This window comes from Mytilus edulis, chromosome 1 (genome assembly GCF_963676685.1).
Source record: "Mytilus edulis chromosome 1, xbMytEdul2.2, whole genome shotgun sequence".
NCBI lineage: Eukaryota > Metazoa > Mollusca > Bivalvia > Mytilida > Mytilidae > Mytilus > Mytilus edulis.
In genome coordinates this window covers 44,379,768-44,492,092 of record NC_092344.1, presented here as the reverse complement: position 1 = coordinate 44,492,092, position 112,325 = coordinate 44,379,768, and the positions used below count along the sequence as shown (strand labels likewise).

General features: G+C 31.1%; 4 protein-coding genes across 8 annotated transcripts; 1 reads left to right on the top strand and 3 right to left on the bottom strand.

The window, feature by feature from the left end:
- Positions 1–1,144: 1,144 nt before the first annotated feature.
- On the bottom strand, positions 1,145–29,020 carry LOC139512622 (histone-lysine N-methyltransferase PRDM9-like). Its single transcript, XM_071300371.1, has 5 exons — positions 28,875–29,020; positions 20,426–20,493; positions 4,811–5,294; positions 2,323–2,508; positions 1,145–1,336 (listed from the first exon to the last, which is right to left on the bottom strand). Exons 1-5 carry the CDS (start codon positions 28,921–28,923, stop codon positions 1,194–1,196), a joined length of 930 nt encoding a protein of 309 aa, XP_071156472.1. The 5' UTR covers positions 28,924–29,020; the 3' UTR covers positions 1,145–1,193.
- Positions 29,021–34,479: 5,459 nt separating this feature from the next.
- Positions 34,480–54,788, bottom strand: LOC139512596 (mitogen-activated protein kinase 14-like). 3 transcript variants are annotated; one of them, XR_011662311.1, is made up of 13 exons: positions 54,502–54,764; positions 52,217–52,346; positions 50,088–50,146; positions 49,162–49,273; positions 48,253–48,282; positions 47,607–47,654; positions 45,751–45,865; positions 45,265–45,336; positions 42,861–42,940; positions 41,611–41,689; positions 40,536–40,709; positions 37,776–38,433; positions 34,480–35,776 (listed from the first exon to the last, which is right to left on the bottom strand). XR_011662311.1 is itself a non-coding variant. In XM_071300325.1 (12 exons), the coding sequence occupies exons 1-12, from the start codon at positions 54,621–54,623 to the stop codon at positions 38,393–38,395; spliced, it is 1,062 nt and encodes a 353-aa protein (XP_071156426.1). In that variant the 5' UTR covers positions 54,624–54,788; the 3' UTR covers positions 34,480–38,392. The 3 variants fall into 3 exon arrangements, 2 of the variants coding, with proteins under 2 accessions (XP_071156426.1, XP_071156438.1); XM_071300325.1 differs by having other exon boundaries at positions 34,480–38,433; positions 54,502–54,788; XM_071300337.1 differs by lacking the exon at positions 47,607–47,654 and adding an exon at positions 47,690–47,737 and having other exon boundaries at positions 34,480–38,433.
- Positions 54,789–54,806: 18 nt separating this feature from the next.
- On the top strand, positions 54,807–111,659 carry LOC139512611 (mitochondrial inner membrane protease subunit 2-like). 2 transcript variants are annotated; one of them, XM_071300360.1, is made up of 6 exons: positions 54,807–54,905; positions 63,803–63,969; positions 65,907–66,004; positions 102,355–102,420; positions 107,235–107,334; positions 109,565–111,659. In XM_071300360.1, exons 2-6 carry the CDS (start codon positions 63,850–63,852, stop codon positions 109,706–109,708), a joined length of 528 nt encoding a protein of 175 aa, XP_071156461.1. In that variant the 5' UTR covers positions 54,807–54,905; positions 63,803–63,849; the 3' UTR covers positions 109,709–111,659. The 2 variants fall into 2 exon arrangements, with proteins under 2 accessions (XP_071156461.1, XP_071156453.1); XM_071300352.1 differs by having other exon boundaries at positions 54,827–54,983.
- LOC139512581 (leucine-rich repeat neuronal protein 1-like) lies at positions 73,292–100,856 on the bottom strand. Of its 2 annotated transcripts, none has more exons than XM_071300306.1 (2): positions 100,403–100,856; positions 73,292–77,741 (listed from the first exon to the last, which is right to left on the bottom strand). In XM_071300306.1, the coding sequence occupies exon 2, from the start codon at positions 77,326–77,328 to the stop codon at positions 75,232–75,234; it is 2,097 nt and encodes a 698-aa protein (XP_071156407.1). In that variant the 5' UTR covers positions 77,329–77,741; positions 100,403–100,856; the 3' UTR covers positions 73,292–75,231. The 2 variants fall into 2 exon arrangements, with proteins under 2 accessions (XP_071156407.1, XP_071156415.1); XM_071300314.1 differs by lacking the exon at positions 100,403–100,856 and adding an exon at positions 82,220–82,376.
- Positions 111,660–112,325: the final 666 nt, after the last annotated feature.

The window sequence follows — 112,325 nt, the reverse complement described above, 5'->3', positions numbered from 1 at the left end:
GCTACAACGGCAGTGTTTTGTCGAATGTGGACGAGCACTTGGGAATATAATCGCTTAAATCCATAATATTAAAGACTTTGGATATAAATCATACGAAAAAATATTCAACTCTTGTTTTGTTCCTATACTTGATTATTCGCCTAAAGTATGGGGATACCGGAAATATCAGTCAATAGACAATATTCAGAACCGAACTATTTAGAAGTACACATATTTGCACATATCCTTGCTATACACGGATATATCGGGTTGGATCCCGATTCAGTATCGGCGTTGGATCAATATGGTGAGATACTGGAATAGACTCATTGATATGACAGCAGTCGCATTACAACAGATTTTAATCATGCTGAAAATTGAACTTTTTAAAGACTTTCCACATAAGAAAATGAGAAAAATATATAGTTCGTACATTTCATATAAGACGTCAGTTACTCTATAATATTTAGATAATTTGCTTATTCAATCTATTATTTGAACATTTCTTTTAATTTTGTGGTTTAATTGATAGAAATTTTGGTCAGTATTTTCAAAATCAGAGTGCATGCACGTAGCTACTGCAAATTTGTTGACGTCAAATTTTCAAATATAAACTATTTTTTTCATGACAAAGGATAGACAATTCTGTTGTAGGTATACAATTCTGTTGTAGGTATACAAAATTTAACACTAAAATTTAAAAAAAAAGAAGCACAAGAACAACATTTGGAACTTGAGCATTCCCCTTCAAAAAAAATCTAACGGTGATGTCAGGTGTTCCCGTTCAGTGTTTTATATGATTCCTGTTATCATTTAATTGACTTAATAATGACATGCCGTAACTAAAACTAAACAAACTGATGTGTATTTTTGTGATATAATTTCCACCATGAAAAGTAAATCCGGATGGAGCGTGGCAGTACAATAACAAAACATATGAATTTTCTATCGTTTGTTTGAAGATATTCTAATTCTTCTATTTTTATGACATCTTAGACATGTTTCAATTACATTACTAAGTACCAACTTGACTAATTATGAATTTGACAAATAATTGAAATTGTATCGAAGCACCTAGGTAACCATTAAATGAAACCAAAATTAAGGTTAGAATATCAAACTTCATTTGCGACTGCAAACTCCATTAAAATCCGTCTCCAAAGTGTAGAATGACACTATGTTTTCCTTCTAATCTAGCATGTTGAACGTATTTATTAGCTACAAATGTACTCGGGAAACTGAGCATAAATCGTGCAACCAAAATGTCCATCCTCATTGCAAACACATGTATTAATCGTGTCTACATGTTTGAATTTTTCGGTGGCTTTGAAATACTTTCCTTGATGTAGACAGCAACCTACGAAAAGTGTTATAAATGTTATTATGGAAATAAATAGCTGATTAACATTTCAATATTAATGTGCACTGTACTTCTTTAATGTTGTTCTAACTTGAACTTAAATTATGTACTACCCCTACCTTCACTTTTGGTCTCCTAAGACATAAAAGAAGTTGAATATACTTTATATACTTGAATGGCTGAGTTTTACTATAAACTTAAAGCATGTGTACATAAACTCTCGAATAAAAAAAATCCTTTATTTGTTCAAAATCTTTATAAATGTAAGGCCGTACGGTGACCTATAGTTGTTTATGTCTGTGTCATTTTGGTCTTTTGTGGATAGTTGTCTCATTGGCAATCATACCACATCTTCTTTTTTATAGTGTTGAATTATTGTCTTCCCGTACATTATTTCGCCAATATTTTCTCGTATGCAGTAACATTAACTACACGACCTCTATTTTAAACTTTGGCCATCATACAGTGCAAATGCGACGGAAAACCTGCAATGAAAGAATGTGAAAATGTTGAATTTGAAGCTCCCAGGTAATAACTGATTTTTTTAATTTTTGATAATTTATATACACAATAAGTGTTTAACAATTGTTGAGGAAAATTTGTGAACGCATGGGAAATATTGAAAAAATGATATCGTGACTGTAATAACCCACTTATTTTTCACTTGTTCCTCCTGCTCAGTAGGTGTTTATTGTTTACTAATGTCAAGATCCAGTAATCTTCTGCAACCTACTCAAAAGTTGACAAGCTTGCGATCTACTGTCCCTATGAAATATCAATTTTTTGTTGGTTTTGTCAACAGAGACGTTGATTAGATACATTCAAACTCAGAGATATTTATCTCCCGCTAATAAACGTTTGTACAGAGTCCACTTTGTTGAACATGTTGACAGAGTGGCACTTTACCTTTTTATGTCTAAATAACGATTACGACCAATACCATTGAATAACCTTTGATACATAATACATGCAACAATACTAACCTTCGCAATCTTTACAGTCAGTTTGATTTGTGCATGGGTTTACATTACATTCGCTGTAAAGACAAACTTGATAACTCCCATCGTGGAAGCAATATTTGTCAAACTTGCCATTTTCCCCCGGTGGTTTGATAAATGGTGCCTGGTCGAAGAATTTATAGCAATGCGCGTACAGTTTATGAACATTTTCTGTAAAATAAAACATAATGTACAGTACTACCTCGTTTATAGTTAAGACATGTGCCACAGAAAACACATCCTCCACATAGCTTAAAAATGCGGCATCTTTTAAAGATATAGCACATCATACAATAATATCAACTGATGATCTATGATTATTGTCCGACAAAAAAATTAAATATGTGGATGTTGTAGATGTTGTAGATGTTGGCTGTATTGATTTTGTTAAAGACACAAAAAAGTATCTTGTTGTGTTAAATTGTCATCCAAATAGAACACTTGCATATTTGCGCCCTGTTTGATTATGATCAAATTTATGAAAACTTATTTGTTTTCTACAGCCTGCATCAAAAGGTCTAACAAAGAAACAAAGTTAATAAAATGATGCATATATACCGAGAGAGTAAGACTCATTATCGCAATGTAATTTCTGATATTGAACGTCAACATCTCTTGAATGGCGAATGCCCCCAAAAATGCTATGTCCAAAGCATTTAGTAAAGATTACATTTACCATGATCTAAGAAGAACAACTAACATACAGTCTATAAACTGTTATATAAATCATACTAAAAGTATTGATCTTGTAAAAAGCCAAATGAACCCTGGAAATAATGTTTGCGAACCTTGTAACTATCATGAATTAAAAATATTTGATAAAATAGCAAGATAAATGTTTCTTCTTTCATGACCATCAGAATTTTTTTTATAAATAATTAAAATAAAGAAATATAGATAGAAATGTGGAACTAGTATATGCGTTAAACAAAACAAAATGACATCCCAACAACACAATAAACATGAAATTATGAAGAGCTCAATATAAGGTGTAAAGTTATACGCAAATGTGTGCACGATATATTAAGCTCAGAATGGTCTAAATCCTGAAAAAAATGTGAATTATCTCGACCAAGGATTTGTATAGTAGCATTTACTACTTACTATACAAATCATTGACTCGACTTTTACTATAAAAGATCCAAAAAATCACATCGAATTCTTACTATCTTAAACATTATGATTTAGCTAAACAGAACCTGCCCTTTGAAAGGCATTTGAACAACGATTTGAGATTGGATTGAGACATTGCATAAACACAAACCTACCATCTATAAATTTCTATCAGATACAGATATGTACAAAGAAAAACATTCATAAAAAGTCAGCTAACTTCCGTTATACCGGTCAAACAGCCATCAATAAAAACAGCCATAAAAGTTGCCGTATAATATAAAACTCACAGTTAATAGAACTTGTTGAATCTGATAATGAGAAAATAATGTCATACACCAGAATCGGCATTCGTTCTTCAGGGTAGATTTACTATCAACAACGTCAAACACAGTGTATATGACATTTAAACCCACTGGATTTGTTTCCACACGTCCTAAGTCAGAAATCAGATGTTCAGTAGTTGTCGTTTGTTGATGTGGTTCATAAGTGTTTCTCGTTTCTCGTTTTTTTATATAGATTAAACCGTTCGTTTTTCCGTTTGAACGGTTTTACACTAGTCATTTTTGGGACCGATTTTAGCTTTATGTTCGGTTAGTGCCAAGTCTCCGCATTGAAGACCGTTTTTTTTCACTTATAGTGCTTTATAAATTTTACATTGTGTCTTGGATGGAGAGTTATATCATTGGCACTCATACTACATCTTCTTATATCTATGACACGATATAATGTAGAGGGCAAATTTTAGATAATAAAGAACTAGAGGGTTTTACCTATCTAGAAAACATTGTCTTCAAAGAAGGGGTTACAGAACACAGAGTCATCAATAATATTTTAGGGAAAGTACAAAGTGCCAACAACATCTCAAGAAGCAAAAATGTGCAACTCAAACGTAAAATATGTGGACTTGAAAGAAAAAAAATGATAATAACTAAAACGATGTTGTCAAGACTCCAAAGTTTTATAAACTACTTTCCGGAGGAGAGTTATGAATATCAGATGGTTTGACAGAGTAAGAAATTAAGACAATAGACAAGAGCTGACGAAGAACCCATTGACAGGGTAACCAAGAAAAAAGTGATATGATTAGGTAACACCCTGCGAAAACCAACAAGCAGCTTTACAAGGGTGACACTAAAACAGAACCCTCATGGAAAAAGAAACAGAGGAATAACAAGTAACACCTGGTGCAGGGACACACAATTTGAAATGAAACAGTAGAGATACAACTAGAACACTTAACAACATCTGGCGCTACATCAATATAGATGGAGTGAGTTTGTCAATGGCCTATGCTCTGCGGAGGAGACAGGGGCATAAGTAAGTTTTTATCATTTTTTGTCTGACATTTCTTACTTACCCGTTATTGTGTTTTCGATAACATATCTGATATCTTGTTCATGAAATCGTTCTTGATAATCTTCCGGTTTTCTCTTCAACCCCAGGTCATCACCATAATCAGGTCCATACCAAACAAGAAGCTCTGTTCCTTTTGTTATACATTCGTACGCAACGTAATATACTCCGTCGTTGAATTGCAAAACATAGAGATTTTCTTCGTGTACCGTTCTCGCACAATTAACATATCGTAACCAATTTGAATTGTTTTTGTAGTAAGCGTCTACATAATATTTAACAGAATCATCGGCATCGTAAACATTAAATGCATAAGACCAGTTTTCAATGTTTTCTGTTATTTTTCCGCCATACGGACCAAATCTGGTACCCTTTGGGAACGATCTTTCAGCAAATACGCCATAACCGGCTTCAGGGATGCCAGATGGTCGAATTGACAAGCCAGCAGGTAGCGTAGCCAACGGTCGATTGTCGTCTGTGAGGTTTGTCTGATAAACAAACAAAAATATCATAAATGTCAACCAATTTAACATCGATATAGTCTTATGTATAGGTTTATATTTCTATCGAATCAATATCAAAACCCTCTCTGACTCATACCTGATCTCTTGTTTTAAGAAATAATGTCCATATCTACCTTCGATGACGACATACATCACTGTGGGTTTGTCTTTGTCTTTGTATATGAATAATATAGATTATTTTTTTTAAAATAAGGCGATAAATGTCAAATAAAAATCTAAAGTAAGTTCAAAGTTGAAAAGCAACCGACAAATAGAAAAACAAAAACAAACAAAAAAACAATTTCATTCATCTTAATGTGAAAAAAAATATGTATTAAATATTACATTTTACATATAAAGTTTTATGAATTGTATTAAAGGTGCATTAGCTACGATATATATAAAAAGAATTAAAATATGTTTTTTGTTCAATCATTAAAGTGAAAGAGTTAAATAATAATTTGTTTTAACAGCAGTTTAGTTCAATTTGTCAACGTAAGATCAGAAATATCACAGACGAATTATTCACCTGCAAGTAAATAATTTGACCTCATTGAATCCGTATGCATGTGACCTTCAATTTAACGACTTAGCTAGAGATGTAGTATGCATGTATGGTGGCTGTTTAATGCCTTTTCGCGTTTTCACGTTTTCGCCCTTCATATTCTATAGGGCGAAAACGAAAAAACGTTAAATCGCGAAAATGCGAAAACGCGAAATCGAGAAGGCGAAAACGCGAAAACGCGAAGTCGAAAACGCGAAAAGGCCAAATTATTTTTCTTTCCAATTTCGACTTCGCGTTTTCGCGTTTTCGTGATATACATGTTATCATAACATAACATTTTAAATATAATTGGAGACAAGACTACAAAGTATAAGTCATTTAAATGATTGTCATATAAGTTTCACATCTGTGGTTTACTTAAATATTTTTCGTAAATTAGACAATGTTTTGTTTCAAATACTTTTACAAGTCATTATATTTTTAAAAGTGTCAAATTTATAAGTTAAGCCACAATGTAAACTATAGACGTTTTTTTGTTGTTGTTTTAATTATATTTTGTTTATATGTTACAGTAAATTTTATAATCAGGGATTATGTAGAATCCCTGATTTTTGAGAGATTATGTAGAATCACTAAAATCATTAGTTATTATATCTATTCCCTTAAAATGACCAGTGATTTTATATAATCACTGAACCTTTTAATAATTATTCTACAAATTCCCTGATATCATTTCAGTGATTATCAATAATTGAATGATCCTTTGTTTGACAAAAAAATAAATGATTGTTTTTTTAAACATTGTGCTTGACATTTTAAAATATTGTGTATAGTGCCTAACATATAAATTATATTAAGATATTGTGCTTATCATATTAATAATTTTGCTTAACATTTTGATATATTGTGCCTAACATTTTAATATATTTAGGTTATCATTTTAATATTATTGTGCTTAAAGGGGCACTAGCTACGAGATACATAAAAAATCTAAAGTTTGATTTTTTTTCTGTTCAACCAATAATGAAAGTGAAATAGTGAAATAACAATTCGCGTTTTTGCAGCCAAAAAGGTTCAATTTTGTCAAATTACACTAAGAAACATTGGTAATTAGTAATTCACTTGGAAGTGAATGAGTCGACCTCTTTAAATCCGTATTCATGTGAACTTCAATTTAACCCCTAGCTAGAGATTGACAATGCATGCATTGTACGTGTACTGGTTATTTAAAGAAAAAGAATGTCAACAATGAAAGTGAAAGTACGGTAAATCATTTGATTACTATATCGATGCACATAAAATCATCCTTATACGGTTAAAAACAATGAGAAACATCTATTTATACTCTATAAAATAAAATCAAACAGACCTATAAAAATCCAATTGCACGAGTTAGTTTAATCTATTCATATCTTTATTTATGTTTACATCGCTTATATGGTCATCTGAGGTCAAATCGATAGGTAATTAGATTACTAGAGTCTGGACTAAATTACACACGGAACTAACCTATATATATATTATCTACCCCATGCTCTGTGAACTGTTTACTTTAGACTTTTGATAGTTTGAATAAATGTTTTACATTGTTATGAGAATTTGAGTCAAATCGGTGACCATGAATTTGACAGCTAGTGCCCCTTTAACATTTTACAATTTATGTTTTGAAATTATTAGATTGATTTCTAGATTACGCAGATGTATAGAGGCTAAAAGTAAATGTTGATAAAACAAAGGTCGTGTTTTTTTCAAGGAGACGACCATCATGTAATTTTCAATTTTTCTTTTTATAAAAAATAACTGGATATCGTTGATAAATTTAACTACTTGGGCATAATTTGATCAAGAACAGGCAATTTTAATTAAAAAAAAAAAACAACGTAGAAAAGACCACTGAGGCTCTTTACGAAGTGTTAAGACTAGGTCATCTACATAATCTTTCTATATGTAGTCAGTTGGACTTATTTGATAAAATGGTGAAACCAATATTAATGTACACTTGTGAAGTATGGGGTTTTGGAAATAATGACATAATTGAAAGGGTACAACTAAATTTTGTAAATTATTATTAGTTCTGGAAACATCAACACCCTCTTAATTACATGATTTATGGGAGCTTGGAAGATATCCTATAGACTTGGACATTAACACTAAATTGATCTCATTTTGGTGGATTAAATTCTGATAAACTGACGAAACTATCATATACTTTATATGAATTGTGTTATCACATGTCTATTTTAAAATGACAATGTGAATTTGTCATGGTTAAACCGGGTAAAGACTATACTTTAATTGAATGTGGTTTCCCAAATGTGTGGGAAGCGCAGTCATTATTATTATTATTATTATTATTATTATTATTATTATTATTATTATTATTATTATTATTATTATTATTATTATTATTATTATTATTATTATTATTATTATTATTATTATTATTATTATTATTATTATTATTATTATTATTATTATTATGCTGAACAAATTTAAAAACAGATGCATTTGTATAAAATGGCTTTGAATATACAATTAGCTTAAAATCATATTTTTTATATGTTAAAATATATTTGTTAATTCACCAGATTCAGTTTCTATATTTGTTTTGTTAATCTGGTTCTGACACGGGGAGGATTGTTGTTTTGGTCTACCGCATTCAACAGTATAAACCTTGTCCCTTGGTGTCTCCTGTAGATGAACAAATTTCCATCTTGAAAATTTGAAATATTAATCAATGCGTTTAGTAATATATGTGAAACACATACTACATTTACATGAATTTTCCATAAATCCAGGTTACTTTTTGTTTAAATTAAAAGAACATGCGACAGTTTTATGATACCTCTGCTAAGATCAACCTACGACAGTTTTGAATCGAGGTCCGGGATAGTCCTAAGAGGATATTCTAGTATCTTATGACAGGTCTTGGGATAGCTTCGCGAAACCGTCACAAGTTTATTTGACAAAAATCTTATCTCCACAATGTATTAAATTTTAAACTTTTTTTTCACACAAGCTAATTTGAATATTAAAAATTTTAGATTCACGAAAAGAGCATGACATGAAAGATCATGTATTTTAAGTAACCATGGCGATAATGATGATTAATTTTATTTATTTTGAAAAGTCCAAACTATAACTTCCAGCAAATTGTATATTCAAAGGCATTTTATACAAATGCATCTGTTTCTCAATTTGTTCAGTAATTGTCAACAAAGAATGTAAAGAGATGTCTAATTTATGAAAATATTTAAAATACGTCACAGATATGAAATCATTTGAATGACTTGTACTTTGTAGTCTTGTCTCCAATTACATTTGAAATGTTATATTGTAATAACATGTATATCGCAAAAACGAGAAAACGAAAAAAATCGAGAAGTCGCGAAAACGCAAAAAGACGAAATCGAGAAAAGGCGAAAATGCGAAGTCGAAAACGAGAAAACGCGAAAACGCGAAATCGGAAAGAAAAAATATTTCGCTTTTTCGAGTTTTGGCACTTCAGCTTTTCGCGTTTTCGACTTCGCTATTTCGCGTTTTCGCCCTATAGAATATGAAGTGCGAAAACGCAAAAACACGAAATGGTCTTAACCGGCTTATACATTATACAGGTTAAACGACGATCAACTTAATTTTTAACATATAACATGCAATTTAATTAATCACACAGACCTTAAGAAATTCAATTGCACGAGGTCGCTATCTATTTATAGTTTTATCCATGTTTATATCGGATTATGTGACCGTCGGCAGTCTTTGGAAGTCATCTCAACGATTAATTAGATTACGAATTTGAGTCAAATCGGTAACATGAATTTGACAGCTAATGCTCCTTTGAGTAAGTTCTTTATAATCTAATTTCCACCCTCTTTTAATGTTTTACATATCTGAAAACACATATTTGAAAGTAAACAAATTACATATATTCCACAAAGTCTAAATACCTAAAATTTAAATGAAACTTTTTTCATTGGTTTGATAGTTGATATCTAACTTCAATTTTAAATGCAAAATAATTAATTAATAATTTTGAACAACACGAGTATTTTAACAATAAGAAGATGAGGTATTATTGCTAATTATCCACCAGAAAACAAATGGCATATTAGTTTACAACTTAAGGTTACCGTACAGCCTTCAACAATTTTCAAAAACATTGAAATACAGCAACAATCGACAACCATAAAATTACATGCTCCTGACTTGGGATCAGCACCTGCAGAATGTGGTAAAGTTAAACTAGTTTGCTGGTGCCAAACCCTCCCCGTACCTTGGACAGATGTGGAACAGTACAACTATAAAAATCAGTTAAAAAGGGATTAACTCACGCTGCATTGGAGACACATTGGTGGCTTTTGGCTTTTATCTGCTCTTTGGTCGGGTTGTTGTTTCTTTGACATATTTTCCATTTCCATTCTCAATTTTATTAACTCATTATATCCGTATAAAGCAGAAAAACAAAAACATAGACCAGAAGTAGCAGGGTATTTATACATCCTTAACAACAAAAGACACAGAGTACAAAGCTAAGAAAAATCGCAGTTACTGACAGTTAGTTCAAAGCTAACAACTTATAAGACAACATAAAGACAATAATAGTATACCGGAAAAGTCAAAGTCATAAATCGATCGAGAGAAATCAGGAACACTGTTTCGATAGAAAAGAACTATATGATAACATCTGCCATATTCCAGACTTGGAACAGGACATTATTATGTAAAATGGTTGGTTGAACCGGGTTTTATGGCTAGCCAAACCTCAAATATATCAATTAGTAAATAGATTAAGTATAAAGACGTCATTAACTATCAGAGAAAACGTGACTCAGTGCAATGACAAGATACAGGTATCGACAGATTTTAGTCATGAATATGCATATTTGTATTAAAAAGAGGTTTTTTTTCTATCTTTGAACTAGGCCTTGGAATTATAATTAACTATAATTCCATAATATTTTGTTTCACAATTAAAAATAACAGAACATCATTTATATACTCACTTATCCCCTGTATCGAAAACGAAATATTTTCCCTTTCAATCACTCGTCTCTTTTTCATAGCTCTTCATTGTGAACAAAGTTTTGGAATTATGCGTTATTTCCTCATGAACATGAAATCGAAGGAGCTAGTTAATGCAAAAAAGTTCCATTCGATACATCTGCATATGAATAAATTCATGATAGATACCACGATCGAAATTTTGTATTTGCGCAAGACACGTGTTTCGTCTACAAAAGACTCACAGGTGACGCTCGAATCAAAAAGTTAAAAAGGCCAAATGAATTACGATTTTGAAGAGCATTGAGGGCCCAAAATTCCGAAAAAATGAACTAAATATAGCAGAGGTAACCGATGCTTGAGGGAGAAATCTTCGTATTTTAAGTATTTCTAATTTTATAAACAGTAAAAAAAAATTATGACCATATCAATGATAACTCATGTCGACACAGAAGTACTCAACGACCCAATGGTTGTAAATAAACTCTTCATAAATTTCAGGATCCAAATTTTGTATTTGCGCCACACGCCCGTTATATGTACAAAAGACTCACAAGTGACGCTCGAATAAAACAAATTGTTAAAATGGCCACGAAGTTGAAGAGCATCGAGGACCAATATATTGGATGAAGATAGAAATATTGTATTCATACGCAGGTCTCCTGGATTAGATGCGTGAATTTACTATTACATACTATGAGCACGGAATGAAGCAATATTTCTACCTTATAGGGAGTAATGTTTTCGCTGGTGAAACGATTGGTTAGTAAATGAATGAAAGGTATATATTAGTGGGAAAAAATTATTTAGAAATCGAATAATGTAGGAATTTTCTACTGAGAAATGAATCTATTTACATTTGGAAATAGAACCTTTCTGCTCTCAGTCTAAATCGAAAATTTTCATTTTTTTCAAATTGTGTCGCAAATTGTTTATTGTAAACTCAACATTAACTTTCGATTTCGGAATCGGAGTAGACACATTTTCAATCCCAGGTTTATTTGATTTAGTTCAGAAAAGGTTGCTCATTTTTATAAAAATCTAGTGAATTGCCTTTTAAAAGCGAACAACCTTGAATAAAAATGAATAATATTGTAATAAACAGTTTCATCACAGAGGTTATCAGAAGCCCAATAGGCAGCATTTCGAGTCGACTTGAATCATTATTAACATAGTCATATTTATAAATTTACGGTTTACAAAACTTTCAGATATTTGAAATACTTAGGTTGTTCTCTCCCAAGAATGGATTACATTAGCTGTAAATAGGCAAAACTTTACTGAATTTCGGGTCTCAAAAGTCTATTAACTTCGTTCCTTATTTTGGTCTTTTAAAAATATTTATCAAGCAATTTTTATCCTGGTATCTATGATGGTTTATCAACAACTATCTGGGAGAAAAACTCCTCCAGGATTTCACCAGACCAGTATACGTGCATGTAGTCAGATTTTCTGTATGACAATCTGTCATCGACATGGTTCTAGTTATGAAATAATGATTTTTTTCAAGTCTAAAAATACCTAAACTGTTTTGGGACTTTTTTTCTGGAATTCTGTGTCTTCAATGTTTTTTCAACTTCAGGTTTTATTTTGCCTTTAAAACTTTGAAGTAGATGCCTCTACTGGTGGTGTCACCATCTTGATAACACAACTGGCGATAGATTAAACTGTATTCTTTATCAACTATCATTTATTAACTAGAATAATTTTGATATTGTAAATTAATGAATGAAATTAAGTAATGAACAAAAGTTAAAAGAACAATTTCGACAAGACTAGTTTGCAGACTGATATCAATCCACAAAAGGTCTATTTTATAGTGCGGTGACTGAAGGAAGATTTTTTTGACTTTAATCTCCCCACCGAACACACACCTATATAATATATCATTCGAAAGAGGAAACCTTGTGCTATAACATTATGCCTGTCGTCAATACTTCATATGGTCACAATTTTTTTTAATTGAGGTCAAAGGTCATATGTATGAATCTGTGAAAATTTTGAAGGGTTTCAATTTTGACATTTATTTCTATTTCTAATCTCTACCTCAATACAAACGATACTGTTTTAGCTTTAGAAATGTTTATTATTAAACACAAACATTAATCATAACAATTTTTTTATAAAAAATGTCCGTAAACGACGTTTTATAAACAAAACTGCAAAAATCCAGTTTTCAACCCATAAAATGTTTAGAGCACCGTAGCTTAATAAATATTCTCAATTTCAGATTAAAATCAAGAGTCATGAAGGACAGTACTTCCAAATTATTTTTAAAACTATCATATTGGGTGTGGTATCAAAACGAAGCAATAATACACTACAGTCAAATATGACCTCAAATTGATTTTTGCGGATGGCTCTGTTTTTTCAAAAGAATACTTGTAATATTGCTTCTGTTCTTCCACAATTATTGCGGCTTTCATAGTATTATCTGCTGTTGTGTATTATTCTCTTGTTCTTGTCTATTACATGATCGTTCTGGTATCTGTAACCCCCTTTTTTCCTTGGCAACGTACAACAATCTTCAAAGGTATTCTATATAAAAAATAAGATTTGGTATGATTGTTAACGAGACTTTTCTCCAAAAATTACCATCTGACACATTAGTTAATACTTATGTGTCACCGTACTGCCTTCAACAATGATTAAAACCTATACTGCTTGGTCTTCAATTCCCAAAATAACAAATGTATAAGAATGATGTAACATCCTTATAAATGAACAAAATAGATTAAGAAAACACACACAAATATAGCATATAGAAAGAAACAACAACCACTGCATAACAAGCTCAGGACTTGAGACAGACACATACAGAATGTGGCGGGGAATAATTATTTTGGAGGCACACAAACCCTTCCAGAACTTGAATCATTGTGTACCAGCTAGGGCAACAAGCAACACATTTACGCGTTATCTCCGTCATCTTCATTTTCAGCAAGAATCACAAGACGTGTATTAATATTTTTACACATGTCACTTGCCTAGCATGGACACAGGTCTGTACATGAAAGGTTTTGCTCAAAGCAAACACATTCTTTTGAGCATACAGATTTTCCGTTACAAGTACAAACAAGGTCTTGTAGGAAGTCCGAGGACATTTGTCCCTCGAAAAACACAGGCTTCAAACCATCCTTATCAATCCATCCAAAATTTAACGGAGATCTAATAGGTGGTTTTGGGAGGTGCGATGACATCCATATGCTTGTCTGCAAGGATGCTCGAAGCAAATGTTGTGTAAATGTTGATTCACAGGGGGGAGCTTGGCCAGAGACGCATCTTTAGTTGTCGCTAGTTTTACACGCATTTTATTGAGGTCACTGTGAAGGTTTTTGAATTTACCCTTTTAATCATACAGCATAGCAACACACTTTCTCGCATCTGAAACAGATTCCTCAACATCACAGTTTGCCAGGTTTACTAAATGGGACACATCACAACACACCTGCTTCAGAACTTTGAAAACCGTTTTTTTACCTATACCAAACATTGCCGATGTGGTGTCACATCCTGAAATTGCATGTACTGCAGGTAAGCATTGACTTACGATGGAATTCAAAGAATTGCATAGTTCATGTATAGGTATAAAACGTCTTGCATCTTTGGTGCTCGTTACAGTTCCTGTTTCAAACCATAGTTCTGTTGTGTTTTTCATAGAAGAAAAGTAGTGGACACAAAGAACTATAACATCCGTGTCAGGGGATTTCACTATGATCCTGCCTTTCAAGTTACCACTACCAAACTGCTTATCAGCATAGATTGCGTGCAAAATCATACGAGTATCAGCTTCTTCATGCGTACTGTAAAGATCAACGCAGTCTTTGACAGTTTGATCACAAATGCTTTTTACGATTTAAGGATCGGAAAAAGTTCCAGCTAACGTAAGTTCATTATTATTTACTAGTGCATTAGGATTCTTTGTGTGGTAACCAACTATAAAACTACCAAGAAACTTGAGCAATGCTTGCTTATTTTCGTTAGAAGATAAAAACTTTTTCCAGTCTGGAAGGGATCGACCTTCGATTATTTGGAAAACCTTTGCTGTAAAGTGTGATCTACGATCACGTTCCGCGGCTTTGGTAGAAAGTTTGACGTCATATCTGCCAAAGACATCAACAACGGAAGATGCTTTTGAAAAGCCGCGGAGCTGAGATTGAACGATCTCTGTCCCAATGTCACCAAAAGTTTTCAAATTTTTAGCATTGATACACTGGATAAAAGCCATACCATCCCTTATCAAAACTGTAAGCGATTTATCGAAGTCAGGGAGAGAGTGACAATATGATGTCTCGTTTTCGAGTTGATGACAAAGATCGGCTTTACATGATTTTCTCATGGTTCCATTATGATGAAAAAGGGCTGTAGGGATTGGTCCAATCGGAAATGACAACACTTTTTCAACAGTGACGTCATCTCGACTATTTGCTAACACCAAAGCTCGATGGAACACGAGTTCAGGATTGATATGAAGATTCAAAATTTCACCTGTTCTACATTTCAATTTTGTTTGTTTCGTTAGGTCCTCAAATGAATTTAACTTTGACCGAGGGATAGAACCAAAGAAACTACGAACCTTGCCTTCACAAAAAGCCCCGTCAATAAATGATTTTGCCATTGTGTTACCATCATCAAAAGCTGACGTCAAAAAGGCCTGTATGTCTTTTGAAGCGTGAATTCCACTATCCGTCAATTATTAAGTTTTTTACAGTAACAATTTTCTAACAAGATATATTTTTGATGTTTTACAACAAAGAAATAGAATATAAACATATACAAACAAACTATGTACTATATACTAGTGCACTTAATTGAAAATATTTGTATATAATAGCGAAAAATGTAGCAATTTCATATATCAGTTGAGAGTAATTATTGACCATAAGTTTAATAATACAAAAAACGTGATGGAAGAGATTTGATCAAGTTCCGTGTTGAAATTTCAGTTTTTTAGTCTATTCTTTTTCCTTTGATATCTAAAGGCCTTTTCATATTTAGGCTCCGAAATTTTTATCAGTAACTTGTTTTATAAACTACTTTATGGTTAAAATATTATTGGATAGTTTTCAATACAGTTATAAAGAAGAAACTAAAGTTTGTGTCTGAATTTGCAAATAAAATTACCTTAATTTTCAACAGTCAAAATTAAGTAAAATTATTAAATTAAAATAAAATAAAATACTGAACATAATAGTTCGACATATAATAATAACTTAAGAAAAAAATATATCAATTAAATGTAAACAAATATGTTCAAATTTTCATTTTGAAAAAGGGGGGTTGAAACATTTCAATATACTACTAGTCATTCAAACGACTTTTTAGAAAAATGTGACCATACGAACTTCTGACGACAGGGCAAAAAATAAAGAAGATACATTTGTCTTCAAGTTAAGACCATTTTTAGCCGTGTGTTATTCGGGGAGATTAAACTCGCTATCTAGACGACTTTTTACACTTCTGTCACCGCACTAACAGACTTTCACTAATATGTATCGTATAAATCTACACATTCGGCTAAAAATGGTCTTAACTTGAAGACAAATGTATCTTCTTTATTTTTTGCCCTGTCGTCAGAAGTTCGTATGGTCACATTTTTCTAAAAAGTCGTTTGAATGACTAGTAGTATATTGAAATGTTTCAACCCCCCTTTTTCAAAATGAAAATTTGAACATATTTGTTTACATTTAATTGATATATTTTTTTCTTAAGTTATTATTATATGTCGAACTATTATGTTCAGTATTTTATTTTATTTTAATTTAATAATTTTACTTAATTTTGACTGTTGAAAATTAAGGTAATTTTATTTGCAAATTCAGACACAAACTTTAGTTTCTTCTTTATAACTGTATTGAAAACTATCCAATAATATTTTAACCATAAAGTAGTTTATAAAACAAGTTACTGATAAAAATTTCGGAGCCTAAATATGAAAAGGCCTTTAGATATCAAAGGAAAAAGAATAGACTAAAAAACTGAAATTTCAACACGGAACTTGATCAAATCTCTTCCATCACGTTTTTTGTATTATTAAACTTATGGTCAATAATTACTCTCAACTGATATATGAAATTGCTACATTTTTCGCTATTATATACAAATATTTTCAATTAAGTGCACTAGTATATAGTACATAGTTTGTTTGTATATGTTTATATTCTATTTCTTTGTTGTAAAACATCAAAAATATATTTTGTTAGAAAATTGTTACTGTAAAAAACTTAATAATTGACGGATAGTGGAATTTACGCTTCAAAAGACATACAGGCCTTTTTGACGTCAGCTGTTGATGATGGTAACACAATGGCAAAATCATTTATTGACGGGGCTTTTTGTGAAGGCAAGGTTCGTAGTTTCTTTGGTTCTATCCCTCGGTCAAAGTTAAATTCATTTGAGGACCTAACGAAACAAACAAAATTGAAATGTAGAACAGGTGAAATTTTGAATCTTCATATCAATCCTGAACTCGTGTTCCATCGAGCTTTGGTGTTAGCAAATAGTCGAGATGACGTCACTGTTGAAAAAGTGTTGTCATTTCCGATTGGACCAATCCCTACAGCCCTTTTTCATCATAATGGAACCATGAGAAAATCATGTAAAGCCGATCTTTGTCATCAACTCGAAAACGAGACATCATATTGTCACTCTCTCCCTGACTTCGATAAATCGCTTACAGTTTTGATAAGGGATGGTATGGCTTTTATCCAGTGTATCAATGCTAAAAATTTGAAAACTTTTGGTGACATTGGGACAGAGATCGTTCAATCTCAGCTCCGCGGCTTTTCAAAAGCATCTTCCGTTGTTGATGTCTTTGGCAGATATGACGTCAAACTTTCTACCAAAGCCGCGGAACGTGATCGTAGATCACACTTTACAGCAAAGGTTTTCCAAATAATCGAAGGTCGATCCCTTCCAGACTGGAAAAAGTTTTTATCTTCTAACGAAAATAAGCAAGCATTGCTCAAGTTTCTTGGTAGTTTTATAGTTGGTTACCACACAAAGAATCCTAATGCACTAGTAAATAATAATGAACTTACGTTAGCTGGAACTTTTTCCGATCCTTAAATCGTAAAAAGCATTTGTGATCAAACTGTCAAAGACTGCGTTGATCTTTACAGTACGCATGAAGAAGCTGATACTCGTATGATTTTGCACGCAATCTATGCTGATAAGCAGTTTGGTAGTGGTAACTTGAAAGGCAGGATCATAGTGAAATCCCCTGACACGGATGTTATAGTTCTTTGTGTCCACTACTTTTCTTCTATGAAAAACACAACAGAACTATGGTTTGAAACAGGAACTGTAACGAGCACCAAAGATGCAAGACGTTTTATACCTATACATGAACTATGCAATTCTTTGAATTCCATCGTAAGTCAATGCTTACCTGCAGTACATGCAATTTCAGGATGTGACACCACATCGGCAATGTTTGGTATAGGTAAAAAAACGGTTTTCAAAGTTCTGAAGCAGGTGTGTTGTGATGTGTCCCATTTAGTAAACCTGGCAAACTGTGATGTTGAGGAATCTGTTTCAGATGCGAGAAAGTGTGTTGCTATGCTGTATGATCAAAAGGGTAAATTCAAAAACCTTCACAGTGACCTCAATAAAATGCGTGTAAAACTAGCGACAACTAAAGATGCGTCTCTGGCCAAGCTCCCCCCTGTGAATCAACATTTACACAACATTTGCTTCGAGCATCCTTGCAGACAAGCATATGGATGTCATCGCACCTCCCAAAACCACCTATTAGATCTCCGTTAAATTTTGGATGGATTGATAAGGATGGTTTGAAGCCTGTGTTTTTCGAGGGACAAATGTCCTCGGACTTCCTACAAGACCTTGTTTGTACTTGTAACGGAAAATCTGTATGCTCAAAAGAATGTGTTTGCTTTGAGCAGAACCTTTCATGTACAGACCTGTGTCCATGCCAGGCAAGTGACATGTGTAACAATATTAATACACGTCTTGTGATTCTTGCTGAAAATGAAGATGACGGAGATAACGCGTAAATGTGTTGCTTGTTGCCCTAGCTGGTACACAATGTTTCAAGTTCTGGAAGGGTTTGCGTGCCTCCAAAATAATTATTCCCCGCCACATTCTGTATGTGTCTGTCTCAAGTCCTGAGCTTGTTATGCAGTGGTTGTTGTTTCTTTCTATATGCTATATTTGTGTGTGTTTTCTTAATCTATTTTGTTCATTTATAAGGATGTTACATCATTCTTATACATTTGTTATTTTGGGAATTGAAGACCAAGCAGTATAGGTTTTAATCATTGTTGAAGGCAGTACGGTGACACATAAGTATTAACTAATGTGTCAGATGGTAATTTTTGGAGAAAAGTCTCGTTAACAATCATACCAAATCTTATTTTTTATATAGAATACCTTTGAAGATTGTTGTACGTTGCCAAGGAAAAAAGGGGGTTACAGATACCAGAACGATCATGTAATAGACAAGAACAAGAGAATAATACACAACAGCAGATAATACTATGAAAGCCGCAATAATTGTGGAAGAACAGAAGCAATATTACAAGTATTCTTTTGAAAAAACAGAGCCATCCGCAAAAATCAATTTGAGGTCATATTTGACTGTAGTGTATTATTGCTTCGTTTTGATACCACACCCAATATGATAGTTTTAAAAATAATTTGGAAGTACTGTCCTTCATGACTCTTGATTTTAATCTGAAATTGAGAATATTTATAAAGCTACGGTGCTCTAAACATTTTATGGGTTGAAAACTGGATTTTTGCAGTTTTGTTTATAAAACGTCGTTTACGGACATTTTTTATAAAAAAAATTGTTATGATTAATGTTTGTGTTTAATAATAAACATTTCTAAAGCTAAAACAGTATCGTTTGTATTGAGGTAGAGATTAGAAATAGAAATAAATGTCAAAATTGAAACCCTTCAAAATTTTCACAGATTCATACATATGACCTTTGACCTCAATTAAAAAAAATTGTGACCATATGAAGTATTGACGACAGGCATAATGTTATAGCACAAGGTTTCCTCTTTCGAATGATATATTATATAGGTGTGTGTTCGGTGGGGAGATTAAAGTCAAAAAAATCTTCCTTCAGTCACCGCACTATGTCCTCCTGCTTAAATGAACTGTATTAATATCATAGTGTTATCCATTTCACACATGCGAGACAAAATTTATATTATATTTTCCTTGTAGCTATATACTAAGCGTCACGATTGAGTCATTTGTAGACAGGCAAAAATAGTATACCTTGTGTGAAAGTCATTGATCAATTGAGAGAAAACAAATTCTAAAACGAAGGGAAACTGAACATGAACTATAATAGGAAATCAAAAGAACAACAGGAATAAAGAAATGCAACAAATTAAACCAACTCAAACAGACATAAAAACGAATTGCGGGTCTGTCGTATTAACTTTTAATCCTTATAAATGACGACTTTATCTCTAAAACAACCTAAATACATATGGTTTTAAGCCTAGTCTAGTCCAATGATCAGTCGTAAAACTTTCAGGCGAAGTTGACGTGTTCCTTTTTATGCACTGTGATATGTTTAAATGATACATATTTAGTTTATAGTGTTACATTTTATCTACAGAAAGCTCACCTCAACATTGGTCACAATAAACATGTCTTTACTGAAGGAGAGTCCTCTCCCATCACATTCTTCACATACTACAATAAGATTACATTGTTGAAATATGAGCTGATTTATAGATATTATAAAAAAGGAGATGTGGTATTATTGCCAATGAGACAACTATCCACAAAAGACCAAAATGACACAGACAATAACAACTATAGGTCACCGTACGGCCTTCAAGAATGAGCAAAGCCCATACCGCATAGTCAGCTATAAAAGGCCCCGATAAGACAATGAGTCTATTTTGTATAAAATGAACTTATTAAATGATTAAAGAAACAACAACTCGAAGTCATTTTTATTGTTCGAGCGCTTTGTGTTAAACGCCACTTTCAGCTATATTGTGGTGAGTTTATATTGGTACAGGAAGCTGGAGTGCCCTGACTACTGATTTTAAATTTTTGAATACCACTATCCAAATGATCAAGTATTTTCCAAAAATTCCAATGACATACAATACCATTTAGCTTAATTTGCAGTCCATTCTGGTCAACTGTATCAACCGACCTCTGGCTGTGTCAAGAAAAGACAAAAGAAAAGTTTTATTTTTCTCTTCGAGTGATGTAGTTTCTTGAAGATTAAAAAAAGAAGTAATTATTACTAAGGTGCTTAATTTCCCATGATAATTTTCTTTATCCCCAGCATATTTCTCGGATTTTTATTGGATTGACAATATCAAGCGGATAGCATATGAAAAACTATTATAAAAAAAGATACCCAAAACAGTAATAAAAAGTAAAATCACAAAAATACTGAACTTAGAGGAAAATCAATTCGGAAAGTCCATAATCACATGGCAAAATCAAATAACAAAACGCATCAAAAACGAATGGACAAGAACTGTCATATTCCTGACTTGATACAGGCATTTTCGAATGTTAAAAATGGTGGATTAAACCTGGTTTTATAGCGCTAACCCTCTCACTTTGATGACAGTCTCATCAAATTCCGTTATACTTTCATTGATTCGTTAACTAAACAGATAATCTATTTCAAACGATAAAACGTTTCGTTTAAGATTGCAGATTAATATAATTGTTTTATGTCATTTAGATTCTTGTCTACTGTCTTTATGTTTTGAGAAAGACCAAACACATATATAAAAATAAGGAGATGTGGTATGAATAATAAAGGTAACAGGCTAATATTTGATATATGTTGATAAACTTGTGTCTTATCCATTTGTCCTTTTTGAACAATAAAATATGTTTACACTACCATTTGATAAAGCTTTGTTTCAAGCAATATTTATTGAAATGCGAAACAGACTTAGACTTAATTGTAATCGGGTTGCCTTTATCAACGGAGAATATAATAGAAAAAAGTCGGAAGAGTTTATGCCATTGTGATCAAGAATATTTACCTTTATATGTTTGAAAGTCATGTCATCGTGGTTAATTACCACGACTGGTAATCTACACACGCAGAACATTTGGTTCTGCAATGAAAACCGTGAGAGGATTTTCCGGTTGTGCTTGAGTGGAGTAATTGTCACCGCTTCAAAAGGTATGTACATTTCTAAATCGCAATTTTCTTATTCGACTGATCAACATATTGAAAACCGGAGAATGCTATGCTGTGGTGATTACTTTATCGAAGAGATACATGTATCATTTACTGTTGTACGTAGAGTTGAACTCGCACGAGAATTTGCCTCAATATATGTTAGATTGTTTATGAAAAAACAAATTTGTGTGCATAAATAAAAATTATGAGATAGAATTTTGAAATAACAATAAATGACCATGTTTTCTTTTTCTGAATAAAAGTCTAACCAATAAATTTCAAATATGTGTCCAGATTCGTGGATTTGGGCAAATAATCGGTATAGTTTACTACCACAATTTGATATTAATTAATATTGTAATTTTCATTGTTATTGATAAATGTTATATCAGTATTGCAAATCTAATCCTGAATTCTGTCTATCCTATTTTTGGGATATTGTTTAAGAAATTCATATATTACGTCACTTTGGACGTTTATGGTTTTGGCTAACTCGGCTGTGAATTTTTATGTACTGGTTAAGGTAATTTCATATATCCGTTTTTATTGTGAAGTTAGTCACCACTTCGATTTTATCATGTATATCTATCATATAGTCATTATATAAAACATCACTGGTTGCAAAATTATGAATTATTCGAAATAACAAGGATGTTCTTATTCTAGGCAGAAACCCTAGCCGTATTAGACACAACTTTTTGGAACTTTTGGTCCTCAATGTACTTGTCATGGCTTTCAAACTTTTTTAATCTGAGCGTCACTGGTAAGCCTTGTGTTGACGAAAGACGCGTCTGACATATAAGTGTTTTTTTAAACCTGGTACCTTTTGTAAGCTATAATTGGAGTGTTTCTCTGTCCTATATGTTCTATCATTTATTTGTATTGTAGTCCTGTCATGTAATGTTGTCTTTAACTGATATATTTACCATTGCCGTAGAAGCGGGAGGTTTGGCATGCCACAAAACCGGGTTCATCCCACCATTTTTTCTTAAAATGTCCTGTGCCAAGTCCGGAAAATGGCCATTGTTAAATTGTAATTCGTTTCTGTGTGTGTTAAAGTTAAAATTTATGTTGTTGTTGTGTCGTAGTTTTCCTCTTATATTTGATGTGTTTCCCTCAGTTTTAGTTTGTAGTCCGAATTTGTTTTTTCTCAATCAATTTATGAATTTCGACAACGGTTTACTACTGTTGCCTTTATTGAAGACATATTTGCAATTTATTGGTAAGACTGTTTATTCATATATATATACAGAAAACTTTGTGATGTATTGTATAAATCAAGATATTCAACTAAATATCAAAATTTGTGTTTTCGCGATCCATTTTTTTAAAATACGCAATACAAGCGGAGTTAACTCTTTTCGTAAAAAATATATACCGGGCTGATATGAAATTTTTCAACTATTATTTGTAGCTAGAAACAAATCGTTGACAAAAATTTTCCTTTTATTGTTCGTAAAACCTATCTTCCCACAATGTATTTCAAAATTCTATCTCATTAATTTTGTTTATGCACACAAATGTGTTTTTTCATGAACAATCTGACCACATTTAGGCAACTTTCAAATACTCATAGTTTGGATATAATATTATGAATTCACGTCCCCTCACGCATTCACGATGTCCTCAATCAGAACCGATCCCCTCACGCATGTCATAATGAAAATATGAGGTTTTTAGATTTATTAAGATGTCGATCAACACCGGACAGCGGCCACGCCTTCCAAAACGACATTCATACCCATTGACCGAATAAAAAGTAAATTTGAACTTGTGGGTCTGTAATTAGAACCTTTTTAAACTTTAAATGTCACTTTTTTAGGCAAATTCTCGTGCGGCAACTGATTTTGTAGAAGTTCAACTCCACGTACAACAGTAAATGATACATGTATCTTTTTGTTCAAGTATTCACCACAGCATAGTATTCTCCGATTTTCAATATTTTGATCAGTCGAATAAGAAAATTGGGATTTAGAAATGTATATACCTTTCGAAGCGGTGACAATTGCTCCACTCAAGCACAACCGGAAAATCCTCTCACGGTTTTCATTGCAGAACCAAATGTTCTGCGTGTGTAGATTACCAGCCGTGATTACTATATACATGTATGATCAATATTGGTTAAATAAGAACCAGTTTCGTAGCCCTTAAACGTGTGTTTAACAGATCCTTCACAAAGGCGAGTATGTTAAATGAAATCAAGAATTACTCATCTTAGCTCATTGCAAAAGTTTGCTTCAATTGCTTTGAACAATACAAACACGTGGTCATCAAACTTTCGTTTGCAATGCATTGTTCGTGCAGTTATTCTACAGTTTCTTAAAACAATTAAAAACATGTTTTGAGTATAAGTCTTGTAACTCATATTTGATGCCGAACAGACGTTTTCGATGTAAATCAGGTGTGCTTGTTATATGTACAGATGCCATCTGTGGACCTTGTAAACCACTTGGTTGATAAATTAACCGAACTTTGGGTTTATCGACATGTTGTTATTAACATGGTTTTAATTTGGTTGGTAAATTTTCTAACTGAATATATGTAATTATTTTGTAAAGTCGGCAGTTGAGTTAGATGAGTTAGATCATTTAGATGCTCTTTTAACATGTTTCAAAAGGATTTAAGGTGTAAATCTTATTTTTATTCTGTTGTATTTGTGTATTATGGAAAAGACAATTAATCATTCAGTTCATTTATTAGATTTAAGTTTGGGTCTGAACTACATTTATACGATACATTTGGTTTACAGTTTGATTTAGAAGAAACACCGACATAGCTAGATAATACAATTAATTATCTAATTACTACCATATTTGATATTATTTGATATTAATTAGTATTGTAATTTTCATTGTTGACCGTTATGGAATAACCGTTTCACAAATGATATCGGATATGTTATTTACGTCGTAACTACAATCCCCTCCCTTTCATGAATGTGACCTACTGAATCAGACTATTTACCGGATTTGTTATCACATAAGCAACACGACGGGTGCCACATGTGGAGCAGGATCTGCTTACCTTTCCGGAGCACCTGAGATCAACCCTAGGTTTTGGTGGGATTCGTGTTGCTTATTCTTTAGTTTTCATGTTGTGTCATGTTAGCTATGGCGTTGTCAGTTTATTTTCGATTTATGAGTTTGAATGTCCCTCTGGTATCTTTCGTCCCTCTTTTATTAATAAATGAAATCAGTATTACAAACCTAATCTTGAATTCTATCCTAATTATAAGGATGTTCTTATCCCTGGCAGAAAAACCTAGCCGTATTAGACACAACTTTATGGTCCTCAATGCTCTTCAAGTTTGTACGTGTTTTTGCTTTCGAACTTTTCTCATCAGAGCGTCACTGGTTAGTCTTGTAGGGACAAAACGCGCGTCTGGCGTATTAAATTTTAAACCTGGTACCTTTTGTTAGCTATTATTCCTATATGTCCTATATGTTCTCCCATTTATTTGTATTGTAGTTCTGTCATGTAATGTTGTCATTTTAATGTTATATCTAACATTGCCATAAAAGCGGGAGGTTTGGCATGCCACAAAACCAGGTTCAACCACCATTTTTCTTCTTCTTAAAATGACCTGTACCAAGTCCGGAAAATGGCCATTGTTATATTATAGTTCGTTTCTGTGTGTGTTACATTTTAATGTTGTGTTTCTGTTGTGTCGTAGTTCTCTTATATTTGATGTGTTTCCCTCAGTTTTAGTTTGTAACCCGGATTTGTTTTTTTTCTCAATCGATTTATGAATTTCAATCAGCGGTATACTACTGTTGCCTTTATATAAAATTTTTCGATCTATTTTTTTTATATTGAAGATTTTCCTGTAGATGAAATCTTCAATATTGCCAGCTATATGGACAGCAAATCTAAATCGTTCGTACGTCTTTCAAGACTGTGTTTAGTAAAATTGAGAAAGGAAATAGGGAATGTGTCAAAGCGACAACAACCCGACCATAGAGCAGACAACAGCAGAAGGCCACCAATGGGTCTTCAATGTAGCGAGAAACTACCGCACCCGTAGGCGTCCTTCAGCTGGCCCCTTAAAATATATCTATACTAGTACAGTGATAATGACAATAATACATAAATAACAACAGACTACTAGCAGTTAACTGACATGCCAGCTCCAGACCTCAATTAAACTGATCGAAAGATTATGTCTTCATCATTTGAATATCAGGCACAATCCCTCCCGTTAGGGGTTTAGTATCATACTATCATAAGCCAAAATATGCAATCTTTAATGACCTGACAACAGTATCGTAACTATATCCCTTCTTAATAAGTCAGATTAAAGGTTTTGTAAGCTTTTGAGATTAATACTGACATTTTTGTGCTTTGTAAAGAATATTACCATAAAAGATTGGATGTGAAATACATGAACGTATAAGATGTCTGCATGTTGAGTTATATTTACGAATTATTTCCTTATACCGATGATAAAATTTAGTAAATGTTTTGACTAGTTTGTGATATCGAAAACCCTGGTGTAATAATTTTTCAGTAATACATAAATTTCTCTCGCTAAAATATAATACGTTGTTACACACACGAGCGAATCGTACAAGTTGAGATATATAACACCATAAATTGGTGACAAGGGAACGTCACCATCTAAAAATGGATAATTAACGATAGGAAATGAAAAGTGTTGCTTCTTCCGTCAGAAATTATATTTCTCGGAGCCACACTAAGTTAAAATCGTAGTATTTTCATTGACCATTTCGAGTAGTTTTAGAAGAAAAGTATCTTTCGTTGAAACAATCGAAACATTATAATATATGTGTTTCAATGTGCAAGCATTTGTGAGTGATGACTGCGCGACAAAATAAGGTCATAGTTAGACAAGGGTTGAAAAGGTAGAAAGCAGGACAGTCAAATTTGTCATAAAAGAGGGGGAAAAGATACCAGAGGGACAGTCAAATTCATAGATAAAAATTAAACAGACAACACCCTGGCTATAAAGGAAAAACATAAACAAACAAATAATAATCCACATGACATAACATAGAAAACTAAAGACTAAGCAACACGAACCCCACCAAAAACTTCTCAGGTGCTCCGGAATGGTGAGCAGATCCTGTTCCACATGTGGCACCCGTCGCGTTGCTCATGTTATTACAAACCCGGTAAATAGTCTAATTCGGTAGGTCACATTCCTGATAAGGGAAGGGGGTTGTAGTTACGACGTAAGGAACATGTCTGTAATCATCTCGGTGAAACGGTTATTCCATAACGGAAAAACAACTATTGATGGAATGCGTAAAATTTACGAAGTGATGATTTCAACACCACCATTTGGAGTTCTTGGTTTAAAAGCTTCCTTGAAAGCAACAACTCTCCATCAAGGAAGTCATGATAGGAAATACAAGCCGGGCATTTCGTATCAATTGGGAGATATATACTCCGTAACTGTAAGTTGTTTAAAAGTCAACATTTGTATTTGTCCATAATAATGTATGTCTAGTTAAGTATATTTACAGTTAAGTATGTATTGGTTCACATACTGTTGTTTTACTTTCATATATAAGTTAGTAAACATGACTTAGGAAAAGAATTTAGATAAGAAAAACGACGACAAACGTTACCGTTCGATCTCTGTGTATACTGGTACTTTACTAGTGAAATTTCACTTTAAGCTCGTTTTTATAGCCATCCAGTACCCCGGCGGTTTAACCCAATACTAAAGATGACGGACTGATATATCATTTTCACAATATCCAATCCAACTTACCATACCATGGACGTATTATATCATATGCCTTTAGATGCTAAAACTATATGTTGCTGGATACCAAGATATTGCATTACAGTATACCACTAACGTATATATACTATTTTTCTAATTCTATGGAAATTTATCTCTTTCCAAACCCATTGTATAATAAAATTTAATCAACGTGTGGTTGCCGGTGATCTCAAAAGATCATTGGATGATTTTAAGGGTCATAACCTTTTTAGCTAACTGGGTGAATCAAAATATGCTAACAGATGTTAATGAAATTGACAACTTCGTGGAATGTGAAAGGCAATCGAAGGGGATTTTCGTTTACCCAAAAAAGAAAAATTATTTTTTAATCATTAGAGAAACGGATTCGTACATAGTTACTCGTGGATTATCGGATTTATCCAATCTTGATAGTTAAATTATAAATTTTAAAGTCTTCGCCGAGGCTCGGACTTTGAAATTGATAATTTAACTATCAAGATTGGATAAATCCGATAATCCACTGGTATCAATGTAAGAATCTACATATATATATATATACTAAAATTATAAACATTATATATATAGAATTAAGAATATTATTAAAACGGAAAATGTGTCAAAGAAGCAGCAATCCGACTAAACAGCAGAAACAGCAGAAGGCTACCTATGCGGGGTCTCCAACAAAGCGAGAAAATCCCAAACCTGGAGGCAGGCTTCAGATGGCACCTTAAAAACTGCAAACTAGTTCAGCGAAAACGGATTTCACACTAAACTCCGAAACATATAAATGAACCAAAAACATACAAAACTAACAATTACTGACATAAAACTAGTGTAAAATGCGGCGATGTATATATATACACAATCATGCTTAAGCTACATTCAATATATATATGCCTGTCCTAAATCTGGAGCCCGCAAATCATTGATTGTCGTTGTCTGTCTGTCATTTAAATTTTCCGTTCATTCTTTTGTCATAAATCAAGCCGTTTTATGTCTTAATTGTTTTCTATTTTGCCATGTTGTGGCCTTTTATATTTCACTATAGAGCTAGTTTTGTCCATTATTGAAGGCTTTACGGTGACATATAGTTGCTTTAATTCGTTTATTAGCGACATTTGACTCATTGACACATCATATCACATCAGTTTGTATTAATCATAATTAATCGTGTTTACACAAAATTATTCTTACCTGACGGAGAAGAAAAAGAATAAAATCCAAATAGGATATACATCAACATTTCGACATAAAAACATTTGAAACTTCTATAAATTCATAATACTTGTAGTTATCAACAGCTGTTTCTCAAAAGATGTAGAGCGTTATAAACAATGTCCTTTTTTTTTTATCATGATAATATTTTACAAGGATTTGCATTAACTGTCTTTATTATTAATGTGTTTTAAGATTTTTGTGTAAAATAAAAACAAAAAAAAACAACACACAATTGAATATGGTCATTGCGTTTTGAATTTCACTCAGATTTCGATATTTTTGTTATTTTACTTTTTTATATATAAATATTTGAAATAATTCATGACACGCGTTCCACTGACCACGCACAAAATTATGAAAAAATAATGTCGAGGCCTTATATAGTTGAGTTTACAGTATAGATGTTGAGGAACCCTGAGGGTACCCACATAGTTTACGCATATATATTGGTGACCTTTTCTTACATGGTAATGTAATAATTTATTCGTTATGTTACGAATTCAAATGATGGGATAACTGAAGACTATAATTTTTTTTCCACCATTTGGGGAAAAGTATTTTGTGCATTTCTTTTTACTTGGCAAATAGAAAAATCTTGGGTATGTAATCACTTTTTCAAGTTATTCTTCATTTTCTACAAGACATTCTTCTAAATCAAAAACTAATATCACAAGTAATTGTTCCATACTATATTTCATTTACGATAAATCTACAAGGCCAAATAATCCTTAAAATGTACCTAACCTTTATCATTTTCTAACATAGAATGTATTCTGAGCAAAATGTTATATGCAAATGATTGCAATTAATTTTCATGTTTGCCTACGGCACATTTTCTGTTGTTTGTAAATGTTAACTTACATGCGTTTTCTATATGAATAATTTTTATCATATCTTGTTAAAATATGTACTTAAAAGTAATATGAAACGAGTTTCTTGTAAATATAATGTTACTGTAATCTGTAATCAATGATCAAATGCATGCCAATATACAAGAGTGCACACGCTGAAATGTCTCGCCTTCTTTACTTATCATTGATATAATGTTGATAGTCCTAAATATAAAGCTTTATTACAACTGTCACATAAACTCAACATTAACCAAGAAAACTAAACATTGATCAATGAACCATGAAAATGGGGTCAAGGTCAGATGAACCATGCCAGGCAGACATGTACAGCTACCAATTCTTCCATACAACAAATATAGTTGACCTATTGCTTACAAATTAAGAAAAACAGACTAAAACACAAATACTTAACACTTAGCAATGAACCGTGAGAATGAGGTCACGGTCAAATAAAACCTGCGTGACTGACATATAGATCATAAAATATTTCCATACACCAAATATAGTTGACCTATTGCATATAGTATTCGAAAAATAGACCAAAACTCAAAAACTTAACTTTGATCACTGAACCATGAAAATGAGGTCAGGGTCAGATGACACCTGTCAGCTAGACATGTACACCTTACAATCATTCCATACACCAAATATAATAGACATATTGCATATAGTATAAGAAAAACAGACCAAAATACAAAAACTTAACTTTAACCACTGAACCATGAAAATGAGGTCAATGTCAGATGACACCTGCCAGTTGGACATGTACACCTCACAGTCCTTCCATACACCGAATATACTAGACCTATTGCCTATAGTATCTGAGATATAGACTTGAGCACCAAAACTTAACCTTGTTCACTGATCCATGAAATGAGGTCGAGGTCAAGTGAAAACTGTCTGACAGGCATGAGGACCTTGCAAGGTACGCACATACAAAATATAGTTATCCTATTACTTATAATAAGAGAGAATTTAACATTACAAAAAATCTTAACTTTTTTTTCAAGTAGTCACTGAACCATGAAAATGAGGTCAAGGACATTGGACATGTGACTGACGGAAAGTTCGTAACATGAGGCATCTATATACAAAGTATGAAGCATTCAGGCTTCACGGTCATAAAACTTTCGAGCATGATTTTTGTACTCAGACTCAAAATCAACCAATCAAATTGCTGGATTTCATGTTTCGAGCATGATTTTTGTGCTCAGAGCACTGAGCAAAGTTTTATGCCATCAAGGCCGGGTCTTCCACCTCCTAAAATATATAACTTTTACGTACTTAGTTAACGCCGCCGCCGCCAGATCACTATCCCTATGTCGAGCTTTCTGCAACAAAAGTTGCAGGCTCGACAATAAAACTAGGTATTGCATTTATTATGAATCGAATCTATTACGTATTATTGATACATCAGTGATTGTTGATAGAAAGCTTATTAACATCCAAGTTTGTTGCAGAAAATTATTAAGATTTTGATGATGTAAAGGATTTCATTTTACAATATAGTTGACGTACACATAGTTTACAGTAAAGCTAAGACATTCAAGAACTATAAGATAACTGCCATTTCCTGACTTGGAACAGGACATTTTAAGACAAGAGTGCACACGCTGAAATGTCTCGCCTTCTATACTAATCATTGATATTATGTTGATAGTCCTAAGTATAAAGCTAAGCTTTATTACAACTGTCACATAAACTTAACATTAACCAAGATAACTAAACAAAGACCAATGCACCTTGAAAAAGAGGTCCAGGTCAGATGAACCATGCCAGGCAGACAGGTACAGCTAACAATGCTTCTATACAACATATATAGTTGACACATTACTTATAGTTTAAGAAAAATAGACCAAAACACAAAAACTTAACACTGTGCAATGAACCGTGAAAATGAGGTCATGGTTAAATAAAACCTGCTCGACTGACATAAAGATCATAAAATATTTCCATACACCAAATATAGTTGACCTATGGCATATATAGCATTAGATAAAAAGACCAAAACTCAAAAACTTAACTTTGACCACTGAACCATGAAAATGAGGTCAAGGTCACATGACATCTGCCCGCTAGACATGTACACTTAACAATCATTCCATACAACAAATATAGTAGACCTATTGCATATGGTATGAGAAAAACAGACCAAAACACAAAAATTTAACTATAACCACTGAACCATGAAAATGAGGTCAAGGTCAGATGACACCTGCCAGTTGGACATGTACACCTTACAGTCCTTCCATACACCGAATATACTAGCCCTATTGCTTATAGTATCTGAGATATGGACTTGACCACCAAAACTTAACCTTGTTCACTGATCCATGAAATGAGGTCGAGGTCAAGTGAAAATTGTCTGACAGACACGAGGACCTTGCAAGGTACGCACATATCAAATATAGTTATCCTATTACTTATAATAAGAGAGAATTCAACATTACAAAAAATTTGAACTTTTTTTTCAAGTGGTCACTGAACCATGAAAATGAGGTCAAGGACATTGGACATGTGACTGACGGAAACTTCGTAACATGAAGCATCTATATACAAAGTATGAAGCATCCAGGTCTTCCACCTTATAAATATAAAGCTTTTAAGAAGTGAGCTAACGCCGCCGCCGTAGCCGCCGCCGCCGGATCACTATCCCTATGTCGAGCTTTCTGCAACAAAAGTTGCAGGCTCGACAAAAAATGGTGGGTTGAACCTTGTTTTGTGGCTAGCCAAACCTCACGCTTTTATGGCAATTTTAATATAACACTAAAATGACAACATTTCATGACAGGAATACAGTACAAGTAAATGCAAAAACATTTAGGACAGAGAAATACACCAATAAACAATACAATAGTACATTTCGACATGATAACCACAGAAATAAAAACGAACACGTAAAACAACCAAGGACTAAATTTTATCATCAGTACAAGAACATCATTCATAAATATAAATCAACCTGCAGACATCTTTATGTTCCAGTATTTCACATCAAATCTTTTATGGTAAAATTATATTCATAGCACAAACAATTGTCATTCAACTCAAAAGCTAACCAATCCTGTAAATAGCCGTATTCAGAAGGAATATAGTTATGATACTGTTGTAAAATCTTTTAAGATAGCATTTTTTTTTAAATTAATAGAATCACTCGATGGAATCTTCACATCGCATATTAACACATTCATTTTATAACCAGTTTTTGGCCTGTTACAGGTTATGTTCTTTCCATATAATGTAAGATGACTCGAAACTAACTAACAGAAGGGATTGAGCTTAGTTTTTATATGATGAAGACATAATCGTTTGACCACTTTAATTGAGGTCTGTAGGTGGCACATAAGAAACTGCTTGTTGTCCTTTATAAATTCATAATCATTGTCTTTTTGCTTAAGTTTCTTCTGTAACTTATTCTGACACCAGACTTCTTTACAAAAAAAAGGTAAAATCACAAAAATATTGAACTCTGAGGAAAATTCAAAAGGGAGTCCTTAATCAAATGGAAAAATCATGATAAAACACATCAAACGAATGGACAACAACTGTCATATTCCCGACTAGGTACAGACATTTTCAAATGTAGAAAATGGTGGATTGAACCTGGTTTTAAAGCGCTATACCTATCACACTTTTATGACAGTCGCATCAATTTCCGTAATATTTACAACGATGCGTGAACAAAACAGACATAATAGGTAAAATTGTCAAAATAGGGGTACAGCAGTAATCACTGTGTAACAATCTCAATCAGAACAAAACAAACAAATATTTAACAAAGAAGCACAAAAAACAACTGTATTTTCCTGCGTGTATACGTTTATTCAACATTGACTAGAGGTTGTTGGTAGGGTTGAGATTCCACAAAACATGTTTAACCCCGTCACATTTTAAAAGTGACTAGTCTCGGGCTAGCGGGCTAGCGTTAGTGTCGAACCCTGTTCAGGGTTTAGTGTGGCATCCATCTGGCTAATTAAGTATACATTATTGTTCCAAACCAGCTGAAGCCTGCCTCTGGTGAGGGATGTTCTCCCTCCGTTGAAGACCCATTCTTAGTATTGGACTGTTCTCTACTTTTTGACACATTCCCGATTTCCATTCTCAATTCTATATAATATTGTATTGATAAGTGACATATGGCTACCAGTTAGTGTATTGCCTAAATACTAAAATGATGCATGTTCACCTAGTCATTTAGTGGTACAACATTTACACAATATTTGGTCCATCTTTTTATTAGTTATCTGGACTATCATATTAACATATAGGAGAAATTGTTTGCCAATGATTGTCAGTTCGCTTCAATGTACCCCTCCATATAAATGGCAATAACCAGGTAAATGCTGTATAGTATTTATCATGTATAAAACTTCAATCGGTAATTTCTAGTTTTAACCTGATAATTTGTGTTTTTACTATTAATATTTGCCAGTTTTTACATTCAGAAATGTGGTTTGGTAGCACACAATTGATAAAGTTTGTCAACTTTTCATTCAAAATACCACTGGGAGTGGACTGTTAGTCTAGGAGGGTAGCATCAAATCAGTATTCAGTGTTTCCATACTGACCAGGGATAGGTTCAAATACTCTTCAAGTAATTTATCAAATTACATTTACTTTGCTCATTCTAATGGTATCCATTACATTACAATTGCCTCCAAATTCATATGTTATCAATTACAGTAGAAACTCTTCTTCAGTATTTATGAAATAAAACTTCAAATGAAGACTTTTCTTTTTATTTGCTTTAATTGCATTATTTCTCCAAGAAATACAATGATGCATATCAATAGATAAGAACTATTGTCAATGACAGATATTTCATTCCCATTAAGCTTTTCATATCAATTCAATTTTGCAACATACTTTAAATGTAGTTATCTATAAATGACAAAAATCTCTAAAAATTCCAATTTTCATTTCAACTCTTACTAGTAAGTTCCTAATTAAAGCAGGATAAATATTTGATAATGATAGTCATCTTTGAATTGTATTATTAACTTTTACTTTTTACATCAGATTATCAAGTATACAAACTTTGTCCAATATTATGCAAAGCCTACATATATTTTTGTGAACCAATCAAGATTTCAAAGTACTTCAATGCATCAGTGTTTACACGTATTTCATGTATTAAATTAATTCATCTTAAGTGAACCTCCATAATGTAAAAGATTGCATACTTATCTAACCACAGTGCATCATTCAACAAATAACAAGATTTTTTAACATTCAATAAATGTCTGCATCTTTCTTACAATACAAATACAGCATATAAAAATTACTCTAAAGCTTCAACATTTTCATATATAAATATTGTTCATAGTGGAAAAAGAATGAACACATTTAGTTTTTAACTGTTTTGTAGCCTGAAATAGTCTATTTGCCAATTCCTGTAATTGACCCTGTAATTACAGATCCAGTTTTAGTTGTCTCCCTTAGAAAGAACATAAATTTTCATTGATAACCAAGAGCTAACTAAAAGAGCTAATTTATTTGTGTGTACTGTGTAACCTAAGTTTTCAAAACTTTTAAATTCATTTAATTTCTTGATAAGCCACACATTTTCAGAAGTTTTTTTTTCCTTAAAAATTGGTTAAATATCTGATATATCATTTTCATCTTACCATGCTTGTGTGGTCAAAAGCCAATTTTGTCTGGTAAAGAAAAAGTCTAAGATTAACAAAGGTATGCAATTTGTATAAAAAGTTTGTAATAACAGAATCAAAAACAAATTTGAAATTGGCAAATGGACGTTTACAGGCATTTTTAGATAAGAACATTCATAATGATATTTGATTTACTCATCTCTCCCAAATGAAATGTATTTGTCTTAAAACTAAACCATAAGATAATATATTTAATGTACATAACAGAAACATTATAAACAAATATACTGTATACTTTTTTTTTCATACATTGTACAAATAAGGCAGTAATAGAAATGTTTCATTAAGCATTTTAAAATTTGGTATATAATGGAGATATTCAAAATGGTAAAGCTAAATTAAAAAAGAAATATGTTATCTTAGATAGGCAAATCCTTTACAAACTAGAGATTTTTATTTTAGTAATTTTTTCATGAAAATTGAACAGATTTTACTGTTCAAAGATAAACAGTTCAAACGTAAGTTTTACAACTTTGTGAAGACTTCTCCATATGAAAAAAAAAAATTAAGAACTATATGAGAGTCAAAAAGCAATATTTTTTAAAATTTTCCCGACATGCATGTTAAATAGATCTTTTTCATAAATCTCTGCTACAAATGGTGATTCTCTTTTGTTGAATAGTAAAGAAAATATTTCCTAAATATAGGTTAAGCATTTGATGCGAAATTTCTGCTTCTTTACCACTTTTAATTTTTCAACAAAATTGTTCATGCTTCAATAGTTAAAGAACAAACTTACAAACTACCAGCATGTATGGTATGAAACAAAAGATTACTGATACATATAAATTTGCACATTTTCTAATTTTTTTATCAACAAATTGCACAGCAATAACTGAACTATTATATTAAACATGTGTAAATCTTCATCTTCCCCTCGTGTAACAAACAAACAGATAAACAAACCTTACTAACAATATATACCATTAGACTAAGTGTGTCATCTCTAGTTTACATATACAAAGGGTCTAATCACTATGAAAAGAGTCTTGATGAAAAAAATATTAAATGTCTGCAAGTTTCTTATTTTTCAAAACCCCTATTGTATTATAAATCCTTTCATTTTTTAAGGAAAAATCCAATGCATTGTATGAACCAACAATTATAGGATAATAAAACGTAATTATAAAATACTTTTTCTTTGTCATGCTACCATTTTTGAAGCTTGAAGTTAATGCAGGAAGTTTCATTTATATCATGTTTTTTTCTAGTAAATCATAATGATTGTACTCCCTGATATACATAAACTGTAAGATAGAAGATTTTTTGAATGGGATTGAATATATTTTTCAAACGAATATCTGTACTTTTGCAAATACAGGATGATAAAATGAATCTAAAACATAGAAATATTGACAAAAAAAAACTTATGAAGCATCTTGAAACGAGAGAATGCAGTTTTGTTATTAGTTATATAAGCAAATATTGAAGAAAATAAAGTTATCTTATGAAACATTACCCTACAAATGAATGATTAAAACATTTGAGGCAGATTTTGAAAGTACATATATAAAAGGGATATTTTACCATGCTTTCTTGCAAACATTAAAAGATGTAAAAAAAAATTATGACCATTACTTATTCATCAAAAACTTTAAATACTAATAGATATGTCTACAACATAGGATGCAAAATATAAAAAATATTAAAAGATTTCTGAATATTTCAGATTTTCTTTCTAAACTGTTGTTTGCCACTTTAAAGTAAATTATCAAAGTACACTCTAACAGCTGCCAATCATGATAGACACATATAAATTTCAAAAAATTAAATACATAACTTTCCCAAAATAACTTCTTATTTCTGAAAATGAAAAAAACAAATTAAAAAAATGAGAATGAAATGACTATTGTGCAATAATCATAAACAGTTTTCCCCAAAAAATTTCTAGTGCAATAATTACATTCTGTTATGTGCAAAAAAGTGTGAATGAGATTTGGTGGTGATTTCCTGAAACAAATTATCTAAATAAATTTGAATGTGTTTTTGGAGCACTTATTACCTACACAAATACAAATTTTTTACCAAATCAAATTTAAATTTTTTTTTAAGGAATACTGCACACCAGATATTTTGGCAGCTTTTACCCCAAAAAGTAGTGGTTGAATTTTGATGTGTCAATTAGCTATCTGAGAGACAGAAAAAATTGCTTTAATACAGTCAATACAGTATTTTGACAAAATCAAACATAAAATAAAATATTACTCAAACAAAACATGCCATAAAAAAGTAATTCAATAATTCAAAACTTAATTTCATAAAAAGCATCAAAAGGCCACTTATAGGCCAATATTTAGCAAAGTTTGGAATGCTGTAAAGAAAACAAAAATACATATCTAAATAACGATTCATTATACTGCATGAATTTTTTCACAATACAGTATATAGTTTATTGTTCTACATTTTTTCTTCTTCAAATAAGTAAAAAGACATGCATACCACAAAAACTGGATATTAATAGATATAATTTTCAGGGGATAATTAAAAAAAAAAAAATCCTGTCATAATATTTTTCTTGTCCTGCTTATTGCCTTTTTGCCATTTGGAATGTGGTATATCTCAAGACGAGGTTTCATTTTTCCTATAAGATCACTCGCTCGCCCCTTGATCTTTTGATCTTAAATTCAAATAACTGTTTTTAAATGGATGACATGGTCATGTTTTGACCATAATTTCCTACATGTCCTATTATGAAATTTAATCAGTTTTTTTAAATGAAAAACTGTTTCATAGTGTTGTGAAAATAATTACCCAACAGAAATTTTCAATATGAAACTTTATGCAAATTCAGTTTTGATATATCTAAACAAAAGCATTAAATTGTTAGTAAGAAATAGCAGCACTAAGTAACTGCCCTATGACAGAATGAATACATCATACAAAATGTTTGATCATCACAGAGTTTTACAGCACTCTGACGACTAACAATAACTAACAATATACATAAAAATATCTATAACGTTTGTCTTATAACTCAGGAAGGATTCCAAGCCTGGAGTTCTTCATAACAATTCCCTGAAATAAATAAAAAAACTTCATTAAAGAAAATTGTAAGTGATAAACACATTAATTATGTACAAAAAAATCAAGATATATCTGTAAAATAAAATATATGAAGCATCGACATGGATTCAAGTGTCTTAGACTTATTCTAAAATAATATGTTGAACATACAGTTGTGATGCACCAAAAGAAATAACTAATCTAATGCCCATATTCAAAGGCTTATATTCAAAACACCAGACATGTTTTTCCTCTACACAAGACTCTTTATTAACACTGTCCTAAATCATTAGATGCAAATATATTTTCACATTGCTTTTGATAAATAGAAGTGTAAGTCTATTGTTAAAAAAATATGGTTATCTATTTTGAATTTAATATTCATGTAATTTTATTGATACTCTCTTCTGAATATGTATTTCAGCAATTTTAAACAGTGCCACAGAATGTAAACAAGTAAACTGTTGTGGTCAGTCTCATAACTCCTGTCAACAGTGCCACAGAATGTAAACAAGTAAACTGTTGTGGTCAGTCTCATAACTCCTGTCAACAGTGCCACAGAATGTAAACAAGTAAACTGTTGTGGTCAGTCTCATAACTCCTGTCAAAGCCACAGAATGTAAACAAGTAAACTGTTGTGGTCAGTCTCATAACTCCTGTCAAAGCCACAGAATGTAAACAAGTAAACTGTTGTGGTCAGTCTCATAACTCCTGTCAAAGCCACAGAATGTAAACAAGTAAACTGTTGTGGTCAGTCTCATAACTCGTGTCAACAGTGCCACAGAATGTAAACAAGTAAACTGTTGTGGTCAGTCTCATAACTCCTGTCAACAGTGCCACAGAATGTAAACAAGTAAACTGTTGTGGTCAGTCTCATAACTCCTGTCAAAGCCACAGAATGTAAACAAGTAAACTGTTGTGGTCAGTCTCATAACTCCTGTCAACAGTGCCACAGAATGTAAACAAGTAAACTGTTGTGGTCAGTCTCATAACTCCTGTCAACAGTGCCACAGAATGTAAACAAGTAAACTGTTGTGGTCAGTCTCATAACTCCTGTCAACAGTGCCACAGAATGTAAACAAGTAAACTGTTGTGGTCAGTCTTATAACTCCTGTCAACAGTGCCACAGAATGTAAACAAGTAAACTGTTGTGGTCAGTCTCATAACTCCTGTCAACAGTGCCACAGAATGTAAACAAGTAAACTGTTGTGGTCAGTCTCATAACTCCTGTCAACAGTGCCACAGAATGTAAACAAGTAAACTGTTGTGGTCAGTCTCATAACTCCTGTCAACAGTGCCACAGAATGTAAACAAGTAAACTGTTGTGGTCAGTCTTATAACTCCTGTCAAAGCCACAGAATGTAAACAAGTAAACTGTTGTGGTCAGTCTCATAACTCCTGTCAACAGTGCCACAGAATGTAAACAAGTAAACTGTTGTGGTCAGTCTCATAACTCCTGTCAACAGTGCCACAGAATGTAAACAAGTAAACTGTTGTGGTCAGTCTCATAACTCCTGTCAACAGTGCCACAGAATGTAAACAAGTAAACTGTTGTGGTCAGTCTCATAACTCCTGTCAACAGTGCCACAGAATGTAAACAAGTAAACTGTTGTGGTCAGTCTCATAACTCCTGTCAACAGTGCCACAGAATGTAAACAAGTAAACTGTTGTGGTCAGTCTCATAACTCCTGTCAACAGTGCCACAGAATGTAAACAAGTAAACTGTTGTGGTCAGTCTTATAACTCCTGTCAAAGCCACAGAATGTAAACAAGTAAACTGTTGTGGTCAGTCTCATAACTCCTGTCAACAGTGCCACAGAATGTAAACAAGTAAACTGTTGTGGTCAGTCTCATAACTCCTGTCAACAGTGCCACAGAATGTAAACAAGTAAACTGTTGTGGTCAGTCTCATAACTCCTGTCAAAATTGTCAAATAACAGTACAATATGGTCAACAGCAAATTATGGCAAACAATTCTACTAAGTATGAGAGTTTCTGTCAATCAGAATAGGAAAATTTGATTGTTGTACAATAGCGAAAAAAGGTTAAAGTTCAATAACTCCCATAAAACTGGTAAAATTGATTTTCCTTTTTCAGAATAGTTAAGTACTTACTCCTCCATTCAGGTATACTTAATTCCATATTTTCAAAAGATTGATCAAATGGTGCTGCTGTCGGTTCATCATTGGGGTCGGAATATTGAGCTAAGTATGAGTGAGCAAGTGCATCTTCTGCAGTGACACGAGTCTCCGAATCCAAATCTAACATCTTTTCCATTAAATCAATTGCTGAAATCAATTTAATTCATTATGATAATGACAAATAATGACACTGATAAGGGTATTTGACGTGCAAAATATTTGTCTTTCTACATGATTCATTGATACATGCTTCACATCTATCTAAAGGTGATACAAATTGTATGTGCTTTTCTGGATTTACTTTCATCAGGACAGCTCGAAACCAAAAATTTTAGACAAAAAATAAACATATTGAGCACATAATTGAAAAGAAAGATTTAGCTAGAAATTAAAATTCTAGACACAAAGATTTGATAATAATTTCTTCGTCACTGAAATTAACAGGGTAATAATAAAAATAAACAAGCATTCTGAGAGTGTTGCATGGCAATACATAGTCCCCTACTGGTTAAAAATTAATTGTACTGGAACAAAATGCTAATATGATCTATAACATTTCATGGTGTAAACTATATAAGAAATATCAAGTCAATATCTACAAGCATGACGAAAAAAAAAGGTGGAAAACTGATAATTAAAGTGAATTTTCTAAGTCCAAGGACCATAACTCTGCACAAAATCATCAGACCGGAACAAAATTCGAACTTGATCTGTAACTTGTCATGATAAAACAATGTAGCAATTATTAAATCAATATCTTGAAGCATGAATAAAAAAAGGTTGGAAAACTGATTTGCAGGACTGACAGAAGGAGAGACAGATGGACAGAGTGCAAACCTAAAGTCCCCTTCGACTTCGTTAGTAGGGGACTAATAAAATCAAAACTGCTATGATTTATCCACATATAACTGAGGTAGTGTTTTCATATTTTCGGACCTTGGACTCAGTAACGACACTTCTATTTTGACTGGTTATCTATTAAAAAGGGTTCAATTTAGGTATGTTTCATATAGCTTGGCTATTGAGAAGAGTATTCAGACATACATACCAAGAGGATTCGCTCCAATGAAAACTTCTCTAAAGTCTTTCTTTGGCCATTTTGGCATTGAGGCAACATAATTTCTAGCCTGAAATAAGGCACAAAGCATTTTACGTTAAATTATTCATTGCAAACTAGTTTTACAATTTAAAAAATATTTTCCCATAGTTATCACCTTTCTACTAAAAAATAGAACCAAATCACGAAGTTAACTTTAAGATTTAAGACATTTGGGCATGAACTAAAAAGTCTCACCTGTCATTAAAATAGGAAATAATCTTTCAAAATATATACATTTTTTATCCAAAAGTTGAGACCAAGAGGGTAAAAGCTACCTGAAACATTTGAATTTACTTTTACATTTGAATACATGAAGTCAATATTTGATTATAATTTAATTTTCAAATAATAAATGACTGTGAAATAAAAATTGTGTTGGTGCCAATTTTTGTGGATTGAGGGAAAAAATTGTATACATGATTTCATTCTTTGACCAGAGTCTGCATACAAGCCTAAATAAAATATGTACTTCATTGAAATTTTCATATTTGATTTTAAATGGTGCATTAGCTTCTTACTGAGTTCATTAATCAATAGTAGATATATATACTGTAAAAGCAGAAATTTTCGTGGTGGATTTAATTTTGTTTATTTCGTGGAAAAAATATATCCATGAAATTAAAAACCCCACGAAAATTTAACCATCATACAATATCACTTTCATTAAATGAAAACCACGAAATTAAATCCCAATGAAATCATACATAGAGACAAAACCACGAAATTTGAACCCCACGAAAATTTAATGTTTCTACAGTATATCATTCACATTTTTAAAACAGCTTTTAAAAGAGTGGCTACATATTTACCCCAGAAGGTTTAATACAAATCTATGTTCCACTGTAACATCTTACTACAGATTTCAGGTTCTCAACAAATTTGCATGTTTGATAAATGACCATAGAGACACCGCCAAATCCAAAACAAAATTTCTGAAGTTTCTGTCAGTCTTAAGTTTTTAAGGGATAAAGTGTCATGTTGAATTTTGTATCACAGGAAAATTGTTCAGTCAATAATGAGTTAATATTGACCCAGTTTTTTGCCCTTTTTAGGTTAATTTTTTCATTTTTCACTACATCAAAATGCATTCATGTATACAACATTGGTAATATCTAAATATAAATTCATACACATCCATGCATTTTATTATATGTAAAAGCATTTTAATTCAATCTCTAGATCAACAAGACAATTCTTACCTCTGGGCTAGATATTTTGTCAAGCAGTTTTTGACTAGGAGTTCCAACAAGGGACAGAACTCTTGTTAACTGATCAATATCTAAAACTCTGTTAAGGACAGTTTAACATATTTTTATTCTTTTTCTATTTTCTTATTCTACACAGTAAGTAAACAACAATTTTTCTTCCGCCATTATCTCTCAATCATTTAAAAGCTTGAGCCACAGTTGCATAAAATTCAATGAAAAAGTTATTGATGTCAGAAAAACTTGAATCCCAGACTGTATCTAAATGTTAATTCCCCCCCCTTTTTTTCCCTAAATTAAGTCCCTTTTATCAGTAAAATATGGAGAAAAAAATAAACATTTTCAAAATTTTGCCCTGTACATAAAAAAGCTTCAGTCCAAATTTCATAGAATACCAAGAAGGTTTGAGAAAGTGATTGATGTTAAACAAATCTTAACCACAAACTGAACCTAAAATGCTGACCCCTAGGAATGTAGGACGGCATTGTCTAGACAACGCATCAACATGTTGCAAGCTCTACAAAATTTGCTTGTATCTCTCATTTTGTTGAACTTTGGAAACTTGAAGCAGCTATTCAGAATGTTTTAAGAATACCTTAACTGATCTCGGGAGGTTAAATATAAAAAGTACTTTTCAGTTTGATTTTATTTACAAGGGAAGTTGAAACAATACAAACAAACAAAAAATATGCATAATGAACAATACACAAACACATATTTCTAGCTTTCCAAGTAATAAGCTAAAATGCAACTGTTTTTTTATCTGCAATTATAATATAATGAATGTTATATTTTAATAAATAAAGCAAGCTAAACATCAGGCCAACACATGGTACGCATATCTTCAAGTCTAGAACCAAAAATCTGAATTACACATTTCAAAATCTATTAGTACTTTTATTTATTTTAAAACCAACAGCCTTTGATTTTTAATGATAAACAGCAGAGACATACAGTAATCACTATTAAAACAGTATGGTCTTAGTAATTAAGATTATCAAAACATATTTCTTTTACATTTGCAAGCATTGCAACTATATGTATAATGCAGCTAACACCAAATAAAAAGATTCTTTAACTACAGACCTTGATCCTTTCAGTCTACATACCTCCTAATATTAAAAGTCATTAGTTGTGGGATACTGAATAAAAACAGAGCAAGAACCTCCACCAAAAACATATATAACACTTTGAAATAAACGTGGAAAAAATAAGAGAAGACACTTAATCAATGAACAGTTAACAAAAAGAGCAAAAAATTAATCTGTAAACATTTTCATGCTTTTCAACATAAGGGAGATAACAAACAAAAGGGGAGACAACACCACATGCAAATAATGTTAGTAACTCACATCTTCATCAGTGATTTTATCAAGAAGATGCTGTGGTGGTGTACCAGTTAATGTTAGTACTAATCTCAATTGGTGAATGTCTTAGAATGTTAAAGTCAAAAACTGATTTATCATCAAAATGAGGCTGATAAATCACTGATTTGTTTACTGACTAAGAACAATAAAAAAAGTTTGTTCATGCATGATATCATAGTTTTTTCATGACTATGGACTTTTCTCTCATTCTGATGCTGTTTAAAATGTCTTACATGAAGAAATTAGTTCATAACTATGAAACACCTAGCAGACAAGACTCAGTTATGGTTTAACTGTACATTCAGTTTTTCAAAATACAGAGGACAGATGTTCCAGGATGACAAATACATTTTTCAAGTTGGAGTGATAGATATATATATATACAACTCGTCTAAACATCAACCCAACAATGTTAGATCTGTAAATTTGCTTTCGCAAATTTTTGTATATATATACACTCTTTGTACCATGGATATATTGTAGTAATTACATTTAAACACTCTCTGCATTATCATTTATTAACTTAAGCAATTATAAAGCAAAGTTTTTTTTCAGTCACAAGGCAACGTATCACCATTCAATGCATTTCAGATTCTATGCCAAAAAACAATTATAGTCCATTCATAAACAATGCATGTTCATCTCCTTCTTTGCAGTTTAAATTTCAAATTATAATTACCCATACACATCTTTCATTGAATCAAAACAATGTGGGTTTTTATTGCTAGGAAACTGATGAAATAGCACACATTCTTTTCTGTTGCCTTGTCTGAAGGTTTAGTTCTCCTTTCAGGAAAAAAGCAATACTAGTGTAAACAGATTGTTAATTAATGAGACTAAAAATTACATCATTGTAAATTTAACATGCAACTGGTAAAGTTAAGTATGGTTAGAGAAGAGTTAGTAAAATATTAGTTGAAGATTAATGAAAACTTTTACATCAATGCATACAGAAATGTTAATAAAGCTTTGGAATGCTGAAAACAAAATATGTATGTGTCAATATATAATTTTTTACAAAGAAAGGATACGATCATTTCCAGGGAACAATGCTTTTCCTGTTAGCATTTCTGCCATTATACATCCTACTGACCATATATCAACTAAAATGAAGAAAAAAAATTGCTTAAAAGAAAGATGTGAAATGCCTTTATAAAATATATTAAAAGGCAGATTACATATCAAATACATCTTGAATGAACATGTACAATGTAAAAAAAAAAGTAATAGGTAAAGCCAATATGTAATCATTTACAGATATCACAGGGAAAGGGAGGTACAGATATATCAAACAAGGTCTTTACAGATCTCTAATTGCTGTACTATTTGAAATTTTTAACCCTTACATCAAGATCATAACATCATTATCAATTATCAATCAGTTACAATTTCTAACAATTTTGAGGAATGACATCTAACATTTCAAATACTAAGATTTTGTGTTTTTATCTAACAAATAGGTCATACATATGATGAATGGTAATAACCAGCTTATATACACGATATATAATGCATACCTGTCTGTCCATAATGCATCCAGTTCAATACAATTTCTGGTGCCCTGTACCATCTGGTAGCCACATAACCTGTCATCTGATCTTCTGTATGTCTAGCAAGACCAAAATCTAAGATCTGTAAAAAGTCATAAGGGTCAAATAAAAATTCTCTTTTTCACAATTTTATTAGTATCAAATGTTACAAAGTTGCCAAATGCAAGTTTTGATACATATATGTTTTCTTATAATTTTTTAAATGTCTGAAATCAATAATTTACCAACAATTTAGTTTCTAAAATTGACTTATAAACTATGATGCATTTAAACTATTTCAATTTACTTACCAACTTAAATCTGTTCAAATCTTTCAGTGCACACATTTTTTAAAACACCTTAGATCTTAGAAGAATCTTTTTCATGAAGTCATCAATACATTAAAACAAGCAGGAGAAACAAAGTCAACATAAAACAAGTAAGTGTCAATTGTGTGAAATTTATAGTGTCTGTGAACCTAACAATAAATGTATACAATTTCTGAATTCAATCGCAGCTGTATGAGAAATGTTTGTTCTTATCAAACATCACTATCCATGGTAAGTTTGACATACAAATAGTACAACAAATATGGACTAAAGAGTGCTCATGCAGCTTTTCCATTAAATTTACGTTAACAAGGCAAGGGGTGTAACTCTTAAACAAAATTGATCTGCACTTATTTTTTTAGGTTTGTTCGAGCCATTAGAGATATTAACCTAGGACAATGTAGATGTGAATGTGCTTACAATCTGGACAGGTGCAGTTATATTTTCCTTACACACTTTCACTGCAGAGGACAATAAATAGCTAGTGTTATACTGTGTAAACAGAATTTTTTTTCTATATATTTCTTAAACAATCTTAGTGCTTACATATGTCATATATATAAGAAGGATGATCTAAATAAAGTAACAATCTAAGTCAGTCAGAAGTACTTCATAATAACACTGCATGCCATTTTGATTTCAACTGATAAACAAGTTAAGGCGAAGATTAACTCTATATTTCCGAGACAACAATGTGAAACTGTGTTCCTGCTAAGAACCTATATACTCCGCAAAGTTGCAATACTCAGTTAGCTTAGTCACTTTTAAAACATTAAGATTTTTGTATGCTTTCTGTTCATGAAAGTAACATTAAGAGGTCTGATATAAACTGATCATCAGACAACAAAGTTACAACAGTTGTTCAGTGCTCCACAAATATATTTCTAGTGATATTACTCATTCCAATTTATTCAACATGTTCAAGGCTGTTATGAACAAAATAACTGAAACATGCTATAAAATATTTATAAAATATATGCCACTGGACATGAAACAAGCAACTATCAACAAATCAAAAAGAAATTTCTATGCTCTGGTTGCTATTTTTAATAACAAAAATAGATTTGGAATAAATTTAGAATAAATGTATCTGAGGGGACATCTGCTTTTAATCTTTTTCAGTAATTCACCAAAAGGTGGAAATTAAAATTGAATGACTCCCAGGACATTTGTACTGATCACATTTCATTGATAAACTGTGTGAAACTCAAAAGTAGTCAAGGTTGTTAAGGTGGTATAATAAACATGCTTTGAAAAATTATCTAGTGTATTAGATAATTCTATATAAATTGGTATCTAAAATATAATATAAAAAGTGAAAACCTCACACCTTCAATAAATTCATGCTAACTCTAACAGGTAGAAAAGTTATAGTAAAACAATTATTCACTCAATATCCTGCTTAGTGAAACTGGATATACTAAGCAGGACACTTAGGAGTGAAGGAAAGTATGTACCGTACAATAACACATGGTTACAGGCAAGGATAAAACATCGCACTGACATAGTTTTTACCTTCAGTTCACAGTCTTCATTAACTGCAATGTTACTTGGCTTTAAGTCCTACAATAAAGTGTAACAGAGAGTATTTTAATTACCTTAAGTAAATTGTCTGCAGTAGCAGCAATGTTAGCTGGTTTCATGTCCTGTCAATGATAAGATTTTACATAAAACAAATATATTATATAAATGAATGACAATAACATAAAACAGCTGTTTTAAGATGTCCGACACAGATCTAAGGTAAAAATCTGCAGCCATTTTTATCTGGCACTAAACAAATGGCAAACATTACAATTAAAGCATGATCAATTAATTAAGAAGTACAACAAATGGTAACTTTTAATCATTATTAGAAGTATAAAATTTGTGAAAAGTCCTACAAATTGCTTTAATAATATCTGGTTTGAACTCTATTTTTTTATAATTAAAACTGTTTTAAGCATTTGTAAAGTATTAGTTGTAAAAGTATCATGTATTAGTAGAATAACTTTAGATTTTCCCTCTGTTGTATCATGTATTAGTAGAATAACTTTAGATTTTCCCTCTGTTGTATCAAGTATTAGTAGAATAACTTTAGATTTTTCCTCTGTTGGTGCAATTAACAGATCAAAATCTACCATCTTCAATTATGTCTTTAGTATATGAGCAAAACACTTACCCTATGAATAATTCCAGCTGAATGTATATACTGAAAACAGGAAAAAATATATATCAATTAACAGTTTACAAATTTATGCTACATGATCATCAAAACGTCTGTGATGGCAAAATCTTTTTTACTCCAACATTTCAATCAAAATGCGCAATATTACAGTCATGACAGTTCAATCTCATTTTTATATCTCCATGATCTTTGTATGTAAATACAATCAGGATAGGGTAGGCTATCACTCAAGAGCACTCTTGTAGCAGATTTGTATGAACTACTATGAAAACAAAAAATACCTTGCAAAAAGACTATCAAAGTTTAGATTCAGATTTAAGTTTCATATTTAAAGTCATAGTGTCATGGCCAAAAATAGCCCCCAAAAAGACATCCGGGATAATCAGCACAGTTTACAATGGTTTACAGTTTAAGATGTGTTTCTACTGTCAAAGACCTCCTTTTCAGTATAGTCTGCTATTTGTGTGCATGTTTTTGTAAGTACTTGTTTTGTTAACTAATTATTGCCTTCTTTTGATTTCTTTTTCGAGTTTTGTTATTCGAATTATTTTTTACATTAGAATTTTTCAGCATTCCTCTCTGTACTCTTCTAGAAAAATACAAAATGTACAAAATTTAGTTTAAAATAACTTTTCCATAATCTCTGCACCATACATCATGTATTCCTTACTCAGATTGAACTGTAAACAAACTGTACATAATTGTGGCTTTATCCCTTGTTAAATAGATAAAATTCCCACCAACGAAGGTATTTGTGAGTTTTGCAATGTCAGCTGTTAATTCAATGTTATCAATATAAATGTAAAATGCTCTAAAAAGTTCTAATCTGAAATTACCACACATGTTTTTTTTTCTAAATTGTTCAAAGAATTTCAAAATCTAAAAATATCTATATTCTAGTACCTTCAGTCCTCTAAGAATTTGGTAAACTAAAAACTGTACATGATCATCGCTAAGTCTTTGTGTTTTAATTATATTATTAAGATCTGCACCCATTAAGGTATTGACGAGGTAGCTGAAAAAAGAAAAGAATATCATAAATATCATAAATAAAGTGTTGTATTACTTCTTCTAGTCATCAATGAATTTTTGTAATAGAGTTCTTCATATATTAAACATTTTGTTTTCATTCGTTTATTGGCACTTGGTTATATACAGCATTCAGTACATTTGAAAATTAATTGATAGGCAAATTGCTGCTATACTCTAATTTCATTCATTTATTCCATTCAAAAATCGGAGTGGACACTCATGGCCACTATTTAAATATATATATATCTATATTTCTCTAATTCTTCGTCAATTTATCCCTTTCTGCACCCATTGTATAAAAAAAATTTAATCAACGTGTGGTTCTTTGATCTCAGTTCTTCATTGGTTAAAATCTAATTGTGACATCAAATTTTCTTGTTTTCCTCTGAATTTCCAATTGTGACGGCATGAAAAAAGGCGATCATGTCTGATGATGTCACATAGAAAGAACACATCTTTTTGCAGATCAGTCGCAAAGAAGGAATAAGTTTGCCTGCGTATTGTTTGAAAATCATTAAAGAAACAGATTTTACCACCAAATCTCGTGTAATACGATATTTATCCACTCTCGACAGTTAAATTTTAAATATTTAAAACGCTCGGCCAGCCTCGCCTTTTAAATTTGAAAATTTAACTGTCTCGAGTGGATAAATATCGTATTACACTCGATGCAGTGGTAGAATCTATATATATCATCGAAAATTAAAAAGATAAATCTAATGCATTGTATATAAGTATGAAAGAATACATTCAAAAATTTCCTGTCAAATAATTTGGTAGCTCCTAGAAATACTTACACATCGTTGAAATCTTCCAATGTTGAAGTTGGTGTAAAAATATCTAATAAACCTATAACCTGTAAAATATTAAAGCAGTTTGACAATTTATTAAACAGTACACAGAATGCATGGATTACTTGCAAAATGACTAATGTAAAAGAAATGTACTATGACAATGGAAACATGTATTGTGTATTTGTCTAAATACTCTGTAAACTGTAATTGTGAGTTTTCAACATTTGTTCTATCTATTCCTTACCTAAAAAGTGTTGAGAATTTGCTGGAAACTTGTTATGGATTCCATTTTCAGGTACCATTTTGTAATAGATAAGTTACATGTATATAAACACATATACACAAATGTACCATCATTCAGGGGTAATACATACGTACAATGTTGCGTTATATATATACTGTTATTTGTCTTGTGGTTGTTTTCTGGCAGATTCCAAATAAGAAAGTTGAAAAGTTTCCAAAATTATGTTTAACAAAATCAACACCAATGAAGTTCTGTTTTGGAATACATGTTATACTTATATAAGTAAACACTTTTTGACAAAAAATAGATCTATTCACATTATATTTTTTTAAATAAAGACCACCTTAAAAAAATGTTGCTATCATAAAAAATTGACAGACATTTTGACGGAAAATTCCTATGTTAGCAACACAAAAAATCTTGATATTTTCAAGGTTTGGATGTATATCTTGATTTAATATGAAAGGCAAATTAGAATAAAACATTCCTGAACATCTGCACCAATAAAAAAGGAATTGGAATAACTTTTAAAAAGGATTATCTTGGAGTTGCTAACATAAAATTTGACAGACATGAACAATGCTGCTAACATAAGATTTGACAGAAATTAAGTTGTTGCTAACATAAAAATTGACGGACTTTATTGTTGCTAACATAATATTTGACGGACTTTTTTGTTGCTAACATAACATTTGACAGACTTTTTTGTTGCTAACATAATATTTGACGGACTTCTTTGTTGCTAACATAAAATTTGACGGACATTATTGTTGCTAACATAAAATTTGACGGACTAAATAGTGTTGCTAACATAAGATGTTGGACGGACTTGTTGCTAACATAAGATTGTGCTAACATAAATAAATTTGACGGACAATATATATTTGAGATTTTTAACCAACATTGGAGATCTTATCCTAGTTGAAAGTCATATTAAGAACTCCTGCAAAATACTGCTGCCTGAAATTTAAAAAGATTTTAACCCAGGACAGATAACTCTAATTTGTAGCACATCCAAATCGTGCTAACATAAAATGACAAGTTTGACAGAAATTATGTTAGCAACAGATTTGATAAAACTATTGATTAAATAAAGTAAATTGAAAGATCCAAAATGTGTATGTATAATGTACATTATGAAATACAATTTTAACAGGCTTATATAAGTACCTACAATGATGTGGCAAGATTTTATGAACCTGTTGCTATCATAACATTTATTGACAGACGAGCATCTAATAAGTAAGGTATTTCAAATTGAAAATAAAAATACATATCACAGATGTTTTTAACAAAAGAAAAGCAAAAGATTTGGAATCAGAGATGTTTGAATAATCAAACTACACTAATAAAAACCATTATACCAGTGTCAACTTAAAGCCTTGTAAAACATGAACCTTGTGTCAAAAAATGGGAAGTAATTTCTGTCAAACATTTCACATTTTTCAACTTGTTGTGATCATTTCTACTTTTAATGGAAACAATCATATCCAATAATTGGTTTGCTTGCTTTATATAACATTACTAATCAATAAAACATTCACATATTATCATTCAAATAACAGTTAGTATTATTTTTCTTAATTTGTTCTTTTTGACGGAAATTTTCTTTTCTTTTTGGAATCTGCCTTCTGTGTTGTTGCCACTGCATGTTCAGTGTTTGTTTTAAACTTACGATTTTGAATATTCAATTGGAATATGTATCTTTCACTTATCTTTTACAAATGTTTCATTAAATAATTCACATATATAAATATAGTAATAAATTTCAAAATACAAAAGTCATGCCTACCCAGAGCATTCAGCATCACTAACACTATAAAATATAAATGTATTTCATTGGATAACATGGGCAATTTATATCATCCCTGACAACAAATGTACTTACATTTTCATGGTTCATATGTTTTAACATACGAATTTCTCTGTAAGTACGTTTGGCATGAATGACTGACTGGAAGGGTCTGGCTAATTTCTTTACAGCAACTTTTATATTGGTTTGTGTGTCGAGGGCCGAGCTAAAATGAAAACAAGAGTTATAAATGTTGGACTCTTCATAAACATCTTGTTCACCAAAAAAGTGCTCAGCTAAACTGTGTTCTTTTACATGTTTGATGTAGATACAGTACACTCAAGTTTGATTAAAAATTCATGCTTGGTAGTCTTCATTCACTGCAAGACCTTTTGACTCCTGACAATTGGAGGTGACAACACTATGGCTTACAACCCTGCCATATTCATGTTTTACCTTTTGAAAAACAGGGAGTTGAATCAAAGTGCCCTATCAATACTGATATCTTACCAGAAAGAGTTTTTTAAATCAAATTTACATATACATGTGAAGAGATCTTATTAATTACAAAGGAGTAGGTTCAGTAAGACCCCTTTTTGGCCCCAAAATATAGCAGTTTTACATAATTGTTAAAATGTAAACCTTTAGTTATTTATTGGACAGTAGAATGCTTCTGCTGCATAAATATGGGCTGTTTTTGACAATACTATGCACATATATCCGGTACTAGCACCATTAAGTCATGCTAAATTACTGAAATTCTCATAATTCTAGCATTTTAGTTAAATTTTAGACGGTTTTCGTGTAAAACGAAAGTGGCCGCATTCGTGTTCATCCTTAATATTGAAATGTAAGTTGTATTTTATGATAATACATAACATATATAAAGGTTGAGGATAAACACGGATGCGGCCACTTTCATTTTTACCAAAAAACCATCTGAAAAGTGACATTTTTCGGCATATTGGTAGATTTTTCATATTTCAGCTTGAATCGGATCGTTTTAATGACTAAATCTGTTAAAATCTTTCACATAAACTAATTAATTCAAATAAAAAAGACACTTAAGTGTTTAAAAAGTGGTCAAAATCTTTCGTCAGATGAACCTGAAATTTGAGGCCAAAATCGGTCCTTACCGGACCTACTCCTTTGCAGTGAAAAAATTATACTTTGCTTATGTTCATGCACACACACATTTGTAAATAAAACTCAATCTTTCAGATTTTGATTGACTTTAACCATAGAAAACATACATCATTCATAATTTGCCCTTTTTTTTTTTACCTCATGACAGTCATGACAGTAGTTTGATTCAAGAAAAAAAGTAACAAATGTAAACATGTTCATGACATTAATTTAGCTAGTTGGATTTGCTGGACTATCATATCAGTTGATCCTAGCCTGTTTCAGCATTAGGTTCTATTGAGGCCTTACATTAGTAAATACATACCAAACACATCCATAAGCTCCAAAACCAATCAGTTTTAAAACCTTGTATCTATGTGGAAATACCCATGCTATATTATGTATTACCACTTCATGAAACAAATCTCCAAAATCGTTCATTGTTCAATAATTTTTATGTCTGCTTTCAACAAATCATACTTCAGGAAGTATGAATAAATGTATCCAAAACCTGACAGATTAATTATTATAACAAAAGCACTTTAACTTCACTTTCCAGTTTATCTTTATCAAATACATGTACTGATACATGTACTATGCCATTTGTTAAAAGTTCACACAAAATCTGAAATATTTGTATATAAATATGTTCATATATACATTCTTGTCTAAAACTTTTGAAACCTGCCAGCTTTCCTGATTGTGAGGGATTTCCCCCATAGCCTAAATAAACCTGAGTCACCTGACACTTGAAATACCCATTATCAAGAACTAAATACATAGAATATGGAATTCAAATAAGCTAAAAATACACTAAAAGACATATTTAATCATTCAAAACCACAAAAAAAAGATTTGAAACGCTAATGACATGAAGAGGAGATGCAATAGGTTCAAATGAATATACATTTTGTAAATGATAAAATCCCCCTTAAGGTATTGAAAAGATAGCAGGAATTAGTTATTTAAATGTAAATTTTGAAAATATCAGCTTTAACTCATTCAGTTATTTGAAATGTTTACGTTCCACCAGCTTCCTAACACCTGTTGCATGATTGATACCCTTTATTTCATTATTTTGATGGATGTTGACTACAATGCAACCTTGAAAACCAAGTAAACAGGAAGCAGATTTTCATTGTTTAATTTCACTTAAAAATGGATAAGCAGACTGTAAAATGGGTGTATTATCAGTAATCATATGCACATATTGCATTGCATACAAATTTCCACATGTGCATCGAGATGATACATACCTAACTTGCCCGTAGGCCCCAGCCCCTACAGGGGACAGAAGTTGGTATCGCTGTGGAATTTCCCAGATAGTCTTATTTAATTCGATTTTATAAAATCCGTCCTTTAAATGAAGGGTAGACATTTAGTTCATTTGTAGGTTGCAACACTTTTTGTTCGCAGGTGTACTTTTTATATTGTTTTTAGATGCAAAACCCAGTCTACTTTTTGCAAAATTTCAGGCACTGCTTCCGGAATAGTTTCAAGCTTCTGTCTGACGCAGCTGAATGTGATCCTATGCCCAATCAGTAGGAAAATAGTGTAAACCGGATTAATTGAATGGTCGATAAGGGAAGTAATATGAGTTAAACAGTGCAGAATAGGAGCGGCGATGCGAATATCAAACACTTTGAAGACGTTTAATTTTGTAGGTGTTTGACCCTTGCTGAAAAGATCCAAATATTGTAAACTGCAGGGTCATTGCTTTACCTTGATAAACAGAAAGGTGCAAAAATTAAACATACTAATTTTAGATGCATTGACCTGCATTTATAAAGATTTGAAAAAGAATGTCATCCACAAAATACATGAAAAACACTGACAAATTGAAACCATAATTTTATTCTACCTACCTACCTAAGTCTACCCATAGATGCAATACCCATAGATGAAGCTCAACCCTGACTTCAAAGGTTCTATGCGCGTTGTAATGGCTTTCACACTTATCTGATAATGACATGAACCAGTTGGTCATTGAGATGCAGATTGACAATCAAGACAAAGAAAACTGACAATTAAAAGTTACTTAGCAATTAAACATGCTAAAAATCAGAAAGAAACAAAATCAAAATATATATTTTATATTGACTTGATTATAAAAAATAATATTTGTTTAGATAAAACAATATTACAAATTATTCTTGAAAAGAAACTAATAAATGTGAATATTTTTCTTTTTTAGGCAGAACTTCTGTTTTAATCCTGTTAATTTTATATCAATTTAACTCTATCTTATAATTAACAATGCTTACTATTATTTATAAACAAGTTTATTGAAAATATAATTGTTAGAAAACATTAAACAAGATGAAAATATGTATGCTCAAAAAATTATTTTCCATGTCTTGTACGTATGTTTTGTTATTTCACTAATCTTAAAACTCTTTACAGTAATTATAAATACATATTTCATAAACCACTTGAATGAAATTATTATAATTTTTGTAATTAGCCATAAAATATATAGAGTCATCTATGATTTAGTAACTATAACTTATTCTGAAAAATATAAAAATGAGTTAAAAAAGATAATTTCTCTTTTAAAACTAGAAAAACTGATGAAAAAAGGAAAATAATGTACTTTCTTATTATTTTTTTCCCAAATTAGACCTTATTGAAGCATATCAAAGAAAAGGTGTGTTTCAGAAGCTCAAAAAGGTGCTATTCCCATTTTTAGGAACTAACAGGAACACAGTTTTTATGAAATATAAAGACAGAAGCCTAAAAAATACATTTTTTAATTTAGTTCAATATTTCCCTCATTAAATGCGCAATTTTTGACCGATTTCATCCATTTTTTGACCATTCTGTTTGTCTATCCAGTGTGCTAAAAATAGACATATATTTGTGTGAATTTCTAGAAAAATTTGGAAATAAATGCAGAAGAATGTATTCCATAACCGGAAATATTTATCATACACTGAGTTTACCAGCTCTTAAAATTCATGTAATTACTCTAAATGTATGCACATAGGAAATTGATTTAAAAATGAAGGATTATGATAAGATATACTGGATTGGTCCTGGACCTGATTGATTTTAACATGGGTATTACATCTACGGTCTACCTAAGTGTATCCAAATGCAGGAAATCAGCTTGCTCCTCTATATTTGGCTCTATTTCACTGTCACTATCACTGTTGATTACTGTGCTACCTCCGATCGTGTATTGGTAATCTACTGTGTAGTCATAAATCATAGGATGTTCTTTCCAATACACCTTATCGCTAATCCCAGCTGACCCGACCGCTTGAACTGTTGACGCATATGTACATGTAACAATCACTTTTCCATTGTGACGTCAGATATTTGGTTTTATGATGTCGAAATTTTACGGGAACCTGTATGATTTCAAGTAATGGCGGAGAAATAGCGAGAAGGTGTATATTTATGTAGTCTTCATTCGAATGTTTTAACGTTTTTGGCAGTTACAATTGTTTCGGGAAAACTATTCCAGACTTCCACTACTCTGTTGGTAAAATAATACTTTCTAACATCCAGCCTACTCCTGTTCTTGACTAACTTCAAAGAATGCCCTCTTGTCATTGAACCACTACTTAATGTGGTACCTCAAATGACCGAATAACACTGTTAATATCCGAATAACACTTGTAATGACCGAATAACACTTGAAAGTTTAATATTGGCACATATTAAACTTTCTATATTAAACATGTACTATTCAATCCTTCTCAATCCAATACCATCGTAATTCACAAAAGTTCAATCACTATTTTAAACAAAAGTCTAGTCATATATCTAACTAATTTCACTATTTTAGATGATCCCCATATTTTATAGGATACAATTTAAAGTTATTTTTTTCGGCTCCTATTAGAAACCTTACTTCATTCGTTGACTGGAAGTAGCAATATTATTTATATTTTTATTTTTAATATTTTTGACACACTTAAGGACACTAATCCAAATAATTATGACATCTGGCAAGGCTATTTTTTTAGCTCACCTGACCTGAAAGGTCAAGTGAGCTTTTCTCATCACTTGGCGTCTGTCATCCGGCGTCCGTCGTCTGTAAACTTTTACGAAAATCTTATCCTCTGAAACTACTGGGCCTAATTTAACCAAACTTGGCCACAATCATTCTTGGGGTATCTAGTTTAAAAAATGTGTCCGATGACCTGGCCATCCAACCAAGATGGCCGCCATGGCTAAAAATAGAACACAGGGGTAAAATGTATATTTTGGCTTAAATATCTTTGAAACCAAAGCATTTAGAGCAAATCTGACATGGGGGTAAAATTGTTGATCAGGTCAAGATCTATCTGCCCTGAAATTTTCAGACGAATCACACAACCTGTTGTTGGGTTGCTGCCCTTGAACTGGTAATTTTAAGGAAATTTTGCAGTTTTTGGTTATTATCTTGAATACTTTTGTAGATACAGATAAACTGTAACAGCATTAATGGTCAGCAAAGTAAGACCTACAAATACAAAAAAGTAAACAAGATAAGAATTCATTCAATTTAAAGGGATAATTCGCGATTTTTCACTTTTCATCTTATTATGTTCATAATACCATAAAAAACATATTCACCAAGTTTTATTTCGATATGAAAAGTAATAAAGAAGAAAATTGGGAATTATTAATTTTATTTTTTCAAACTTCCTGACTTATGTGACGTAGTTTAAGTCTTTGAGCATGCCGGGAGGGAAATTAATCTCATTTAAGTCTTGTTCGTTAACCATCTAATAACGCTATTTAAAGCGCATCGACGACCTTTGGTGTAGCTATTAACCAACGAAAAGTAAGTGATAGCCATGCAACTTTTAAAATTAGATTGTAGGATTTATGTGTGGATTTTTTATACGAATTCTAGTAATTAAAGTAAATAATACATTAGAACATTTTTATGATTTTTTTCTTCAAACACTTTAAACAAACATATGATCGATAGTGTATTAAAAAATACATGTTTGTATTCTGAACTTTTTGCGCCATTCCAGCAAACATTTTCACTTGCTTGTACTGCGGAAATAAAATGTGTATTAATTTGTGACACTTAGTGAATGTTGAATGCGTAGTTTAAACTCAAGGTAATTAAAAGATTAGCATTATGTAATTCTAATCTTTTGATCTTCATTCAGTGACATCTAGGCGTCATGGTTCACTATTTCAGGTGTGAACAACATTTCGTATGAATGATATACGGGAGTCAGTATGTAAGAAAAAGAATTAAAATGAATTAACGGGAGAAATAAGGTCGCACAATAACTGGATAGCTGTTGTATATTTTTATATAATTTGCATAAGCTCACTTTTAAATGAATTATGACTTCTGATTACTTTTGTAACGATAAAATACTGAATTATTTTAATTGAATAAATTTATAAATAAAAATAGCTTTCTAAACACGAGTGTATGAACTAAAAATTGTACTTTTTTAAATTAGAATCGGCAACCTTTAATATTTCAAACAGATTGCAATTATATAATTAAGTCCATCCAAAGCGATCTTTATTTACCTATTTAGGAATTAATGTTCTCATCAAAATATTTTAAATCTCGCAACGCATGAATACTTCAGCTATTAGAAAAAAAGATGTTTTACAAAATTGAGAGGAAATTTAAGGATCCTCTTGGAATGGAATCGAAAAATTACGAATAGATATTCTTTTCAAGTGTGAAAACGTCAACCAAATTTATTCATAATCGGGAGTGTCCTTATTAAAATAGTCTTCTTCTCACAAGGTATAATACTTTAGCTATTTGACCAACGATGTTTAAAAAAAAAGACAACGAATTTAATGTCATCTTAAAGTTTGTTCAACTGGCAAGAATACCCCTAAAGCGGACAAGCAGTTTATTCTTTAAATTGCTGTCATTGAATATCAAGAAAGAAAATAAATCCCGAAATTAATTTGAAACTTAATTACTCAATAGTTTTCCTAGAACATATTCACATCCCTTGGGGTTTGTTAGTGCACGTCCAGTTGCATATATTTTACATGAATGTCGTAACAATTGTGATGAAGTCGAGTTTCTTCCTTTATTCGAGAATTATCTAATTGATATATAAATTTGTGATTTTACTATGTTCATAACTTCGATGAACCGAAGCAAGTTATATATCGACCTGTATTTAAATCAAATTGGTCCTCTTCTTCTTCTTCTTCTTCTTTTGGTATCTAATAGTCTATCTATTATGATGATTACATACTGTTGGCATACATGGACGAGTCTATTTGCAAAACTGTTACCCCGATTTACACAAAATGTATGTTTCTTTCTTATGTTCAATGTATACAGGCGTAGAAACAATTCGTCTACAAGTGCGTACATTTTTTTTAATCAATATTTCTGGTATGTTCCAATCTGTCCTTTACTATTGACAACGAGTATATATTACATTTTCCCAAATTAAACCTTGGAAAAAAATGTAAATAGATTTATAATTCATCAAATCTTTTTTTTTTTTGGTATTATTTATATTTTTATAAATAATATTCTTTACACCAGTAATGTTATTTATAAACAAGCGTATGAGTTTAGTAATGACTAGTATATTATATCACTTTTGGACACGCAAGACAGAGATGTATATTATATACCTGATAGTTCAAAATGGAGAGTTATAAGTTATCGGCCGTGTACACTGATCAATACCTACAGAAGTGAAACAATGCATGAACTTGCAATTAGCCCGACAGGAAATCGCTTGAATACCTGGACGTGTCACCTCACACCCCTCACAATACCTTTGGGAGTAATACCTTTAGCCATGCTGGTGATCAGATGAGGGAAGATACGAATTTATTTGAATAAAATTTATTACTTTAAAGAATTATAAACAAATTAGATTTTCGAAAACAATTTTCACGGAACACTTATTCATGATTTGAAGTTTGACTTTTTAACTAATTCCAATATTAACAGTTTAAAAATAACAGACTATGGTTATTTAAAAAAAAATAAGAACATTTTCCGTATCAAGTTAGTTAGTCAGATAAAACAACCGTACGATTGACAAGATATCGACACGCAATTACGACTACATCGGTTACTGTAGTTTTGGTCCTTTGTGGTTTATAGACATAGCGTCATTTTTAATCGGAGAAGATGACAAAATGGCGGAATGCAGAGAATTGATACTCTAAATTTAAAATCGATGGTGATCTCTTATCTAGCGGAATAAAACTTTAATATCTATAAATTTGAGCATTTCTATACAGAATGGACATAATATCACAAATGAATATTAATTTTTGATTTTTTTGCGAAGTTTCCCTTTAAAGCATTTTCCCTCATTTGATGAGGGTGCCACTTACGAAATAATTTTCTGATATATAATTCTTTAAATTATTAGGCCGATAAGTACAAAATTAAGATCAGACTTTGTGTTTCACTCCAAAACTTGCCACTTAGTACCGGAAAATTTCGAGGTCGATCGTCCTCTGTCGCTCCATTGTCAAGAAATTCAACTGTTTTTCATATTTTTCCAGACACATATTTAGATAATAATAGTGTGGCATCATATTTACTGAAATTTGTTTTCAAAAAGATGTTTTTTAAAGAATATGGACAAAAACATTGTTTGTTTATTGTATGGCAAATTGCAGGACGTTGTAAACTAGTAAATTGCAAAGTAACAACTTTTGTCTGTACAGCGTCTTTCTATATATTGCAATTTAAAAATGAAATTAATCACTGTTTAGATAATATCAAATGACGATATTTTGTCGATTAAAAGCTTTACAGGCTTACAAATATACAAAATAAACTACATATCAAATATTATAAAATATATGCCGTTAATTCTGTTCAGAAGTCGCTGTTGCGTACCGCTATTCGACTTTGTACAAAAAGTTGTTTTTTTAACCATATTATCCTGAATACATTCATATATCGTTATACTACTAACGACTGTTGTCTTTTTTGTTGTTACAGTGAAATTTTGTAAATCCAATTAAAAAAAAACGATCATTCATCCTTTGTCGGCGCCGTTTTTTTTTTTAATATAAACAGTGGAGATGTGGTATGATAGCAAATAAGATAACTATCCATCAGGATCGATTAAAGTGTATGTCAGCAATTACATGCTATGGTACGGCCTTCAACAACGATAACTTGTATCTTATAGTCGGCTATTAAAAGCCCCGACATAAAAAATGTGGAAGGATTCAAGAAGAAAACTAACGGCCTATATCATAATATTTTTTTTTATGAAAAACAACAATTATGATAGAGATGAACAAACGACTACCACCGAACTACAGGATCGAGACTTTGGACAGACACATATAAAGTATGTGATGGGTTCAATACATTGTTTATTTTTTTAATTTCTAAAATGATTCACTTGTAAAATGAAACGTGATTTTTTGTTTTCAAACACATTCACCTTTTCTGTTTTGAATCTTGTAAAGGTATGGATCTCGACCTGATCTGTTTGGTTGAATATGAATGTAAATTAATTATGTTTCAAAATAAACAGTTATCCCTATTTGTGTGTGTGTGTAAATAATCTAATCTTTAAATAGATGCTCAAATAAAAATCATTTTTATTAAAAAGAAGAAAAAGTGAAACTTAAGCACGCCTGGATGTAAAATGTTGTAACCAACTTATTCTTTCATAATAAGAATTTACTGATTACGTTTTTTTAAACAAAACTGTTTACGAGGGCAAATGAATAAATGAATGCTATCAAATCAACAGTTATATTTTCGTGGATTTCCAAAAAGAATTTATGAGTATGCACCGTCAGGATTGAAAAATATTTCAACCTGTCCTTATTAGATGTTATTTGATTTGACGGGTCGTACGGACATGGGTTTCACTTAACGCTACGTCAGGGGCTTATAAACAGGTCAGTGAAACATGCCTTTTCGAAAGTTACAACATTTACCTGCTTTTATATGTCGTATTCAAATTGTATACATCTGGTATGTAAAAGATGTAATAGGACTGTGTTAAACTTTATATTGTGTAAACATCTTAAATGCTGTCAAGCGAATGGTATTTTTATCAAATGCATAATTAGATATTTGAACTTAATACTTTATTTTCTTTGAAAGGACGGCAAATAAATATTTTATTTCCATCTCTTTTTTTTTTCAATATATCAGAAAACTCTATAATAATTATTGACATACAAATAATTGTACCTATTGTCTTCTCTTGAAAATCAAGAGGAAAATAATCAACACTAAGTAGGACACTGAAAAATCAAGTTATTTTTGAATATTTTAGAACTTTCAAGTTCTTCCATTTTATTAGTCCCAGACTAAACAGAAGATAGCAGTACACCTCTACCCTTGTAGAAAAGAAAGTGGTCAGTAATTAAGCATGACCAGCAATGTTTAGAACAAAAATATAGAATTATATACATAAACAGGTGTGGTATGATTGACATTTTGAATACAACAGTTTCCTTAAAGAAAGTCAGGGGCACTACTTGCACAAGTTAATTTTTATTTACTTGAAGAAGTAAAAAAAAATATACGCATATAAGTAAATAAATAATGTTTGAATAATCTCCCCTTAATTTTCTCAAAAATTTACTTACAAGTATAAGTAAATTTTTCTTACAATCCCACAAATATCCTCAAGTTTTGAGATGTAAAATCATGCCTTTAATGATTTTTCCCAGTTTTGCTCAATTTTTTATATTAAAGTTAAATGTTTCATCTCATTAATTCAACAAAGAAACTGATTGAGCAAATATCTTGTATATTTGCACAAGGCCTTCAAAAATTGCTCCTTTGGGGCTTGTAAATGAGAAGTGTTATGAAGATAATTATAACAGACAAATGGGATTTCCATTGACTATGAAATTGCACTTAAATGATAAGTAAAGACATCTGCAAACGGTACACAATTTAAAATTCTATTAGAGCAAAGAAATCTTAAGAATTCAAGAAAAGAAGAAAGGATGACTTTTTTAATTATACAAGTAAAAAATTCTGAATGTCTAAGGGACATAACTAAGCCAATTTTTTTTTTACCTATACAAGTAAATTCACTTGTATAACATGTATAAGTATCCTACAAATTTACTTATATGTGTATATTTTTTTTTACTTCTTCAAATAAATAAAAATTACTTGAATAAGTAGTACCCCTAACTGAAAAACTTAATGGCAAATTAAAGATGTGAACAATAACCTACTGCCTTCAATATTGATCAAAATGTATCTGCAGAGTACAACGCAGTGTTTAGTTGATAGTACATTTATAATATTGAAACCCCTGCATTGCCCTAGCCATGGCCAAAATTGACTTTGAAACTTTTTGTAAGTTTGTGATAATTATATATAATAAGTCAGTTTAGTATGAGACTACTAATGGTTTATAGTCTATAATATTTGGTAGGCAGTTGTATTAGCATTTGCTGATCTCATTTACATGGAGAAAATATGGCCGCAACCCTCTCATCATGGTACATTGACTTGGAACTTTTGCATAGTTTACATGTTAATGTTTTAGTTTTTAGGTTAGATTTAAGAGAACAACACATGGTGATGAGTCAATGGTATTTGATATTCAGTTTTATTTGTCAACAGTTTCTTATTTATCTATTTGATAGGAACTTGTGCCATTTGTGTTCAATTGAAAATGGAATTTGGTTAAAAGATGGCCTTGTACAAAGCATTAGCATCCTCTGCCTTGTCTACAGCAGTAGGGTTACCAGTTGCTGTAACTTTCTTAGATACTGTTGGATATATTGCTCAAGTTATGGGTGTTTCTATGCAGGTAGGTAATGAAAAAAAAACTTGAAATGCAAAAACAATTGTCCTGATTTGTGTTAGAACAGAAAAAGAAATATTCTACAGTAAACAACGACAGCCACTGAATTAGAGACTTGGAACCAGCACTGTCACATAAATTATGGAGGGAGGGGGTTAAACATATATTTCTAATAAATTCATAGAAATCAACAAAGTCAGGTGAATCAGTTTGTTTTAGCTGACTTTACCATAGATTTTCCTCATTTTTAGCACACCTTGCCCAAAGGGCCAAGTGAGCTTTTCTCATCACTTGGCGTCCGTTGTCGTCCGGCGTCGTTAACTTAAAAATTCTTCTCCTCTGAAACTACTGGGCCAAATTAAACCAAACTTGGCCACAATCATCATTGGGGTATCTAATTTAAAAAATGTGTCCGGTGCAATGGTTAGTGACTGGCCAGCCAACCAAGATGTCCGCCATGGCTAAAAATAGAACATAGGGGTAAAATGTTTTTGTTTATGCGATTGTTTATCAGGTCAAGATCTATCTGCTCTTAAATTTTCAGATGAATAGGAGAACCTGTTGTTGGGTTGCTGCCCCTAATGTTAATTTTAAGAAAATTTTTGTTTTTTATCTTGAATATTATTATAGATAGAGATAAACTGGAAACATCAATAATATTCAGCAAAGTTAGATCTACAAATAAGTCAAACATGACCAAAATAGTCAGTTGACCCCTTAAGGGCATACAATACAGTTTTGACCTCGTATTTACATTTTGATAAAAAATTCCATATAGACTATTTTTTACCTGATTTATTCAAATATGTAATAAAAAATATACCTTCATGTGCTACTTTTTGAGTAAAATGAGGTCGAAATTTTGTATATTTGCTCAAAATTCAGATTTGTGGCCATATTTTCGTTTTCGAAAGAAAGACAAAACCTTTTTTGTTTTAAAAGATAAACACAAATTGTTTTCTGTTAAATAATTTGTAATTTCTGTATTTTATAATTATTCTTAAAATTTATATATTTTTAAAACACAATTTTGTCATAAATCCATCTGTGTCCTTTGTTTAATATGCACATAAACCAAGGTGAGTGACACAGGCTCTTTAGAGCCTCTAGTTAATAAACAAAATTGGTTTTGTATTCATGTATATTGAAATAGCTTTACCCTGTTCTGTAGACAGTGGAGTGTGAATATATATATTAAATAACGGTCAAAACATATATTAATTACAAAGTACATGTACATGAACAAAAGGAGATGTATAGTAATACTAAATATCAGCATTGATCAGAGATAATACCTAAAACTACTTGTACATTCTACAGGATGAAACAAACATAAAGACTTATACATTCTACAGAATGAAACAAACAAAAAGACTTGTACATTCTACAGAATGAAACAAACAAAAAGACTTGTACATTCTACAGAATGAAACAAGCAAAAAGACTTGTACATTCTACAGAATGAAACACACAAAAAGACTTGTACATTCTACAGAATGAAACAAACAAAAAGACTTGTACATTCTTCAGAATGAAACAAACAAAAAGACTTGTACATTCTACAGAATGCAACAAACAAAAAGACTTGTACATTCTACAGAATGAAACAAACAAAAAGACTTGTACATTCTACAGGATGAAACAAACAAAAAGACTTGTATATTCTACAGAATGAAACAAACCAAAAAGACTTGTATATCTACAGGATGAAACAAACAAAAAGACCATGTGTTTTCACTTTGAATAGAACATAATGTTAACTTAAAAGCAGGAGGGGATTTATCATTTTGTTGGATTTTATATTTTGAAGAAAAAAAAACATGTTAATGAGGGTAATTGAATTCCTTTAAGGATCTGGATTGGCTATATAATATGTTAATCTGGTTACAACTATTATAATTTGGTTTGAGTATGTTTTAATCATATATGCAAAATACTTGTAGCCAACATTAAATCCAGATAGAAAGACAGATTATGTGTTCCTGAACAAATGGAAAGTCAGACATTTTGATCTGGAAAGAGGAGAAATTGTAGCATTATTGTAAGTAAGGCTGATTTCATATCTGTGTTGTATTTTGTTAAAATAGAACCAAAATCCAATCATTGTAGTTTTAGTGTAATACAATGTGACTTTGTTTTCTTCCAGAACTATATAATAAATTTTCAGTTGAGGACATTTGGCGTCATGTAACTCATTTCATGTGACATTGCGTTTTATTTCTCAAGATGTCAAACATTACTAAAAGTAAAATGTTTTTGTTGAAAGAAAGTATGAATGAATCCTTGTCAATTTTAATTTATTAATTTGACTATTTGTGAATGCTACAAAAAAATAATTTTTCCGTTGCTTTAAAGTAGATATTTGGTGACTAGATTCAGAGGTCTGTATGCCATTCTGAGTTCCTGAAATATAACAATGTTTTTCAAAGTTGAGATTGTACTTACAATTCAATTTTATTTTTCTTTAATTTTTAAATTTTGAAAAGAAAGTTACATTTACTGTAAATTCAGAGATTAATGTGTGATTTTGTTATTACTAATCATTGACCTTTGGTAAATATGGGATTGCAAAATATTCATGAAAGCCAGTTTTAGTTATTGTGAACCTGATACCATCCTATTTTTTGCATGATAAAAATGTCACAATAAAGTCTAAATTAACAGTATTATTTACTAAACTGAATGTACTGGGTTGTGAAAATACGGGTATAATCAATTTGCGCCAATTGCAGTTTTAAAAAGGTATTTATTGCGCCACTCTCTTTTATTTTCATGGTATTAATTGCGCCAATAAATGAAATGAAATTGCGATACATTTACCTGTAAATATTGTTTACCTATATCATACCTGTACATGTTTTACAAGACAAGACAAGACAATTTTTTTCTTTAAAACCACTGTATACACATTGGTTTACCTATATCATACATGTACTTTAGTTAACCTTTCCACTTAAGATTTAACTGAATACTCATCAAATTTAAGAAAACTCACTAAAAAATAAATTATTTAGTAATAGAATATTTTTTCACAAGTCAAGATGTCTGGAAAAGAAAAACAACCGATATGTTGTCAGAGTGACCTTCAAAAATGATAAATTCAGAGCATTTTAGAAAAGAAAGATTTAGAATATGTGCGTCAGTCTGTGTTACAGAGAGAGAAGAAAACTGCATCTGGCTCATCTTAAAAATCAAGCAGAATTTCACAGAATATTGGATGATATTGGTGTTGTTACAAACAAAGATGATGACTTTGTATTGTGTAACGATCCACAAAGCGGGATAATTTTATTAGGATGCGAGGTTAATTTTAAATTCCTGTGTAAAATTTATGCTGATGGTACCTATAAATGTTGTCCAAAATATTTCAAATAATTTTATACTATACATGGCTTTAAGAATGGACATAATATTCCCTTAGTATTTTTTTTGTTGCCGTCAAATTCAGAAGCTTGTTACAAGAAAATGCTTTCCTGACTTGGTGAAAGTTGCAAGAACTGCAGGTCCCAAGCCCGGATAAAGGAATAGGGAAGTCAATCATTTAGTTGTGAGTATATGGACCATAATTTGCTATTGGGCTCGTTTCCTATAACGATAGAAAAGTGATAAAAATGTGTATTACTGTAAGAAAAGTTGTAACTACATCTAAAGATGCCTTTATTTTTATCAACATACAAGTGTATGCTACTCTTCCCTAGAAAAAAAATTGATATTAACAAATTTCAAAGATTATACGACAGTATTTTTGTGTCGTTTCTCGCGTTACTTTTCGCTTCCGAAGTGCATAACGCTGACTGATTTATAGATAATCGTCACTGGCAAATTCGTAACTTTTGCTTTCAAATAATAAAGAACATCAACCAATAAGAATAGTCAGAAGAAAATGCCGAGAACTATAAGTATTTCTGTAGCAGGTGTAAGAACACTAGCGTTACTTTGGTTTCCAATTTCGTAACGCAAATTTTAGATGATGTAATCTGCTTTGTTGTAATAGAATTCTTTATAACAATATGCAAATATGAACTCTCGTGAGATGTCCAAACAGGTAAATCAGAGATGATTTACATTCTAGTTTTGTTCTTCGCAATAATTAAGTTAGAAAATGACGTTATCGTGAACCTGAAACCATCCTATTTTTGCATGATAAAAATGATAAAAAGCGTTACATTTCAAACGAAACAGAAGTCCAGTTATTTCCTTTTTTTTTATTAAAATTGTTTTTGTCGTTAAGTTCTAATCATTTCCGGTCATACGTGAAACATGTGACTAACATGTGATCACGCCCTTACGGCCGGATGTATGAAATACTAGGTCTAAACATTGTTTTTGTTTCCAACGGAATGTTAGCAAACATAATCTGTAGACTTGTTTCGTCTTGTTTAAAAAAGGAAAATACAATTTTCAAAGAGATTGCACCGGGGGTCTATTGTTTTTCCTATGTGCATAATGTTACATACGATCTTGTGTGAAAATAAATGCCCAATGACTTGACAAAATCAATTTCAGATTTGACAGACGTTATGACACACTTTGTTTCCTGATAACGATGTAAAGGGTCCTTGGAAAATTCAATCGACATTACGTCTCTTATCATTGTGCCGATGCTCGTTGGATTGATTTTGCTTCAGCAGTAAATATTACTGGATATTTTAGGTGAATAAAGATAACTTAATAAAAAATACATGTTAATATACCGTTACACTTGGAATGTACAAAGTTGGTATCTTTGTCACAATTTTTAATTATTTTTTTTTATTCATGTTCTGCAAACACTTTTCAGAAACGCAATAAACTTGTCAAAGGAGAAGTAAACTTTTACCATGCATGACTTGAAAGGAAGTACTTTATTGATTTTAGCCCACTAAAGTAGGTTAAAATGTGGAAACCATGTAGATGGTGTACAGGTCACAAATATCACATGGTGCCTATTTAAAGATTTTAATTCCAAGTTAAAAGTTTTTTTCTTTACTGGATTTAAAGAATTTTACATTGCCAATGATTTGGAATAAATTGTATATAACTGGAATTTCAAAACCAAATATAAATACATTTTTTTGGCTAAAACATCAAGATACAACGATTATGGTATCCTGTATCAATGAAGAAAATATGGAAATTTCTGAATAAATTGTACTAATTGTTTTCAAAACAAGCACATATTTAGGAGTTTTATAATACTGTTACATTTAAGATGGATTTTAAGAAAAAGTATACTGTTCAGACTATTTTAAGCAGATTTTGCAATAAAATAAAACTAAAAAAATGCTTTCGGTTTCTTATGGTTTCCTGTCGCGTTTAAAAAAAACTTTAATTAAACATTGAAAATAAATTTTAAATATTAACATAAAGCAAGCAACACTAGTAATGGTGTTCATTTATGTCTTTTGAAATATATTGTACAAAATAAAGAAAATAAAGATTGGTTTCCTGTTTGGTTTCCTGTCATGTAAACGGTGAATCAAAATGTATTATTTTTTTCTTGAAAAACTCAATTGTTCCATTAATACTATTCTAACACCAACACAACCCACAGAATAAAAGTTAAAGTTTTAGAACTTAGAAAAAAGGATACAAAAAGAAACCAAAGGCCGAATACCAAATTATGGTCCATATATAAATAAAAATAAATAAAATTGGCGCAATTAGATGATTATTTTATTGGCGCAAATGATACCTATAGTTTAAAAAATTAGGTGGCGTAAAAGAAGCATTGGCGCAATTAAGTTGTGGCGCAAATGAGATACTTTTTGGCGCAAAAAGATATCGCCCGAAAATACCTATTGGCTACAGATTCTTGTAAACAACAATAGTCAGTTTGAAAAATGTGTGAGTTTGTTTGTACTTTTTAGAAAATTTGACTTAAGGGTCAAGAGTCAACTGTTAATGTGAAAATTAAATTTAGATATTCAAGTACATTGTCAAAATAATTTTTTTTTAATACATTGAATTAAAAATTCTTAGAAGCACTTGAATAATGAAGAAGTATGACTTGTATCAGATTGGACCTATAATAAAATGTTAATTGGACTTTTTGATACTTTTCGATTTTTGAATATCCGTGCCCAAAAAAATGGCCTTGTCATACATTCTCTTGATCTTTTGGCCTGAAATAAAAGTTTCTCTTTTGTCTGGCAGATTTATGCAGGCTACACATTCTGTTTGCAAGTACTAATTTTTCTGACTTTATTAAAGGGGCACTAGCTACGAGGTATATAAAAAATCAAAAGTATAATTTTTTTTGTTCAATCATTAATGAATTTGAAATAGTGAAATAATAATTTGCTTTTATCAGCTGAAATGGTTCAATTTTGTCATATTAAGCTCATAAACATTGATAATGAATTATTCACTTGCAAATGAATAACTCGACCTCATTAAATCCGTATTCATGTAAACTCCAATTTTACCCAGTAGAAAGAGATAGAATCCACATGCATTGTCCGTGTACAGGTATTTAAAGGAAAAGAATGTCAACATTGAAAGTGAATCAAAGGTTAATAATTTGATTAACTGAATCGATCCACACTAAATCATTCTCATAAAGGTAAAAACGACGATAAACATAAATTTTTAATCTATAATACAAAATTTAACAGACCTATAAAAATCCAATTGCACGAGTTGTTTATTCTATTTATATCCATGTTTATGTTTACATAGCTTATATGGTCATAGAAGGTCAACTTGATAGTTAATTAGATGGCGTTTTGGCTAAAATTCACACGAAACAAAGCTACATCTTATTGAGACCATGTCCTGTAAATTGTTTATTTTATACTTTTGATAGTTTGGAAAAATGTTTTACATTATAATAAATAAAATATGAGAATTTGAGTCAAATTGGTGACCATGAATTTGGCAGCTAGTGCCCCTTTAATGATCTGTTTATATACTGTGTAGGTATTTTCAATTTTAGGATAATGATCAACTCTTTAGAGTTATCTTTCTTTTGCCAATCTCGCACCTACTTTCTATTTCTATTTTTTCTAACTATATTGTGGATTAATAAAACGTTATTGGATTGAAATGAAAAGGTAACTAGACAGTAAAAGACACAAATGAATCTAATTATATCCAAAGATTTTTTCCTGCTACCACCATCATAGTTTCAAAGATATTTAAACCTTGTTGAAGTTGTTGTATGCTTCTTACCAAATTGTACATGATTTTGTATTTTTCAACTAAATAATAATCCGAGAGAACTTAGATTTTCTCTAAACCTCAATACTTTTAAACTAAAACTCAATGCATTTCAACTGTCAAAATATTTTCAAACTTCAATGGAATCAAAAATTTAAAACACACCAGACCACATCTTCTTATATCTATAGATTGATTGATTGTTGGTGGTCAGTTTTTCTTGGTTGAGAACAACCAACCTTTGGCAGGAAAATTGACAATCTTAGTCAATTAAGATTGGAGTTGAACGCACAGGTCTGCAATTAGCTGTGATTTCTTAATCAGGGTTTATATCCTAGTTATCACTGCAAATGACCACTCAGCCACCAAATCCCCCATGTGAATTAACAGAAACCTTTTATTGTGCATGCAGTGTAACAAGATTAACACCACCATATTCTTTTTGTGCCAGTCAGTAGGCCTTTTCACAAAAAAATCTTAAATGTAAAATTAATCTTACAATAAAAATAATTAGATGAATTGTTGAGGAATATTTTAGACTTACGATAAATTTTACACTTAAGGTAATTTAGTGATTGTCTTTTGCTGATGTATATATATCATATTTGAATTTTGTTTATTGTTTTGTACATAAGGCAGACCATTAGTTTTCTTGTTTGAACTATTCGTCATAATTGGGCCTTTAATAGCCTGCAGTGCAGTAAGGGTTTTACTCTTTGTTGAAGATGGTATGGTGGTCTTAAGTTGCTTACTTCTGCATAATTTGGTCTCTGGTGGAGGGTTGTCTCAATGGCATTCAAACCACATCTTCTTATTTTTATATTATTTCTAATATATCATGATATATATGTAAAAATTAAATATTTATGTTACAAAGCGCCGATTATAGGGGGAAAATATCATTATTTGATATTGGATTGTGTAAATTGGGTGATATTTAACAAGCTGTGAACAATGGTGATTGATATAAAGTTTGCTTAGAAAAAAGATACATAAATTATGATCAATATTAAGTTGTTGTGATAAAGGTTCATTTCTATAATATATGAGTTATATGAGTTCAGGGTCACATGAAGACTGCCATACACCAACCAGAGTTGACCTACTGCTTATATAGTATATAATATACTATATAAGCAGTAGGTCAACTCTGGTTGGTGTCTGGCAGTCTTCATGTGACCCTGAACTCATTTGCAAGGATCATGATCCATTTATCAGATACTATAATCAGCAGTTCAAATTATTTGGTTTGAATGTATGTTTTACATGTTTGTCTGTACGGTTCATCTGACTATGACATCATGTCCATGGTTGTTTGGTCAACATTAAGTTTTTTATCATTTACATTCTTTTGGCATAAATGCACGTGGACAACTGTTCTTTTGTGAAAGGATATAATTGTAAAGTAGGTGAATATCGGAATGTCCTTATTGCAGGGTTCATATGACCTTGTTTTGTATTTTTATGAATAAAGATAATTTTAAGTTTATTTGATGTCTGTAGTAAAACCTTGATCTTTAATTCATATACCGGGTAGTCTTTCAAATCCATTTGTGATTAGTGAAGCAGGTGAGACATCTCATTGTATGTACATGATCTTTCTTTTGTAATCACTGAACAGTCTTATCCCTATTAAGATAATTTCCATTAGCTGTGCATAATTATTTGACCTCCTTAAACATTGATTTCTTCAATGTATTGATTGACACCTCAGCATCTCCAAAACCATATATTTTTTGGCTTTCTTTGTAGTACTACCTATCTACCCAAAAGAACAACAAAAGATTACATTCAACATTTTGATCTTTTTGTTACATTCTGAAGCTTTTTGATTAATACTGTGGATTTATTTATTTTCGTGGGTACCAATTTTTGTGGATTGCAGAAAAACCTGCCTTTTTGGTGGATATGTAATTTAGTGGTTTTGCAAAAGTCTAAATACAACCTGATAGAAAATTTGTAATTTGATAAACATTTGAATTCATGGTACACCTGTACCCACGAAAACTACGAAAATTGGTATCCAACGAATAATAATGAGTCCACAGTATAATGGATGTTATAACTACGTTATACAGATCTCCATTGTATCTTTTCATCTAATACATGTGTAATGTATATCATATATGTAAGATTAAAAAAAAAACCGTATAATTCATCAACTTCAATAAAAGAAATAAACAACAAATTGATCATGTTGATAATTTTATTTTAGCACATAAATTTTATTTACACAAGAATTATAAAATAACAATGCAGAACATGTGTGTAAAATATATACAATTATACATGTACCTTAAAGAGCTTTTGACTAGATTCAATTATATAACAATTTTGATTTTTGTATAAAACCATCAATAGAAGATGGATAAAGAGAACATGTAAGGGTACACTGATAATGCTCACTATTCTATAAATTACCACTTTTTTAGGCAAACAAAAATGAAATTCTTAACACGTAAGTTAGGAAAGATTGTTTCATGTGTCCAAATGTCCATACATGTACATTTATATATTTTTGCTTGAGTTGACAATGGCATCACAGTTCTTGAAAATTTTCAGATCTTATGTTCTATCACTTGTGTATATATATTTGAAAGGTAACTTCTGCTTGTTACAAAGTTGAAAAGAGGGAAAAAAAAGAAATTATTCAAAATGTTACACAAAATCTAATTTAAGTTAAATTTGGGGATATGAAAAATTGATAATAATTGATAGAATCCAAATATTATACAGATGCCATTTGTCATGTTTGTTGAAGTACATGAAGCATTTTTGTCAAAAGCTGTTCTAGAATAGTTTTCTGGTAAAGATGAGATGAATTCTGATATTCTTTTTTACATGCATATTCTGTTATAACTGTCTTTTCATAATGCAAAAATAAAGTATACATAAATAAATGTAGATGCTATAATCTGATAATCAAACAGGTGCTTTGAAGAAGGTTACCGCTAATGTAAAGGGACAAATCTCTGAAAGTCACTAGTATTGCTAATGAGTCTCAGTTTCATAAATATATTGTAAGTTTCAATGTAGCATATATATACCATTTTCATTCTGTTTCACACGAATGCTTAAAAAGTATTGTTTAAACACTAACTATTCAGTATTGGTTTATTGAGTTATCTCCCTTAGCGAAGGTCATCAAAAACTGAAACTAGTGTTTTGTCCAATTTCTATATATCTTGTTGTGTTTTGTTGAAACACACACATTTTTTACTTTGATCTTTATTCATTAGTTTTAATACTAGACATGAAAAACCAGAAATGTAATAGCGATGAAAGAAAATAAGTATTTAAGTGGAAAGGATTCTGAATTTGTTTTCATTGTTATGAAGATTGATATACCTATTTTTTTCAGTTAACTCCTATTATAACAACAACAAACATTGTGCAAGATGTATATTATCATGACTGTACAATTTAATTTGATGCCCTATTTGTAAATGTTTTCAATACTGACCAGTTTTTGATTTACTCTGTTTTTATTACATTAAAAAATGAAACAATGATAGATGAATAATAGCTTTTTGATTTAGAACAAATGCATCCAATCCGACATTATTAATCACCTCTTTAAAAGATGAACTCTTTTAAAAACCAGAGTACCCACAGGCACTTGTCTCAGAAATATTTTTTTCCTACATTATACCTTTTATACCGGTATTATTATTTTAAGTTATATAGCTGGGGGGGGGGGGGGGGGGGGGGGGGGGGGGGGGGGGGGAGGAGGACAAAGTGCCAGTGAGAGTACCTCATAAATTAATTCCCATTTGAAGTCCTCATGTGTATAGATAAAAAGCAAAGTCCCATGTTTTGCTATAGACCTGCAAAAATCATTTGGAGTAAAAATAAGATAAAAGAAGTGAAAATTTCTTTAAGTTCCTAAAGTGTCTCTAAAGGCTGCTTCATTGAAATATTTTACACTCAAAGAGGAGTTGTTAATTTAAATTGCCAATCAACATGATGAACCAAAAATGAATGAAATTAGGACATGGATATCAATGCATGGAATTTAGTTTGATCTTTTTTAATTATGACATCAACTTCCAATCATCCTGATGGTAAATTCAGATATGACTGTAATGAAAATTTGAATTTGAAATAACTTGAATGATTTGAGCTGATCTATTGTTCTTGAGCTCTAATTAAGGAAGTTTTTGAAGAACACATGTAGGTATTGGGCTGGTAGACATTTTCTAAAGGAATTTGTGTTGTTACAAATGTGTCTTCTTCATCAGTAGTGCTATTATAGCTCTTCCGTCTCTTAAATTTTCGTACAACCATTACAGCACATGCTAATATGAAAATCATAACAACTATTGTTATTACAGCAGCCACTGCTTTAGTATTCACAGACGTTATTCCTGGAAGATAATCTAATGCCTTTCCAGACGTAGCATTGATACAATCCACTGGATACACTTCTGTAGAATAGACATAGACAATACAAAATTCATAACTCGTATAGGATTTTAAATTAGAAAATGTATAACGTCTTGAATACGGGCTGAGATGAACAATCCTATAATTAACTCTACTCTTAGCTTCTCTGTAATGTATTTGATAATCGGAAATCATAGACCAGTATTTTGTGCCATTCCACGTAATTGTAATGTAGTTTAGGGTTGATGGTAATGCAATTATTCTTATAGGCTTATTGATTACTTTGACCAATGTTTCACTTATATCGAAACCTTCACTGTTCGTAGCCTGACATGCATACAATCCACTGTCAGACTTTTGTAAATGTCTTACGATTAATATAAACTTATCTTTCACTTCAATTCTATTGTATTTAATGCTCTGAGATAACATAGAGCCATTAGGTAACATCCATGTTATATTTGGTTCTGGAACACCCGTCGCATGACATTCAAGTCGTAACTCTTCCCCAATACTCACTTCGTAATTTTTATCGTAGATGGGTATTGTCAATGGAACACAGTTTTGAGTTTGATTTGTTTGTGGGAGACTGACAATCGGCAGTCCATACCTGCTAGGAGGAGTATAACATATTAACATGGCCCCGTCGTACATGATTGATGTGTGATTTTTAGACAAGATGTCATTGACCATCCAGTCTATGTTACAATCACAATGCAAAAGATTGCTGTAAAAATGACAAACTTTAATTGATGGCAGACTTTGAATAATTTTATGAGGAAGCACTCGCAAGCGGTTATTGTGAATATATAAATTTCGAAGACTTGGAATGTTTTCAAATGCATTTGGATCAATGAACACAAGTTTTTGATTGTCATGAAGTTGAAGTGATATGAGTTTGGTTAAGTTGGCAAACGCTCCTTCCTCAATAACTGAAAGGTGCGGCATGTAACTGAGAGAAAGTACGGAAACGTTTAGATTACAAAATGTTTCCCGCACTAGTCTGTAAATTGGATTTCCATCAAAATTCAGTTTCTTTAAATTTGGAAGCTTGAGAAATGATTTTGATGGAATAGATAAAATATTGTTATTAGAAAGATCCAATGTAGCGAGTTGTTCAAGCCCAAAGAAAGCATTATTCTCAATATTTCTTATTTTGTTTTCCGTGAAGCTGATAGTGTCAAGATGATTTGATGTATCGAATACACCACTCCTCAATTCTCTTAAAACATTTCTTGAGAAATATAGCCATTTTAAAGATGGCATCCCTACAAACCATTGATTTTCAAGTGTATTCAAGTTATTATCTTCTAAATTAAGACGTTGAACGTAGTTTAGTCCTCCAAAGGCATGTTTCTCAATGTAACGTAACTTGTTTTTGGATAAATCTAAGTTTATTAAATACTTCAAGCCTGAAAATTGTCCATTTCTTAGAGTAGTAATAAAATTACCATGTAGATTAAGATTTCTCAACTGAATCAGTTTTTGAATTTGTTTGTCGAAAGTTGTAACCTTATTGTTTGACACATCTAAATATTTCAGCTGCCGCATCCTTGGTGGAAGATTCAGATCTTTTATTGAGTTACTCGACACAATTAAAGCTTCCGTGGAAGAAGACAAATTTTGTGGTATTAAAAGAAGTCCAGCTTTTGTACAATTGACTATTTTCATCACTTGTTTGAAATTTTCTGTATCTAATCTTCCGATATAGCAAGCACATTTTAAAGGACATTCCACATTCCAATCCATTCTACTTTCAATACCGGTGAATAATTTCATTCCAAGCAGCAAAAAAATAATTAATCTCCCTTTTATCAGCTGTCTTAGGGATAAATGCATGTTTCCTTAAAATGTTCAATAATCACATGGTTTTTTCTTTAATTACTTAAGCTACTGAATTATCCTGTAAAGTCGCCAGAGATTGAAATGGAGGCTTGATTGTTTTGCGTTGATGTCTTGTAGATTTGAATAGAAGACTACCATTTTCATTATTTGGACTAGTTAAATTGTAAATTGGCACAGTCAGTATTGTAGTTCCATAATTTTCCTCCGGTGAATGTCTGCAGGAGTGAACAGGAAATAATAGATTTCCTACAGCATCTGTCACAACTAAATGTATATTAAATGGTTTTGTTTCACAGTTCAAATTATGTCACCTCAGATTGGAAAAAAAGCATTGGAGCTGGATAATTATCTCACTTGAAAGCTTTTAACGATTTGTCTCTGTCGTTCATCAAGTTTTTGTCAGTGTCCTGAAACATATAACGTAGAATTAATATACTTTGTTTTGTCACATACGGAATTAAATAGATTTAAGTTGACATGTTTGATGTCTTCTTTACAGTTCTGGGGGTTTGGAAGAGTGCATCTGTCTGTTTATATCTCTTCATTTTCCTTACGCAAGATATATAGGAAAACAACAATAGTCTAAAACTCGAGAGACTGAACGAGAAGCTGCTAAGAACAACTGAACTAAAAAATCCCAATTGAAATATATAATATATAACTTAATGCTCAGACGTAATTCAAAGAAGTTCAAAATAAAAAGTTAGTTAAAAAAAAATTGCAATAGGAAAAATTACCACAACTTTGACATTGAAAATAGATGATAATTTTTTCTTTGGTAGTTCTCTTGGAAAAAACCCTTATATATATTTAATAATTTTGTGGCCAAACATCAAACTACAAAAAGACAAACATATGTCCACAAAACAAATATAATACTTCCATGACAAAACCAAACTAAATATATCAAGATTGAGCAGCATGAAACAACCCTAGAGTGAACTCAAAGCTTAGAGGGAAAGCTGAGTTTCTGCTTCACTTCTATTTCCATTGTGTTGCTCATTGCAAGTCAAACAAAATTTATAAATAAGATACAATCAATGATTTTAGAATCAAGGATGTTTTTTGCTAGGGTACAAGTGGAATGTTGACATCTAAGACTAACTAGATATTCTATAACAGTAAAAAAAAAATCATGATTTGATCAGTAAATATTTCAAATGTATACCAATTATCAAAATTTTCGGTCAAACTTTAGTTTTTTTTTTGTGTTTTGTGTTTAAATTGTGACTTCTCAAAGAATTAATGTGAGTAAATGCAGATGTTGCATTATGATTGATAGCAGCAATCTAACAATACAGTGATGCCAAACTTGCACCTCTCATTAATTTAAATTTGTATGCAGATGTTTTCCTATATACAGTCTACTGCTTTTTTTAACTCTGCTAAATTGAAAAATGGCTTGTTGTTCAAATGCCTGGCAAAACGTAAGTTAATTAAAATTATGTTTTCTCAGAAAACTGAAGTTGCTTACTAAATGTAGGATTTCCATGTATTGACTTGTGGTAACCCAGTTACTTGTACGAATTCAGAAGCCTTATTTGAATTAAGAATTTCAATTATAATGTAGCGAACGTTAATTTGTAGACCGACATTTGATAACATATTTGTAATCTCAAATGTGCAGTTTATTTGTCAATTACATTAGAAACAATTGAACTTTTATGAAAATTTACATTTTACAAATTATAATTAGAAATGTTTATGAGGATAACAGGATATTTACTTAATTATACTGCTCTCAGAAGCATTGAAACATATTGAAAACAGAAGCACTCAAGTGCTTTGTTTATTTTGTTTGTGCATTAAATTTTGACATAATTATTGAATTGCATGTTTCAAAATGCTAACAAAAAACTTTTTTGAAAAATATGCCAGCAGCTGTTATGGCTCTTATTTTGTATGAGATACATATTTGTAATAAAAAATAACGCATACTGTAAACCAACTTATTTTCGCGGATACTTTATTTCGCGTTTTCCTCTTTCTAGTCAATTTCACGGCTATTTAATTTCGCGATTTTCTAATTTCCTTGATGTAGTTTGATAAGGATAGATTCAAGATTAATATAATCGCGACGATTTATTTTCGCGTTATTTTTCTACTTTGATCAACCATAAGTCTACATTCAAATGCATTGATCATAAAAAATTAGGTGGGGGTTTCAACCCTCAGAATCCTCCCCTGGCTCCACCACTGAATTGGCATTGTTTTGGGGTAAAATATTGAAATTGCACCTCAATCTTGACTTTCTGATGCGAATGCAGAGATTTAATATAAAGTCGAACCCTACCCTAGTATACGTTTTGACATGCATTTTGTAACTATTTATCTACACTCTGCCAAAAATATTTTGGGTGACACTAGCTGTATATGTTTGTCATATAGCCAAGCTGATCCTGAAATAGCCTGTCTGCTACATAAGCTGGCAAATTACCATTATGACATAACTTGAATGACAGCTCTATCATACTGGCTTAACTAATATTTATGATTTTATATTTTCTTAAAGCCTATATTTAGAGTATCAAAACCTAAGCACACAAATTTTCCTTGTTTAGGAATATAACACTGATAACTATACTGAAAATACAGTATTAGTAACTTCTAATATTTTTGGAAATCTTTAGTGCTTGCCACATTTGAAAAATTTACTCCATTCTGATTCAGATTCCTTTTTGGATTAATTTTTTGTCTCGCCTTGACCGAGTAAAAAAGCGAGACATAGGTATGCTGTTTTCGGCGGTGACGGCGGCTTCAACAATGTATTAGTTTGTGATTAAGTCTAGTTTATGGTGAACCACAAGTGGTAGGTCAATCATATTTGGTATGCAGTTGTATAAGCATTGGGACATCTCATTTCCATGGAGATATTTTAGCTCCCCCCCTAAGTCATGGTCTATTGACTTTGAAACTTTTGCTTATTTTACATGTATTAGTTTGTGATTAGGTCAGTTTATGGGGAACCACAAGTGGTAGGTCAATGATATTTGGTATGCAGTTGTGTAAGCGTCAACATATTTCATTTCCATGGAGATAATTTAGCTCTGCCCCCTTAGTCATGGGTTATTGACTTTGAAACTTTTGCTTATTTTACATGTATTACTTTTGGATTAGGTCAGTTTATGGGGAACCACTAGTGGTAGGTCAATGATATTTGGTATGTAGTTGTGTAAGCATCGGCACATCTCATTTCCATGGAGATAATTTAGCTCCACCCCCTTAGTCATGGTCTATTGACTTTGAAACTTTTCATAGTTTACATGTATTAGTTTGTGATTAGGTCAGTTTATGGAGAACCACAAGTGGTAGGTCAATGATATTTGGTATGCAGTTGTATAAGCATTGGCACATCTCATTTACATGGAGAATGTTTAGCCATGTAACTCAGTCATGGTTCATTGACTTTGAATATTTTCTTAACTTGTGTAAGATGTAAAAGTATTGCTATTTTGATTTCAACATTTGCATAATCAAAACTACAAAAAGGCGAGACATTAAACAGTTTATTTTACAATTTAGTATGTTAATTATCATGATGATCTTTGTAACATTTTAATGATAAAGTAGAAGAAATTGTTCTATTATTTAAAGCAAATAGTTGAATTATTAGTTAACCTATATAAGTGGTTATGAATGTAATTATCATAATGTATTATACAGAAAAGTAGAGTATTATACAGAAAAGTAGAAGTTCCAATAAGAGGTATTATTTGGCCCCTGAAATTATAAAATTAGTCAAATTCTTTAATCTTTACAAAATAATACTGAATAAATTCTTAGCTTCTGAATTAGTAAGATGTTTTATCTGGACACTTTATTTCAGAAAAGTCAGCTGTGCTTTCTGATCAATGAAATGCATGCAACTTCATTCATACAAATGAACAACTATCAACGCTTTGTACATGTAAAAATCATTTTACTAACTATTTTCTTGGATTGCATTATCTCTGCCAAAAAACATATTGTTAAGATGAAATGTCGATAAACATAATAGCATTTTATTTTTCTGTACTGATTTCATCAGCTGGAATATCAGCTCCCCCTTATGGGCTTGCTTGATATTCTTGCTGATAAAGTATGTACCCAAAAAAAATCTTTAATCTATATCTGCACATATAAAACATTTTATAGCAAATTATTTTATTGGGTTATAAAGCCTGCCATTGCCTCATATCAAATAAATTAATGACAAGATCTCAAAATGAGACTATTTTAAAATTGGTAGGGATTGTTTCATAAAAAACAAGACTAAGATTGGTTGTAAGTCATGAACAATTCTGTATGCTTATGATAGATGTAAAAGATTTTGTGAAATGGACAGCAGTTTTGCATAACATACAAGATAGAACTATATATATCCCTTCTAGACATCTTAATCATGATGAGAATACAGTTTATTCTAATATTGTTTATTTGAAGTGTACTTAATAACCCATTGGCCAATCAATCAAATGACATCTAAGTGCATTATTAATTTTTAACACTGTAATCCAGTTTTTTGTTTAATCTGCGAAAGTGCACCATGTTTGTGCCATTGTACTGTATTGAATATGATAATATCAATATTTTTGCTCAAGAATCTCCAAAGGCAATTTCCTTATCACAAAATCAGTATGGAAATATTAGTATTTTTTTTTTTTAAATAAACTGAAATAAAATTGTTAATTAGTACTTAGTTTGAAGACTAATTGTAAATTATGAAAAAGAATTAATTTTTTTTTCCTACTTTAAATCTGATTTTAAGAAAAAAATTGTTTGATTTTTTTTTTTTTAATTTGTTTAAAGTTTATAGTAATGAGTTGACTTTTTTGTTATTTATTTGACTCCAGTAAAGAGTTGACATTAACTAAAGAGATAAACAAGTGAACAAATTGACACAAACCTGTCTGCAGGATCCATTTCCCTAATGATACTCGGTAACGTTAGAACACAAAAACAAATAAGCTTCCTTATGAATCATGCAAGTACTGAAAGAGTTGTCAATAATAAAAGCAATACAGGAAAATTGACTTGAATTACGGCAGGTCAGACAAAATATCACCACGAAAAACTTTCACTATAACCAATCAATATTGGAGATAAAATCCTACCACTAACTGCTCATTTTGTCTAGCTCACCATGGGATTTCCCTATACAATTATTCCAATGATAAGCTTATAATCGGGACTCGTAAACCACAGGTCTGTAAAAACCACTCAATGCTCATTGCCACATAGATTATTGATACTTCAGGATATTCTTAAAGAGTTGTAGATTTCTGTACTATTAAATGGGATGTTGAAGTGCTTTATGGCAGTTGAATAGATTCTTAAAGATCAGAATGGAATCATGCCAATACTATAATATCATTTTTGAAACTGAGTTATGATGATTTTTGACGTGGTTGATTTAATTATCTCCCAAGACATAGTGTTAAAGATGATAACCTTTGAAAACTTGTATCATATTTGTTTGCAAATTGAGTTATTTTGTTTTTTAAACTGAGTTAAAAGATACCGAAGTGTGTTGAATTGTTCGTTAAAACGGTAGAGTAAATGATTTTAGAAATAACTGAACACAACAGACAAAAGTTTAACAAACCTTAATTGCTTATGAATTATTTATTAATTTAGCAGAAAAGTGGAAATATTGAACTTTAGAATGAACTATTAATTCAGAGAACACACAAAGCTATAGTACTGTCAACAGAATATTTAACTTGATGTGAAACACCATTGGTAGATTTGTAAGCCCGCTGATATTTAAATCATGGGTTTTCCAACTATTTGAGCCCTCATTTAAAAGGCCTTGAACACTGGAATATTCTCGGGAATATTGAATAATATTTTTTCCCTTCACCTGCATAATTTTAGGCTAATACAACTCATTTGGACCTTTTTTTTCTATATATGAAGGGAAATTACTCATTTTATTTCTTCTTTCTATATCAACAGGTTCTCTTAAAGTTTAATCACTTTGGATGAATTCAATAATGAAAAGTCTTAAATGAGGATTTTTTTTTAGGCAGAGGACATGTAATATAAACATCCTGTTTTAACCATATTGGGTATGTCTAAGCTTGCTCACTGAAGGTTCTTTCATAATAAACCAAGCCAAAATCAAAATTGAATCGAATAAGATTTATTTAAAGTTGGTAAAAAGCAATACAATACAGTAAAACATCAGTTCTTTAGACCAAACAAGTAGCCTAACAAAGTTTAGGAAAGAAGACCAATAATTTAAAATTTATTTTTATGTTAGCTATAATGTCTCTGACCAGAAGTTCAATACAATAGTAATACTGTGTGGGTGATATTAGATGTCTGCTGATGAAGTCATTCAGTCTTACAAGCTCTGAATTCATTGGTACTCAGTTACTGAAGCCGTATTGTTAACATTAATTCTCCTGAGTTGCTTTCTGTTAAATATTGGTAAGAAAAGAAACACAGTATAATATTAGTGTAATTGTGAAAAAAATGAAATATTGGTTCTGTCATCTACAGTGAATTGTAATTACAGTTCAGTATTGTCTGAATGTCACTTGGAATTCTCTAGAGTTATTGGTAAAAATACAGTCATTACTCATGGCTTGTAGTCTGGATTATTTACAATTTATGGATATTGTAGAACCTTGAATGTCAAATGTACTTACAAGTACATACTGTATGTAAACTCAGAAGTTATTGCGTGCATTTATTATTGCGATTTTGTCATTTTAGACTTAAATGCGATTTTAATTTTTACGATTTTGAGAAAAATCCTGTTTAATTCATATAAAATATTTCAAAATGTGAGTTTAAATTATTGCGTTTACAACTCTGTCGCATTTTTCGTAATAATAAAAACCTCGCTATAATTTCTGAATTTACAGTAAACAGATCTAGAGAATGAAGCAAAATGTTACTTTTAGTTTACATAGGGTAGTAAATAAAAACTATTTTGCAATTAGATTTGAACCTAACTAATTATCATGAAAGTCCTTAAATGTTAAATACGTTAAAAAAACATTCCGTTGTAAACTTATACAAGCATTAGCAAGAATTGTCAATGGATAGTTTGGGCAGCATTTTGCATGAGAGTCAGAATGATTTAATCTTCTCTAATTCAATGTATATAGAATTGATGTATCAATGGAAAATGATGCATTTTGCAAGCCTCAACAGTTTTTTGCATGTCTGCATATTAACATAAAAAGGTCTAATATCTACTTGCATGACTAAAGAACAAACAAAAGTAAAAAATTGAAAATAAGATATAGAATTTTTGCAACTATAGGACAAATTACCTTTTATAAGTTAACTCCCATTTACATTTCCTATTTCTTGTTTAAATCTGCGTTTTTCAGAAATTATTTCAAGAAATGATTTCACAAAGAAAAAAGAAATATTTTACTAAGTCAAATGATTTTTTTTCTTTAGTTACATGTCTCTAAGTACTTTGTTTTTGTTTATGAATTATCCAAGTGAAAAATCATTGCATTATTGGTCTATGAAATGTCATAGTGACACATATTGGTGACTTAGTACAAATGAGATCCATTTAGATGATAATCTAACTGACATGTCATATGAGATTAAAGCTTAAATAAATACAATTATCATAGTGAAATTAAATCACAGACCTTGATGTAATGGTTTATTAATTGATTTTGATAATATTAATATTGAAATTGACATCAAAGTAGAACTGATTTGATGGATCTTTCATGTAGCAGTGGGTCAGTTTCCTTTGGCTTTAACTTTTACTGATTTCACTGAAATCTTATAAGGTTTTCTATAATGCAGTACACATCAAATGAGATAGAAATCAGCCTTATGCAAGTGCATGTTTACATGTACATATGTGAAACGTTAGGAGCAGATAATGGAGAAAGAATCCCATAAAATGATCTGGTAATCTGACAAAAGGAACTAAAAGTGAATAAAATCTTTCCTCTATAGGGAATTTATCAAACATTTTTAAAAGTCTTGTAACTTTTGCAAGGAAAAACAGGAGAAAAAATTAAATTGAAAGACTTAACATTATTTTTGGGATTGATAAAAGAAATATAAAATTTTATTAAATAATGAAATCAGTAGATTAATGTATCTGTAAAATTTGAACCTAAGTGTTTGGTACATCTGACACATTTTGCAGGATAATTTGCAATACATATCTTATTTGCATATTATTAACCTTAATATTCATAATATATTGTTTGCAGCTGGATGTTGAACTGTGATCTATACATCAACCCTATTCCCTATAGAGGAAGGATTTTATTCACTTTTAGTTCCTTTTGTCAGATTATCAGATCATTTTATGGGATTCTTTCTCCATTATCTGCTCCTAAGTTACATTTAAATTGACTTAAAAGTTACATTTAATTTGATTGACTTTGGGTAAATTGAATTTTATTTTTATTTGAATTCTTTTTTGCATGCTAAAAGTTCAATTTAACTAAGAAAAGCACATTACCAATTTAAGACCACATATGGGAATATTTATTCTGTGACATTTATTGCTAGCTTGATGCAGTTTCCAAGACATTTATTTGGTTCAGTCATGTGACTGAATGTTTGATTGTTAATGTGATGCACTACATTGTCTAATCCTAGAGAAGATTGTAAAACTGACAATTAACAAAATGTACAAATTTATAGAACTTAATATTGATTATCTTGTCTGTTATATAACACATAATAATAAAAGTTATCAAGTGTAATATATTTTTTTCTCTCAAAAATTTTTAAATAGAAGAAGCAAATTGTCATCATACTGTGAGGTGGCTTTTTTAAAATAAGAAGATGTTGTATGACTGCCAATGAGACAACACTCTACCAGAGAGACCAAATAAAAGAAGTTAACAACTATAGGTTAGTGTAGCAGAATGCTAAGTCAGCTATAAAAAACCTGAAATGATATATGTAAAACATTTCAAACCAAAAAACTTAACTGCTTGATTAATGAACAAAACAATGAACAAAGAACATAAATGATATACAGCCACAAACGACAACCACTAAATTACAAAATCTTGACTTCAGACAGGCATATACAGAATGTGGCAGTGTTAACCTAGTTTGCTGGCGCCAAACCCGCCTTCTATCCTAGAACAGTGGTGTAACAGTACAACATATGAACAAACAATATAAATCAGTTGAAAAGGCTTAACTTATCACTTTATTGTCTTCCTCTAGAAGATTGTAATACTGACACTAAACAAAGAGCACAAATCCATAGAACTTTATATTGATTATCTTGCCTGTTATATATAACACATGATAATAAAAGTTATTATTAAAAGAGTAATATATTTTTTGCTCATAAATTGTTCAAATAGAGGAAGCTTAGTCATCACACTGGTTTTACTTTAGATTTAAAATTTTTGATTTGTTAATATGACGTTTCGGAATCTAATGCATTCTGGGTAATATTTTCAAAAGTGTTCACCAACGCGTTGTGATTGGTTTAAAACATTCTAAATAATGGAAATCCATCCAATGTCTTAATGTTATTTTCATTTTGGTGTAAGAACAATGATATTACCCATAGTCCTTTAGATTCTGAAAAGTCAAATTGCCGGGCCTAATCAATTGTGCCAATGCTTGTGTAACTATTCTTATGTAGTATCCTTTGTCTAGCTTTATTTTGTGGATGTTTTTAAGATTTCTTTCTCCTCTGACACTCACAGATATTAGAAATGATTATTGACTGTTCCCCTTAAAACTAACATCCACCAAAATTGACTCCTGAAGCCCTAAATTTTCTACTTTTATTCATACCTTTACAAAATACCCATGGTATAATGGATCAAAGTGTCCTTGATAATCTCTTATCTCTTACATCAGTACCTTGTCTAATTAAGGCATCAATCATCTTAGATGGTTTATTATGGCCTCTGATTATTGTAAAGTGAAAATTGCTTGTAAAGAAATTATTTTTTCCATGATTTCCTGAATAGTTATATGTACATGAAAACATTGAAGAAAAATCCTCTTGGAAATTAATTTGATTGATAAAGGCAGACAAGAATTAAGAACAAGAAACACATGACAAGGAACTTGAAAACAGCGCTTCCCCTTGAAATGCAATTTGATCTTTGAAAATAATCTACTTAACAGTATCTGAAGTATTGGCATGTAAGAGCCTGTTTCTCAGTGGTTGTTGTTTGTTGTTGCACATCAAAGTTTTATAATTAATCAGGTCATTTAAGTTTTTTCATCTGAATTGTTTTACATTTGTCAATTTGGGGCCTTTTACATCTAAGTGTACTGTATGGGTTTTGCTCATTTTTGAAGGCCATATGGTGACCATTAATTGGTGATAACTGTCTCATTCCCAATCATTGGCAGCTATTTCACATCTACTTATTTTCATATCGGCAGTCTGCATTATTTAGATACATGTACAAAATAAAGACGTACATCATTAATTTGTTGGTTTTTATTGCAAAATTACAACATGCCAATATTCTGTAACCTTTACCAAATTATTAGGGCCAACCAAAGTTGGCTTTCTATTCAAGAATTAAATTTTTAGATTTTTTTTCTTGACAATTTTGATTAATTTTATTTTAAAAAATCATCCTGAAACACCCTCAGTTCCCTGTTGTATCCTCAATTTTAAAATCAATGAATTTACAGGTACAATGTTTGCTCACAGCCTTCAAAGAGCTGCTGCTTGCAGGAAGTTAACTAAATTTATTTACTCAGTACACAATCCATCATTAGATTTATCTTTAATACATTGGATTTCTCAGTTTGAAAATTTGTTTTTTATTCAGCTGTTTTATTATGTGACTAAACATTACTTATTGGTTTTAGTGATGGGAAAGATTGATAACATATCAGTATGAGCTTGAATTATTGAATTGCATAGAAAAATGCAGATTGAAAATAAAATGTTCAATTGTAAAATTTGCACAGGCAATTTAAAATCTTTTAATTTGCAGTGGTTACCTGCTACTTAGTATCAAGTATTGATAGTTAAGAAATAATGGTAGCAAAAAGACAAAAATAGATTAAGTGAAAATTATTTGCAGTTTGTAGATTATTTACATTGCTCTCATCAAAGGACTATTCAAGCAATCTGAGAACAGAGTTTAAAAAAAAAGAAGGTACTATAACCACACAGTTTGAAGAGTTAAGCAGAAGTTGTCACATGCATCTGTCTATTATCTTTGACTCTCTGATATACATAATCTCTATTTAGTTTCTCAGCCATATGTTTGCAATTCAAAACAATTTATTCCAATGAATGATCAAAGATTTGATTTGATTACCCTAACTCAAGGTATCATCTCAAAAGTCAAGGTCATTGTTCCTAGTTGCCTTGTAATTTTGCTTTAAGCCATAATTTCTCTACGTGACAAACTTATATCAAGTTTATAACTCATGCTGTCTGTTGTTCATGAAAAAGGTGTTTGTTATATCTCAAACCCATGTTCTTAAAGATCAAGGAGCGTTTGAACTGGTCTTGGATAATAGGTCAAGGTCACAACTGGTAACATGTCAAAGATTAATCAGATATATTTTGGTCAATGAAGTTGAATACAATAGAGAGCTTAGCTAATATTTCTGTCAGATTCCCAATTATTTGTTGACAATATTTTTACTCTTGTTGCTCCAACAAATTTGAAAACTTCTTGGAAATATTTTGTAGACCACTGACATGATTAAAGTAATCAAACCAAAGAAAATAATATCTCACAAACATGTTTAACCCCGCCGCATTTTTGCGCCTGTCCCAAATCAGAAGACTCTAGCCTTTGTTAGTCTTGTATTATTTAACTTTTAGCTTTTTGTGTACAATTTGGAGTTTAGTATGGCGTTCATTATCACTGAACTAGTATATATTTGTTTAGGGGCCAGCTGAAGGACGCCTCTGGGTGCGGGAATTTCTAGTTGCATTGAAGACCTGTTGGTGACCTTCTGCTCTATGGTCGGGTTGTTGTCTCTTTGACACATTCCCCATTTCCATTCTCAATTTTATTCCTTTTGAACCAAGTGGGTAAATTATATTTGAATATTACATATGGTTTGTTTTTTTGTGTTTCTCATTGTTTTTTTTTATCACATGTTTTCCAATATATATTTTGTATTTCACTAGTTTGACATATTGACTCTATGCTTCTTTATTTATGATATAATTATATCAATATCATTTCCAAAAATAGTAACATAGTATCAATATCATTTCCAAAAATAGTAACATAGAGTCAATATCGTTTTCAAACTTACAATATGATCTACATATTTTAAAACATACAAATTAAAGACTTTCACTTAGTCAATATGTTATATATGGACCTGTTAGATGATATTTAAGCTCAGACTTTGCCCTCAATTAATATAAATTGAAAAGGTACATATATAAAGTATTGACCTCTTCAAAATAAAATTGAGAATGAAAATGGGGAAAATGTCCATAATTGATAAATATGAGATATTTAATAAGATGGGTGGTCTGAATTATGACCTAGCAGAAAGAAGTAACCCTGATTGTCTGTCCATCCAAGTCTGACAGTATTTGTTTGCTCACAATACCTCTTAGTTCATTCACTCTGTTCCTTAATGAGTACTTTATTGGAAGCTTTTTTTTAGTAGGTAATTTGGGATCATTTCATAACACCAAGACATACACTTTGATGCTTTATGTAGGTAATTTGGGATCATTACGTAACACCAAGACATACACTTTGATGCTTTGTGTAGGTAATTTGGGATCATTACGTAACACCAAGACATACACTTTGATGCTTTGTGTAGGTAATTTGGGATCATTACATTACACCAAGACATATACACTTTGATGCTTTATGAATAATGATGCAATGATATGCCATTAATAAGTAAACATATGTTAGGAATCAACATAATAAAGAGATTTACAGAATTACATAAGTATATTGTTATAGTTAGGTGATACTGCTACATATTTTGGCACAGATTTGAAAGCATTGGAGTGCTGCTTTTATTCTTTGTAGTGGTTTAACTCATTCGCCCCCAAGACATTTTTGGAAAATCAGGCATTTTCGAAAATTTGCAAACATATGCAAATTATATGCAAATGAGCAAACTCCTAATGCTGTAACTGATGCTCATCTATTAAACTACTTTTTGGGATTTGGGGGCGGATGGCATGGATGGGGGTGGGATGGGAGGTGGAATATTTTCTCGTGGGTTTGAACCAGTGACCCCCAGTGAAAAATGGTAATTTTCCGTCTATTTTCCGATTTCAAAACGACCTTGAGAGGTGAACACTGACAAGACTGTGTTTGTTTGTCATTCAAGTATTACCCTATAGTTACAGTAGTCCATTCATGCTAGCTGGGAGTATATTGGACTTCAGTGTCTTGCTTGGGAATTATTATTGTCAAGTCAGGTCTGCCTAAATGTCCGTTTTTATGGATTTTTGACAAAACGGTGACCTAGATTTTACAGACTAGATTCCTATTGGCCATATTATACCTCGTTGTGTTCCTATACCACCTATGCATGCATACATGATAATAGTTTTTACCAACAGTCACCTCCAGATACGAAGTGGCCATCAAAAGATGCCCACCCCCACCTGATTTTGGCTACTTTTCATGTTTTTCCGATTTTGAACTCTTAAACGGCTTTCAAATTACCAAATTTTCATGAACAGACATCTGAGAAGAGTTGATGGACCATGAACTGCTTGGTTGAAGTCCCTGCTATCATGACAGTTCAGTTGGGGCAGTTAAAAAAAAGTATGGAGGGTCATACGGGCCATCAAATAATGGTTGTCGCCATCACGCCTACAGGCGGGATTGGGGGTTAAAGGGTTAACTCAATAGTAATCTTTTCCCTTTAATGTACATTATCCCTTCACAAGGACAATTCTTCAGTTGCATGGAACAGGGATTATTTGATGAGAGGTTTTGTACTTGTAATCAAGACTTCAACCCAAAAAATAAATAATATGAAATTAGAAATCAGGTTACATAGTAGGCAAGTGTATTTATACAACTGCAAAACTTTTGATTTCGTATAACATTATGGTCATGAAAAATATTTTTTCACATTTAGAATATGATTTAAATTTGGCCTAAGAAAACTAATATGTTAGTTCATCAACACTTGAGTTGTTTGAACTTTTGATTGATTTCAGATAATGGTTTTGAACTAATTTTGCAAGTAAAACAATAAAACAATGATTTTTTTTTGTATTTTTGTAATGAATAATTGTTTTGTCCTTGAAATAGGTAAAAGCATTACTTATCTATCGATATTTTTGCCCTGAGTGTAACATAAGTCATTTTCAACAGTATCATCAACACTTTTATAGGCTTTTATAACCATTAAAGATGAGTCAAACTTTTCATTTCAGATTGCAAAATAAATACCATAGTTTTATTTAGTAAATATTTATTTTGCAAATTCAATTAGATGTTTATATATTTAATTGACATAATTGAATCATATCATGAAATAAGAGAGAGATTGGTATCTGTTGACAGAAGAAAAACAAAGAGGACTGCGGTTTGGTTTAATTGATTTCACCTAAACTTTCCAGGTAATGGATTAAACTTGCAGATCGATATTCGGAGAAATTGTATGCACCTGCAAGTTGACGACAGATGGTACTATCATTTAATAGACTGTTTACATGTTTTTTATGCCATATTGAACAAACTGTCCTCGGTAACTTTTCTAGTTCAATAGAGAGAACAAATTGCTTTTATGTTTTTGTTTCAGAACTATTTTCATATTTGCTGGTAGTAATCTTTATAGCAAATTGAACGTATTTTTTTTGTAAAACATCAATTTATTTTGCATTAACTGGGTAGAAGTTAATGAGAAAGTGCTTTTTTATGAATTAATTTTCCTGTTATTAATGAATTTATTGATATAGATTTTATTGAACCTTAAATTAAGTACCATATAGCAAGGTTATTTTGGGGTAATGATAGTATATAAAATTACTATTCTTTTACATGGATAATATATAGTAAATAAAGGTAATCCTATCTGAATGTTTTTCAGGTATGTTTCAATGATATTATAATGATCTCATTCAGAATGAACTTATTGTTTATTATTAGGCAAAGAAGTAAAGAAACCCACATTTATTTGGTGTAAAAAAAGAATTTGAAATCTACAGAAATCCCTGGAAAATGTTGATGTTTCCCAATAATAGTGAGGGTTTTTTCTGGGTCATAAACTTCAATTCTTAAAACAATTTACCAATCAAAATGACAGAATTATATAAAAATTACATATAAAATTGATTATTTTAATATAAGCTTGCTTTTCTAGCAACGGTTCTTTCAAGATTTTTACCAGAAAAAAAGTAATTGTTATAGTTATACGTAAGTTGTTATTTCTAATTCTTCATTATTGACAAAGCAAGAAATTATATATTCAAATATAGAATTCTTTGGACAAAGATGCTACCATATTTTCAAATATTGGTTAAAGAGGAATGAATTGCAATATTGAACATGTTATATTCCCATGTTGTTTTTTTTTTTAGATCTGTATTATTTTATTTACTGTTTGTATGATACTGCGACATAAGCCACATTTGTTTTTAATTGATATAATGGTCCAATATTGATTCTTATATGGAATTAATTCGCACTTGAAAGGAAAATATTTTATTTGTGACCTAATTAGTTGTTGAGGATATCTGAAATTAATTTTTCAATTAACAATTTCCGAATTTATGCAGAATAAGTTGCAGTACTGCCTTTTATGTAAAGGAAATTGATGTTGATACTTTTCTTAACTGATTTTGCAAAAGAGTAATCACCACTTTAGATTATTTCACAAGAATATAAGCCTGAAAATTTTTAAAAAAAAATTTTTAAAGCTTTTTACATATATGTTCTTCTATTTATTTATTCTTTATCTTTGATATGTATTTTTTGTCGAGCCTGCAACTTTTGTTGCAGAAAGCTCGACATAGGGATAGTGATCCGGCGGCGGCGGTGTTAGCTAACTTCTTAAAAGCTTTATATTTTAGAAGGTGGAAGACCTGGATGCTTCATACTTTGTATATAGATGCCTCATGTTACGAAGTTTCCGTCAGTCACATGTCCAATGTCCTTGACCTCATTTTCATGGTTCAGTGACCACTTGAAAAAAAAGTTCAGATTTTTTGTAATGTTGAATTCTCTCTTATTATAAGTAACTAGAACACACCCGCGAAATCGCGGGCATTCAGAGGGTAGTTTAAAGTATGTAAAGTGTTGTTGGAAGAATTTTGTGAAATATTGAATGACTGGAGAATTTCAGCAAAATTGTCATAAATCATAGGTTATTGGGGACAGGAATATGTTTTTTTAATCCCTCCTCCTTTATTTCCAAAATTCCCAATGTGTGGTTTTCTATCAATTTCAACATGAATATACATTTAGTATGTTATGAACATTTAAGTAAGGAGCCTGTACTTCAGTGGTTGTCGTTTGTTTATGCGTTACATATTTGTTTTTCGTTCATTTTTTGTACATAAATGAGGCCGCTAGTTTTCTCGTTTGAATTGTTTTACATTTTCATTTCGGTGCCTTTTAAAGCTGAGTATGCGGTATGGTCTTTGCTCATTGTTGAAGGCTGTACGATGACCTATAGTTGTTAATTTCTGTCATATGTCATTTTGGTCTCTTGTGGAGAGTTTTCACATACCACATCTTCTTTTTTTTGTAATCAATGAATTTTGTAAAAGATTTAATGACTGGAGAATTTCAGAAAAGGTATCAAAAGTGCACATGAATAATTTTAGCGCTTGTCAGTATATTATGAACATTCACTATATAAATAAAGTGTATTTACTTTCAATTCTAAGTTTTCTAATCGATCCATGGTGGTCATTGATATAGTATACAAACCCTCTCTATTTAATAAACTCTGTGACCACCGTGGATAGTAAACTTGAAAATGATAGCAGATAGAATTCTGAAAATACACTTTATTCGTAGTATATGTATGTTCAAAGTATACAGAAACATGCAAACCGGAAGTATAATCTGACCTAAAATTTTGTCCAATGACGGGACAATATCCGGATGCCCTTTTTCCCGATTTTCTCCTAAAATAACTCAATCTGAATAATCATATGAATGGATGACAAATGCGACTATGCACTGTACCTATAGGACACAGAGGCGTGTTGATTAATTTATTGTGGAAAGAAGAGAAGCGACACCCAAAATGAGGTCTTCTCTTTTAATAGTATAGATAGGATAACTATATTTGATATGTGCGTACCTTGAAAGGTCCTCATGTCTGTCAGACAGTTTTCACTTGACCTCGACCTCATTTCATGGATCAGTGAACAAGGTTAAGTTTTGGTGGTCAAGTCCATATCTCAGATACTACAAGCAATAGGGCTAGTATATTCGGTGTATGGAAGGACTGTAAGGTGTACATGTCCAACTGGCAGGTGTCATCTGACCTTGACCTCATTTTTATGGTTCAGTGGTTATAGTTAAATTTTTGTGTTTTGGTCTGTTTTTCTCATACTATATGCAATAGGTCTACTATATTTGTTGTATGGAATGATTGTAAGGTGTACCTATCTAGCGGACAGATGTCATGTGACCTTGACCTCATTTTCATGGTTCAGTGGTCAAAGTTAAGTTTTTGAGTTTTGGTCTTTTTATCTAATACTATATGCCATAGGTCATCTATATTTGGTGTATGGAAATATTTTATGATCTTTATGTCAGTTGCGCAAGTTTTATTTGACCGTGACCTCATTTTCACGGTTCATTGCACAGTGTTAAGTTTTTGTGTTTTGGTCTATTTTTCTTAAACTATAAGTAATAAGTCAACTATATATGTTGTATAGAAGCATTGTTAGCTGTACATGTCTGCCTGGCATGGTTCATCTGACCTTGACCTCATTTTCAAGGTTCCTTGGTCTTTGTTTAGTTATCTTGGTTAATGTTAAGTTTATGTGACAGTTGTATTAAAGCTTAGCTTTATACTTAGGACTATCAACATAATATCAATGATTAGTATAGAAGGCGAGACATTTCAGCGTGTGCACTCTTGTTTTATATTCTATGTTATATAAAAGTATGAAGTTACCGGTAACCATTGCTTTAAAAAATGATTGAATTAAAGATATTACTCGCAACCTCTCCTAAGACTAAAGCAGCTATTTTAATGAGCAATAACATGTGGAACAATTAAAATTCAACTTTGTTTAAAAAAGGAAAGATAATCTCTAAAACAAAATAAAAATGAAAAAACATTTGACTAAGGGCACACACAAATAATTAATATGCCCTAAATAGAAAATAAAACAACTGAAAACCTAGAAGTTTTTGTGATACAAATGTATTTGCTTAGCTGCCAAGATAGTTCTTCATTATCTAACATGTTGTTTTGAAGAAAACAATTAGTTTTGCACAATATTGCAAAAAAGGCACGACTCATTAGAATGTTATGATGAAAATTGTTCTGTCAGCATACATAATCCATTATGGCAAACTAACTAATTTCCCACAGCATGTTCTTAATTAAAAACTATTTGATGTATGCCCTGTTTGTAGTATTCTGCACTTGGAACTTTTAACGGGTGTGTATCATGTGTATATAAGTGGTTGGAATAACAGGTGGTAAAAAAGGTCAACTTGATTCACTATCTTTTCATGCAGAAAGGTGCACTGTATTCCTTTCCCTTAAAACATTTGCTATTTCTGGAGTTTTAATATTAAATCGCCTTTTGTTTGTAAGTTGTAATCTCAGGTTAAATATGATTGTCTGGGAATTGTTTGATAGAATCTGTAAATGTTTTTTAATCTTTATGCATATCAATTTAAGTTGAAAATAGCAATCATGGTTTGTTTTCATTAAAAATTAATCTTTTTGTGAAATGAATTCCACAGAGTAGCTGATTTTAAAATTGTACATATTAATTACTAATAAGTTATTTGTTTAAAAGTTATTTATTTTTAGAGTAAAATTCATTTGTAGAGGTCTGCTTGAAATTGTTTTGAATTAATACAACTGGGTCATAAAGTTAATTTTAGGTTTAAAATTATGAGTATAGCTAGTTGTTGCATGATATTTTGCTATAAAGATAACTAGTATTTCAGGAAAACATAATTGAAATATCGAGATTTTTTTACACTATCTGACAGATCTAATTGTAAATTACCCACGAATCAGTATTTATTGAAACAGGTGGCACACAATTATAAAAATGAATGATTTTGAAGCTTATTCCATAGACATAAAGATTAATTTTATCATGCAAAATCAAATTGTTTGCAATAGTAATTGGACTTGGAAAATGGCAGAATATAATGATAAATTGCTTCAAAAAGACTAGTTTTCAAATTAGTTTTCTTGTTTATTTCCACGTTTAAGTAAATTGATGGCTTGTACTGGTATGCAGTTCCTGTTTGATATTGGAACAAAACCTGCATTGTGACTGCAGCAAATATTTCACACAAATATGTGCAATGATTAATTTTGGCAGTAGAATTTATGTTTTCAGATGTGATTAATGTCAATATCTGCCTAAAATTTGTAATTGCATGTTATAAAGTATGTCCTGATTGACAAAATACATGCCAAAATTCTGATGACGAAGATAATTTAGTGGAATGATGGATTCACAGCTTAAGTTAGAAAGATATTTGGGATGAATTCCTTTAATTTAGAGTCGCTTTTTTTAGCAGTTCATAAATTTTGAGTTAAATATAATATTGTAAAATCAGATACTTTTGCAATGTTTTTATTGTTGCCAAAATTGTATTACGTATTTTATTATCATTGTTTGTATGTAGCATTAATAAATCTTGCATGTGTCTTAAAGGGGCAGGACCTTTTTTTAAAAGGTGCAGGGATCGGATGTTTTTAAGCTTGGGATGTCAGGATTGATCCTTTCGGGATCTCTGAATTCTTTTTTCGAATTTCGGGATGTCAGAATTTAAATTTATTTAAAATTGGGACCTCAGGATTTCATGTTTTTAGCCCGGGATTTAGAGATCAGGACCCCTCCTACCCCCCACCCCCCATCCTTCTATAGTTTAAGAATTAAAATGATAAATGCACAATATTATTTCTGAAATGACAGTATGTTGATAAACTTTTATAATTTTCTTATTTTTCTTTTAAACTTTTAATAAAAAAAAATCAAACTTCTGTAGAATTTTGTGTTATTATATATAACTAAAGTTGTCTTGAATCAATGAATGTTTGAATTAGATATACAATTTTGTTCTTCTTCAATACAACATGTTATATAATTTTGATAAAAGCAGTATAAAAATATGCATGAGATAATGGTATTACATAATTTGAAATATTCCAAATCATGATATAAGTTTCACTGTATTAAAACAGCTAGTCTTTAAAAAAAAATGTTCAATGAACTAATGGGATTCAAAGACAGAAAAAAAACTTTTTATAAATGCAATAGATGTAATATTTCTTTTGTCTGTAAATACTTTGTTGTAGTTGCTTATGTCACAGACTGCAATTGTTAGGGAGGATTTTTCTTTTCCAATTTTTATCAGAAGTCAGAACTTATAATTGAACATTTAAATATCTGTAATGGATAGATGTATATAGATTCTTTCATTGGGCCACGATTTTTTAATTTGTTGGTTTACGGATTTTCCCCATGAAAAAGTCGGGTCGGTCGGTCGGGAAAAAAAAAGAAAAAAAATCATCTTTGAAAACAGAAAAATATGCAAAATCAATATATATTTCACCTTTCTAACAATATGTTTGTTATGCCATTTTATCATCATTTCTTAAATTTTAGTTCAATGAAATATTATTGCTCAGCTGTTATAAACATCGCACGATATTGTCTAATAAGTTACAGTAAAAAAAGGGGGGTGCACGGACAAAGATGAAATTAAATCGTCATTTCAGAAACAAGATAAATAGATTCGCGTAGCTCTTAGTCAATTCCAGAAAACTTGGTGAATAATGATCTTCAAGCACGAAAACTGATAAAGAAAAAAAATGTAAAAACGTCGTACGAAAATAAGTTACAACACACGTGTCAAATTCTAATAGACTCGTCCATTGGAAAAACGAGATTATCGGGTCAATCTGTTGTCTCGCATTCCCGTTTTTTATTCAAATGGACGATAATTTTTTTATTATCTATGAAACAAGAAAATTCCAAATGATTTGTTAATATTCAATACTTCAACTTGATGCCTTCAACCTATCCACATTTGGACAAGTCTATTTCTATGAGATGATTCATCTTACGGACTGATGACAAATAAGGGAAACGAACTTATTGTGTAATTGGTTTTAAACACAAGTTTCGTTCCGCAAAATTATTTGTGCAAACGACATTTCAAGGTCAGTTATTATGATAATTGATTTGTCTATATTTAAAAACGTAAACTGGAAGTTTTATTTTTTCACAACAGCAAGTGTTATCAATTTTGTTAGTGATTAATACATTTCATTTCATAAAAAAAAATTATTTTAATTATTTTTCAGGGATAATGCATTTCTTAGGGTCGGCGGGAATAAAAAAGCATGAAAAGTCAATTTTATTTTTATTCTGGAAATCGGCAAAATCGGGTCGGCGGATCCGTAAACCAACAAATTAAAAAATCCTGGCCTTGGTACAAATGGATTATCAGATCATCATCAACCATGTACTGATTTTTTTTTTAACAATGGGTCCAGAAAGGGTTAAATTGCCAAAGGATTAGAAAAATGAATGTTAAATAACTAACGTCCAGTGGCAAATACTTATATGCTGGAAAAGAACAGATCAATTAAGATAACATGAAATTTAACCCGATTGTGTACACATTGTAATACAAATTAGGACTCATAGAGTGCATGTTATACTACATTCACCTTGTACATTTGCATGTCCTTCTGTCTGTCTGTCTGTCTGTCTGTCTGTCTGTCCTTTCATACATTCATAATTTTCTTTACATATTTCAAGGAATTATTTAATAATTGTTGAAAATTTTCTTCAGTTGAAATGTGCTTGTTATTAGTTTTTATTTGTTCTTGACTCTCAGCTCAAAATTGAATTGAAAGTTTCCTAAAAAACCTTTGGTGAGTTATATTTTAATGAATATTTGAAATAAGGAGACATTTTTAGGAGGTGTCTAGTAAAGCATATCACACGTTTTCCTTTTACCCTTGATAGCTACAACAATCATTCATTGTTGCAATAGTTTCATCCTTTTGGTTGGAAAATTTGAATTAAGATTTAATCAAAGCCTTTCATATACCATGAAAATTAAGATCTAACATGTTGTAATATGTTTGACACTACCTTCTGCTATCTATATATACTTTGACTTTGTGTACTGGTAGTTCATTTGTTGAATACCTATAGTTGTTATGACTTTGGTAAATAAAGATGAACAGCAAAGAAAAGAGCATGTGTACTCATAGTCTGATATATCGATACTTTATACAGTTTCATTCCCTGCATCAGAATTCCTACTTTGTAGCTTGAAAGAAATAACATCTTTAATTTAAAACTTGGATGAATTTAATTATCAGAAATATTGAACTGTTGGTGTGAGGATACTCTCTTTGACGGAATCCACATGACTTTCATTTGAAAATGTAATAAAAAAAAATGTATATGGGGTAAAACAGTTGACAAAATTTATAGAGTGGAACTTTTAGAATGAATGAATAGTAATTGATAGAAACTAGTGCAGATATTAATTTCAGACTATGTATTTAATGTTTCAAATTTCATATTTGTTGTTGAACTTTTGGTAACAATTATTTGATTATAAAACACTGCAATTAAACAACTCTCAAAAACTCTATCATCACAAAGGAAAAATACTGATAAATATCTTGTTGTTTTACAGTAAAAAAAATATAATCTAAAATAAATTATTTTATTGTTTATCAATTATATTTTTAGCTCTCTAAATTTAGCTTGAAACAAGAACCAAAATATTGGTTTATGTTTTTAACTGAAAGAACAAATGGAATTATGTCAATATTTTGCATATTTCAGCTTATGTTTCACAACTGTTACATGTTGCGTGTCTAAATAAATCATATGATGTTTTAAAAACAAAATTAGCTTCCAATATTATACCTGATATATAGATATGCAATTGCAAAAAAATAGATACAATTTACTAAATAGCATACTTACTTTTATCAGTGAATATTATATTCCTTTTTATGTTTATAACTTCCTTGAATTGCTCTTTTTGAAAATTTATGGATTTTAGACTTGTTTGAAAACTTCAAAACAAAATAAACATTAAATTTTCCAGCCTGCGTTTTCTTCCTTGATTTGTCGATTATTGGTGATGTTTCTTCTTTATGATGAGAAATTGTATAGTAACTGATGTTTTGGTTGTAATTTATTTTTTTGTCTATCAGTTCTTTATCAGTTGGCTTTAGTTGATTGTGAGGCAATCATTAACAGAGATGCTAATGCTGCATGTGATCTATCGTACAGAGCTTTCAAATAGGCATCCACGGCTCCAGGCATTTATCACTTCCTTTATATCAGAATTGCGCAAAAAATCAATTAATCCTCTTGTTCCAACTCTGCAACCTGTTAAAGCTGCATTTAGGCTTTATTTAAAAGTCTGAATTCTGAATTACAATTGACAGCTTCTGGGGATATTGGTAAAAACAATTAGTTTAAATGATGTTTATGGTAATTAATCAATGTTGGATATAATTCTGTCAGATTTTTAGAGCAATGTTGTATCAGTTTCCTACTGTTTTTACTGGAAATTATAAAAATAGGTTGAAAAATGATTGTTAAATACACCAGAAAAATACAATGGATATCTATGATTCTTATTTCTTACAATTCCAAATAATCTATTTACCGGTATTTATGTCAGTTCTTTTAAAAATTATAACAGGTCTCCTTTCAAATTAACAAATCTTGACTTCGGCACATTATGTTTGAAAGCAAGTGAAATGTGGCACTTTTTTTTGCTTGAATGTAGGACTTTAAATTGTTCTATGTACTTGTAGTAATTATTTACAGAGGCACAGTAAGATGTGATTTCATACTGAATTCTAGGGAAAAAGAAAAAAAACTTAATTTACTGGATCCTGAAAAAATTCATCATTGATTCCAAAATCCCAACAACTTCCAAAAAAAGCAAATTCTAAATTCCAGTTAAAATAAACCCACTGATTAATCCTGAATTCAAAAGTATTAAAGGCCTAATCCTGACGTCCAGAAAAAGCCCCCCCCCTTTACCATATGCATAAATATTATGCTTACATGTCTACAGTTGCTGTGAATTCAGCCTTACCAAATTAGAATGTCACAAATTGACTCATTTATAATATAAACAGTTTTTTTAAATTAATGTTTAATTTGACAAACCATCACTGACAGTAATTAAAGCTGAAATAAATAAATCAAGTATTGTGAAAACTCCTATAAACCTGATTGCCTGTATTGATAACTAGTACATTTACAAACAAATGTTTTATATGTTTTTTATTCTGCATCATTAAAAAGATTGATCATAAGACTATCATACTTTTGACTCCCATTTAATGATCAAAACTTCATCAAAGACAAAATAACAGTTTTTCCAGGTCTCAGTTTATCATTTCAGCGTCTGTTAGATTGCCAAATCATTATTGTGCTTGCAAATCAGTATGAGGCAAATGAGAGCAAACGGACTGACCATTAGATAAAAGCTTTGAAGAGTAATTGTCATCAGGTGTTATCCAATTCTGAGTATAAAAGAGATTTATTGTCACATTATGACTTTTAAATTACATGCAGCTTATAGGCACCACAGAGACTCTTTTCAGAGATTCTCATATGATTGGCAATTGGTAGGGGTCAAGGGCCAATTAAACTTTACCATGGAGAGGAAATCCTTGAAGCATTTTTTTACTGATTCGAAAACACTAATCATGTATATTGAATTTCTCACTCATATAATTACCAACCCAGGTTTTTAACATCTAATGTTGAAAAATATTTTTAAAAGAATAATTATAAATAAATTTTTTAATCCAGGTAAATTATATAATCTTGTGAAGACAGCTGCCTACTTAAAGAATAGAACAAAGTGATGAGAAGTATAATGAAACTGTTGAAATGTTTACTTCCAGATCACCAAAGAACCCAGATGAGAAGTTGATTAAAAGAATCGTGGGCTTTGAAGGAGATGTAATAAGGTAATGAATGACATGTAAAACCAATCAGACTTGTTTCAAATATGGTTTAAAATGATTTATCTGAATTCCAGATAGAACATTTCATTTTCTTTCCCTTACATTTTAAGTGTCCTCAGACATGTACTTTTATTATCTTGTTTTCATGCTGAATATGATTTGAAGATATTGCTGCTGGACATTGGGAACCCATTCATTCATCTTTGCATGATTGAATATAATTCTTAACTTTCATAATCTGTCCAAACCTATTTGTTGTCATTGCCTGAGGAATAAGAATTGATTTTAATCTTGCCTGTGAAGAAAGTCTTTCATGGGCAGAGCAGATTTTGGCAGGAACCTGATGTTTAGTTGCCCTTTGTTGATGTGGTTCATTAGTGTATCTCATTTCTGGTTTTTTTTTTTTATAGATATGACTATGAATGGTTTTATACTAGTAATTTTTGGAGCCCTTTTATACTGCTTGCTGTTGTGTTGAAGATCGTACTTTGACTATAATGGTTTATTTTTACACATTGTAATTTGGTTGGAGAGTTGTCTCATTGGCACTCATACCACATCTTTTTTTATCTTATAAGACATATATGTTCTCTCAATATACCAATTGGTTAAAATATTTTTCCAACTTGTAGTATGAAATCATCCCTTAAAACTGATTATCTTGTAAAAGTTTTTAACCCAATTATAATACAAAGTTTTTCATATTAAAGTAAGAACTAGGAACAGGGTTTTGACAAAAAAAAAACCATTACGTGTATGCATTTTTTTCCCACTGGGTTGGAAGACCCATTGTTGGCCTAGTGCTGTTTCTGATAATTGGTCAGGTTGTTGTCTATTCGGCACATTCACAGTGTTTCCATTCTTAAGTCTATAGCGATTGAATTCCTGACATTATTTTATTGTACTTATTCCAAGACACCAACTGTTATAAGTATTTTATGAATAATACATTGTTACACAAAAAGCACAAACACAACTTTTTTTCATGTTTTAGGAACTTTATCAGTATGTTAACAAGAACTAGAGCATGTTTTCATTGAAAAACAGTATGTCAAATTGGCACTGTGCACAAATTGCCTGTTTTATGTTTCATTACCTTTATTGCTAAAGAATCAACCAGGAATGTTAACTCGTTAGAAAGATGTTTTATCCTAAATTTCATTGAAGTAGCATCAATTTAGTGATAATTTTCTTCCCATAATCTCACACAGCTGTTTATTTAGAAAAAAAACGATGAGCTCTCTGTGTAAATTAATGAGGGAAAGAAAACATTGCATGCATCAGTATCTACTTTGGAAAACATTCATTAATCACCAGTAGTTATTAGCTCTGGTCTTGACCCCTTTGTTTGAGTACTTTGTAGTAGAAACTTATCTTTTGGAGTACTTGTAGACAAAGTTTTCTGTTCACTCAGGGATGTACCCGGTACTGTTAAATTTTTGGTAATTGAATTCAGAAAATAGCATTGGGAATTTTGATTAAGTGAGGAAACTGATGGTGTGTTGAATTCACAATGTTCAAATTTTACCTAGCGAATATATAGTTTAATTTTATTTTTCATAGTTTTTTTGTCTCGCCTTGACAGAGGCAAAAAGCGAGACATAGGTATGCTGTTTTCGGCAACGGCGTCAACAATGTATTAGTTTGTGATTAGCTTTTGTTTATGGTGAACCACCAAGTGGTAGGTCAATCATATCTGGTATGCAGTTGTATAAGCATTGGCACATCTCATTTCCATGGAGATTATTTAGCCCTGCCCCCTCAGTCATGGTCTATTTACTTTAAAAATTTTGCATATTTTACATGTATAAGTTTGTGATTAGGTCAGTTAATGGGGAACCACAAGTGGTAGGTCAATGATATGTGGTATGCAGTTGTATAAGCATTGGCATATCTCATTTCCAAAGAGATAATTTGGCTCCGCCCCCTTAGTCATGGTCTATTGACTTTGAAAATTTTTCTAAGTTATCATGTATTAGTTTGTGATTAGGTCAGTTCAAGGGGAACCATTAGTGGTAGGCCAAATTGTTAATTGGTATTAAGTTGTATAAGCATTGGCACATCTCATTTCCATGGAGAATATTTGGCCTTGCCCCTCAGTCACAGTCTAATGACTTTAAAACTTATCTTAGTTTACATGTATTAGTATGTGATTAGATCAGTTTAAGATGAACTGCTAATGTTAAGTCAATGATATTTGGTAAGCAAATTTATTTGCATTTGCAAGTAGTTTCCATGGAGATTATATAGCTCCACCCCCTCTTCATGGTTCATTGACTTTGAAACTTTTACATAGTTTACTATGTTTGTATTTAGGTTTGGGAATGACTTTTAATAAGTCAATGATATTTGGTATGCAGTTGTATTAGCATTGGCACATCTCATTTACATGGAGATTGTTTAGCCATGTAACTTACATTTAGTCATGGTTCATTGACTTTGAATATTTGCATAAAATGTATAAGATGTTAAAGTATTGCTGTTTTGATTTCAACATTTGCATAATCAAAATTACAAAAAGGCAAGACATATCTCTGTGATAACAGTTTATTTCATTGAGCTACTACTCTCACAATTTGAGGATTTGAGCACTTGGTTTATCTTTAGATTGGCAGTAAAATCCCTGCAAAGATGGGAGTCCATTTGGGTGTGCAGGATGTACAAATATACACAGTCATATTCAGTCAGAATTAGAAGTTAAATCTGATGCTTTGTGAAGTGAGAGTACCACCCACTCTACACACTCAAAAACCCTTTGAGTCAGACAAGAGTGGTTTGTAGGTAGCCTGTTGTAAGGCAACATCTTTTTCCCCATCCAACATTCCCTCATTTTTAAATTCACTCTTAAGTTTCCCATTCTGTATCCCATTAGACACGCTATGTTGTTTGAACTTTAAAAGGAAGACATGAGGCCTTGAAGACATAGCTAGTGACATAAGGATTTGGTTTTTACCAGAACAATTGAAAGTCAAGAAATGAGAAACTAAGAAAGTGTCCCTTATTGCTTGATAGATGGTCATTTTTGCCACATTCTGTTTAGCTGATACAGCATACATATATTGAAATGTGTTTAATGTTCACTGGAAAGCAATGAATAGTAAATTTAACTGATAGCTAAATTTCAATGGTATTTTTAGAAGCTTTGTAAAATTAGAAACTTTATGTTGGTCAGATGAAATTATTTACTTTACAATATTTGTTTTATGGAAATTGCCACGTAATAATTTAGAAAGCTTATTTCCAGATTAGGAAAATGTTAAAATCAAAGGTTTTTCAGTTATAGATATGCGGAGTATGGTTATTGCACAACTAATTTAAAACATTCTAATTTAATAATCTGTCAAGTTTCACATGAGCAGTCCCAAATATAGTTAGAACGGTGGCACCTAGCTTATAAATTAAATTATTTTGTTACGTCTGGGAATAATCAAATTTGCATTTTATTATTCGACCTAATTTTATTACATCTGTTTTGAGCCTGTTTTGGGAAACATTTTAAATGAAATTCAATTTAATCCTGAAATTTTTTTGGACTTCCTTGACAAGAATCAATCAAGATAAGACCTCTTTCTCAAATTAATAGTTAATAACAGTTTTAAAGGTCAAATTCTAAGATTGTTGAAGAAAATGAGCAATGATTAGAATCTATTAACAAATTTTCTATAATCAGGAAAAAGGGTTAGCAAATATCTCTAGCACATGACTTTATCTAATTTAGTTTTAGCGGAATTGGAGATTATTGTTAGTTGACTCAATATTTCATTTTTTCATTGATTTTCAATGTCGACTATTATCAATATCAGAGATCTTCTACTAAATAATGATTACTTGATATGGAACCCAAGGATGAAAAATATCTAGTGTGATTTTCGAGGAATCTATGTAAATATGGGATGATTATTTTAATAATTGAATGATGTATGACTTTATATTATCGTGTTATTTTACAGAACAAGACGATCGTGTCCACCAATAAATGATTTTCTTTAAATAACACTTTATAAGGTCAAAAATACTTGTCCATGCTTGATAATCTAATTAACGTTAACTTTTGCCATTGTTTTGATTCTTTTTATTTACACCAAGATGTCGTTCATATAATTAGATTTACTTGGGTATCTGCAGGCATTTATTACATGTACTATGTTTTTGTTTAACATAGAGTCACATTGCTGAAAGACCCCCTCCTAAATGTATATCCCCTCCTGAATTATTGAAATGGATCATTTTGCATTAACCATAATATCTTGTAAATTTATTACATCAAGTTGGAGTAAGCCCTCATGGATGTATTTCAAACATAAAGGATGTAAGAAGAAACTGAAGGGTTATTCAAGTTTGAAGAACAATTAAAACCTGAGGCCCAGAAATAAAAAAATAAAACACTAAAGACAAAATGAATAGTTTGATAAGGTTTAGCAACAGACATTATAATGTCACCTTTCATAATCCTCATGACATGTTTAATCCAATGATGAGTGTCATTCAGAGATTAAACAAGGAAAGAAGGACAACAAATGTAACCTTTTCAATCATTTTCCATTACTGGAGGGGAAGTAGTTCTGGCAACATAGTCCATTGAAATTAAAAACCAAGGGAAAATTCTTCTAGCTGATGACACATTCCAGTATTTGTAGATATGCATATCAATTCAGAAATATTCAATGACAACCACAATAATGTCTTAAAAATTGGTTTAATACTACAATAATAATAAAGAAAAACACAATAAATTTCTAGCCCAAACAACACAAGAAAATATTTTACTTCTTTTGGAAGTTTAGCAAAAAAAATAACATATATTTCTTTATTTTAAGGACAAAGAACAAGAAAAGAGGCATACCCATACCTAAAGGACATTGTTGGTTAGAGGGAGACAACACTAAACATAGTCATGATAGTAATGATTTTGGACCTGTAAGTAACTTCTGGTGGAGTTATAAGAGTTTTAATATCAACAAAGTGATATGACAGGAGTGGCAACCCCTAAAATCATTAGATGTATATTTTGCATTTAAAATCTTTTAGAAGACCAGTCTCAGGGATAACTTTTGTTAATTTGCTTCACTTCCTCCACTTATAAAGTAGCCATTTGTGCTGAAAGTAGTGTTAAACATAAATCAATCAATCAATCTTTATGATATTGAATTCACATCTTTCATGTTTACATCTGAATGATTTCTGGCTCACTTGTACCCTTAAAAGCCATTTGTGCTTAGTGTTAAGTATTTATTAATTTCCTCAAGAGGGGGAAAAAAAGATTTGCTGTTTAAACTGTTTTCAGTTAGGTAATTTAAATACAAATGCAGTGCAATTTATAATGAAATGGCAGGCTCCTTCTCTTGATCTAATATTCATTTATTAGTTGACAAGTGTCAGTTTTTTTAATTGTAATTTAACGTTACGTTACGATTGATTTGTATCTCAAAACATGCCCATGTTTTATCCCAACTACAAAGTACCATGAGCCAGATAACACATTGATTTTACTATTAAATCGGAAGTACTTTGAAAACCATTTTATTTGATTACCATATTTTTTTTTTACCTTATCTGTTTAATTAACGTTAGAAATGAAATGGTTAAGGACAAGCAATGGATGAGTTTGCTCTATACAAATTATCTGTTTTGACAATTGAAAGTTATTGGGATTTAATGCATATCATAAAGAAATAACACTACCAGTAAATTGACTAATTACAGTTTGATTTCTCTGTCCAATGATCATGGTGATTTAAATGGTCAAAGTTAATTGTAACCTTTGATTTGTAATGAGATTGTTCTGTTCCAGATTTTAGAACATTCACTGATTTCCTGTAACACAGATTAGTTTTTTAGATTAGGTCACGAACCACTGCTTTAAAATTACAATGGATAGAGTTAAATTTATGGAAGGCATACTTTTGTTTAGGATTTCAATCTGGAAATTACAGAAAAATAACTTGGTGGTTTAAAGCTGACAGGATGTTGCTTTCATATTTAAATCAAAGACAAAATGGATTTTAAACATGTAAAAATCTGAAGTATTTTGAAATTACTTACATGTACTATTTGGGTTTTAATCTGTTGAACACATAGGTGAAGGTATAAGCATGTCCACTTATTGTCTTCTTGTATTGGAAAATCAAAAGGTATTATAAACTGTAACAAGGCATAAGTCAGTCAGATATTGTTACAATATGTATATGTATTTTTTGAATTTTCAATATTTTCTTTGATTTGTCTGAGGTTTTCAGAGTTTATATCCATTTGAAAAAAAAGTTAATAACTACAAAAATAATCACATTTCAACTTGTTCAAGATTTTCGTACATATTAAGAAAAGATTTGCCCAAAAAGGTATTTTGTCACAATTCATGTAACAGTTCATATAAATGAGTTGCTGTGATTAAGATAACTTATTTGGTAAAATTTTGACATGGTAATGACGTTTAGTTATAATCGGTATTACATTTTTTGGAAGTCTGATTTCTATGGTTTTTCAAAATTTAATATGACATCTATGAACTTTTAAGAGTGGCCTAAAGCACGCAGTGTGCTATGAAGAAGAGTAAAAGTTTCCAGAATTGATTCACGAAAGGTCAGAATTCTGTCGCGTGATTTATCATGTTCAAAACCAATCACTTTGCTGAAAAATAGTCTTTAAGAGAGTTTTATTCTAGCAAGTGCATATGTAATTTTTTTCATCCTATCGTTGGTTCTACTATCAGAATTCAATCAGTTGCATAATTCCTGTTGTCAATGTCAGATTTATGGGAGGTTTTGACATCTCTATAAGAGATGTTAACCCAGCACCACAATAAACAAAACAAAGAAGACATCTACAGTCCCCATAAGGTCATCAACAACAGATAGATGCTTACAATATATCAAGGTCGAACTGACCCCAAGTGTAGGCTGGCGGGCTGAGGGAAAAAAAATTAATAATTTTTCTGTTTAATATTTGTCATCAACACAAGTACAAGAAAAAGATATATACACAGACCATTGAAGAGGTTCGTGGCTTTAACAAGGGTTAGCCGTAATTTAGTGCGATATTTGTGCTGTATAATATGTATACATATATATAGTAAGTGTCTTTATTGTAAAAAAATGTCTTAATTCATTTCTCTTGTCAAAAAAATCATATGTTATTTCTCTTTAATTAGGTTCCAGTTGGATTGATATATGCCAAAGCCAGTAGGATAGTATGGCCTCCACATCGATGGGGTAAATTGACACGAGACGAATTCCATGAAGATAGATATATTGTTAAACAAAATCCCAAAGTAACATTATTTCCTAATCCATAGAATTCCATTGTTCAGCTATTACCAGACTCGTTTATTACCATGATTGCAATAAGCCATGATATATGGAATTGAATGGAGTCGTGTTATCCATGCAATCAATTTCATCAGCATCATTGAGTCTAAAGAAAGGAGAACTGATCCAACATATACCGAAGTCTGATTGTGCTTTAAATTACTTTTTACACAAGAAAATTACTTTTTATTTGTGAAAAAAAGAATTTGTTATGCTGACTAATAGTGTTTTCTGTGATAAGATGTCTTCCGAGATTTGTCATGTTGGTTGTGTGATGTTTTTTTCTCTATCAGTTCTGTAAGCATTCCAACTTCATTTTAAAGTTAAAAAATTAATATTGACATTGTGTCAATAAGTTCACCTACCTGCATCAAAAATACATAATAATGATTCAACCTATATCCTTCTCTTCCTTTTCACTGATTTTGAAAATCATAAAGGCTTCATTTTTGTCTTTTTTAGTTCAATTTTCTAAATGTAATACTTGTAAAAAGTGGCACAACTACCATAATAGTAAAATATTACCAAATAGGTTTAGGTCATGAAGCTTTGTCAACAAATGTCACTTTAAAATAATGTATTGAAGGCTGTTTTTGGCTTAATGCCATCACATATATGACATTTTTTGAGTCTACTACATGTATTATGTTCTTGCTGATCATTGATTACTTGGCAATCCCATGAACAAGATAATATTAGAGAATAAGACGATGTGGTATAATTGCCTATGATACAACTTGGTGAGTTACTCTCCACCAGACTATGCTGTAGCTCACCATTTGTCCTTCAACAATCAGCAAAACCCATACTGCATAGTTGGCTATAAAAGACCAGAAATAACAAATGGAAAACTATTCATACGAGAAATCTAACAGGCAAAGTTGTTATAGTTTAATGATTTGAAATATGATCACAGTGGTCAGCCACTTCACTGAAGAACAGTTATGAAAAAGAAAGCAGATTATTTTAATAAATCTTTATAAGAAATTTTAAATAACCAAATAAATGGCAGAAGAGGAGATAAAAAAGATAACATGAATCTTTAGTTAAATATGTATTTGCTGATGTTTCTACATGTTCTTAGGATAGGAAATAAGGTGCATTTGCCCTTTTTGCACTAAAGTTGAATCATTTATGTCTGCATTTAAAAATAATTCATATCACTTCTGATATCTTTTTAATTGCAGTCAGTTTTAGCTTTTAATACCATTTAGATTAGTACAAAGCAACCTCTGTACCTGCAACAATTTGTGATAATCTATTTACACATTATTATACTTAATGATCTGTTTTGTCAGAAAACTAGAGTAGTGCGTTCTACAATTATTTCAGTAAATTTTAATTTTTAAAATACAATGAATGTTTTTCACTTAATGCGTTTTTCATGGGTTAACCATGAAATAATTGTGTTGTTATTAGAGGCTATACAAAAGGTCAGCCAGGTAAAAATAAACATGGGAAATTCCAAGCATCAATAATTGTTCTAGTTAGATTGAAATGAATACCTATTATAACGCTGAAATAGATCCTATTATTGCTTTTAATGGGCCACAAGTACCATAATGGTATAATACCAAGTTGATCTGACAGTTTTTCTGTAAGATACCACATCCTGAACATTGATCTTATTGTTCAAAGTTGTTGCCAATTTTTTATAAGTAGGCTATTCTTACAGCTATGATTTGTTGACAGAGTTGGATGTATTTTACACAAAAGAGTATTCATTTCAGGTAAAAAGGATGCATATTGACAATATCTTAAACAAAAGCTTGAATGAGTTATAGATTATGATTTAGTATCAAATTTCTTTACACAAACACTTTATAGATTCAATGTTTTTTGAAAGTTGTAAAATTGAAATATGTTTTCAAACAAAAATCCATTGTACTTTTTATTAAGAGATTGATTTTATATGCCAATTAAATTGTCTATTGTCAATTTTGTCTTTTTCTTTTGTTGTTCGTTTCTTTTGCATAATATTGATAATACAGGTAATATGATTTGTTGTTGACATTTTGTATCAGGTGTTTTATAGTTTATCATGAAGTTGGGTTTTCCCAGTCTTGAGTCTTGAAAGGGACAAATAATGAATTGTTTCTATACATATCAAAATTATGCAAAATTGACTTTCAATAAGATGAATTTTGCAAGTTGGGGGTTCATCTGACCTCGATCTCATTTTATGGATTGGTGATCAAATTTAAGTTTGTGTGATCAAGTCTGTATCTCAAATACTAAAAGCAATAGGGACAACTTTATATTTGGTATATGGTATGATTGTAAGGTACACATGTAAGACAGGCAGATGTCATCTGACCTTGACCTCATTTAAATAGTTCAGTGAACAATGTTAAGTTTTTGTGGTTTGGTCTGTTGCTCAGCTTCATAAGCAATAGAGCTGCAGCATTTTGTGTATAGAATGTTTGTAAGGTGCACACGTCTGTCTGACTTGGTTCATATGAACTTCACTTCAACTTCTTTGTGCTTTTTTCAATGTAAAGTTTTCATGGTTTTGTCATGTAAGATCAACTGTATTTAGTGTATGGAATGATTGTACGGTGAATATGCTTTTTTTCCAAAAGAATTTACATTTGACCTTGACCT

What these genes read in the sequence shown, in the direction of transcription:
- LOC139512611 (XM_071300360.1), top strand. Translation starts at nt 63,850, where the DNA reads ATGGCCTTGTACAAAGCATTAGCATCCTCTGCCTTGTCTACAGCAGTA. An exon ending in TTATGGGTGTTTCTATGCAG is followed by an intron (nt 63,970 to 65,906) that starts GTAGGTAATGAA and finishes AAATACTTGTAG; the next exon opens with CCAACATTAAATCCAGATAG. An exon ending in TTTGAAGGAGATGTAATAAG is followed by an intron (nt 102,421 to 107,234) that starts GTAATGAATGAC and finishes CTTTATTTTAAG; the next exon opens with GACAAAGAACAAGAAAAGAG.
- LOC139512581 (XM_071300306.1), bottom strand. Translation starts at nt 77,328, where the DNA reads ATGCATTTATCCCTAAGACAGCTGATAAAAGGGAGATTAATTATTTTT.
- LOC139512596 (XM_071300325.1), bottom strand. Translation starts at nt 54,623, where the DNA reads ATGTCTACCCTTCATTTAAAGGACGGATTTTATAAAATCGAATTAAAT. An exon ending in TTGGAAGATTTCAACGATGT is followed by an intron (nt 49,274 to 50,087) that starts GTAAGTATTTCT and finishes TTCTTTTTTCAG; the next exon opens with CTACCTCGTCAATACCTTAA. An exon ending in ATTGTTCCCTGGAAATGATC is followed by an intron (nt 42,941 to 45,264) that starts GTATCCTTTCTT and finishes ACAGAGTTTTAG; the next exon opens with ATATTGATCAGTTAACAAGA.
- LOC139512622 (XM_071300371.1), bottom strand. Translation starts at nt 28,923, where the DNA reads ATGTTGATGTATATCCTATTTGGATTTTATTCTTTTTCTTCTCCGTCA. An exon ending in TTATTGTGACCAATGTTGAG is followed by an intron (nt 5,295 to 20,425) that starts GTGAGCTTTCTG and finishes TTTGTTTATCAG; the next exon opens with ACAAACCTCACAGACGACAA. An exon ending in TATCGAAAACACAATAACGG is followed by an intron (nt 2,509 to 4,810) that starts GTAAGTAAGAAA and finishes TTTATTTTACAG; the next exon opens with AAAATGTTCATAAACTGTAC.